Source organism: Lytechinus pictus, chromosome 16 (genome assembly GCF_037042905.1).
Source record: "Lytechinus pictus isolate F3 Inbred chromosome 16, Lp3.0, whole genome shotgun sequence".
Classification (NCBI taxonomy): Eukaryota; Metazoa; Echinodermata; class Echinoidea; order Temnopleuroida; family Toxopneustidae; genus Lytechinus; species Lytechinus pictus.
The window spans coordinates 4,048,599-4,192,777 of record NC_087260.1 but is presented as its reverse complement, the minus strand read 5'-3'; the positions used below and the strand labels follow the sequence as shown (position 1 = coordinate 4,192,777).

Sequence of the window (144,179 nt, the reverse complement as noted above, 5' to 3'; positions counted from 1 at the left end):
TTGAGTGCAAACATTAAATTTTTTCTCTCTTCGTAATTGATTTTCCCTTCTTTTTTTATTTTTTGTTCAGTCAAACAATGAAACGCCTTCTCCTGGGATCGAAAAGGAACGGTTCACATTTAACAAAACTGACAGTGGCAGCTTTGATAATTTACCCCTTGAACAGTAAGTATTGGCCCTGTTTTAACCCTTATTTAACTGGGGGGTTAGACCCCCCCTCAACAAATTTTGTCACTACGCCGTCGCGCAATTTTTTTTTTTACCATGCCGCTCGCTGACTTTTTACTTTCAAGTTTTGCGCATCTTTGAGACATAATCATGGAACATTTGTAAGTGCCCCCAAAATGTATCTTTTTGTTCTTTCTTAGGGTGATGCAAATTCTGTATCCATAATGTATTCTTTGAAAATCTGTATTACATGCCCTCCTATAGAAAGAATACATGATCTACTGATAGATGTGATAAAAGAGGTAATTTAAGTGAAACATATACAAAAGTTATCCACATGTGACATCACACATCTTTGTCGCATTGCCAATGAGAGGATCTACATTACAATTATGATCTAAACTTACGCTCATAACTCTCTTATTATCCAATTTTTCTCAAACTTTCATTGATCTGTTTCTTTGATATTTCTGTTTTCGCACAAGCTATCTTGTTCCAAAGGTTTCATTTTCCTTTAAAGAATATTAATCGGCATACAAGTACACATTTTCAATTTTAATATGTTTTTAGAAACTCACTTGAATTGTCATATTCCTGTAATGCAGTATTACAAAACTTTGCAAACGATATTAGCAGTAAATTAAGCTGCATCCTTGTTAAAGGTTATGAATCTATTTTCCTGTGTTGCAAACTTTATGAAATTTTGAGGGGTCATATAGTATAATTTGCCTAAGTTATATATATTCTTACCTAAATTTTTTCATGTTTGTTCTGTAGGAGAGAGTTGATGCTTTCACAGAATACTCAACAGAAGTGAGTAAAACTTTGTTTGTGAATTATTGTCTCAAATATGAACATCTGTTTCATTGTATCAGACAATATTAGTACATGTAATTCCTTATGATGGCATGGTAGGGTGAGTATTAACTCAAATGAAGTGACTCCAACTCGATATAGTATACAGTGTATAGGTTCAAATAAACATTTATTATGGATAGTTGAATATACATGTCGTTTAGTGAAGACTCGGGCACTCCCCTATCAAGGCCTCAAAGTGTAGGAGCGCAGCTTATGAAGTAGTACAAGTTTTACTTGTGAAATGCTTGACCTCCAAAACATCTTCTTTTTTTTTTTGGGGGGGGGGGCGGAGCTTATGTGTCCTTCCGTAGATAATACAATTGTCATGCACTCATCGTATCGATGCAGTGCTCTGATTGACAAGTCACCAAGGACGCATACCGGGAAGTTGAATTCAAATCACAGTTTTCGAGTGAGCGTGTGAAAGGTCCGATGCTTCTAAAGACAAATTGCAATCATCAATACAATGATGAGTCAAGATTCACATGTGAAAAGGCCCTGAATGAACTATAACAAAGGACAGTGCCAGGTCTGGAACATAATAATAATAATAATAGACAGTTCTTGTATAGCGCATAACACATTATAAATAATGTCTCTATGCGCTTCCAAAGGACTTGGATATTATTACCCTGACTTTAGCCCCGCAGCCTTTTACAGCGCTGGGGCATTTCAAGGAATAAATTCCTGCCAGGTACCCATTCACCTCACCTGGGTTGAGTGCAGCACAATGTGGATAAATTTCTTGCTGAAGGAAATTACGCCATGTAATAACAAAGAGTAGTTGTAATGGTAATATATAGACAAAATGATGAATGGGAGAAGGTTACTCTGAGGAAATCCAGTGTATGTCACCCTAAGATGGTGTTAAAGTTAAGGTATTATGGTTATATCAAGTCCGACTAAATACAACTATGGTGTAGTGATGTGTAATTTAATCGACTTGGAATGGATATTGTACTCGTACAATATCCTTTCAATTAATGTTCTTGTATGTAAACATCAACCTCACAAAAATTTCTTGTCTTGTCATACTTTGTTACACATTCTTAGAAAATAGATGAACATAATCATTCACATGAAACAAAATAAGAAAAGTTAATAATTGCATATAATCTTTCCTCAAGATCAATGATGTTTCACACATGTGTGTTTATTTTATTGTTTCAATGTACACAGACTCAGTGGCTTCGGGTATATGGATGTAGGCTTGCCACCAGCCTCACCTAGTGAAAGAGAAATTGGTCCAATTGTAAGTAAACACAAAAATTGCCTGATAGTAGTCATTTTGTAGAGATTGTGTCGTTTAAGTACTACATAACATATTTAAGTTGCTTGAGTAATGTCAACTGTTACATAGCAGTACAATTTTTGGTAGTAGCTAGAATGAAACAATGCCAAATTCATCCAAAAGTCATGAAAATAATGACCATTAATTCAAAAACTTATTACCGATATCATTTGTAACACCTGGGCACTGTCTAACAAAGAGTTACGATTGATCCAATCGATATGAACTTTATGGAAATCCATTTATAACAAAAAGAATTTCTACAGAAAATTTGCAAAAATCTTAGTAAACAAAGAGAATCACTTTTAATCTTCATGAGAACAGTGAATGTATGATTATACATGATATCTAGAAAATACTTTGAACAAACATGCATTTTAGATGTTGATGTTGCTGGCTTGCATGGTTATGGTTGTTGGATCAAAATGGGGGCCCAGATTGCTTATTATTTCTGGTTGATATGATATTTAATGATTAATCAGTACAGTGCTTTGAGGCAGTGTTCCGACGTATTAAGCACTATATATAGAAGTGGAAAATTATTATTTATTATATTATTTTTTTGCTCTTTTGCTGTCACTTTCAGAATACAGAGTCAACATTATTCCTCATAGCTGGCTATGGGAAGTACAACTGTCCTTATGTATGGGTGAGAAGCAACCATGATAGACTGGTGAAGGTTTCAGATAACCCATCTTTCTCTAAAGACAGTCCACTTAGACTCAAATCAACATCAAACTGGGGTGAGAGTGGTGAGTAATAAATATCTATTCATATCTTGCTTTGGTGGAGTTATATTCATTATTATTATTTCAGGCAACTTGTCAAAAAGTCTGTGAGTTGCCTTTCAGCATAAATCCTGCTGTAAGGGTTCGATGTGTATTTTCATTGCAGCTTTCCTGCAGTCCCCGTTCTGTCTATGATGACTGTGATGATTTCAATGAAAATCTGTTCGTTGGATTCTTGCCAGAAAGACGCAGCTCCGACTCTTGACAAGGTGCCTTATTCGGGAAAGCACTAAATGGGCACCAGTCCTGCAGCCGGAGTTCATGAATATTCTTATCTTGGTACGCGCAATATAAATCTATGCCGACAGTTACCACAGTAATAGGTGCTTCCCAGCCTATCAAAATCCAATCTGACAACTTTTTGGTTTTATGAAACACCTACCATTTAATGTTGGGACCCGGAATGAAAACCTGTCTTGAACCCGGACCGGAAAATTTTGGAAAAAAAAAATTTGGGTCCTGGATTGGCCCGGAACTCAGAGCCACTGCACAACTGCTGCAGCCCCTATAGAAGCTTGGCCTCGCTAGGTGCACACTAGGCCTGAGTGCACTTTCCTACCCTGCGATTTCAGCGAATTAATCTAAAATTTTTGTCCGAATCTATTCCCAAGTAACAATCTTAACCTGAGTTTCAACCTTATTGAGCATTAGGAACTGCTTTATTTCGGCTTCGATCTTGATTTCATTCAAATTCTCAGATTTAGGGTCTCACCTTGCCGCATATTCTCTTGGATATATGCTGAAATTAGCAATTACAACTGGCAAACGCGAAGGAAACAAACAGTGTTGCTACCCCTCAATGTTCGTTTGGCAAAATTTGACTAAGAATTCAAATGATGACGTTGCAATACCAGCCAAAATTAGGTTGTTTCTTATGCTCGATGGGGCTGAAATTCATGTTAAGGATCGATTAAGTTAGCTTATTTGGGGGTAAATATGAGCCAAGTTTACACATGGAGGTAAATAGTTACATTATCTCGCTGTTTATTTGGTATTTTTCCAAGACCTATTACAGCTTCCAATCTCTGTTCTTTTAGCTCTCAACCCGGACGGGCTTGACCCGGCGGAAATCCCCCCAACTCGCCGGGTTCCGAGTTCCAGCCCGGCACGGCTCCCAGCAAAATACCACCAGTGCCAGCGGCACAGAAATGTTGTTAGCCTAATAGAGCGCTAACACTAAGCCCATTCACATGATTCGGATTGGGAAGCAAAACATTTATTTCAATGTGTACGTAATGCATTGTAGCACTATATGGGCATCGCTGCCACATTAACGGTTGTAACAGGTCCTCTGTTAGCGCTAACAACGTTTCTGTGCGGTCAGTACAGGTGTATCGGGTATCTACATGGAATAATATTGGAGGAGATCATGGACACATTCCCACCATCCCATGGAAAAAGAGAAAAATGAAAAAGGAATTAATTCCAAGACACGACATCACAGAAACCTTTAGAGGTATAAGTTCCCCGTTGAGTGTTTCATCAACATTTTCATCTGACAAGTTGTCAGATCTGACATCTCTCCCTGATGTTGATTGGCTGAGTGGCACTGGTCCTATGGTAACTGTCGGATAAAATGGGACTTGTGGGATAAAACGTCTGATAAGTCCTATCATGAAATGCCTCAATTATTTCCTACCTGGTACCCATTCTCTACACCTTGGTGGAGATTGGAAACTGCAGCTACTGTACTGCTGAGGTGAATTTGAACCATGGAGCTTGTGGTTCAAAGTTCAGCTACTTATCCACTGAGACACAAAACCTTGATTTCCTATACATCTAGTATTTGACTTTAACATCATTTCCATCTCTTTCATTTTATTATATCTTCTACATGTAGATGTGAAGGTATGGCAGATAATAGCCGAGTTAGTGAAGCTGTGTACACGGCCGGCCCCTAAGAATCCATTTGAGGTTAACATGGAGTACTTTGACACTCTAAAGAAAGGCGAGAGGGTCATTGCCTTGGGCGCCATGGTTTATTTCCTTCAGAGTGTAGTGACGGAAGGATGCGAGAGGTCATTTAGTGGTCTAGGTGAGAGCACTCCTCCCCACTTTCCCTCTGTCCTCCCCTGTCATAAGGGTATTCTGTTTAGAATTCAAGTTTGAAAGTCTGTCTAAAGTTCTGTTCAATTGAATAATATTTGGTAATGTCAGTTGTTTTTAACTTCTAACATTCAAATTTATTGTTGATTGACACTTTCTGAAACTTTTTATATATTTTATTTGATAATATGATAATTGTAGTTGTGTCATTTTTTTTTCAAAATAGAAGACCTTTGAGCGTATCTTATTATCCAAAAGCAAAAATTTGAAGTTTTTTTTGTCTTATGAAAATGAAATAGAAAATCCATTTTATTGTTTAAAATGAAATATGAAATAGAAAGACTTTGAAAATTTGTTTTGCCCAATTGATCGTGAGCCCAGTAGCCACTGTGCAGCACCAGATCAACGTAGATTGAGCCATTGAATTGTTGAACGACAAACGTCTTTTGGTCTGACGCAGCTGGGCCTGATAAGCAAAATATTCTTGTGATAAGTGTGTCTCAGTTTCATAACAACCAGAGTTAAATAGAAAAAATCTCTGGAAACATTAGAAATATTCCTCTATAATTATGTGAGGAATAATGTAAAGAAATTTGGGAAGATTGACCAGAAAGGTATCCCCTGATATGATAAATTGTGCATTTTTTCTGTTAATATTTTTTGTCTGTAGTTGCCAATGATTTAAGAGAAGTCCACCGCCTTCACCTGAAAGAATTCCAGGAGGTCATCAAAGAAAATGCTTTGAACCAGCAGGAGGCAAAGAACGGATCTAGTAGGGGAGGCAGTCGGTCCGGAGGAACGTCACCCAGAAAACCGGGAGGCCTTACACCACGAGGGCCTGGTGTAGCTGTTAGTCAGAGGCAACAGACTCAAGCGCAGTACGGAGGAGGGACTTACGGGCAAGCCTACTGATTTCTTCGTGAATGTTCATATGGAGGCGGACTTATCAACATGCCTACTGCTTTACTATTGAATATTCATACGCAGATTGAACTTCTGAACAAGCCGACTGATTTAACGTTGAATTATCGTATCTTGGTGGGACTTTTGGAAGACTTCTGATGCAATATTGAACATTTTATGTGGAGGCAGGACTTCTGAACTTGCTTACTGATTTGAATATTCAAATGGAGGAGGGACTTCTAGGCAAGCCTGCTTATTTCAATAGTCATATAGAGATCTTACAAAGAAGCCTGCTGATTCAATATTGAACATTCATGTGGAGGAGGGACTTACGAACCACCCTGCTGATTCAATATTGAATATTCATGTGGAGGCAGAACCTCTGAACAAACCTAGTGATTTAGTATTGAATATATTCAAATGGAGGCGTAACGGAGTAGATTTCGTTGGATGTGGAGGTGTGGCCTGAAGACGGCATGGACAACATTACAGATGCAATATCCAATATTCACTCGGTGGGAGGCTTATGGACATGCTGGACATGGGCCAGTATTTAATTTGATACTTAAAGCCAGAATTTTGAGTATTTTACTCAGAATTTTGCCTCATTAAAATGCCTTACCATCTTTGGTATTCAGTATAGGGATGCATTTGACAGTGATACTGTATTTGCTATATTTGGTGGGGTTTATGAACAGACGGGAAACGCCTAATGATGTGTCTGGAATTAGGGAGATAATGGATATCGAGTACATGCTTAATGAATATAATTATTTTCATCGAGCAAGGATTTGTAGATGCTCATGGCATTTTTATATTCACTTTCAAAGTGAGGTAGTTAATTTCGTATATTTTGGGACTTGCGTCGATTGTTATGAATATGTGTCTTATCTGTATGTTTAGCCAATTCATATTCAATTACCTCTTAAAATTCATGATTTAAGCTGCAATTGGTCATTGTATGCAACTAGGGGTACTGGTTTAGTTGCATCGGGGTTAAGCTTGAATGGACTGATATTTCATGAACGATTCTCCCTCAGGGGTCATAGTGATTCTGATTTGATTAGAATCGCCTGGCTTGGGGTTGTTTAAAAATAAACATAAGATCTGGGGAAGTTTCTAGAAATAGTTACATGTAGAGGCTTTGTCACATCGCCTTGGTGTGACTTGCGTGTTTTTGCTACCCGCGCGCAGGTCGACCGCATTGACAGCATCTCGCACGCATCTCCCATGCAGTTGCCTGCAGGAGCGCACGCAAGTCTGATTTGCGCGCAGATGTTTCGGGTGAGTTATTTTACAAGCAATCACTCGAAATTCTTGCAAAGAACGATGTGACAGGGCCTTATTAAGTCTGATTGAAATGCCATACCTAACTCCTAACATTTACATGATATATGTAATGCGTAATCTCATTGATCACCATGTGGTCGAGCGCATCTCATTTGCATGATCTGACCAATGCAGTGATGTGATACCACATACCACCAATTTTTCAGTCATTTTTAAATTTTTCATGTCGCATTAATTTTGTTACCAAAAAGCAAAATGAAAACCTTTCCTCTCAATTTTATTTAATTTTCTTAATACAAATATACTGAATAGGCTCGTCTTATTGATAGTCTTCTCTATTAAGGTATGTTTTAAGACTAGCTAAAAAGAGATGCCACACACACTTGTGGTCAGTTCACTTCCCCTTTAACCCTAACTTACCTGGGATATTTTGTAAGCTTAAATGCTGGGGGGTATTTCTGTGCCCCCATATATTTTTTAAGAGTTAAACCTTTTGTTTTGAATAGCATTGAATATAAATATAAAATGCAATATGAATTAGGTGCAGCATCTGTATTATTTCTGTCTACTCAAGGGTGTAGACTGGTTTGTGGGGAGGGCACATCCTGGGGAGGTGGAACTTAATTGGGGGGGGGGGTGCACATTGATCTTGGGGAGATGGAACTAAAGTTTGTAAAATCAACTGTTGAAAGCAGAAGAAGGGGTACAAATTTTGTTTTGCTTGCCAGTGTTAGAACTCCTCAGCGGGAGGGTGCAGGTGCACCCCCTCTCCTGCCACGCCCTTGCTACTCATATGTTTTTTTGTATTTTCAGGGATGATAAGTTATTGAACAAAACCATAAAATGTCCAGTTGTGCTCAAAAGCTAGTGAACCCCACCACAAAATGCACTCCTTCATGGTGAGTGTTGAATAGAGACGACACTATAATGTTTGGCAATCCCAGAGAAATAAACTTTATTGAATATAATAAGTGGAGCGTTGTGGCCCAGTGGATTAGTCTCCGGACTTTGAAACAGAGGGTCGTGGGTTCGAATCCCAGCCATGGCGTAATTTCCTTCGGCAAGAAATTTATCCACATTGTGCTGCACTCAACCCAGGTGAGGTGAATGGGTACCTGGCAGGTATTTATTCCTTGAAATGCATGTGCGCTGTAATCATAGTAATTACGGCAGCCAAGCTACAGCTGGGGTAATAATATCCAAGTCCTTTGGAAGCGCATAGGGACATTATTCATAATTGTGATATGCGCTATACAAGAACTGTATATTATTATTATTATTAACAAGTTTTCACCTGACTTCAGAATTAAATATTAAAACATGGCTTAACTTGAACACTTATATTTTCTGGTGGGGTTCACTATGTTTTGAGTACCACTGTAGATACTGATAATAATAGTACCATTCTTTATAGACGCATAACGCCTACAGTTCTCTATGCGTGAGGAAAGCGGGAAATATAGTTAGAATTGTAGATTTAAACATTAAAAATAGAATATGTACATCAAAGAATATTAATACAAAGATTGAACCTAACTTATTTAAACATTCTAAAAGAGGTGGGTCTGTAATTGTACTTTGAATTGCTCAAGTTGGGTCATATTTTGTAAAGTCAGGGGAGAGAATTTCCATTGTGCTGGTGCAGCTTTCTGGAAAGCCTGATCCTCATATGATTCGGTCTTGACAGCAATTTCAGAGAGAAGATTTTGTGAACCAGAATGGAGATTACGTTTGGGTTTATGAATTTGGACAAGTTTTTTAAGATAAGCAGGTGCAATACCATGTATACATTTGATTGTTAATTGATTGTTACATTTGATTGGTGGAGCGTTGTGGCCCCGTGGATTAGTCTCCGGACTTTGAAACAGGGTCGTGGGTTCAAATCCCAGCCATGGCGTAATTTCCTTCAGCAAGAAATTTATCCACATTGTGCTGCACTCAACCCAGGTGAGGTGAATGGGTACCTGGCAGGAATTACTCCTTGAACGCTTTAGCGCCTATTAATATGGCGGCTCAGCTACAGCCGGGGTAATAATATGATACCAAGTTTCAAAGTGCAGTTTAGTTTATGCACATAGTAAGTGCACTATATAAATGGACATATAATTATGAGAAGTTTATATTTGATCCTTGAAATTTTGTCTACCATTTGGAAAGACTGGACATTGGGGAATAATTGGTCATGAGGCCAAGCGGTTGACGATGAGGTTGAAGATGGAGTGAAATTAGACCAAGCAACAATTCACCAGAATATTTCTCTATTTTGCATTAAATGCACACTCAAGTCGTTTATCACTTTTGTATCATCTTTTGTATTAATAACACCACCACACAGTCTGAAAAAAACTCTATTTGTTTGATTTTGTGATTAAAAGAGAGAAAGACAGTACATGTCGTTTGTGTGTATAAATGTCTTTTATGTTTTAGATCAAACTCTAATTAGAGGGTCTAGAAGAATTCGTCATCTTGATTTATATGTTGTTGGTGAAAACTGTTTGCCAAGTGACATAATAATCAACTTTTATGGTTATGAGCATCAACAGAAAGACAAGTAATTTGTTGTAAAACAATTTGAAAAGGAAGATTGGCCAGAATATTCTTGTTTGGTGTGAAATAAGAGATTATTGACAATTTCAGAGGAACCCCGTGTACTCGCATTCCCCCTAAAAGGAGCTATACTGTACACAGGAAAGTAGCTTGTAAGGCCTATGGGACCACTCACATTTATGAAAGTTATATATTTCATGCTCATACAGAGCATATTAAGCAATTGTTTAAAGACATTTATTTCACCCCGGTCATCAGATCCTGAGCTTGGCAGTTGCCTGCACACAACCTCCCTTGGTAGTATTCCAACAAGAGTTTCTGAAATCGATTATGCCCTCATACAAGGAAACTTCAGAAAAAACTTAGTATATCTTTGGAAAAATTATACCTTTTAATGATTTTGTGAATTATAGAGCAGCTGGAGAAATTGTCCCTTTCCTTGATCACAAAGATGTAATCTCTGCTGGGAATTTGAAATTCCCTTATGCATAATAATTACAACTTTTGCAACTTTAGAAAATGCATAGGCCTACTTGTATTTATCTTGATCGCAGAAGATGATTATTTTGTTCAAATGTTCACCTATCTGCTTCTTTTGATCATTTTTTGTTTTAATTCTTCCGGGGGGGGGGGGGGGGGGGGCTGCATTGAGACCCGTATGTCTATTTTCATATGAACACTCTGGAGAGCCCTTCAGACTTGCAAGTGTGAAAAGGAAAACCTGAACAATATATCTGATTTTTGTCAATTTCAAAAAGCTAATTTCTTAAAATTACGTTTTCTGCTATATCACATTTCACTTTGCTACCCTCATGCAATGCAATAAAACAGATGCTGAAACATTCGGGACCCTTTTTTCCCCTGGCATTACTGTGCATGACGTGGAGCTGTATGCCTTTGTAGGCAGCTAGGATCAGGGGGCCTGTAAAATTTGAAAATATAGTAACTCACTACACTGATACAATGCCTTCATTGCACTCCCCATGAAGTGAGCGCGGACTTTTTGTTTTGCTTGTCAAAGTTTTTTGGACAGATTCTCACCCAGTAAAAGTCAGACTCTGCTATCCATGCCTGCCCGAAGGCCTGGGATGCACCCCCATAAAATGATAACTTCTCAGCTGAGTAATATACATCAAAATAATTACATTGAATTAATAGTAATATGATAAATGAAAGATATTTAAAAAATGTAGACCCTGAGATTGAGCAGTATGTAGTTCTGAAATATATATGCACAGTAAAGATTGATTATCTAAAAGAAAACAAATTAAGTTATTAAAAAAAAAGATCAAACCAAGTTTGATTCAAAGAAGGTTCAAATGTTTATTATGTATAGGAAAGATGGAGATTAAGTATTTAAAGGACAAGTCCAAACATGCACCCCAACAAAAAGTTGATTTAAATAGAAAGAGAAAAATCCAACAAGCATAACACTGAAAATTTCATCAAAAAAAATCGGATGTAAAATAAGAAAGTTATGACATTTTAAAGTTTCGCTTAAGGACGTTCCACAGTTATGTTTGTGCGCATCATGATCTGCGCATATTTTACACTCTGCGCGCTGACGTCACAATGGATGAACTGGTGATTTAATCAGCTGTAGGTAATGTGAGCTGATTTTTTTTCCTTATCTGCACTAACTGCAGATCCGATGTGTTATTTTATGAAGCTAATAAACTGGAATTATTCCATCATGTCCATGGAACAATTTTATTCCTCTACAATTTCAAAATAGTTTCAAAATAGTTTCTCTGTAGTGCTGCAAAGTATGATGAATATGACCTCGAGTTTGAATAAATGGAAAAGTGGTTCGGAATTTTTCCTCACATATATAGATACTGCTTTTGGCGCGTGATCGGGTGTTTTAAGAAACAAATTTGCTCTAATAAGAGTGCTGATAGTTTGAACATAAGCACACGAACCCATATTTTTTAATGCTTGCACCTCTTAGGTATACCTTCCTCTATAACTTTGCAAAGTTTGGTGAAAATGACATGGGTTTTGAATAAAGTGCAGCATTTCTTTTACTTCTCAAGTTTGTTATTGAAATTTGAAATTTTTGAGGTTGAGTATCTTTCCCGCAATTTCTAAGAACTGAGAGTGTTGATAGACTTAAAGGAGCAAACAATAAATATTGATAGCAATATACATAGATTATCCATCTTACGGATACAGGCATATTACAAAATTTGATAACTTTTTCATGGATTTTCACTAAGTAATAGGACTTTAAACTTATTGTTGTGATATCGTGAGGTCTAAAAATGCCAATTTTTTTGGATGCGCAATTCTTAAGAACATCATCCATTTTTTGGTTAACTTTGAAGCTCTATAGCAAAAAATCAAGCACATGAACCCATGCTAATTTTTGCATATTTGGAATATTCAGGTGCTAAAGTATCTATGTGCAAAGTATGATAAAAATGACATGGATTTTCAATGTTTGGGAGCAAGACTACGGAACCATTCGCATTTTAGACGGTATTACAGACTTGTGCTTGTTTTTGGTGCATTTTATGCTGTTTCAAGCCATCTCGCTATACTTTGGACACTGATAATTTGAAAACGAGCACATGGACCCCATAGTTTATGTCTTACTTTCTTCTGAATATATTCCTCTACAAATCTAGAGAGTATGATGGAAATGACATGGATTTTGAATGTTTGGGAGCAGGACTAAGGAATCATTCGTATTTTAGACATTTTGGGCGGTATTAGACTTTTGCCCGTTTGCGGCGTATTATAGATTGTTTCAAGCCAACTCGCAACCGTTTAGACACTCATAGCTTAAAAACGAGCACATGGCCCACATGTTTTTAATATTTCAACGTCTTCAAAATAAAATCGTCTACAAATCTAGAGAGTAGGATGAAAATGACATGGATTTTTAATGTTTGGGGGCAAAACTTCGGAACCATTTGCATTTTAGACGGCATTACTAGACTTTTGCACGTTTTGGGCGCATTTTTTGCGATTTTCATGCCAACTCGCATCATTTTGGACACTCATAGTTAAAAAACGAACACATGGACCCCATATTTTTAACTTCCCTACACCTTTGATATGCATTCCTTTACAATTTAGCCGAATTTGATGAAAATGACATGGATTTTGAAAAAAGTGCAGCTTACAAAATACTTTTTAAATTTTTGAGTAGATTCACGTCTTTGAAAATTTGTTTTTTCTGAGTTTATGCACCATTATTGCCAAATGGGGGCGCTGCTGACTCCAAATAGATACAATTTTACCAATTAAAATACTTTCTCTTACTTTGGTATACACTTTGTTATATATCTTGAAAATTTGATGAAGTTTGATGCGTTATCCACTGAGTAAAGATGATATAAACTCATTTGGTGAATTCGTGAGGTCTAAGAGAGCTCGGTATATATAATTCTCTTGATTGCGCAAGATTGCGTATCATTCAAATACGGCGACTTTGAAGACCCGTAGAAAAAAAATAAGCACATGAACCTATATTATTTTTGGCATTTTCATAATGCATGGATACCAAACTAACTCTCTGCAACATTTAGTGAAAATGACATGGACTTCATTTTAACTGTGGAACGTCCTTAATTTCACAAAACAGTTATATGTACATCCTGGTCAGTATGCAAATGAGGAGACTGATGATGTCATCCACTCACTATTTCTTTTTTCTTTAACTGTGGAACGTCCTTACTTCACAAAACAGTTATATGTACATCTTGGTCAGTATGCAAATGAGGAGACTGATGATGTCATCCACTCACTATTTCTTTTGTATTTTACTATATGAAATATTCTAGTTTTCTCCTCATTGTGAAGTGAAACAACAATTAATTCCTCCCTTAACATGTGGAATTACCCTTAATACCATATGGTTCAGTTATTAAGTTCCTCCCTATTGTCAAATCTGTGAAAAATGAAATATTATATAATTCAAACAATAAAAAACCAAAAGAAAAAGTGAGTGAAGGACATCATCGTCTGTCTCACTTGCAATAAGCGAAACTTTAAAATGTCATAACTTTCTTGTTTTACATCCGATTTTGATGAAATTTTCAGCGTTATGCTAGTTTGACATTCCTTTATTATTATGCAAATCAACAATTATCTGGGGTGGACTTGACCTTTAAGACATATCACTATAGCTGCTTAATTTTGTTGAAGTTGGAAAATGAAAATTGAAATGGAGAACAATATTGCATGCCATATGAGGAGGCCGATTGGTTTTAGTTCAAGATTCTGCATTATATTATTTCGAAAACAAAGAAAATAGAAAATACTTAAATCATTATTGATGATAGGGCCTATACTGCATGGGCATGCATTGGCGGATTCAGGGGGGGGGGGGGCACATGCAGTTGGCCCATGCCCCACCCCTATTTGAAAATTAAAAAAATTGTAATGTAAAAATGCCGTTAAATCAGAAGTGTGCCCCCCCCTCTTTGAAAGTGCATGAAGACCTTTTTTGTGCTAGGCATGTCAAATTTTCCTAGGGAAAATGTGCCCCCCGGCCTCTTTGGAAAATCCTGATGGAGTCCGCCCCTATTCTGGGGACAATCTGGTACATGGAGCCGGGCGCGGCTAGACAGCTGGCAGCCGTCTGTTTTAAAAAAAAATTAATTTCTCAGTGGAACGGAGTTCAAAACCGAGACCGATCGAAGCTTTTGGTCTAACGTGAGGGCGCGGCTTGAGTCGAGAATCAGATTTGGAAACTAACTTTTCGACACTGATATATCAGAGAGCCGCTTTCACGAGACCATCGCAAGTTTCAAGTTCAGCGATGTCGGGATTTCTATGTCGTCACGTGCAGTGGAGTCGTAGACCACTGCAATTGTGAGGAGCCTTAACGATCTCGAGAAACCGTCCCCTAATTGATGGTTTGCACACGTCGGCGGATTTCAGTGCATGACGTCTGCTGTTCAAGACTGGTTTGTTATTCTCCTTTTGAAAGGGATGAATTCATGCATTGTCGTGGTAACTTGTTCATCATTGACTTTCACAGTTGATTGTTCATGCTAAACTTTGACATTTTCAATAAGATATGCCTGTTTTGAACATTGTTTTTGCTGTAAATGTTTACTCCAGTCCCATGTGTTCATAATGACGTAGGCCTAATTGGCCTTGGTGTGACTTTGATTTTGAAGTAACTGTGAATTGTGATTTCATTTGCCAAATCTTTTGGTCATGAATGATTAATAATTATGTTCGTTTAATTGTAGGGGGAAAGTTGATAAAAAAAAAAAAAGTATATAAAAAATTATAATAGCATGAGCCACGTGGAGATGGCAGTTTTGTAAACTGTGTCTTGATCACTCTAAGGCTAAGCACCAAGGCTATTAATTCCTGTGTTAAAAAAGTGAGTGCACGCGAATTAAATGTTGGACTTAAATTACTTGATCTTACCATGGAGCTCCATGACGAAATATGTTCTTAAATTAGACTCTAGATATTACTAAATTGAAAAAATGTATAAATAGTACTCGCCTGGTCTTTTCTTGGGGTATTGAAGCCTTTTTGTCCAGAACTTGCTCAACTTTTGCGGCAAATTTTGTCGCCATAGGGTTGTGCACATTCTCGTTTAATACTGGTTGTCACGTGACACGGCAATGTCGTTAGGCTGTTTGGCCTGTATTCAAGGCGTTCTATCCGTTATGATTTTATATTGAATGAAGCTTATTCCATCAGGTATAGGCCCCTATCAAGTCAAAATCGATACAGGGATCGAGAGGGGGGGGGGGGGGGGGGGGGGGGGTGGAGCCAAAAATTTCCCAGTCACATGGTATGAAATTGATATTTTTTATGATTGTCCACGATCATTAGGGCAAACCCGTGTGTGGCAGTACGGTAGCGTGATGAGTAAAAAAAAAAAAAAATAAAAGAAAGAAAGAGGGCCAATGTAGGCATACATGGCACGTGGGAATAAAGTTGCTTTATATGTTCCAAGCGAGTGAAGCAAGCGAGAAAAAAACTTTTCGTGCAAATCTAAATTTGAGATAGATATCTTAACTTACACTTTTCCTTTTCTTTTCATTAATTCCCTTCATTTCTTTTTTATCTTGGTTGTAGAACTTTCGGGGGCCCCTAGGCCTAACCCTTCCATCGTGTACCCCCAGTGCAATATCAGCAGGTGGGTCTCGATAACTCTGGATATTTAGCAATTAGACCTATTTATAGAAAAACATAACGTTAATGTTTTGACCCCTTCCCCCCAAAAAAAGGAAAAACAATTATAAACTAAGTTATATACATCCCCCTTTTCTCATTTCGCTTTTTATTTTCTCTATTCCCTCCTTATTTTTTTTTGGGGGGAGGGACCTTTTCGGGGGGGCACCGCCCCTAGCTATGCGCCTACCAGATGAAGAGGCGAGCGAGCAAAACCTTTGTCACTTTTATTACAAATATCAATTTTGCAATAGATTTTGACATAACATTCGGAATTATTCTCGCATGCATTTTTCTTTCCTTTTGCTTTTTTATGGCCTTTTATTTCTCTTCCCTTTCTCTTTCTGTCTTTCTTTCTTTCTTTCTTTTCCTTCCTTCATTCCTTTTCTCTTATCCCGTTTTTTTTTTTGGTGAAATCCACTGGACCGGGGACCAAGGGCCAGCCTGCATGCCCCCGGCGGTTTACGCCTCTGCCGTGGATGTAAGCTATATATACGCATGATCTTAATCTTCATTATGATTCAAACTATATAGAGGCGCATCCAAGATTTTCCAAATTAAGTAGGGGGGGGGGGCGGGGTGAATTTTCTCAAGTAAAATTTGACAACTCCCAAAAAAGGTTCTTACTAAAAAAAAAAAACCGGTCATTATATTGTTTCGCGTAAAGTTTGACAAGTTAAAAAAAAAATGGTCACTCAAAATGAAAGTCATTTTGTCCGCGTAATATTCGGCAAGCCCCCCCCCCCCACAAAAATAAGAAAAGGGAAAGTCATTTTGTCCACGTGATATTTGGCAACCCCCCCCCCAAAAAAAAAAAAAAAAAAAAAAAAAAAGGTTTTAACTATAGCAATGATCGAAGGTCATTTTGTCTCGCGTAAAATTTGACAATTTTTTTATAAAGTTGTCACTAAAAAAGAAGGTCACTTTTTCCACCGTTATATTTGGCAAGCCCCCACCCCCATAAAAAGTTTGTCCCTAAAAGTGATGTATAGAAAGTCATATTGTTAATTTGTTCCCAGTAAAATTTGACAAGCAAAAAAAAGGCAAAAAAAGAGAAAAGAATATGAACGAAATATCCCCATTACAAATAATGCTGTGATTCTCATAAGGGAGGGGGGGGGGCACATAACTAGTATTAACAAAATATTTAATTCCAAAATGTTTACTATAAATCTCAAAAGGGGGAACGGGCAGAAATGATCACCCCAACCCCCCCCCCCCCCCCCCCGCCACTGATTCCAATCAATAATGACTTTTCTCTGCAATACTGATGCTTTGAAATCAAGATACTGAAGATTGATACGCTTAACATAAATTATGAACGTCTGACAAAAAGATAACCAACCGATCACCTGACCGATCAGCTGACCAGTACGCGTATCACTTCGGAGTTGATCACTCGTCGCAGCTGTGTGGAACGCTCACCGAAAATCAACAAAAAGGGCCTGAAATGTAAGTTTAACAATAATCGATTTTAATTTCAACTATTTTTACAACTAAATAAAGGTTTGCCGTCCGAATGAAAGGTATATCGGATAACTCTAACTTGTATTAAGGTGTACATTTACCAAAGTCTTGGGTTGGAAATCAGAACAGCATTGTCCAACCCATAATTTGGGTAATGTCGCCTATGAGGTCCATACATGTTAATGTTTGGACCTCATTGGTACTAGGAGTGGTCTTGATCTTGATCAACTTGTCCATGTTGACATTAAGAAGGCGGTAGTTTGAAAGAAGTTGTGTTGAATATTGAGTCAAGAATCATGAGAATGGGAGAGGTTAGCTACTTAGCGATGACTTCAGCTCCATGATGATATTGAAATGTGATATTTTTTCACAGCGCCAGCTGCGCCACAAAGTCTTGTTCCTGAGTGTTGTTTCAGATTAGGTAAGCGACAATGCAACAACGACCAAACAACAATCCTTGGCTTTTCCCATCTGCGAAAAAACGAAGAAAAGTAATGGGGTTGGCTTAGACTTTGTTTTACTTTAATAGATCTACTCGATTTAGAAGAACATAATTTAGGCAAATTTTCTGTACAAACTTTGAATTAGCATTCATCCAATTTGTTTCGCTCTTCGTGACTCATCTACAGTGTCTCTGGTACAGACTCTGTGGATGGTCACTGCGGGGGTTTGGGGACAAGAACAACAAAATTGAGTCGCACAGACAAACATGTGTGCTATGTAGATCATAGGGCTTTAGCCAACCTCGCATGATGAGTGTGAGTGGGCTTTAGTAGGTTTAGCTACTTAAATTTGCTAAGGTAAGACTGATGTTCACCAAAGTCCTAAGAAAAGAAGTTTTATAAATGATGTAACACTGTCACTGTGCTAGCTTGTTCAGAGTGTCATTACCTTAATATTGATTCCTGTTAGTTTGTTTTTTTCAGATAAAGGAGAAGTACGGTAGGCTAACGCTCTAATCCTTAAAGAATGGAGTGACCAATATGAAAAAATAAAGAGAGAGAATCTGTACAACTTGTTCCGATTTTCACGTGAATGACTCTGAGCTGAAACGTTCTAAGTAACCTTGGACATTATGAGGTCTACAGGCAACCATGTTGCTGTTGGGATTTTTCTGTTTGTCATTACACAAAGAGTATATTGCAAGTCAACCCTGGGTGTTCTGAATTCTCTTCAAGCTGCAAAAAGCAAAGGACTCTTCATCACTGAATTCTGCTTCACTGGTTAGTTGATTATTCAAGGTCAAATATGTTTTTTCTTCTTTTTTTAGTAATTACACTGATGCTCAAAAGTAACTGAATCCCACCAGAAAATGAACGTATTTAAAGTGTTCAAGTTTTGTTTTAGATATTAAATTGTGAAGTCGGGTGGTAATGTATTACATTAAGATTAAGTAAAGTTTGTTTTTCTGGGCGCTTCGAACAGTACATTGTTGTTGTCTACTTTCAATACTCAGCATGAACAGATGCATTTTGTGAAGGGGTTCACTCTTGAGCACAACTGTATGAGAATTAGTTACCTTCACTACGAACTATCGATTTTGTTTTTCAAGACATTTTTTTAACAGGGAAAACAGTGATGGAAAAGAAGGAAGAGAAAAGGGAAGAAATATCAGGAGACAAGAGTAGAGGTGGAAGGAGGAAGAAGAGAATTAGATAAAAGAGAGGAAGGCAGGATTTAAAAAAAAGGGGGAGGAGGAAGAGGAGAGGAGAAAGAAGTAGATGGGAGAAGATGTTCAGGAGGAGCAGCAGCAAGAGGAGAAGGGGAAAATTAAGAGAAACAGGAGAGTAGGCATATATATAGAAGCTATTGAAAATTTTGTTGCAGTTAAGATTATTTTATAAATTCAATTTTAAAACTGGAAATTAGTTTCAAATTCTTCATTGCATCTGCGAGTGCCTATTGCATTATAATCTTGGAAGTGACTCGCACTATTGTAACAAAAATCTTATTGTCTACAATTCAGATACTACTGGGGGACTGAATTACACCTTGAATGCCACGACTCCTGGAGGGAAGCTTTATTTCTACTCCAAACAGAGCTGGGCTGATGCAGAAATCAGCACTGATTGTACACACAAGTTCCTGAAGGCTGAATATAGTAGTAAGTTTTAGGAAACGGGGTGGGTGTTTCATAAAGCTGTTCATACCTTATAAGCGACTTTACAAACGACCGGCATTGGCGGCGGAGCAGAGGATTATCTTTTGTGTTTGGGGGGGACGCAACAATAGATGAAACAAATCAACACCAATGAAAATCTGGTGTGTATCATCTTCAGAAAGGATCACCAGTCGTTCATAACGTTGCTCGTAACTTTGGAAGAGCTTTATGGAACACCCACTTGATCTTAAAGCTGATTGTTTTAGCCTAAAGTATGAAAGCCATTTCTATCCCAATACACTCAATTTATCCCAAGGCTACTGCCTTGGTGGCCTTGGGATGAATTAATGAATGTCTTTTTGTGCCCTTTTTATTTGTACCCGTATGTGAAATTTAGTTTCAAGGTATAATATAAGATGTAAATCCATTTGGACCCTATATATCTTTGTTAAAAGCGTATACAGGTAATTTCAAAAGAAGACGAAGAAGAGAAAGAAGTTGATGTATAAAGAATGATGAAACAGAGGGAGGGGGCTCTATTGTGAGGTACTAAACTTTTCTTGCATTGATAACAACAATAGAGAATAAATTTACATGTAACAAGATAATATAAATATTCTGAAAACAATTTGCCTTCCCTAAAGTCTGATTTAAACCTTTCACTACATATAGTTCAATGTTTGAAACACGGGGGCATAACATCTTCAATGATGCAGGCATAAATTACAACTGTATGCAATCAGGACTCTGAATTTAAAACAAATAATGGGGTATAAATTACAGTAATTTCACAGCTAAGGTAAAACAAAGTCCGCAGACAACTTGCCCTGTTAGTGTTTCGAAAATCTTAAATTCAAGATGATTCATTTGCATTTGAAACTGTGCCCTCTTCGCTTTCAGTAAATCTGATTCAGAAAGGGGGAAACCACACCACACTGTTGCTGAAACACGCAGGTCCTTGGCGAGTGATATATGGAGACTCCTTTACCTGCAGTCCCGTTCTACCGCAAGAGAATCCAGTCTATATCAGCTTTCATATTCGTCTCTACAATTTGGACTCGTTCGGCAAGCCATTCAGCCATTTTGAATGCCAGGATAAAGGTGAGATTTCATCGGGGGGGGGGGGGGGGGAAGGGGGGTGGGGTTGCACGGAACTAATCAAAATTTGCAAATGATAAGATCAATTTCAGCTGTATAAATCAGTTTATTCTCTCTATGGCCATAAACAGACCATTTAAATGCAAAATTTACTTGCAGTGCCCCTTAAAATGTGCCTTTAATAATATTTTAGTCGTAAAATATATGACAATTTTGGACAAAAGGCTTTGAAGCATATCTTCACATACACATTTTCTCTCCATTGACTCAATCCTAGGACTATCAGAAGAGCTGTTTGCATTTGCTCTCGGCCCATGAGATGCTAGGATTTCTGTAACTTACAACACTTGGTGAAAATTATTCAAAAATTGATTCACAAAATGTTCACCCAATATCCATGATTTAAGAGTGAATTGTTCTGTTATTCCTTCTTTTATTTCACAGGTCTTCTGACATACTATGAGCTGTTAACGTTTGTTTATTTTGTCCTTGGTTGTATCTGTGCTCCAAAAGTTTACGAAACACTCAAGAAGGGAGGACCAATGCATGAGGTAAATCACAGTTTGTTCACAATTATTTTGAGTCAGAGGCCTGTATTCTGAACTCGGTTTGGTTTAAACTCGGATCTGGGGCCTGTGACACAAAACTTTATAGCAATCAGCTTCGAACATTGCTTTAACGATTGATTGCATTGACTGCAATGTACAAATTGTGAAAATCAAGCGCACAATTGATCGCTAATCTTTGTGTTACGGATCCCCGATGTTGTGGTTTAACTCTGGATACCTAATCTGTAATGTTCAGTAGAAGCTCAATTTTTCAATGCATCTCATGCTCATTTCATTCTCAGCTGCTTGAAGGGATTTATTCATCAAGTACATCATTTGTTCTATCTTGAGTATGCTGACATCTAGTAGTATATGGGACATATCTTTATGCTGTCTATAACATTTCAAGAACCTACCCAATGTTAGTTGCATACAAGGCTGATGTATGTTGTAAAGCTTGACTTTATCTGAGTTTGTTACTGAAAGGATTTATGATAACTCCCATAGGAACTTGACAGGACAGCTTGTTACTGGTATACCGCCAAGCTGGTATAATACAAATTACATAGGAAACATTTTACGTGTAAGTTAATCAGGCATAGTGGGGCGATTCCATACGTGTCGTACGGGACATTTTGACAACAATTTCTAGTTTCCTAGCCGAATGCTTGAGCAATAAAATATTTTTATTTTGTCAGTGATAAAGCTATAGTGGGTAGTCATGTGAAAAACTAATAAGCGACACAAAAAAATTAATTATGGGTAAATTTATAGGTGAAAATGTTGTGTGTCGTCGGGGACGCAGAAATGTCCCGTATGACACGCAACATTTTATAATGCTCTTATTCACCTATGGATGACATATTTTTGTTGGTTGTTAGTTTTTTGCATGTCTACCCAGTAGTACTTTAATATTACCACAAAGCAAATTGAAGTTCTTGTTCGTTTGGACAGCAGGTTGATAAATGTTGTGAAACTGGCTGATTTTTCTAGCATGGAATCGCCCAGTGACTGACGTTAATAGACTGAATAGACAGAAATTACTCTTAGGTCTTTTTTTATCAAAGTGGAGACAATAGCAGAGATGCGAACTCACAACCTTGCTATCATGACTCCAATGCTCTATAAACCACTGGACCACACAGCCCATTTATTCATCAAGTACACCATAATAGCAGGGTCCGCTGGGAGAACAGTTTTTGGAACTGAAGTGGCTACCCTGGGTAAATATACCGTTATTATTATGATTATTATCATTTGTTCTATCTTGTAGGTGATGAGTATGCTGACATCTGTCCTGTCCTTCCAGGCTCTTGGAGCATTCTCAATGTTCCTACACCTGTACAGGTACTCACAGGATGGCCTTGGATCTTCACTCATGGAAAATCTTGCAGAACGTGAGTCAATATCTTACAAATCAGGGCCCTTCTTACAAAGACTTGCAATCGTTCTGATCAAATACGGAAAGCCAGCAGCATCAACATTAAAAATGCATTTTTGTTCAAAATGTCTTCCAGATTTGCGGTATATTCTTACATTCATCAATTTCTTGAAAATTCAGCATACTTCTCTTTGTTTACAAAGGACATAGAATAAATTATGACATTGATTGATTTTCATATAGTTTAGGTTGTTTGGATCAATTGTGAGACAAGGCCCTGATTGAATCCATTTCTAAGAGTGCTTGCATTCACCCAAGGTGTTGATGATGATCGTCTTTGATGCTCACCTCACCTGCAGCTGTGCTGCCCTCTAACCGACTTCCATTCTTATAAGATATTTCTGAAAATTGTCTTGCCGCAATGCCTGTCGTTATTAATTTCTTAAGACATAATGGCCCTAATTCACAAAGGTGGTTTTGAAAACGCACGGTTGAATCCATGGTTTATGCAGATTTCCTGTATAAATTACACTTAATTTAGCGCGTATCGGGCGTGTGCATAAAAATGTCCAATGCTGATGCGCGCTTTTGTCACTGTGCCAAATTGACGCCTGTCACCATGGTTAGATATGCTATTTTATTCATGAGTCCACTCTTTGAAGAGTGGACTCATTAATTCAAAACAGTGGACTCATGAATAAGATAGCATGGATAACCATGGCAACAGGCATCAATTTGGCACACTGACAAAAGTGCGCATCAGCATTGGACACTTTCATACACACGCCCGATACGCGCTAAATTAAGTGTAATTCATACAGAAAATCTGTATAAACCATGGATTCAACCATGGGTTTTCAAAACCATCTTTGTGAATTCGGGCCATTATATCTTAAAAAATTAATTACGGACAGGCATTTCGGCCTTTTTTTCTGAATTTGACCATGCACTTGAAAACTTAGATTGAAACCCTCAAATCGTAATATTCTGTGTTACCTCTAAGTATTATGCAAATTGACCTTTATTTATCAATATTATTTACAACATTTTTCTAATTATTGAATGCTTTGTAGTGGTGGACATCATAGCCCAATTCATGATGTTGTATATGATGGTCAGTCTGTCCTTGGGCTGGACGTTGACTTCGACGAAAACACAACTCAACGCTCACGTATGGAAGACATCTCTTTTGGCCAAAATAGCCGCTGCTATTACTGCTTTACAGGTATGTTCTAGAATAGTACTTGCATAAACAAAATGTTGAATCACAGTGTAGTTATGAATGAAAGAATGGGGTTATTACAGCATAAGCTGTTTGATTTGCTATCAGTGCTGGGATGGTGCATTTTACTCAGTAGACAGACTAGCGACCAATCAGAATCATTCTTACAAATTAGCAAATAATCGCAAACTATTTTGCTACGGGGCCCGAATGCCTGATTCAGCTTCTGATCCTATCATAACTGCCATTCTTCAGGGGGGGTGGCAGAGGAGCAACTCTCCCCGTCCCCACCTCTTAATCCACATCCACTCATAAAACCGTCATAATTCCAGTCAAACACTCCATATCATTCTTAAACCCATTGAAGTGTTTCTCCATCTTACTGGAGCAGTTGCTCTTCACCCAACACTCAGCCTCAGTCATCAGAGTTTCTTTGGCATGGTGACACCCCCCCCTCTTAATCCATTCCCACTCATAACCCCTTCATAATCCAGTCTAACACTCTGTATCATTCTTTATCCCATTGCAGTGTTTCTCTGTCTTACTGGAGCAGTTGCTTTTCACTCAACACTCAGTCATCAAAGTTTCTTTGGCATGGTGACACCCCCCCCCCCTCTTAATCAATTCCCACTCATAACCCCTTCATAATCCAGTCTAACACTCCATATCATTCTTTATACCATTGCAGTGTTTCTGTGTCTTACTGGAGCAGTTGCTCTTCACGCAACACTCGGCCTACCACAGCCATCAGAGTTTCCTCGGCATGGTGACACCCCCACCCTTTTAATCAATTCCCACTCATAACCCCTTCATAATCCAGTCTAACACTCCATATCATTCTTTACTCCATTGCAGTGTTTCTCTGTCTTACTGGAGCAGTTGCTCTTCACGCAACACTCGGCCTATCACAGCCATCAGAGTTTCCTTGGCATGGTGACACCCCCCCACCCTTTTAATCAATTCCCACTCATAACCCCTTCATAATCCAGCCTAACACTCTGTATCATTCTTTATCCCATCGCAGTGTTTCTCTGTCTTACTGGAGCAGTTGCTCTTCACGCAACACTCTGCCTACCACAGCCATCAGAATTTCCTTGGCATGGTGACAACACCCCCCCCCCCTCTATCCATTCCCACGCATAACCCCTTCATAATCCAGTCTAACACTCCATATCATTCTCTATACCATTGCAGTGTTTCTCTGTCTTACTGGAGCAGTTGCTCTTCACGCAACACTCGGCCTATCACAGCCATCAGAGTTTCCTTGGCATGGTGACACCCTCCCCCCCCCTTAATCCACAGTTCACACCCACTCATAACACACCATCATAATCCAGTCTAACACTCCATATCATTCTTTATCCCATTGCAGTGTTTCTCTGTCTTACTGGAGCAGTTGCTCTTCACGCAACACTCGGCCTATCACAGCCATCAGAGTTTCCTCGGCATGGTGACACCCCCCCCCTCTTAATCCATTCCCACTCATAACCCCTTCATAATCCAGCCTAACACTCTGTATCATTCTTTATCCCATTGCAGTGTTTCTCTGTCTTACTGGAGCAGTTGCTCTTCACGCAACACTCGGCCTATCACAGCCATCAGAGTTTCCTCGGCATGGTGACACCCCCCCCCTATTAATCCATTCCCACTCATAACCCCTTCATAATCCAGTCTAACACTCTGTATCATTCTTTATCCCATTGCAGTGTTTCTCTGTCTTACTGGAGCAGTTGCTCTTCACACAACACTCGGCCTATCACAGCCATCAGAGTTTCCTAGGCATGGTGACAACACCAACCCCCCCTCTTAATCCATTCCCACTCACAACCCCTTCATAATCCAGTCTTAACGCTCCATATCATTCTTTATACCATTACAGTGTTTCTTCGTCTTACTGGAGCAGTTGCTCTTCACGCAACACTCGGCCTATCACAGCCATCAGAGTTTCCTGGGCATGGTGACCATAATGGGAAGGGTCTCTCTGGCGATCATCTTTGCTCACAATCTTCATAAAGTAGTCTCAAAGGAAAAGAGTATAGTCAGGAGGGAATTCTACAGTAACTTTGCCAAGGTTTGTGTTCTTATTTTTGGCAATACTGCCCTCTTTTGTCCAAAAGAAGCAAGTGACATTATTATTGTTGTTTTTATTGTTATTGTTATTGTTATACCGAGGTTGTTTTACCTGACTGCTAAGAAAGCACGAATGCCTGTGAGCAAGCAACCAGGGGACCAACGGCTTAAGGTCCTCTCCGAGGGACCTGGTAATGAGGATAAATGCCTTACCAAAGGGCACTAGCGCACCACTTGGGAATCGAACCCGGGTAACCGGAATCCGAAACCCCCGCTCTACCGACTGAGCTATCGCGCCTCCCTATCTCTGATGAGTTACGCCTGATTATGACCGATATTGAACTTTAAAGGGCACATCAACCCCCAACAACAACTGAATTTGATTAAATACAGGAAAATTACTTGAGCATATTGCTGAGAAATATTTTCAAAATTGGATGTAGGATAAGTAAGTCATGACATTATACAATTTTGCTTGTTTTCACTTGTTATGTACACAGTAAAGAACCAATGATATCACAATATCACTATTTCTTTTGTATTTGTTACAAGTTTATAAAATAAAGAATATTTAAGTTTAGAAGATGCATTGATCCAGGGAGGTGGGGATTGCTGCCCCCCAGTAATTTTGACAGCTTAGAAAAGTTATATGTGCAATACAAATGTATTTTTTAATGCTTTGGAAAGCACCATAAAACCATTAAGTATGGAATGAGAAAACTTTGAAGCATATTTGTCGGCGTCTTTTCCATGCAAACTTCAGTATCATTATTGCCCCCCCCTCCCAATCCATAACATGGATTTTGCCCCTAGTAGTAGCAATACATGTACATGTAGGTGGGGTTTTTGTGGTCTAGTGGTTACGACTCTCATCTTTCAATAAGAGGGACGTGGGTTCAAATCTCAGACATGGTATGTTTTCCTTCAGCAAGATATTTACCCACATTGTGCTTCACTTAATATAGGTGAGGTGAATGGGTACCCGGCATGATTAATTCCTCGAATGCACTGAGCGCTGGAAGGCACCTCAAGCTTAAAGGACAAGTCCACCCCAACAAAAAGTTGATCTGAATAAAAAGAGAAAAATCCAACAAGCATAACACTGAAAATTTCATCAAAATCGGATGTAAAATAAGAAAGTTATGACATTTTAAAGTTTCCCTTAATTTCACAAAACAGTTATATGCACATCCTGACTGATATGCAAATGAGGAGACTATGACGTCATCCACTCACTATTTCTTTTGTATTTTATTATATGAAATATGAAATCTTCTAATTTTCTCCTCATTGTCAAGTGATACAACAATTAATTCCTCCCTGAACATGTGGAATTAGTATTGTTTAATACTATATGGTTCAGGCAAGTTGGTCCTTAATTGTCAAATCTATAAAAAATGAAATATTGTATAATTCAAACAATAAATACAAAAGAAATAGTGAGTGATGGACATCATTAACTGACTCACCTAGTTGTGCATATCACTGTTTTGTGAAAAATAAGCGAAACTTTAAAATGTCATAACTTTCTTATTTTACATCCGATTTTGATGAAATTTTCAGCACTATGCAAGTTTGATTTTTCTCTATTTATTCAAGTCAGCATTTTCCTGGGGTGTACTTGACCTTTAAACCGGGGTAATAACAGTGATAACAATAAGATTATTTCTAGATAGATGGCACTATATAAATGCTTATTATTATCATAGCAAAATGTATGTTTTCTACTTCTGTTTCAGATGTCTTTTATATGGTTCTTCGCATATCCAGTTTTAGTATTTGTTTCATTGCTCTTCTCTCATTACATCAGAAAAAGGGTAAGACACTATTATAACTTATGTGCTTAACTGAATGTACAAAAATACATATTCTTGTCCTCAAAAAAAAGAAGAATATTTCTTTCTCTTTACAGTTTCTTCTTTGTCCGTCACATTCATGATTAGGTAGGGGAACCGTCTGTCTACTATATAGACCAACTTAAAAAAAAAAACGTCAAACCCAGGGGGAGGGGATTGAAACCAACACCCCCCCTTGAGCATGCAGGAATTGGGCCCTGCTTATTTGCAAGAATTGATCACTAAATACTCTCCTGCAAGAAATCTACGTTCCAAATCAAAAAGTCAGTTGGCCTTCCAGTCGGTGTTAACAAATTTCTATGGTGCGAGGTCATTTCAACACGCTGCAGCAGAGCTGTGGAACAAGTTACCATTTAACCTGAAACTTGCCGATACAATTGAGAGTTTTAAGAGTCTTTTAAAGACACATTTCTTTCTTTCTTTATAATAATATTTTTTTGAATTTGTGCCAAGGTATTTTTATCTTTATATCACACTGACCATATATCTATTTCTCTTTTTTTCTCTTTTTCTTTTCTTCTTTCAAGCGCATAGGGACTTAAATTTACTTTTTGTGATATGCGCTATAAAAGAATGGTTCATTATTATTATTATTGAGCTTATTGTGAAACCCTGGCTGGGCATTCATTGTCTAGCTTGTTAGGGTGATTGTGTTCAAAGGTTGATCTACCTTGATCAGGGGCCCGTTTCATAAAGGACTTGCAACTGTTGTAACTTAGCCATAATGGCAACTACCATGGCAACAGGGCTCAGCAGCCAATCAGAATCAAGGTTTTCATGGTAGCTGCCATAATGCCAAAGTTACAACCGTTGTATAAAGTCTTTATGAAACGGGCCCCTGGGAGGTTTTCATAAGCCATTCGTAAACTTACACATTCTTGGATGCTAAGTCAGCTGCACATGGATATATCATACTGCCCAAGTAAGGGTAACCAGTCACGTGCAGAGTCATTTGTAGCTTACGTACAAGCTTTATGAAACATCTGCCAGGATGAATGTTTCAAAATAAAATAGGTGTGGGGCTGCCTTGGAACTTTTTTGGATGGGGGTTACATAAACAGAGCTGCCAAGTAGTACTGATTTTCACTGGTTATTACTGAAAAATAAGAACAAATACTGGTGGTTTTATGCAAATTTCTCATTTCTAAAGTTTCTGTTGATGTCTTGTCCTATGGTATTTCTGTGAAAATACTGATTTTCTTTCCAAATGGATGGATGGATGATTGAATGAATGAATAAATGGATGGATGAATAAGCGAGTGAATGAATGAATGAATGGCCAAAGCATAATTTAAGTCTATTCAATACTCATTTCTCTTCCATCTCTTTATATCCCATGTAATAGTTTTTAATAATGACGGTTACGTCTGTGCAAGCAACCATCGTAGTGCTCCTTTATCGTCTATTCCTTTCTCGAAGCCTCTACTGGGAAATCTCATCATTATCTTCATCTTCATCATTACCCCTAAGACTAGAAAAAACATTTAGCTTAAAGAATTACTCATCATGACATTAAAAAAAAAACTTCTAGTAGATTAGAATCGGATAGATAATAGGAAAATTCTCCAAACTTTATACTCTTGTCTTGTATGTGTTATATATCCATTTATTTTAATGTGCATATTTATTTTTGCATTCAAAAGTGGGATGGTTGAAATGATTGCTTATATTTTATTTTACTTTGGTTCCTTTATATCATTAACAAAAATATGTGTTAAATTATCAATTGTCTACCTTGGAAAAAAAAAACACATTTCAGGATGTATGGCCTAAATTCTCCCATTTGGTTTATATTTATAGTAACATGTACAGTGCGTCCCACAAAGAAGGAAACCTGTTTCCAGAGGTGAATTTCACAATTATAAAATGTTTTTACTATAAATTTGATACATATGGAAAGAGTAGAATCTCGTCTTTAATTTGAGACCAAAAGCTTAAATTATTCATGCATGGCACATTACAAACAATAAATATTGAGGCGTGTCAGAAATGATTAGCGCTGAAACTCACGTGTGAATCTGAATCCACTCTCATTTCAGTGAGAAAAACTTAACAAAGAATACAAAAGAAATGCTAATGAGTCAATTGTCAAATGAGCATGGTCGTGGATCACAAACCAATCTTGTCTATTTTTTCTGTGCAACCTGATTTTGCCTTTAAAATTTCGAACTTGTCTTACTCATTAATGCGTGAAGTGTCCGTCTCATATTAGGTATCAAAATATAGAGGATTAATTGAATTGTATAATGATGCAAATGAAATATCATAATTCATTTGCCTTTGAAGAAAATTGGTATGGGAATCCCAGTTTCCTTTTTTTGTGGGACGCACTGTATAATTCCTTTAATTTTGGTTCTTATTCCTTGATTATGTATCATTACTTTTATTTTGGGTTCTTTTTGTATTATTATCTATAAACCTTAGTATTTATGTGATTTTAGAGTTTTATAGTTGAATGTGTGCTAGGTATTTATGTTTTGTGTAGTATAATTTTTTCTTCATTTCTTCATCAAGAATTGTGACATGCAGAAGGCTTTTTGGACTACGAAAAAACTCAATTCAGATTGTGTGTTTTTTCACATTTGGGAATTGAGTTGAGTACTTTGGTTTGTAAATCAGTATTATGTTGTGTGTTATGTGTAGTGTCTGCATGAATTTTTATTAGTATTAGTATTAGATTACTGACATTGCTGTCTTGTATTTATTTCTTTTATTCTGTTTCTTTTACTTTGTCCTTAATTTGTCCTGATAATTCACATTGTGTAATTAATAATTGTATGTGGACTCTATGAGATCATAAATATGATGCCATGATGTTATTCTTCAATAACTTGTTCAACAAGTAAGTGTTTCCTCTTTTATCCATAGATTTTTATCACTATTATGCAATAACAAGCTAATGATGCATATAAATAGCTCTGTTTCATAATGATTTACAATTGATTAAAATCAATCTCAAATTTGGAGTTGTTATACAACTCAAAACAAGATTTTAATCTTAAATTATTTATAACAAGGGATCCCAATGTTAAAGAATAGATATTGTCAAAGTACTATTTTACGTGCCGTATTTGCCATGTTTTGTCATCACAACCCTTATAAATATTTTCTTATTATTATGATTATGTTCATGTTTTTACTCATCAAATGGCACAAGTATTTCCAAGTTTTCTCCATCTCGTTGTGATATTGCTTCACTATTTGCATCTGTGCCTATTTTTAAAACTGTATTGCCTTTGATTGAGGAATTCTATCTTGCAATGTGGACAAGAAAGAGAAAACTGTATTTTTAGTTGAAACTGTGTTGACTGCTGATAATGTTGTGCTCAGTTTTATGTTCGCTTAGAAATTACTTGTATGTAGATTTGCCTTCATTAATTGGTAAATATTGGGTATCAAAATATGATTATTTTAATGCCCTAGGCACAACTTTGCAGTGACTTAGGTCTGAATTAAAAAAAAATTGGTTTTTAAATAGGAGGAAGCTTGTATGTAAATCATGGGCTATGCATATTTTGTGCATAAATGCCTTTTATTTTTATAGCGCATACAACTAATAAAGGTCCAATAATGAATATACTCTTAGCAAAGGGCGCCAAATTCATGTTTGTTGCTATAATGTGAATTGATTTGAATACACTGAGTTTGCTTTCATTATAGACGATACAAGTTACAAGTGTGAAAATATAGCACCCTTTGCTAAGAATGCCAGTTATGTGTAAAGTTATGGAGAACTTTCCGAATCGGGGCAAATGCAGTACTTGGAAACATTCATGTCAAGCACTGTATAAATGTTGCATATTATTAATATTATTATTGATTTATTGTTATACTGTTTCACTTATATACACATCACCTTCGATTAATCCCAGGTAGAAATGAAATACATTTATGCCTACTAATTCTAAATTGTCAAATAACGTGTGCATGTACCTCCTACAGCACATGAATACCTATAGGCCTATTGGAAAGAACTTGTGCAAGTTTTTTTTTTTTTTTGCTCTTTTAGATACAAGCCCTTTAAAGTTGGGTCAAGTCCACCCCAACATAAAGTTGATTTTAATAAAGAAGTTAATCAAACAAGCATTCTGCCGAAAATTTCATAGAAAACAGATGGGAAATACGAAAACACCAAAATTTATGTCACTTTAGTTTTGATTAGTTGATTTAAATTTTATTCACAAAACCGGTATGCAAAACATAGTAATATGCAAATAAGGTAACTATTGAAGTCACCCTCTCACAATTTTTTTTTGTATTGTGTATTTTATTATAATTTGAAATATTTCAGTTTTCTCATTCTTAATATGAAACGAAGCTTTTTTCCTCCTTGAATAGGTGGAATCGCCATTGGGTAGCTTCCCAAATCTGCAAATATTGAAATTTTGTATTGAATAATAAAATATGAGGGAAATAGTGACTGACATCTGCTGCTGTCTCATTTGCATATCATCCTTGTCATGCATTAACTGCTTTTATGAAAAGTATGCAAAGTCACTTCTGTCTTATTTTACATCTAACTTTGATGAAATTGTTCAGCATTATAATTGCTTGAATCCACTAGAGTTATCCAAATCAACTTCTTGTTGAGATGGACCTGGCCATTAATGAAATAATTTTTTGGAACATGTACATAATTACATTTAGATTTATAGATAATTTCATGTAACTATGGAATTGTAAGTAAAGCAACTATTTGTATACAAATTCAAGTATCTTGTGTCAATCATTTCCTGGATTTTTTCTTTTGTCGCTTCTGTTTTTAGAATTATATTTCAAATTGAATACTGATAGGTGGTAGGACCTATCATGGATATTATCAGTTTACCTAGGTTAAACTCAAGACTGCACAGTAATTAGCACCAGGGGTGACAGAACTGGAGGGCAGGGGGCACTTGCTCCCCCCCCCAAAAAAAAAAAAAAAATCCCCGTAGGAAAAAAATTTCCTTATATTTCAAATTGAATACTGGTAGGTGGTAGGACCTATCATAGATATTATCAGATTACCTAGATTAAAGTCGAGAGTACACAATAATTAGAACCAAAACCCCCCAAAAAATCCCCGTAGGAAAAAATTGAAAATGCCCTTTTTTAAGTAAAACATACAATTTAGGTTAGAAAATCATAAATTTTTCGGCTGGCACCTCATGCTTGCACCAATTGTTGTTTAGTAAAGAATAAACCTAAATATATACATGTATCATATGTTTTATCAATCAGAAATCACTTTAAAAAAACTTTGCTCAACTTAATTACTACAAAACACACAGCTTCTTCACACAGATGACAATCTCATGATGAAAATATCCTTTTACACCAAAATGCCAATTTTGACATATTCATAAGTGCCCTTTTTTGGCTTTGCCCCCCCCCCCCCCTCCAAAACAAAAGTACGTTTCGCTACCCCTGATTAGAACGCGCTCTTTTATGGAATGCTACGCTTCATTTTCCTTTTATATATCCTTACAAAAACCTGTACCAATTTTGCGTTCAGGCTTTTGGGCATGCTCGCCCCGTTCTCTGGAATGGTCTCCCTCTAATTATCCAAGTATATACTAATGTTGACACATTTTTGTTTACCTGAAGAAATGCCCTTTCAATGCTTCATTTCCATTCCATTCCTTGTTTTTATTTGGCAATAAGTCATGATTGACTATTTTTGCCACATGCTGTATGAAAAGTAGGATAATTTTCTTTAATATTATTTTCTCCATTCATTCCTTTTTTTCTATGAAAGAAAAAGAAAAAAAAAACACCAACATTCTGATAATTAAACCTAGCGTTAACTCTAGTCTAAACTGGACTTGTAAACCAAACATCTGTGAAATGTTGTCTTCATAATATTTCTTCCATATTCATGGTAATTATAATGTAGCAATTCATTAAAAAAGATTTTATTATTTTCTTGTTCCAATTTCACGACTCAATTAATTCTTTGACAACTTTTTGCACGATAAAAATATTTTTTATTGGTGAATAAGTTGACAACTTGCACTCCATAAATGTGTGGTCTAAGTTAACTCAGGTTACCATGGATATCAGAATACTACCCATTGATTCAGGACTTTTCTTTCTCTATCTCTCTTATTGCACCTTGAACACTCTGCAGAGTGACTGATACATTATGAATTATTATCTTCTATCATCAGCAGCATCATTTTTATAATTATTTTTCTTATTATGTAATCATTAAAAAAAAATTATGTTTAATAATAATTTAGACTGAGGAAACATAAAAGAATTTTACAAAGTCCTTTATTATTATTATCATTATCCAAACATCTTTGAAAAAACATTCCATTTGATAATAATTTAGACTGAGAAAAAATAGAGAAGAATACAAAGACCTTTTTCAAAATTCTGTAATATTTATTGATATATCATATGCTGTATATGCAGCCTATACATTATAGCTTAAATCAGCTTAAAACAACAATTATACAAAGTACAAAAGGAGTCACATTCAGACCTCATATTCCATTATGTGCGATTAATCATGATAGACAATATACTACTTTAACAATCAACTTTCAAAAGCATGTGAATATTCAAACACAACATTTGTACGATTTAAAATCAAAACAAAAATAAAAATGTTTCTTATTTATGTACACTCAACTTTGCAAAAATATAAATAGCATTGACTGCACAAGTGAACTACATGTAATCTCATGCATTCTCAACAAAATATAGATTTTTTGTTTCTTTACTTTTCTTTTGTTGTTGCATTTGAGTTTCACTAGTAAGTCAGCTCTGTTTTTATGGTTTGCCACTCTGCTGTTGAAATAATCCAGCATCCTTTTGAATTTTAACAAACGGGGAAGGGTGAAACTTACTCATTCTTGAATGTAACTGTCCATGAAATAAGGGATGTCACACTTATACCTCGGTCACATTTGCTCTACAGCGGCCATATGGCGAGTCGAAAACAGCCGTTTCAACATTTTTTGTACCAGCTAAATAATAGGTGGTTTAAGTAAAAATAAATAAAACGGCTGTTTTCGACTCGCCGTACGGCCGCCATAGAGCAAATGTGACCAAGGTGTTACATGAAATGGGCAACTTCATATTCTCATATCTTGCCATGCATTACACGGTGAACCTTAAAATCCTTTATATCCAAGTTAAGTCTTACAACAACAACAATCACAGAAGGCTTACAACAAAACTAAAACAGCAACAAAAAACAACCCTAAACACATTTTTCTCTGAAGAATGAACCAAGATAAGGTGGTGAGACAAATTGGAATTTTGTAATCATTATGAATTGTCAAAATGTAGATCAATCTACGGTATTGCACTCACTGTATTATTCTACAGAGCTCCCTCATTATAAGCACATACATGTACCAGGATAATATATCTATTTAAAAAAAAATGATACAATTTTGAAGTTTACAAGCTCCTACAAGTAAGAAATAATAAGAAATAGGACAAACATGGATTAAGTATTATGACTATTGAATTATTTTTTTTTACATACCCCGTACTTACGGTAATTTCTAAAGATTAAACATGGTATTGTAACATGTATATGTATTTGAAATGCAATATTTGCATTATTCATGATGAATTTAAAAAAATGGTAACATGAACAGAACACAATGATTCGATATGGAAGACAACCAACAAAATAAAAACTTCCAAAAGAAACAGAACTAAAGCAACATGGGACATTCACAAAGCTCTTTTTCAAGAAAACTCCAGTCTTACAAAGATTTGTGATCTGACCTACATGTAACCCCCCCCCCCAGCTTCAAACTGAAGGGGGGGGGGGGCAACATGTTGACGTTTCAAAATAAGCAAGCCTTCAAAATCTTCACCAAAGACGGAGTAAGTGCAGTAGCCAGTTATTAATACATGTATCTGCAACGTATCTTCACTATTCACTTCTTTATTCATTAACAAAAATCATTCATTCTGTTTCTTTCATCTAATTTCTTTGATCCGTGAATCGTCATCTCCGGGAGCATTTCAGCTGTCATTAAGGACATTTGTTATTAATAGTTAATTAACTTTTTTTAATGTATCTATTATTTTTCTTTCACGATTTTATTTTTGCTCATTTGTAAAGCGCTGTGATACAATCAATGTGACGAGCGCTATATAAATACTTATATTATATTGTATAATACAAAAGTATTAATTTTAGGAAAAACAATTGCCTGCCCCAAAAAACATATGAATAGACACCAAAACCAGAGAAAAATACCACCAAATAAAGAAGTTGTGGCCAAAAATGTGATTTTGGAAGGTTTGGGCGGCCATTTTGGATTTTGGCCCGGCATACTCTTTTCTCGGACCCGAGACAAAAAATATTGTCATTTCATATTGAGATAAGGTAAAAGGAATACAAAAAACTGTTGCCACAGTAATAAAAAAATCGCCCATTTATAGCCCACTCCTAATACAAATGTATTTTAAAGTGTTGGACTGTCCTTTAAAATTTGCAATAAAGTGAATTGAGAAGAGTACAAGAAATAAAGTGATAAAATCATGCAGACATTTATATAATAGCAGCACATACAAATTACACAATGTATCTATCTCACAGCTCTTTTTTTCATTTTGAAGGAAGCACTCAAATTCAGCGATAAACAGCCAACATTTCAACAAATCTCAAAAGAATCCAATTGAATTACAATGTGTACATCAAGGATGAAACAACAATGTGAAACCTGCAACCAACACTTGTGTTTTATTACTGGCTAAGCTTAAACATAGAGGCCCGTATTCTGAACTTGGGTTTAAATTAAATCCTGGTTTAAAGCTGTGGTTTAACTATGGAAAGCCAATTGGAGCACAAATCATTAACAGTACACATCCAATTGATTAACTCATTTGACACTCAAATTGTTCATAATTGTCTGGGAATGATAACTGAAGTATTTTACTTTATCATGAAAGCAACAGGAAACAAAATAGTAAACATAAGAGAAACAGAATTTTTGGCTCCCCACAATTTTAGCACAGAGTTAGACCGTGGTCTAAAGTTAAACTTGACTTCAGAATAAGGGCCAGAGGGTGTTATTCTAATAGCAACAGTTTAGTTAAACCTGGGTTAACTTGGACCATGCTATTATGGAGTGCCAGTTGTCAACTAATTCACAAAGTACCGGTAAAAGTTATTCTTATCCTGCTGCAAAAAGTTGTAAAAAAATACATGATTCATGAAATGGGAAGAATATGAAAATAAAGAAATATACCGAATTTAAAATGAATTAATTGGTAGATAAAAATTTCCAAGAATATGAAAGAAATATTATGAAGCCTAGCATTCCATAGATGTGTGGCTTAAAATTCTAGTTTAGACTAGGGTTAAACCTAGGTATGGTAATTCCCGTCTGAACTGGACAGGACCCTAAGCTGGTACATAACCAATTACCTAGGAACCATTTTACATCTAGGTTAATCAGTCATAGTGGCTGACCTTATAATAATCAGAATACCGCCCAGGAGCTGTAACTTGGTACCTGTTGCAGAAACGGTACTATTGAAATAGTGACTTGGCCATCCAAAGGTAACTACGTGATCTCTTGATTTCTATAGGTTTTTGAGCAACTTTACCATGTTAGTTTGAAAATGGTAGCAAAGTTTAAATAGTAACTCTTAAGCAGCAGGGCCCATGTTACTTGTAAGTTTTGATTGGGTCATGTGTACAAATTTTAAAAGGCCTTTTTATTATTTAGTATTCTCTGCAGGCTTTCAAATGGCCCACCATCTATGTGTGGTATGATCGAGAAGTCGTAATATTAGACAAAAAAACTGAAAACTTGCAAACTTGCACTTCTCTCCGTCAATCTCAATACCAAGGACGACTCGGCTGTGGAACTCACTCCCTGTCCACAAATCCCCTTAAGCTCCAATCACGGACAGATTTAAGAATTATGTTAATAATACATATTTAATCAGTTTGATGAAAAACTGTTTACTATTCCTTTTTTAATAATGGTTTATAGCTAGGCAAACACAGGCCACTTTTCATCATTTCATGATGGCCCAAAAAACAAACTAAAAGAGTATTTCAATCTTAACTAAGCACATCTATTAGTGTTTAAAAATTCCCATGCACAATTAATTACAATAACAATTTATGTTTATATAAAGCCATATAGAGGAGGTACTGCAGTCCCATTCACCAAGAAACATGTAAGTTGGAATGAGTGACAAATAACTTGAAACTGGAACAGGTTGAGTTAACATACAAAAAAATACTTTATGAGAGAAAGCTGACAGGCTCCATCGACAATTAACATGATAAAATGTAATTGTGCAAAGAAATTGCTCACAGGAGCAATGGTGGCTAGCATTTTCTTTGACAGTCATAATGGGATGCACATTTTCAGTCTGACCTCACTTAACCCATTGCATAATGGAACCGGATTGACCCTGTGCAAGTCTATGGAAATGACAGTTCTTCAGAAGCTAACAGGTTTACATGACTAAACTGTCACACATTTTTATTCCATCAGAAAGGCCTTCGAACTTCCATAGTACGATCTCCACATTTGCATCACAGTTGTATTTTTGAGAGATGATTTAGAAAATGTCCTGACTATCAAAGATGTGGAAGTGCTATTTCTTCTTTGCAAGAGCAATTCCTGCTCCGACTAGTCCTGCCACCGCTACGGCTGCACCACCAACTATTGCCATTCCAAGAAGCCCGTCTGAAAATAAATCCATTAATATGAAATAAACAGTGTGCATGCATTTGAAAAGTGTAAGAAAAGTGTTGGACAAAATGTTCCAGGGGATTGTATCTAAAGGAGAGGTTCCCCCTCGAGGAGTTGTCCTGTTTCACTAATGTGTATACGGTACTATTCGCATGAACATGTCTTATCAATCAGAAAATCCTTTGACATTCCTTTGTTTAATATATTCACATCAGAGTTTGATATTTGCAAAAAGATTATTAACATCAATATCTTTTCTTTGGAAATGATGTGCAAGAGAGTTCTATTTCTTCGCTAGGGCGATTCCTGCTCCTACTAGACCGGCAAGGGCTACAGCTGCTCCGCCTACGATTGCCATCCCGAGAAGTCCATCTGGAAATAAAATTGCACATTTTGAACAAACATACCTATTATGCTGAATACATCTAAGTAGGTTTCATAAAGAAGGAAATTTGTGTGTACAGCATACATTGAATATCAGTTATTGAGTCGAAAACTAAAATCAAAGAACTTGACTTTTTAGCTAACATACAGCAAACTGCAAAAGAATTACAAGCATTGTATCATGTACAAACCCAAACCCATATTTTATGGATGCAGTTTTAACAAGGAGGTACGTGTAATTGCTTCATGGTTGTCCACACCGAGGGGGGGGGGGTACGTATGTGCCTTTGTCGAAACCCCCATTTTCAACCTAAATTTTCATCACTAATTTAGAAAGCCATAGAAATTTCAATTTTTTTCCACTCCAGAGACCCTTAAATTTGTGGTATTTTGTTCAAGTGCGCACCCATCATGAACTACTCAGCAAGTCGGCACGGGGAGCTCGATCAGCGCTGGGCTGCTGAAGCTCCCCGCGCCCTGCTCCGGTTCTAGTCTTACGCTCGCAGCTAGTACATGTAGCGCTAGACTGATATGAATCTAGCCCGACACATTTGCACTTTGCTTTTACACAGTCACTACATTGAGATATGTATAGGCCACTACGATCTAATTAGTTCCAGACACCCTTATTTTCTGATATGGTCAGTTACAGAGCATTGCATTTTTAGCAATCGTTGATCCTAGAGTACTTCCAAAGACCCCCATTTTGAGACCAAAGTTTGGTTCCAGAGCCCCCTATTTTCGACTTTGGTGTGGCACATAGGTATCATGTTATAATTCAAGTAATATCGTCCAGTAAATATTGTAACCATCTAGATTTCAAATTTGCTTTATTTGACAGGCATTTGCCTTGATAGGGATAGTAATTACCTTTATTCATCTTCTTTTTGATGAGTTTTTCAAGATCAGCTCCTTGCCTGTTGTTGGGTTCAATTTGAAGAAGGCCTTGGACAAACTTCAAGGCATTTGTATAGTCCTGAAGAAAAAAACACAAACACAATGAAAGTAAAACTGAAAGGATTTTGCAGACTAAAGATTATTACTTCAAGTTTGAATTAACAATCCTCTGACACAATGAAATATTATCATTATAATACACATGTTGTCTTAAAGATGGAATCCTATTTGTCCGCTATTATCACCAATGAAGCTCAGTGTTTGGAAACCAGTCTGCATGCATTGAGTGATGTCAGGAAATCGTTGAAGAGCTGACATCAGTGGGTTTGAGATTTTAATACAATTGATATTTATCTGCACAGGCTCAGATTCCAACAACCATGCTCATCATAGATGCCACTGCAAGAAATTTGTAAATTTTAAGTCAAATTTATGTAAGAAATCAACATCAAGTCTGGCAATCTAGAGGAAATTTTACATTAATTACTGTTCTGTTTCATGAAGAAGGTAAACTATAACACTTTGCTATGGTACATGTAGAAGAACTTTAACAAAGGAATTAAATTCATATTTCCAATTGATTGCAAACAAGATGCACGAAACACGGCCCGAGACAATATCTTTTAAATATCTTACTAAGCTGCCAACTGATTGAATGCTTATTATTTATCAAAGATCATATTGTCAGTGGGCTGCTAAATCCTTGTATCTACAAAAAAAACTAAAAATTTGAAAACGGCTATCGAGAAAAGCTTTCACTCACAGAGAAAATAGCTCTATAGAAGTGGTAATATTCATTTGCCAAGAAAGAGTGCTCTACACGAATAAGAAGACTATTTTGGGACAGTAAAAAGTTGCCATCCATTAAAAAAAAGATTCCTGGAAACGTAAAAGGGAGCCTTGGAAAATCCCCATTCATTGCAATGTTAAAGCTTATCCAATGTTTTAAGTTAAAGGGGAATGAAACCTTTGGAACAAGTGGGCTTGTGTGAAAACAGAAAAATCCAAGAAGAAGAACAAAGAAAGTTTGAGAAAAATCAGACAAATAATGAGAAAGTCATGAGCATTTCAATATTGCGATCACTAATTTTATGGGGATCTTCCCATTGGCAATGCGACAAAGATGTGTGATGTCACATGTGAACAACTTTCCCTTTGATGGACTAAAAAATACCCCCAAAATGTTCCTTGTTCTTTCTTATGGTGATACTAACTCTTTAATTATAAATATAATGTATTCTTTGATAATCTGTATTACATGCCCTCCTATAGTAAGAATACATGATCTACTGATAGATGTGATCAAAGAGGCAGTTTAACCCTAATTCTCCCGGGGGGGGGGGGGGCCATTATGGCCCCCCCCCTCAACAATTTTTGCGATATATCTGCTGCGCAAAATGTTTTGACCTCGCCGCTCACTGACTTTTTACTTTCAAGTCTCGCGCAAATTTTGAGACCAAATTTGTGACGCCCGGGTACGCGGTTACGACATTACGCAACATTATGTAAGTGCATGTCAGACCCAAAATTGCTCATAAACGTGATTTCATGTACAAATCCAATGCAAATTGTGTATTTGGCGAAAATTCATAAATGTATCATTATTTCTACTTTTAATGATCAAACTTAATTAATTTTGCCTTGTTTATGATAAGAATTAAGTCTGGAACGATTTCCATTGAAAAAACAATAAAAAACAAAAAGTAAAAAAAACAAAGAAATACATAAGAAATTTAAAAAACAATAAAATACATAAGAAATCGGTCTTGGTACCAGAATTTTTTTCATTCACAATTGTTAGGAATGCTCTAAAGAATATTTTCACCAAAAAATAGCATTCTAGGAGCTTTATTTAGTGAATCAGAGCAAAAAGTATGATTTCATGAATAAATTAGCATAATTAATTCATATAAAATAAAAATATATGAATTCAGTGAAATTTACCAATGCAACTGCGTAGATTACGTCATTCTCTACCATCATGCAAATTTTCGTTGTGATCGCGCAATCCACGGCTGAGATCTTAAGGGGGGGCCATAATGGCCCCCCCCCCCCCCCCCGGGAATGACAAGAATCAGAATACCCCGGGAGATTGAGGGTTAAATGAAATATATACTAAAGTAATGGGAAAGCTGTTCACAAGTGACATCACACATCTTTATCGCATTGCCAATCAGAGGATCTCCATAGCATTAGTGATCGCAATATTCAAATGCTCATAACTTTTTCATTATTTGTCTGACTTTTCTCAAACTTTCGTTGATCTGTTTCTTTGATTTTTTCTGTTTTCACACATGCTTTCTTGTTACAAAGGTTTCATTTTCCTTTCATGTAGTTTCATGTACTTGTGAAAAGTAACCCCCCCCCCCACCCACCCAATTTTTTTTTCTGTTGCCATCTTTGCCATAATTCTAGAATACCACTTTACCTGAGCTGTCCTAAACTTTTTTCAGTTTGAGATGCAAGGTTCCAACAGCCCAACTAAAGTCTTACCTTCAGCCTGTAATATCCGATGGCTAGATAGAAAAGGCAATCCCGTTGGACCTGAGGGCTTCCGCCATGCAGGAGTTCCTCCAGGAGTACGACCCCTCTCCTCATGTCATCCCTGTAACGACTTCTCACCAGACACCAAGCATACTGAAACTGAGTCCCGACGGTCACCCTCCCCTGTGCCAGCTCAGCATTGTACAGTTGCTCATTTTTCTGCATGCAAAATGATAAAAACAAGCATTTCACCAATAGGGTGAAAATAATGTTTCAAATCACAGAGAGGACCAGCTCCATAGATGCAGTTTGTGCTCCTGAGCATTTTGACACCTTTTTTTAGAAAATTTGGTCCAATTTTGAGGGGGTGCCGCCAAAAACTCTCAAGTACGACTATACTCTGTAAAGAGGACTGCACTCAACGGGAGAAGAAGAAAAAAATGATTTGGGGCAAAAACGTTGTGATGTTGACCCCCACCAATGATTTTCGTCAAAATTGTAGGCCTATATCTTGGCTTCTGCATAAGCTACTTCAGTGATTTTTGTGTTAACATGTATGTTATTTCGGACAAGGAATTCATTTTTAACAATTAAAATATGTATTAATGCTGTCTTTGTAGTCTACTTAAAATTCAACCCTTACTTAATTTGGGAGGGGTCAATTTGACCCAGGGTCGGAATTACACGGGGGCGACGGGCGATTTTGCCCCCATGACAGCCCAAATCGCCCCTAAAAATTCTCAAAACCCAATGCTTTGGGGCGACTATTTATTTCAGAATCGCCCCAATAAAATACCATCGACAATGTAAAAAAATACTTCACATAATTACGTTCTCCGGCGGCGGAGCAAGCGCATCTTTTATATCGCCCTTGCCAGCTTTAAGTTGAATGGTCGATGAAATATCCGAACCTTCGCTTCCGTAACACCGGAAGCTTCGCGATTGTAAATGAACGCGCAATGCAATATGGGATGCGGAGTACGCATAGTCTTTAGCACTGGGTTTTTAGAATTATTGACGCACTTGCCGCATGGCTTATGTACATGTACGCGTGCACGATTAGACTGCACAGCTGGTAACGAGACCACGTGCATTGTACGGTATATTATGTGTACTAGGCATGCACAGAATTGTATGCGATCAGCTGGTGATTGTGACAGCGCTGATTATCGACATCGTCGAGTCGGAGTGCGAGATGGATAAGTTTCTAATTCGAGTTCAACCTGGCTCTGCCAAATGGCCAGCGCCAGAAGCCTCTCCAAATCGAGATACTGTTGAGAAGGATTAGCCAAAAAAGAAACAGAAAAAGAAACAGTACTGTACAGAGACAATCGACAATAAAGTCTTGGGGCCTCGATTGGCTCGAATCTGAAGTGTGTGAAGCTGAAGCCTGAAGGCAACTTACTCTGGTGCACTAGCGTACCTACGGGGGGGGGGGCAGTCTGCCCCCCTGACGAGTCACAACCCATGCACCTTTTTTTTTTTTTTTTTTTTTTTCGCTTTTCAATTTTTTTTTCTGGTACGAAATCCTATATTTGTGGTTGAAGACTTTTTTTTTTTTGCTTGTCACATTTTTGGGCGGACGAATTTGCCCCCCCTGTGAAAAATCCTAGGTACGCCACTGCTCTGGTGGGATCACTCTTCTTTATTGTAAGGCCTGTAGCCTACAGTAATTACAGTTAAAAATGTTCTGAGCTTTTTAGGCATCACATTGAGTCTCGGAATGTCAAAAGGTAATTGCTGATATGCGATAAAAAAGTAGCCCCATGAATTAGAAAATAGCCCCAAGATATTCAGTGGTAGCCCCAATGTAAAAAAAAAAGTAGCCCCTAAAAAAAAATAATTAATTCCTACCCTGATTTGACCCCCTTGACGAATTTCATCACTACGCGACCGCAAGAAAGTGACTGTTTACTTTTAAGGTGTGTGTATCTTCTGAGACCAAATTTGCAACGCCCGGGTAGATCTAGATCTAATTGGTTTAGAAATTACGCAACACTTTTTTGTAAAGTGCACTTAAGCTTACCAAAATGTTGCGTAATTTCCGAATCACGTTTGCGTATACGGGTAACGCATAGGTTTTGGGCCCAAATTATTTCCTGAATGAAGTGCAAAATAAACGGGTGTCCAGACATGGGGCACCATTGTTTTCACTCAATCATTTTCGAAATAAGAGTCAATTTGAAATTCATACACTTTATTTTTCATGATTAATTGATTTGTTTTGCAAGAAGTTTTTTTTTTTTTAATTCGTATGATTTGCTCAAATAATGTCTAGATTTTTGGCATCCACTTGCATAATAAGGAACAATATCAAGTGAAGATTGTATGCAATTATAGAGAAAGTAAACTTTCATATTAAGTTTAATTAAGCGCGCAGATGCACTCACACGTATTGCGAGGTTAGTATACTAATAATACTAACCCCGCAATACGTGTGAGTGGGTGCGCAGATGGGGACCCTTCAGTGGTAGTAGTAACTAGGCCCAACTTACATCAAATGACATTAATGGGACTGTACTGTATTTTCGCGAACTTTTAAGAAGTTATTTTCGGTTGTAAGTGAGTCAAACGTACGACATTAGTCTATATTCGTTTATCATACCTTTAAGTCTTCAACTGCTACGATTTCTTCCACTATCGTTTCCATTTCGCTAGTAATTCTAAGTTAATAAGTATTATTCTAAGCTGTAAATTTGCGTAGAAATGATGAATCAGACGAGAATCAGACGCTGAAATAACGGACTGTTTAACTTCTTAAGTTGTTGAGTAAGGTAGTCTTGAAAATAAACTGATAGAAAGAAATCTCGCCTTACAAGATTCAAGATTCTTTTAAATATTGGTCAATGTACGCATACGCATACAATCTATATACCCTATAGTATTAGGTGGATGTTTCTTGTCGGTAATTTTCACTGACAAACTTGCTTTGAGCAAAGAAGATACAAGGATTTCAGTATAACAAGTAGTCAGTGAAAATTTTCGTTGAAATGCGACCGGGCCCCCCCCCCCCAGGTCCCAGCTCATTTATACCAGCTAGTGCATGGGCCTATTCCTATATTTATATAAGCTTATCGATCGGATCACTAAATTGAACACAAGATCACCAAATTCTGAAAATTATATTCTTGCATCTTTTAAATCATCAATTTTTTTTAGTATGCATACCTGTGGTGCATACTAAAAAGATAAAGAATCATTTTTTTTTGCTAAATTTCCCTACACAGCTGGCAGCCGTCTTTTACGAGGATTAAAAAAAACAACATTTTTCTATTTTTTCCTTTGTTCAAATTTCTCCTCGTACACAATTGGTAAGTGGAGCCAACTGAGTTTAGCGGAACAACCAATATAACAGAGACCGAATTAGCTTTTGGTCTCCAGGATATAATGTTAATCTGTTGATGCCATATACAATCCCCCCCCCGACGTTTAAGATCTTCTGATTCAAAATTGCTTGCAGTTCCTAAATCCAAGAAATCATGGAGGATGGGTCATTTGCACATGCTGGGCCATCCTTGTGAAATCAGTTGCCATATTCCATTCGTAGTATTTCAAACATCGACAGAGACTCCAACCCCAAGAACCTTCTGATCTGGAGATTCTCCCCCCTGGATCCCCTAGCAAACTGGAGACTCCAACTTGATGTGCGCGAAGCGCACATCACGAGCGCGAAGTCCCTTACGGCCGGGGTCCAGGTCTCGCTTAAAGGGCCCATACAGGAAGCTTTAGGATTCTAAATGCTCTCTCATGCTATCTCAGGCTAATTTTCAATATTGATGGCAACAGTGGCGTAATATGAGCCAAAATTTTTTAGGGGGCTCGATATGGCGTATCGCGTAAAATTAATAAAAAGTTGCGAGCGAGCAAAGCGAGCAAGCAAAAAAATCGACACTTTTACTTAAAAAATCAAACTTTGTGATAGATTTTGACATCATACTAACAAAATGATATCATATTTCACCCTTCTCGCTTTCTTTTTCTCTTTTGTTCTTGGTCGTGATTTTTTTTTTGGGGGGGTGTACGCCTTAGAATGGTACTTAGTAATTAACAATTCAATGAATCAAATCACACACGTAGGCCATAGGAGGACCTAAGGAGGGATGATGCTAGCTAGCTAGCTCGCGCCCGCTAAATTTACGAGTACGAGATCGCGCGGGGCGTTGACGCTCTACTTACATTTAATATTGAATATCGACTTGGATATGAAAATTTATTTCCAGTTAGTTTAAAAAGGTGTTTGGGTGGGAGAAAGATAATTTTAAGCAGGAGAAAACACATCTTAAGCGGGAGACACAGGGCCTGGGCGGGGGATATATTAAATCTCGAGCGGGAGAACGGAAAATTTTGCGAAAATGGGCTTTCGGCGGGAGATCTCCCGCCGAAATCGGGAGAGTTGGAGTCTCTGCATCGATTGTTTCAAGATTGCTCTAAAACTCATTTCTTTAAATTGCCTTCCAGTAGTTTCCTGTCATTGTCATGACTGTGCTTCTTTTATCCTTGTCCCTTTCTGCTACATGTAATTTTTCTCTTATTTCCTTTTCGCAGCACCTAGCTTGAGCACATAATCAATGTGGATTTGGCGTTTTAGAAATTCTTTTTATTATTATTATTATTAATATTTCCCTAGCTAGAGAAGAACTTTTTTCAGATATTCTACATTTATTTTAATGCTTAAGTAAAATGAATAAAAATTGGTATCAAATTATATTCTATATGGCTTTTAATTGGTATACACAAAATACAATATGTAATAATAAATAGGTACAAAATTGTGGCACTATATACACACAAATTAAACAACCACAATTATACTAAACCAAAACAAACCTCAAGTACGTTGCAAAAACAGTGGCACTGAACTTAAAGTGATTGGTTAACATTGGTTTGACTTTTTAAAAATCTGAGCTAGAAGGTCACACTTGTCACCTGTGTCTGTGATATGTTACAAAAATGAAGCCCAGAAAAAATTGCGTTCGAAAATTATTATTTAGTGCTTCAAAAATTGAAATATAAAGTGACCGAAAACACCATCTTAATTTCATCCCATACACTTATGTGTACTATTTAGGCGTCTATAAGACGCCTATTTACAAAATCGGGGTTTGCCTTGTAGTTTTAGCTTTTCATTCTCAATAATGGTTGTTTTCAGGGTTTATTAGTTCTAATACATGCACTTGTACACATGTTTCATCTTGGTTTGAGAATTTTTTAAATCGGCTGCTCACAAAGTTAAACAATACCTTTAACCTATATATTGCAAAAATACTTTTTCAAATAGATACTTTGAATATGATGTACGTCTCTGTAAGTATATCTCACCACATTTACCCTGGATCTATGTTTATCTGTATACCCCCCCCCCTCTCTCTCTCTCTCTCTCGTACTGAGTCTCCCCTCTTGTTCGACCCCCCCCCCCCATGGTCAGTCTCTCTCCCTCTCTCGTTGTCGCGTTCGTGTTACATCTGAGAAGAGGCGTGGTGTCATGAAATATTGACAGGGGCAAGGGGATCGAGGCATATGTGACGACATGTTCTCAACTAAATTATAGGGTTATACAGTGACACTGTCAGACCTCTTTCTAAAAAAAAATATTCTCCTTTCTTTTTTTCCCCTTCCACGCCCCATCCCTCTCTCTCTTTCTCGCCTGTTTAAAAAATATATCAGCCCCCCCAAAAAAAAAAAAAAAATCCACCACCAAGAATAAACTTAGAAAAGTTGGGAAAAATAATGGAAAAGGAGTGAATGTGATATTACTTTCTAAACATATTGTCATTATCTATCACAAAATTAGCTTTTTATATAGTAGTAAGAGGGTGAATATTTTCGCTCGCTTGCTCGCTTCAATCTCTTTGAACATTTTTGGCAGAAATTTTGCTCCATATGCAATGCTTGGCCCCTCAATTTTTGGGAGCTTATCATGCCATTGACAAAGCCCATTTGGATATTTCAAAATTAAAGATTGTGTTCAAGTTTACCAAATATTTTCAGAATATCATCAAGACTAAAAAAAATTCTTGTTGGCCTGACAAAATGATACAAGGAAAATCCTATTTGAATTGAAACCAACCTTGTTATAATTGTTTAGAGAGAAAGACCTGTCACCTGGAAAAAGTTCCATGCTTGTTTTGAAATGTTGTCAGGAATTACATTTTATTTTCACCAGAATCATTTCCTTGTGTGTAATTCCAATATACATTGTAGTGGCCATATGATTGGATTCTGTTTGAACTCATTTTAAAATGCAAACCACAACTGACATGATATTCCCTACGAAATCTTTTATTTTTTAAGATGAAAAAAAATGAGCACGATATTAACTTTAATTGCCCTCGTCATTAAAGAAAATAAAATCAAAGGACGTAGCTTGTTTATTAAACCAACTACTATTGTATACCACAATCCCCCATGTCTTAACTAGATCAACTTAACTAATGTAAAACAAAATAATAAACAACATTCTTTAGAATTGCTTCCCTGAACAGCTGCATCTTTCGGAAAGAGAAATCCATGCAAAGCAATTCTTGGCTGAGATGGATCTAAGATTAACATGGAACCCAAACTAATTTCCATGACATCAAACCCACTACCAGGTATTATGGGCGTGGATCGTCAGTCTGTATGCCCTTTCCCAGGTAAAGATTTTATTTGGCCTATCCAGTATCGCTGTGAATTGAAAAAAAACTCATACAACTGGATCTTCTCAATACAACCAGAAGACAAAATATATTAGACATAGGCGGATCCAGGGGGGCCCGAGGGGCCCGCCCCCCCCCCCCCCATTGGCGGAGAAAAAATAGAAGAAAAAAAAAGAAGGAGAAGGGAAAAGAAAGGAGAAAAAAAGAAGGAGAGACATAAGAGGAGGAAGACGAGTCAATAAAACAAGATGAGGGGAAGACTTGGAAAACAATATAAAAACAATTTCATGTCGGGATATAAGATTTTCGCTCGCGCTTCGCGCTCGCATTTCCTTTTAGGTGATTTACATATCTTGCTCAATATGGAGCTTAAAATATACAAAACATATTTCAGCCCGGAAATTGAACTTTCATTATTTTGTTTGATTTACAAATTAATTTTTAAAAAGTGCTCTGTACAAATATCTGTTTCATGGTCTGATTATTAACATTTTCTGCTTGCGCTGCGCGCTCGCAAAATTTGATTTGTCAGGTACCTATTATTCTCCTGTATTCCATAAAGTTATCAAAATATCCCTCAGCTAGCGCTGCACGCTCGCATTTTGATTAGTGAGTTATGTATATCTCAATATTAATTCTAAAACAAACTACTTAAAATCCACATTTGATGACAGTTTATCAAAATTTTCGCTCGCATTGATTGTTGTAAGATATTAACTCATGCATCTTATTCATAATTACGAAAGTGCTTTATATCATGCGCTGAAAAAACGGTCACCGACTAGTGATAATATACGACCCCAAAAAACCCTTACATACCCTTGCGTTTTTTTTGTAATGTTTGACCTTAAGAATTACATACTAAAAAATCTACCTAAATCCGCATCCAGGAAAATGGGTATTTTTTAAGTTGGCTGCAAATATGATTGCCAATCACTGAAAATTGACATAGCACAGTCATTATCTACACAAGAATCATATTTTGGTGCATATTTCATGGCCTAGGGTAATGGGATTTTTTGATACAAGCTAGAGTTAATAAAAGCTTTCTGAGGTACCTGGAAAATCCAAGATTGCGACCAAAATGACTGTCGTGGGCTAATTGAAATCCACAATTCATCTTTTACTTACATAAGAGTCTTTAATTTTGATTCTATACACACAATACTGTTCGATAGATACGAAATGAAATGCAATTCTGTCAAAAAATCCGCTTGAATACTGAAAAAGGGGATTAATTATTATTGATGTTATTTTTCTTTTTACTGTCATTGATATTCTTATCATCATTCACCATCAATATAATTTAAGGTTTTCGTTGATATTTATTTCATCATCATCATTATTTTCATGATCGATATTACTATCATTACTTTCATTATTGATAGCAGAAGATTTTGAATGAACCCCCCCCCCCCAAATGGAAATAAATAAAATGAATAAACAAATGAAATTGAAAAAAAAACCAAATGAATAAAACAAAATGAATCCCTTTATCTCTGGTTATTCGCTTGTGAGCTACATACTCTCCAACATTGTCAATCCATTGTCTCAGGCAGTAATTGATCAGATAAAATGAAAAAATCTTTATCCACCACTTCTACACACATATCATCTATTTATTAGTCCATATAGTATCCTTTTTTTCTAATTTCAACACCGTCTAGTTTACTACAACAATTATAGTTTTTTTGAAAAATGAACTGTATCTTATTTGCGGGTTATCGAACCTTTTTGTTTTCGGATAAGCGAACCTTCGGAGTAAAAGGACTAAAGTTCGTTTTCGGACTAACGAACCTTTTTAGTTATTGGATATCGAACTCTCGCACTAACGAATTTTATATTATTCTCGGATTTAAGAATGTTCGGAATTGCGAATCTTCGGTCTAACGAACTTTCTGAATAACCAACCCTATTTCGTTTTGTTCCAATGGTTTACGATGACTTCTGTACTAAAGATACTCTCGAACAGCAAGTTTTAAATGTTTTGAAAAACCCGCTTGTTGATCAGAATTTAGACCGTGATCAGAATCACGGTCTGTGCCTGCAGACTACTAAGTGATCTTGTAAATGTTTCCTATAGTTGTTTAGTTACATGCCATGTACATGTATTTGTGGATAGAATAAACAAAGCACACTGCACACTTTTAATGTTTTGCAATTACACAGTGCATCCCAGAAAAAACCGAAACCGAGATTTATCGATGATTTATCATAACTTAATCAAAAATACAATAGACAAGGGACCCACCATTGTAAAGCCTATAATCTCCTCTTTCATTTGGAATTACTTAGATTATTTTAATTTCACGCATGAGTGAGCAAAACAATTTGAAGAGGGGATACCAATAAGTCACTTAGCGGGGTGTATCTGGGTTTCAAAAAGAAAACCACATTTTTAAGAAATTCAATATCTGCTCTTTAATTTGATACATCAATTACAGAAAATGGTCAAGAAATAACAAAGTTCTGCTTATTTGAAATAAGGCTTGAATTTCAATAATTTCATAAAATGAAGAGGTTTTACAAGCTAGCGTTCCGAGTCACTCGACACTCCGTTTTGTTAACGATCAGCCATGTCTTTTGTTAACCGTGCGATAGCTTCTGTGGGAAACCGGTGAAAACACGTTTATTTAATTAGATTATGGAAATACAAGCATTGTTTCGAGAGATCAGAACTTTTTACTTCTTGACTATTTTCTGTGATTAAGGTATCCCCAAAAAAGAGCAGATATTGAACTTTTTCAAAATGTGATTTTCTTTTTGAAATTCAGTTACCCCCTGCCAAAGGAGTTTTTGGTATCTTTTCTTCAAATCGTTTTTGCGCACTCATGCGAGAATGGGGAATAATCTAAGTAATTTCAGATGAAAGAGGAGATTCTAAGCTTTACAATGGTAGGTCCCTTGTTTATTTAATTTGTGATTAAGTTATGATAAATCATCGATAAATCTCGGTTTCGTTTTTTGTGGGACGCACTGTATAGTCGTCATGTATATAATTATACATAGAAAAGAAATGCACACAGCACAATTTAATTATTTTGCAATTTCAGCACACTACTCGATTTCATTATCTTTGCAGTTGTATAGTTCAATGACATGCAATGTTTACACAGAAAAAAAAAATCACCGGATTACTGGTGTACACGGAATAAGCACGTTGCACACTTTTAATGTTTTGCAATGAAAGCACATTTACTCGATTTTATTATTCATGCAATTGTATAGTTGTATCACACGCAATATTTACGCAAACTAAAAAACACACCTTTTTCCCCCGAATTACTGATGTAAATGGAATAAATAATACACGTTGCACTTTTTTTTTATTATTTTGTAATGAAAGCACACTTATTCGATTTTATTTTTTATGCAATAGTATAGTTGTATGACATGTAATATTTACACAGACGAAATAAACATTTTTCCTTTTCAATTGGCTTATTTTTCCCGATCAGGGGAGCGTTTCATCAATATTTTCATCCGACAAGTTGTCAGATCTGACATCTTTCCATGATTCTGATTGGCTGAGAGGCACTGTTCCTATGGTAACTGTCGGATATAATGGGACTTGTCGGATAAAACGTCCGAGAAGTCCTTTCATGAAACGCCCCCCTGGTGTATGATTTGAATGCAAACTGATATCCCTTACCGATATTTAACTTTAAATTGGCAAACTACTCACGAAATGGCATGTAAATAAATTTATGAACATATAATAAATAATGAACACTGCACACTCTTAATATTTTGCCATTAAAACACACTACTTGATTTAATTAGTTTTGCAATTGTAAAGCTGTTTGACAAGTAATCTTTACTAGACAGGTCCAGATTTGAGAAAAGTAAACTGTCTTAGGCAAATCGTGTTAATGCTGAATTGAGAAGTGTTTTAACATAATTTGAGGGCGCTGAGTCCAAATTTGCCGTTTGCCAACCTTGATTTTGATGTTAAAATCCTCAAATTGGCAAAAACAATATGGCCGCCATTCTACACCCATTTTTACTCTATTCTGACCCCCAAAACTTGTAACAAAAATGTTTGTCAACGGTTTTTGGTACTATTTGATCTTAGAAATAACATACTAAAAATCCATCAAAATCCGTATCCGGGAAAGTGGTTATTTTTAAGATGGCGTCTAAGATGGCAGCCATTAACTGAAAATTAATATAACCGGCACTTTTCTACCCTAGACACCTTTTTCGGTGCATACATGTATTCAATGGTGGAGAGCATAAAAGGAAAGAGTGAACATAAGCACTCCAGGGTACCTGAAAGTCCAAGATTGCGCAAAAATGGCTGCCATGGCCTAAAAATTCATAATTCATCTATTACGTATTTTATTTGGGTTTTATTCATTGGTGATTTCAAGGGTCAAGAAGTAAACCGGAACAAGTTACAAGGACAGTCAACGGTCCACTATGTCCAAAAATCCAAGATGGCTTTCAAAATTGGAGTCTAAAATAGCTGTTGTTATCTAAAAAACCCCAAACCCGACATAGTTTATTTAATATTTGCCTTGAGGATATGATGTTGGTGTCTAACCCATGGTTTAATGGGTCAAGAAATACGTTGGGGCAAGTAACAAAGACAGTCTATGGTCCTCCATGTCCAAAAATCCAAGATGGCTGCAAAAATGGAGTATAAAATGTCTGTCGTTAATTACAAACCGACACAGTTTGTTTAATAACCGCCAGGAGAATATGATTTTTTAGTATAACGCATGGTTTAAAGGGTCAAGTATTAGATTGAGACAAGTTACAAGGACAGTAAGTGGTTCCAGTATGTCCAAAAATCCATGATGGCTTCCATAATTGGAATCTAAAATGGCGATTGTTACCTAAAAACTGACATAGTTTGTTTAATATCCACCTGGGGTACATGATTGTGTTGTCTAACCCTTGGTGTAAATGGTCAAGTAATAAATTAGGACAAGTTACAAGGACAGTCAGAGGTCCAGCATGTCCAAGAATCCAAAAAGACTTCAAAAATTGGAGTCTAAAATGGCCATTGTTACCTAAAAACTGACATAGTTTGTTTAATATCCGCCTGGGGTACATGATTATGTTGTCTAACCCTTGGTTTAAATGGTCAAGTAATACATTAGGATAAGTTACAAGGGCAATCAATGGTCCTGTATGTCTAAAAATCCAAGATGGATTCCAATTAAGGACTCTAAAATGGTTGCTGGTACTTAAAAATTGACATAATCTATTTAGAATCCATCTGGGATATATGATGTTGGTGTCTACACTACGGTTTCAAGGGTTAAATAATACTTTTGGATTAGTTACAATGGTATGAAGCTGTCCATTTTGCCTATTATTCAAAGATGGCTTTCAAAGTGAGTCTAAAAAGACTTCCATCACCTAAACATAGTCATAATTAGGTGAACAAAATCTACAATATTGTGGTTTGAAGGCTAAAATAATAAATCGGGACAAATAAAAAGGATGGTCAGTTTCCTCTTCGTCGTAAAAAGTCCAATGCGACTTCTGAAATTGCGTAAAAAATGACTACTGTCCCCTAATCATAAAACCATAGGATCGTCCTAAGCACAAAAATGACGTGTCTTGAAATACTTATCAGTGAATTATGGAAATTTTTTAGGTGAAAGTGTACCTTACTTTTTTAAAGTTAGTTTTTTTATGTTTACCTATTGTCGCACCACCGTCTAATTGTGTCACTATAACATATTTTCATGAGTCTTAGAAACAGAGACGCCAAAATAGTGGCACTAGATGGGATACGAAGTATTGTCATTTTTGTAACAATGGTGGCCAACTTGAATGCAATTTTTGGAGCGTTCTTCATTTTTTTACAAGATGGACAACATTGTATCCCTGTAATTCGTCTTCACCTATATCATTCGACCCTTGAAATCATGAGAAAGACACAAAAATGTTTCTAGGTAGATAGTATATGGACTTTGCAGCCAGATTTTTAAGAAATAGCAACTATTTTTTAAGCCATCATCATTTTTTTTGCAAAACTGCACCACTGATAAACCTTGAAATTTTTCCAATGTAATTTTTCTCTTTGGAACCATGATTTTATATATGTTTTATTTTATCCTCGGTAAACCCCAAAGTTATTTCTACCAGATGGATATTCTATGAATTTGGACCATTTCAAAGTTGCAACGTCCATTATAGACGCCATTTTGGATGGTCATCTTGGATTCTCTGACACACTCACTGACCATCTTGTAAAAAACATGTCCTGTTTCATTATTTGCCTTGAAAGTTTTTGATGATTTTGATTTTGATTTTGAGGATTTACTTTATTTTTTTAGTTGACGGTACAACGACTGCCGTTGTGGACGCAATGTTGGATTTCCAGGTAACCTTGGCGACCTTTTGTAACTATAACCTGTGTCAATAGACTTTGTTTAATCCTGACATGCCTAAGTTTCATGAAATAGACATCTATACCCTAAAAGTTATGACATTTCAAAAACTTAACTTCGGTTAAGATTTCATGTCGACTTCGCCACCGCCGTCGGAAAAGCGACGTCCATGTTTTGCTTCTGCTATGCAGGCGAGGGAAAAATGGCGGACACGTTAAAGATACCACAATATGAATATGCCAGCATCGCCTCAAAATTATCAAACATTTGGCCATATTATTTATCAAATCAGCAGCTGTGAATCATGGCAGCCATCTTGGAATTAAAGATGGCTGACGAATCAGTCGGACACATTATGTTTGCAACCCTGGGTATCAAAAATAACGCATAGATCCCAATATCTGAAATATAATCACCCATAAAAATCGTTTAATATGGGAAACTGCATTAAAAATGCCGCCATTTTGTTTTTTGCCGATTTGAGGATGAAAACGTCGGAATCAAGTTTGGCAAACAGCATTTTTGGATTCAGCACCCCTGAATTACCTTAAAACAATTGATAAATCAGCATTAACACAAAATGCCTAAAGCACTTTTTCTGAGCATATTTTTTCAATTCTGGACCTGACTATACACAGAATAAAGATTATTACTGATGTACAAGGAATACATAATATGCACTTCACACTTTTATTATTTTGCAATACAAGCACACTATTTGATTTTTATATTGTTGCAATTAAATAGTTGTATTTTATATATTTACACGGATTCAAGAAAAACAACCTTTTCAACTATTTCATTGTTACTGCTCAGGCATACGATTTTACAAATATGTAAAGATATTATTCATAACGCATATTTATTTGAAAGGCAATCTGATATTCCGATTTATTAATAAAGAAGAACACAATTCGGTACTAAACTTAAATGGGCTAACTATTGATACACCTAGAATAAACAATGAACAGTGCATACTTTCATTATTTCGCAACTGAAGCAGACTACTCAAAGAAATATTTACACAGAAAACAAATTACTTTTCAACTGTCTTATTTTTGCTACTCAGGCGTATATTGAATGAAAATTTGTGAAGATATTATGCAAAGCGCCTATTTATTCCAAGGACAAAAAGGAATTTTTAATTCAGCAAATAACCAAGAGCTCAAATACTTACTTTAAATCAGCTAACTACTGATGAGTATTAAACAAGCTAAAATGCTAAATCACATTGGTCTTCCACAAAGTATAATGGACGATAGATCGATATGGAGGGGAAGAGGAAATACTGCTGGTGTAAGTCAATGACTGTTCGGATAGATCAGTAAAACTGCCTCCCTAAAAAAGCGCATCTACAACTTGACAACGATTCGTTGCGATCAAATTTTTAAACAAATCATTTTAGCTTTCCAATTAAATATTTTAACCTATCAAATCTTACCAATCGAAGATCCCAATAGTTGTAACAGTACTAAAATCGAAATTCTAGTCTATTTCTAGATTCCCTACAGTAATAATGAAAAAGAAACAACAACTTCAATTCCTAATCATAAGGACTTTATCACCGGCTGCGACTTGACATGCTTGAAGCCGATCTGAACTTTTCCCGACATTAAAGGTAAATTCCAGTTTTGGTAACGATCTCAAAATGACTTTTTACAGAATCCAATATAATGACCACCCAAGTGTCTGTTTGTATGAATAAAAAACATGTGCCAAAGGATTCTGGAAGAAATTGTGTAATTGCTGAGAAATAAGCGCGGATTCGGGCACTTCCGTCGGGTCTTTATTCCAGCAATAATAATATACTGTCCCACGTGTACCTATCTGTGTTGGCGATCTTCAGTGTGATCGTTTTTCAGCTTAGATTTTATGATTTCACAGAGTTCAGTTTACGTAACTGTACCAGATCTAGATCCACGATGATATAGTAATATTTAAACTTGGTTTTACAGACTTTCTCACTAAATCAGTGTTTACTGCAACTACTATCATTCAGCTTTAATAGTTTAATTTAAACCCGAATTCAGTATGCGGGCCTGTTTGTTGAGGTAGGAATGCCCTTTATCCTATTTTCTCTAGGTTTTATTTCGGAAAAGTTTGATTTATGTTTCAAAAGACAAAAAACAAACTTATCTTGCCCTTTTAATTTCGTGCAGTTTGTGTTACATTTGTTTCTTATATTTTCTGCCATTTCTTTTATTTATTCTTAACTCCTATTTTGTAACACCGAGGAACGGTCGCATACATGCGAATGCAACGGTAGTGCAATGTTCTAAGCCGTGTTGCGATCGGGCTTGCAACCATCTTATGGCCTATATATCATCGCAGTGGAGCGTTGTGGCCCAGTGGATTAGTCTTCGGACTTTGAAACAGAGGGTCGTGGGTTCAAATCCCAGCCATGGCGTAATTTCCTTCAGCAAGAAATTTATCCACACTGTGCTGCACTCAACCCAGGTGAGATGAATGGGTACCCGGTAGGAAGAAATTCCTTGAATGCTTTGAGCGCCTAGGCAGCCCAGCTAAAGCCGGGGTAATAATATAATAGCAGGGCCCGCTGGGAGAACAGTTTTCGGAACTGAAGCGGCTTCCCTGGGTAAATATACCTGTATTATTATTATTATTATTATTATCGCACCAAGTCGCAAGACTGGTCTCTGTAGGTCGCTAGCACATGTGCAATTGTTGTACGACCTCCAGTCGACTAAATGCGACTATTTACACGGCAAAAACGCTGGTGTTAATTTAACACCAGCCTGATCTATATCGGTCCACACCAGAGAGGTGTTGAAACAACACCAGTTGGTGTTATTTAAATGCCATATTGGTGTCAGCTTAAGGCCAAACCGGTGTTGTTTCAACACCTCTCTGGTGTGGACCGATATAGATACCATGCTGGTGTTAAATTAACACGGGCATTTTTGCAGTGTAGTTATGCCACCTCTCGCATCAGGTCGTACAACGTTGAACAACACTCACACGATGATCGCCCGACCGATGGCACGACCTGATGCGGGTGAATCGATCGTATTTGATCTTGTTTGGATTTGAACATGTTCAAAGTTCAGATGCGACCAGTCACGAACACCTCGAGTTCGTGCGATCGTCATAAACGACTGCGAATGCTCGCAAGACACTAAGAGATCGATCGTGCGACAACAAGAAAAAACTGTTGCAAGCGGTCGTAAACTGGTCGTATGTCAATTGTGAAATGGGCTTTATATATATATATATATATATACAGTATATAATGGTTTATTAAAAGATCATCGCAGCCAAAGGCCGAATTGGGATCAATTTTACAGACAAACAAAGTATCGTAAAATTTTCTTAAATTATACAAAAACCTTTAATTATATGAACTATGTGATCTTAGAAAAAAAAGTTTCAGTGGAGAAAAAGAAAAATGCAGTGGTAGGTGAGTGAAAATAAAGTAGGAAACTAGACGAATGTAAATGGATGTCGTGAAGGTGTAGGGATATAAATGGAGAGAATGAACAAGCGAGGAGAGAAAGGGAGGAGAAACATGACGGAGACAAAGAAGAAAAAAGAACAGATCACGTTCATCACATCTTGACATGTACACGCCATATCTTACATGAATCACTTAGAGATGGTAGCAGGTAAAATGCAGTGAGATTTAAAAACAATAAAAACGTTACATATTTACATAGTAAAATAGTAAAATTGTGATAGCAAACGATAAAATTAAGCTGTGGAATCTTCAACATACAAAGTAAAACAAATAGATTTATTACATGTCATTTAAAAGATTTCAACTTAACATTTAAGCACATTGTAGGTAAAGATAATTCCACTCATTAAAAGTAATATGAATCATTTGATGATTAAAACAACTATCCTTTCTGGGTGGGGAGGGGACTGATTGTACATGCCACCCCACCCCCTTGAATGGGGAATATATCCCCCACTACCGGCATTTACCCCATGAGTACGGCACAGTAGAAAATCAATGATGTATGATTGTTATCATTATCAACATTACATCATAATAATTCTTGTCTTGTGATTCATCAAATTAAATAATATGAAATAATGGGATATATAAAGAAGGAAGTTTCTTCCTGACTCTGCCCAAATGACAAATTTTCCATTTTTAGCAGCTTTGAAAGTTAGGACGGAACTGCCGCTCCGGTAAATCAATTTTCGACAAAGGCCTCCCCGCTGTTCATTATTTTGACGGGTCATGGAGGTAGTACAGTACTACCTCCATGATTCAATGCATTCAATGGGTTTTTGAATTTGCTCTGCGTCGCTTTACAAAAAAAAAAAACTTTTAGTGCCTGGCGGGCTTAGGGCTCTAGCCCCTCTCTGACCGCTATATGATGACTTGACACACAACGGCTGCTGAGTGCCTGGCGGGCTTAGGGCTCTAGCCCCTCTCTGACCGCTATATGATGACTTGACACAAAACGGCTGCTGAGTGCCTGGCGGGCTTAGGGCTCTAGCCCCTCTGACCCCTATATGATGACTTGACACACAACGGCTGCAAGCAGATAACAGCCGGCGTTATGCATCTTCCCATCAGGCACGTTAATCAGAGCGCAACCTTTGCGAGGATCATTTTCCGGTTGGTTCGTGCCCCAGTCTGCAAGAGACCACATACATGTAGTATCAAGAGCAACGATCATCGTAAATATTATGGCGTTAACCCGGCGGAAGCGGGGGTGGGGGGGGGGGGACGTGGGACGTGTCCCCCTCTAAATTTAGGTGGGGGAACTAAATTTTTTGTTGGTAACCTTTTTTTTTTTTTTTTAGAGTTTTTTTTTCTGCGTCTCCCCTATCATTTGGGGTTGATAACCTTTTTTTTTGCTTGTCAAAAAATTGTGTGGTGGTCCCCCTTAAATTTTTGGCTTCCGCCGCCAATGGGGGGGGGGGGGGGGGGTGGGGCTCTTCCATTGACGAGTGGATACCATGCGCGACCATGGGGTCTCGAAAAGCACCCTAAACAAGTATTTTCCATATTCTGAAAATGCACCCCTTGACACGTATTGGCGTGTAAAACCCTGCCCATAACAAGTATTGGAAACAAAACGATAATCTTGGCAAGTATTCCCTGGATTGAACACCTCAACAAGTACAGCGATATTTTAAGTGTTATGTCAATGACGTCGGTTTTACCTTTTCCTACATAATATACGGCCCAACCTCCCACACCTCGCGCAAATCGTATTCTAAACACGTAGCGTTGTCTGTTGGGGCAAAAATTACATCCTTTATTAATAAACATTTTAGACTTAACTTTTTATAACCTCGCAAATTTGACCCTAAACACGTAACTTTTCATTAATTATTTTAGTGTTTTTGACACCCTTATTATGTTACCTACTTAGCGTGCCCTATATAGAATAAGACATCATTTTTACATGTTTTTGGGTCGGGCATGGTATCCGCTCGTCAATGTAAGTGCCCCCCCCCCCGGGGTGTTAAAAATGCCACCACTTTGTGTCCCTCGAGGATCACGACATGAGGTGTTTAAAAGGCAAGTCCACCCAAACAACAAGTTGATTTGTAAAAATGAGAAAAATCCAACAAGCAAAACACTGAAAATTTCATCATAATCGGATGTAAAATAAGAATTTCACAAAACAGGTATTATGCACATACTGGTCGGTATGCAAATTGGCAGACTGATGACTTCACCCACTCACTATTTCTTTTGTATTTTATTATATGAAATATTCTAATTTTCTCCTCCTTGCCAAGTGAAACAAACCTTAATTTCTCCATGAACATGTGGAATTACCAATGTTTTAGCAGTTTATGGTTAAGTGAAGTTGGTCATTCTTGTCAAATCTGTAAAAAATGAAATGCTGTATTATTCAAACAATAAAACAAAATAAATAGTGAGTGATGGACTTCATCTTTTTTTTGCATTATGACTAAATTGTGCATATAACTATTTTGAGAAAAATAAGCGAAACTTTAAAATGTCATAACTTTCTAATTTTACATCCGATTTTGATTTTGAAATTTTCAGCATTCTGCTTGTCTGATTTTTTTCTGTTGATTTTTTTTTCTGTTGATTCAAATCAACATTTTTATGAGATGGACTTGACCTTTAAGTATGGAACACAATGCCACTCTCTATTATAAGGGATTCATCCACAGTTAATATGTTGAAGATAACATCTTCTTAGTAATGCTCTGTATTATTCGTCATGCACAGTAAAAATATAGCAGCTGCGAAATATAAATTCTCTTTTATTATCATTATCATTATGATTCTATTATTATTAGCATAATGATGATAATTATCATTACTATTATTGTGAAAGCTTACTTCGGTAGGAACTTAAGTCCCCGTTTCGATTTCTGTAGCATTTCCACTGTCCATTCAATCTTTCGCAGAAATTCCAGAGGTAATTCCCGTGCAAGTGATGTCTTATTTCGTCGAACTCTTCGATGCTCTCAATGTTAATCATGGAAGGACCGGTCGTCTTCCCATTACCCAAGGTGACAAGGGGAAGAGAAGAACAGCTTCCACGAGCTGGGTTGTAAGTAAGTGAGTTTGTTGAATAGAGGACTTTGAAACACTTTGTGGTCGCGTACAACCACCCGTCAGGGCATACTAAAAAAAAAACAAAAAAAAAACATGAGTTCCGCCTCATCGATTTTCAAACAGGGAGAATACATTTTTGAAGAAACTTAATCTACAATTCTCTATTAGAAAGTAGAGTGGAGGTTATACTCTTCATATTGTGTTTGTGTTTTATATATATTGTGTTTTATATATGAAGAGTTTAGTTGCAAAAGGGGTTAGGTCCACATTTGACCATTCCGAGAAAAAAAACATGTTTTTTATTCTCGCTTATTTCAATATTCTTATGAGAAACTAAATTGCCGTGATGTACTACCCTATCATGTGAACATAATATTGAGTATAAAGAAAATCTACCTCTCTTCATTTTTTTCTATACATTAAAAAAAAATATGATTATGGACCTAACCCCTTTTGCAAGCAAACTGAAAAGAATCCAATATCTTTTGATTGAAAAGTGATTTTTCTTTGCCACTTTCATTCACATTTTCATTTGAATTTCAAATTTTCTTTGGTATCATCAGAGCAACTAAACATTCAGTGGTTTGGAGACAGAAAACAATAACATTTATGAAAACTGGACCTAACCCCTTTTTGACAAATTAATTCTTCAGAAGATTTTGGTTGCAAAAGGGTTAGGTCCACTCCAAGAAACTCATTGTTTTAATTCTCCCATATTGCAATATATTCTTATTGTGGTTTATATATATATATATATATATTGTGTTTTATATATGTAGAGTTTAGTTGCAAAAGGGGTTAGGTCCACTTTTGACCATTCCGAGAAGAACCATGTTTTTTATTCTCACTTATTGCAATATTCTTATGAGAAACCAAATTGTCATGTTCATGAGAAAATAAAATTGGGTTTAAAAGAAATCTACCTGTCTTTATATTTTTAGGATATTCTTTTCCCAAAAATATGTGTGGACTTAACCCCTTTTGCAACCAAATGAAATTGACTTAACCCCTTTTGAAATATCTTATTTTTATTTGCCATTTTAGTTGACTTTTTATGGGAATTTCAACTTTTCTTTGGTATCATCTTACAGAGCTGCTAAAAATCTATACATTGAGACATAAAAATCAAATTTGATGAAAAATGGACCTGACCCCTTTTGGAAGTGAGCAAGTGTTTTATATATATTGTTTTATATATATATTGTGTTTTATATATACATGTATATAAATATATATATATATATAATTTTTTAACCAAACTGAAATGGACTTAACTCTTTTGGAAAAAAAATGTTATTTTTATTTGCCAACCAATATATATATATATATATATATATATATATATATATATATATATATATATATATATATATATATATATATATATTGTGAAAGAAATGGATGAAGAGAACAATGGTAGGCGTAGCTTAAATCACGATTCCCCAGACCTATCTACCCATTGGAAAAACCCTTTGTTTTTTTCCTTCGTTTCTTTCACAACATATTTAAATACAAAGAGTTGCCAAAGCTGTTGTACATGTATAACCTTACACATACATCATGTATATATTGTGTAAGTGTGTTTTATATATACTGTAGGGGAAGGCGGGGTAAGTTGTGACACTTTTTGCTTTTTGCATGTTAGAATTGATATGATTGATAATTTTGTAGAAATAAGTACCTTGCCTTAAAATTTTTAAAATTTTCACCTACGTATAACTTCCTACCCCGTCACTGAAAGTCATTGTCACCTTTGAAAAAAAGCGATGTTAAATGGCTCAACTTGCCCCATCTGTGGGGTAAGTTGAGCCACAAAAACTATGTACAAAATGTATGGGGGAAGAACCAGCATGTCAATTTTTTATTTAAAGTGTTTTCACTTGCCAATTCTCTATAAATACTTACATCCTCTAAAAGGAAAAGAAAAGTCATGTAAATTTGCTCCTCTCTGCCTGCACATCGATGGCTTTTAAGTTTTCATTATATACATTACCATGGCTCAACTTGCCCCATGTTGGTTGTCTCAACTTACCCCAGTCCGAACTTAATGCGATAATTTCGCATGCACACATTTCTTATAGATCCATCATGTAAAAGACTAAGACAAGAACGAAGATCCATACCTGGGGCCCATTTCATAAAGAGTTGCTATCATAGCAAGTTGCTATGATAGCAACTCTGGTAGAATAGCAGCTTTTACTTGCTATGCTAGCAACTTGCTTTGCTAGCAACTTTGCATTTCATAAAAGCACATTCGCTGGAAAGTCAGCTTGATTTTCCAGCGAATTATTTGAATAGTCATGTACGAGGGGGCACAGCCGGCCCGTGCCCCCCCCCCCCCCACCTTTGAGAAGCAAAATTAGAAGAAGAAAAAATTGAAAGATAATATTTTGTTGGTTTTGCTTGTTAATTTTTTTCGGGAGCGAAATTATTATTTAGCAGCTGCAAACAGGGTCTGCAGCATAAGACTAGCCGTTGAAGCATAGTGATGGCTCTATGGTGATGGCTTGCAATTCTGGAAGAAAGTAAGAAGAAAATATTAATTTTCATAGGATGACATAGCATTGTTTCTCCATTGTATAAGTTTTCAGAGAATTTATGTATTTTAGCCCTATGCCATGGAAAAACTATTTTGAAAAAAGTGACAATCTGTCATTATTGCCGGTCGAAATTTCACCTTCAACTAATTTTCTACCGTACAATGTTAATCCCAGTACCACACTTGACTATTTGTGTCGGTAATGCAAGGTTGTATCAACAACAAGGCAGGCGCAGGCCACTGCTGGTGCAGTGCTGTTAAAAATCACCATGAAGCAAGTAAATTTGTAGGCTCTAATTGTGCATGAAACATCGAAAATGACCTTAAGAGATTATTTTTGTTCATAATGGAAATATTTATAAGTTATCGGTTTCAACAGTAAATAACCATTCATTAAATCATGGATTCAACAATGGCCACAACTTTTTTTTTTTGGAGAAAGTCAGAAACAGAAAAAAAAGAAGCAATTTATCATTTTTTTTTAAGGCCTAGCCTAGGACTTTTTTAATATATCCCTTAAATTAAACACTTCCACATAAACGATCTACCTTCCTCTATTTTCTCCTACAAGAAAAAAAATCATCTCCATTTGTCTTTTTTTTTTAAGTCTGTCTATAACTTCCCTTTTTTTTCCTTGGCCTGCCCTGGGATAAACTGAAAGATTCGCTTTTTCGGAGGAATTTTTTAACATTTTTTTTTTGGGTAGGTAGGACAAAAAAAAAAGAAACGGCATTTCTACTAGAAAGCATTACCTTAATATATTCTATATTAGCATTATCACAGACATTGCTCTAAATATCTGTTCTCTTGTAAGAGCCCTTTGGGCATGCCTGTGCACAATGTACACCATTCTTAACAAAAAACCCTTTACAGTGTCAACTTGACGCTCCCCCATGACCAGCGTCAAATATTTGACGCTCCAGTAACCATGCTTGACGCTCCAGTAAAAAGTTGACGCTCCTACTGGAGCGTCAACTTTTTATGAAATGCGCTGCAGCGTCAAATATTAAATTTGACGCTGCAAGTGAAAATTTGACGCTGTTTTGGGACTTGACGCTGACGCTGTACCTTTATGAAATAGGCCCCTGGACTAACAATATTGTTCTTATTTCTTTATTATATTTAAAGACCTGTGTGGGTAAAAAGCATTTATCTTTTTCACACCCTTTTTTTACTTTTTTGGCTGAAATTTGTATTTTTCCCTCTAAAAAGTACTTTTTGTTTCAAACTTGAAAACAATGTGGTGGGGTTAGGGGTTATGCAATGGGTCATCGAAACATGACACCACCACAATGTCTGACTCATTCATTATTGGCCTGGGGCTGGTGGCTCAACTTGCCCCTATGCTCAACTTACCCCGCCTTCCCCTACTGCATATTTCGACTGTTGGCGGTGAGGCCCCTTTCAGATTTTCCTGTTTTGGAGCCGGAGATTTGCCATTGTGTTCTTGCAGTCATGACAACGCGTCTTTATATGCGTCTTTTACAGTGCGCTTCCTTCATCTTCAGCGCATTGATATCTTTGAAAGGTGAGTTTCACAATCCATATGCCCATAAACAGACTCGTTTTTCATGACCCTTTTTTAAACGGATTTTGAAATATGAATTCTATTTTTTTGCCACATCACGGGCACTGACAGAGTGTAACTTTACCTCTTATTTTCGAGAGGTATGCTCCTTTTAAAATCTACGATTTTATTTCTACGGCAATTTGTGATTATTTTATTCCATATGGCGAGGCAGACTCTTTCTTTTTAAATCAGGTACTTTTTACTGCTAAACTTCGACTGTTGGCGGTGAGGCCCTTTTCAGATTTTCCTGTTTTGGAGCCGGAGATTCGCCATTGTCATCTTGCAGTCATGACAACGCGCCTTTAGATGCGTCTTTTCAGTGCGCTTCCTCCATATTCAGCGCATTGATATCTTTGAAAGGTGAGTTTCACAATCCGTATGCTCATGAACAGACGTGTTTTTCAAGACTGTTTTAGAAACGCATTTTGAATTCTCTTTTTTTGTTACATCATGGTCACTGACGAAAAGTGTGACTTTACCTTTCATTTTTAAGAGATATTAGAATCTACGATTTAATTTCTACGGCATTTTCCAAACTATTTGTGATTATAGATATATATATTTATATATTTATATATAATCACAAATGGTTTAGAAAATGCCGTGGAAATAAAATCGTAGATTTTAAAAGGAGCATCATAAATGAATATTAGTTAATATAACAAAGTACAATGCATTACCACTTTGCCTCATTAATATATATATATATATATATAAGAGAAACAATTTTGAAACTTTCATGCTTTAATCCAACAAAATTTATTGAAGTCCACAAATTTTCGACGAGTGCATACCGTCTTTATCAAGTGAATGACAAAAGTACCGCGTTTCCATGTACAATTGCCTTGTGTAACTAGGCGTATTGTCATGGAGACGCATTAGGCTAAAAAACATAGATCATAATAAATAATAAAACGTCATTTCGACGTCACAAATGTTAATCAAAATAGGCGAAGCGTATCCAAATAAAAAATCAAGCGGCGCACTATTAGCGACTTTGGGACGTCATATATGAACAAGACGTCATAATGTATGACGTCATTTCTTGTATTATGACGTAGTAGCAATAAGAAATCATGAATGGATATTAGTGATCAAGAAAATCAATCAAGTTTATGTGTTTCGAAAAAAAAAATGTAATTAGTGAGCCATGACTTATCAATATTCATGCCAGGTTTTCTGTAACTTTCCGTTTTGATCATACGCTTGCATATTCATGGCCATGCATGCTTGAAGAACAAATTCTTTCCAAATGCCAACAGAACAATTTCTTTCCAAATGCCAACAGAAACCTACTGTGTATATCATTTGATTCTTTCTTTAGTCGCTTCAATAAAGAACATTCTGGTATCAAATTCACTATCGAGAAATCTAAAGAAAGAATTAACTTTCTCGATGTCACTATCATTAATGAGGAAGGTAAGCTTTCTGCCATAGTGTACAATAAACCTACAGACAGTTTCTCCTATCTCCAATACGATAGTTTTCATCCGGACCATTTGAAGGGCTCAATAGTATATAGTCAGATGTTACGTTACAGGCGAATTATTTCGGACCATGAAAAGTTTGCTCAAGAATCGCTTCAACTGATGGCGCGTCACTTCATTCGAGCGGGATACCCCTTGGATTTAGTTGAATCATGCAGGCTAAAAGCATAACATTGTGACAGGTTGCGTCTCTTAGGTGCACATGAAGACAAAGGTAAAAAGCAACGCAAAATTCTTGTGACAACTTTCCATCCACAAGTTACTTCCCTAGCTAAGGATATTCGGAATGAATGGACCATACTTCAGAATGATCCTGAATTGGCGTCTAAATTTGACCAACCACCTCTGCATGCACAAAGACAGCCAAAAAATCTGCGCCGCCTACTCACGACCAATTCCATCACCAAAAGTGCTCAAGAAATTGGAAACAAAAATGCGGAAAGGCAAGATGTCAAATTTGCAAGCACATAATTCTTGATCAGAATATAAGGCTATCAGACAAATGTGTGATAACGCCCCCCGCATGTAACTGTGACGTAACAAATGCTGTATATGCCATAAAGTGCTCCAAATGCCCCAAAAGCATATACATAGGAGAAACTCTCAGGTTTAGGGAGAGGTTTAACAACCACAAGAGTAGCATCACTCGTAATTTGAATCACCCTGTAGCAGAGCATTTCAATCAAGCGGGGCATTCAATAATTGTTGTATAATCAAACACGGACTTGTGTCTTTCGAGGAAAGACACATTTTCGAAATGAAAATGATAATCAAAACGTCATGGCTCACTAATTACAGCTTTTTTCGAAACACATAAACTTGATTGTTTTTCATGATCACTAATATTCATTTATGATTTCTTATTGCTACTACGTCATAGTACAAGAAATGACGTCATACATTATGACGTCTTATTCATATATGACGTCCCAAAGTCGCTAATAAAGCGTCGCTTGATTTTTTATTTGGATACGCTTCGCCTATTTTGATTAACATTTGTGACGTCGAAATGACGTTTTATTATTTATTATGATCTATGTTTTTGAGCCTAATGCGTCTCCATGACAATACGCCTAGTTACACAAGGCAATTGTACATAGAAACGCGGTACTTTTGTCATTCACTTGATAAAGACGGTATGTACTCGTAGAAAATTTGTGGACTTCAATAAATTTTGTTGGATTAAAGCATGAAAGTTTCAACCTTGTTTCTCTTAATATTAATTACTCCAACACGTGGAATATCTACCGAATATGTATATATATATATATCGTAATATCGTTATATATATCTATATATACAGTGCGTCCCAGAAAAAACGAAACCGAGATTAAGCGATGATTTATCATAACTTAATCACAAATACAATAGACAAATGACCTACCAAAATAAAGCTTAGAATCTCCTCTTTCATCTGATATTATTTAGATTATTCCTCATTCACGCATGAGTGAGCAAAAACAATTTGAAGAAAGGACACCAAAAACTCATTTGGCGGGGGGTATCTGAATTTCAAAAGGAAAATCACATGCATAAAAAGTTCAATATCTGCTCTTTTATTTGATACCTTAATCACCAAAAAATGGTCAAGAAGTAAAAAAGTTATGTTCCCTCGTAATAATACTTGTATTTTCATAATTTCATGAAATAAACGTGTTTTCACCGGTTTCCCACAGAAGCTATCGCATGGTTAACAAAAGACTTAATGCATGGCTGACCGTCAACAAAACGGAGTGTCGAGTGAGTTTGAACGCTAGCCTGTAAAAACCTCTTCATTTTATGAAATTATTGAAATTCAAGCCTTATTTCAAATAACCAGAACTTTGTTATTTCTTGACCATTTTCTGTAATTGAGGTATCAAATTCAAGGAGAATTAAACCCAAAATGTAATACCACATAATATCATTGATAAGTAAATGATAATAAAAATGAATCCACTTATACCCAAATCCGATTTCCCAGAGTGGAGTACCACCTCTTCAAAGTTAGGGATCTTCACGATCGAAGTCTCTGAATGGAGATCGCCATTGTTGCGAGGTTCTTTCAAAATTGTGACGTCAGCGACGAACAACTGCTCTCGGTACTAACTTCCATGTGCAGCTATACACAGGCTGAAACCAACCCCGAGTTTGCATAATATAGATACTATTTTACAAGAAATAAATAAAATATACACCTAAAACACTTAAAAATATTATCAAAAAGGTATTTAAATTATTTTATGGTTTAAAACACAAACTGATGAGTTTTGATGAAAATGTTTACACATTTATTTACGATATCCAAATTGGCAAATTTGACAAAGCTAAATTTGTACGTACAGACAATACAGCCGTCCCCGGCCGCCCACTCACACGTATAGCGAGTAACCCAGCACCATGAACCGCGTTTGGCAATAGACTTCTAACTAGTGGGTCGCGCGTGCTGAGATCTTACTTCTGGTGTCCACAACACACGACTTCTATGGCTTGATTTTTTCTGTGCGCGGCGGCATGTTATGAACCCTTGAGTGCTGGCCCCTGAACCGAGAGATCGTGTTATGTTGGAAGTTTGGTTGTCTATCCCGTTTGCATATCGGTAAATTGTTAATTGTGCTATATTTCAATATATCTAACGTTGTTTATTATTTGTTACCGTCAATTTTAAGTTAAAACAAAACTTATCGGACGTTTGTATTGAAATAGAACTTAGAAAGCCCGAGAGCCTACGACTTCGAGCCCCAATACTCGGCTGAAGAAATAGGTAAAATGCTCGCTACGAACACATCATTCCTCATGAATTTGGAGGAATTGTTGTATTTCTCCACCTTTAGTGCAGCCACCCATTTTTTGGGGGAGATTTCTGGCCTCTTCTGCGGATCAGGAATTCGGTAAAAGCTGCATTTTGTGCCCCTTTCTGACCAATTTCAGCAGCCAGATCCACTTTGGCCCAAGCAATCACAGGCGAGCGCCGAGGTCGGACACCGAGTTGTACGTCGCTGACGTCACAACCCCCCACGGAGATATAGGGAGTATGAGCAAAATTGCGATCTCCACGGGTCTTTCAAATATCAAAATATTGATAGCTTTGACTTGGCATATCATGGGAAATAGGAAACCGTTCTGCCTCATTTTAATTTTATTTTAATCAGTGAAATGTAATCAGTTTATGACTAGATAATAAATCTATCCTTTCATTTTCCTTTAAAGAGCAGATATTGAAGTGTTTACAAATGTGGTTTTCTTTTTGAAACCCAGATACAGCCCGCCAAATGACTTTTTGGTATCCCCTCTTCAAATTATTTTTGCTCACTCATGCGTGAATGAGAAATAATATAAGTAATTTCAGATGAAAGAGGAGATTCTAAGCTCTACGATGGTAGGTCATTTGTCTATTGTATTTGTGATTAAGTTATGATAAATCATCGATAAATATCGGTTTCTTTTTTTTGTGGGACGCACTGTATATATAAATGTGTGAAGTTATACATGTATACAACAGCTTTGGCAACTCTTTTATTTAAATATTGTGTGAAAGAAATGGATGAAGAGAACAATGGTAGGCGTAGCTTAAATTGTGATAGTATAAAGCAAAATACAAGATGAAAAAAACAACCGTAGAGAGAAAAGTTGATCAAATTTTCGCCCATAGGGCTTCATCAGGAAATGATGAATATATTAGTCTACAGCACCAAGAAACGCAGTGCGCAGAACGCAAAGCGTAAAAATCAACGCGCTAAAAGGTAAAACGCGAAGCGCAACAGTACAAAAGAAAAGAGAGAGAGCAAGAGAGAAAAAAAGAAAGGGGAAGGGGAAAAAAAGAAGAAGAAAGAATAAGAAGAAAAAGCCGGGAAGACAAAAGGAAGAGAGAAGGCGGCCATCAACGCCCTTCGCCACAAGGAGGATTTTGTCATCAAACCAGCCGATAAGGGAGGTGCTATCGTTCTATGGAAACGTGATTTATACGTCGAAGAAGGACTTAGGCAAATCAGCGACACTACTTTCTATGAAGAGGTAGATCACGATCCAACAGATGACCATCAGCTAGATGTGAAGGAAACTGTTACATCTCTCATTGACAGCCAGAAGCTACCCAAGGAAGCCAGGCATCTCCTTCAGAGGAATCCCAAATCATCCGCCATTTTCATGTGCTTCCTAAAATACATAAGGTGGGAAATCCTGGGGGGGTATTCTGAAAAGTCTCGTAAGTTTCCACTTAAGTTTCCTCATAAGTTACCCATTTAATGGAGCGCTAATGTACCTCCAAATTCGTATTCTGAAAACTCTATTAGCGCTCAATTAACTCCCTTTAGGCCACGCCCCTACTGAGCCGAATTAGCCAATCAAATGCGCTCTTACAACGTAAAATTTTCTCCAAGCGCGTAGTGTCTCTTCACTTTGCTGGCTTGCAGCGCAGCGCCCGGCTACTGCAGGTGGACTGCACCACGATATTGATACAAAAAAATTTTGCTGAAAAATAATGCATAAAGCATTTGCATCGGAGATTAACAGGAGGGTCATTATGTTGTTGAAGCTAACTGTTGTCTTTTCCCTTTCTCTCATTTATTGTACCTTTGTGATTTTCTCTTTTTTTTCGAACGCGTTCTGATTTCACATCCACCTATTGTAGCTTTCTTTTTTTTTTTTTTTTTTTTTAAATATTTTATTTGCCTCTGTCTCGGGGTCATGATGGGGGGGGGGGGTTCTTCTTTAACTTAATTCCTACTTATTTTAAAAATAACATACTTTTCATTTTTATGAGAAATCTTCTTCAACAAAATGCTGATTTGAATAAAATGATTTTAAAAATCAAACTAGCATAATCGTTAAAAAAGCCGAAATTTTATTGAAATTGGATGTACAAATGTTATGATATTTAAGATTTTATAGGTGGGGAAAACGATGGCATCCCTCACTATTTTTTTTCTTTTGTACCAAAGGGGTCAATGCTTATTTTTTCATTATCGGAAACAAGGTTTGATTCCCCCCTGAACATTGTTGCATCTATTGTTACTTGACAATCTCATTATTGTCAAAATAATGTGCAAAAATACTTCATGATGCTTATAATAAAAGAAAATATAGAAAAATAATAGTCATATTTCCCCTATAAGTACACAATTTCTGTTTTCTTTTTCCTTCTTTTCTAATTTCTTTATTACCAAATATAGCCCCCATTCCTTATTTTACTTGTATAAATTGTGAATATTTTTTGAACAAATTTAAGCCTGAAACATATTGTTTAAAAGTCCGCCAAGTTTGGACACCCATACCACCTTCTTTCCCTTTATTCCCTTTTTATACCTTTCTCCTTTATTCTCTTGCTTCCTCCTAAATTTGGTCGCAGTATTAAACCGATTTGATGATATTTATACGAAATGAAAGCCACATTTAGCAAGAGAAAATGAGACTTAATGGACCTCTTATCACCATTATCTTTCCCCACTGGAAAGTCCGCTAATTGAGCGCTAAGAGACTTTTCAGAATACCAAAAGTCTCGTAACTACTCAATTAAGTCTTCGCGCGGTCATAACGCGTACTGTTGCAAGTGCGCGCAACGCAACCCTGCCAAATAAGGAAAGGGGCACTTAAGTGACTTTTCAGAATACCAAAATGCTAATTGAGCGCTAATTGACCGCTAATTGAGCTTTCAGAATACCGCCCCTGGGCGCCCGATTGTTTCTACGATAAACTGTCCCACTGAGCTCATCAGTGAATATTTGGATAGTATCTTCTCTCCTATTGTGAAGGGTCTTCCGACCTACGTAAGAGACCCGTCAGAGATGATCCGGACTCTTGAGACTATCACACTCCCAGAGCATGGAGAGAAGTTTCTTTTCACTTAAGATGTCAAGTCTCTCTACAGTGCGTATAAAAAAAAACGGGACAGATTTGAAAAGTCTAAAAAAAAATTGTTTCAAATAATGTTGTCTATATTTTAGTGTTAATAGATGCTCTAAGGTCTTATCTTTGAAATGCAATTTAAAAAAATAAATTTTATTCATGCTTGAGCGAACACGGGACGTTTTTGTTGGGGGTTCAAAAAGAGGCTTGCGCCAGAATTGCAGAATATGTGTAATACAATGATCAGACTTCTTGCTAATCAGGAGACTTCCTCTTGACCTTTTCATTATCTGTGCCATAATTTTCGAATTATGCTGTCAAATTTCATTTACTAAGTTATTTATTTAATTGAATTCTTTTGTTTTTTCATTTAAACTTCTCTTACCTTTTAATTTTCCTTGATAAGTAGCTGAGAAAAGAAGATTTTTTTTTGTCAACCCAAGCAAGAAGATTTGAATTATTAATTGGGAAAACTTGTGATTATTCAAATCGTTTTTTTATGTGAAACAAATTATGTTATGTACCTTTAAAAGACATGAATCTATTTTTCAATGGGTCATTAATTCCTTGACCAAGTTTAATTGCTTGACAGGAAACACAGGAAGGGATTCATGTCTTTCAATGACAATGGTGTATTGAGTCAATTTTGAAGGAGCTAGATATGGCAGATCGGGTAAAATGTATTAAAAAGTTGTGAGCGAGCGAAGTGAGCACGCAAATATTCCCACTTTTTTTAATTACAATATCAAATTTTGTGATAGATTTTGACATAATATTTAGAAAATAATATCATATTTTACTTTCTATCTTTCCTTTTATTTCCTGTCCACTTTTTTTCTTGGTCATGATTTTTTTTAATTGAGGGGGGGGGGAGCAACCCGAGCGCCCGCCCATCTGTGTGGCTTTGTTCAAAAGGCACCATAACCTTTGTAGCACATAATGAAAGGATTTGAATTAAAAATCCATGCTCACCCATAATTAGGTTGAAAAAAAATAATTTTAGCTTGAAGAAGGAATATTTAAAGCTAACAGAGAGCATATTAAAAAGAAATAACAGAATAATTCAAGCAAATAAATAGATCTGATAATGAATTTTGACCGCATGATTTGAAAATTATGGCAAAGATAATGAAAAGGTTATGAGGAAGTCTGCAAATTAGCAAGAAGTCTGATCATCATATTACTCATATTCTGCAATTCTGGCGCAAGCCTCTTTTTGAACCCCCAACAAAAACGTCCCGTGTTCGCTCAAGCATGAACAAAACTAAAAATCTTTAATAACATTTGAAAGACAAGACCTTAGAGCACATATTAACACCAAAATATAGACATAATAACTTGAAACTAAAATTTTATAGACTTTTCAAATCTGTCCCGTTTTTTTTATACGCACTGTATACCATCATCCCCCGATCAGATGGCCTCAATGCTATTCGTTTCTTTCTACGGAGTCATCAATCAGCTAACAGACCTGACGAGGACACTATAGTGCGCTTGACTGACCTCGTTCTCACACGTTCAGCATTCAGCTTCAATGGTAAATACTACAAACAGAAGAAGGGCGTGAAGATGGGTACTAAGATGGGACCTTCTTATGCTTGCCTGTTCATGGGATACATCGAAAGCAGGTTCTTGTCCAATAACGAAGGGCCCAAACCTCTGCTTCTACGAAGATATATTGATGATTATCTTGGAATCGCAGTGTCATCCAAGGATCAAGTTATGGAATTCATTGACAGACTTGGCAACATGCATCCTTCAGTTCAACTTATCTACGAAGTGTCAGACGCCAGTGTGGCTTTCTTGGACCTCAAAGTCACAATCGAAGGCTCGGGTATCACCACGTCAGTGCATTACAAGCCTACTGATTCCCATGCTTACCTGAACTACGCATCTTCACATCCTCCTGCTTGCAAGAATTCCATTTCCTTCTCCCAACTTTCTCGCATCCGTCGTATTTGTTCAGAGGAAGATGACTACAACCAACGAGCAGATGAAATGCAACATTTCTTCAAGCAACGAGGATACCCGGATGAGATCCTGGCTATGGCGGCTAAGAGGGTTGAGACATCAACACGTGCGGATTTCCTTCTGCCCAAGCAGCAGAAGCACGTTTCAGGAAGAATTCCGTTAGTCGTCACTTACCATCCCACTAGTGAACGTCTTGCCAAGTCCGTGAGGGATAACTTTCACATCTTAACCGAGCATCCTGCCACTACGGAAATTTTATCCGAACCCCCTCTGACTTCGTTCCGGAAGGACAAGAACCTACGCCAGCTCCTCGTGTAATCCGAGCTCACTCCGATCAATGCTACATGAGGTATCGGAAGCAAACCATGTAGAACACCTCGATGCAACACGTGTGGGGTCATTTCACCAGTGACAGAGATATCCGGACCAAAGGGTACCTGGCATATCCACGGCTCTTTCACATGTGTCACCAAAGATTGTATATATTGCATCTACTGCTCCAAGTGCAAGGCGATCTACATCGGAGAAACGAAGAGGAGGCTTGCTGACAGAGTGACGGAACATCTTCGCTCCATCAGGATCAAGTCAGCAGGGTTGCCGGTAGCTCATCATTTTACCCAACCGGACCATAACATCGGGTACTTCAAGGTGTGCGTTCTTCTGACTGGTTTCCCGTTCAGATGGGGCAAGGAAAGAGAAGGAGGAACGCCTCATCCACTCACTCGGCTCTCTCCAACCTGATGGAATGAATGTGTCTTTCCACTCCTTTCCCGTGGTTTGATTTCTTTTCTCCCCCTCTCTCTCCCTTGCTTACCTTTTTTGTTTTCTTCCTTTCTTTCTGTTGTCCTTCCCTTTTTTTTTCTTTTTTCTCTTACTTCTTTCTCCCCAGCTGTCCTCTATTTCTGGCCCCTTCTCTCCCTCTCTCTTTTTTCTTCTAGTCGTTTTCCTTTTCCTTTTTCTCTCTTCCTTTTGTATTCCCGGCTTTTTCTTCTTATTCTTTCTTCTTCTTTTTTTTCCCCTTCCCCTTTCTTTTTTTCTCTCTTGCTCTCTCTCTTTTTTGTACTGTTGCGCTTCGCGTTTTACCTTTTAGCGCGTTGTTTTTTACGCTTTGCGTTCTGCGCACTGCGTTTCTTGGTGCTGTTGACGAATAAATTCATCATTTCCTGATGAAGCCCTATGGGCGAAAATTTGATCAACTTTTCTCTCTACGGTTGTTTTATTCATCTTTTATTTTATTATATATATATAAATATGTATATATATATCGTGGTAGAAATTTTACTTCAACCAGGCGCTATTCAGATGAGATCTTTACATACATACTCATAGCCGTACGCAGTTTTAGTAGATTAGATCTGTTATATGAAGTAGGGAGTAGATTCTAACACCCCCAATACCTCCCTGATCATGATAACCAGTTTCTGTGCATCTCGAACATTTTGAAAGCTTAATCTTTTTTATTTTGCACGTTCGTATTTCAAAATAAATATTGATCAATTTTTGAATCATTTTGTTTAAATTAAAATATGCATATACGGGGGATTAAATTAACATTATCATTTCATTCTTCTATAGCTTATTATTTTTCACACATCTTTACAATTCAATTAATTTCCGAGCAATGTGACTGACAACAAGATTGTTTCGATTTGATCTCGTCACAAAGTTATTTAATATGTAAGGTTTTATTGAAATGACAGAAAATGCCCTGATAAAATTTGAGTGGTAAAAGGACAGTTTCTTGGAAGCCTTCACTAAGTGCTGCATGTTATGATATTTGTGTTGTTTATTGCCTTGTGTTGATGCGTTTTAGTGCATGACTGTATCAGTGCACGCGCTTGACGCATTCAGGACATAGTTGCGACATGTTTCCGCAATGACTGTGCATGATTATGTTGCACTCAACCAAAGTGAGGTAAATGGGAACCGATGTAGCAGGTTTTTATGCCCGGGCGGTGAAAACGCCCGGAAATGCGAAGACGGACAAAAAACCCTGATGTCGTTCAGGCATTTCCGTCCGCCCGGACGTAAAAAAAACGCTTTGCCCGCTGAAAATGTCTGTGTTTTCCGGAGATTACGCCCGCATATATTTTATCAGCGACTGGAGTACAGGCTACGATTTTTTTCGGCGAATTGATCGCAAGCTACGATTTTTTAGGGTGTCTGAATCACAGGCTATCTGACAATGGTGTCCGTGTAGTGCTTGCGAAAAAGCAGGTCAATTATATTATTTTCAGATAATTCGCTACTATGTTTGTAAATTACAATCCACTGTTTCTCGTAAGCGTTCTCTCCATTGTGAAATTTTACATGAGTTTGTTTTTATACTAGATTAATATGCAAGTACCTTGTGTTACTGTAACTTGTTGCGTGTGAATCAACAAAATTAGCAGGCTTTTGGTCCCACTTATACATTTTTATGTGGCTATAGAATCGTTGAATGGGGGGGGGGGGACAAATAGTGCATATAGGTATTAAGGACAAAAGATAGATAACCACTTTTATGCATGTAAATAAACGTTATGAAATTACATAGACAATTTGTGCGTGCAGTGTATATTTTAAAGGGGGAAGTTCACCCTAAAGAAAAATTTGTTGTAAAGATAGCTGATTAAATAATACAAAATATTAATGAAGGTTTGAGGAAAAGCTCTTAAGTTATTGGATATTAAGTTTGGGATTTTGACGTCATTAACGAGCAGCTGGACAATTATGTATTAGAAAATGCACTGAAATTTCACTTTTTTGATGGTTTGTAATGAGGTATTTTTGTTTTCGTTTGTAGGAACGGGTGTAAAATAATTTGTCTATTGGTGTACTGGTGGTACAATAAAAACCGAATTCAATTTTCTGAGAAAATGACATTTCATTGCTTTCTTACCATTCGATTATTTAGGAAAGCTGCTCGCATATGACGTCACAAATCAAATAATAAAAATTCTAATACCCTTTTTTCTTTGATGCATTTTTTTCTTAAACCTTTGACAATATTGACAATATTGTTTTATTATTTTTAATATTGTTTTATTAACTTTTTTCTTTGGTAATTTTTTTTCTTAAACCTTTGACAATATTGTTTTATTATATATTTTTTTTATTTTTACAACATTTTTTGCCAGGGTGAACTTCTCCTTTAATTGTGTGTTTACTAACTATCCCAGATTATTGATGTGATTGACCGATTATAAATACTCCACCCCCCTACTCACAAAAAAAAAAGGAATTCGTGTCTATTTCGTAGTCTAGGGTATTATTTGCAATTATTATAAATCGACCAGGGATATGTCTAAAACTATAATGCCTCGAAAAATTCGGTGCACTCGTGCCCGTGCGTTACGTTGCTGCAGCGTGATAGTATATAACATCCAGCTGAGTTACAATACATTAATGTTTCTTTCAGACAGTTCGGAGTTTCTGAAAACGTGATTTTAGGGGCAAATAGTAAAATGTTTGCCTGATAATGACTGATCTCATTATGACCTTTAATGCAAAGTTTGTAGTATATCTAGAATGTCCCAAACGACTGAATCATCCTAACACTAGCACCGCATTTATAAAATATACATGACGATCGCCTTCTTGCCTGATAATAAAGTCACCCCTAACCCCCATTAAAGGTCAAGTCCGACCCAAGAAAATGCTGACTTGAAAAAATAGAGAAAAATCAAACTAGCTGAAAATTGTGTTGAAAATTTCCGAAAACGTCCGCCCCTCGGCGGAGAATTTGTCCACTCAACACGGTGTTTTTGCTCGAGGACAAAAAACCCTCAAATACTCTAGGATTTTTCGTCCGCGCAGACGGATTAAACTGGCCGGACGTTTTCGCCTCCGACACCGACAGGAAGTAATACCTCAACAAGCTGAGCGCACCGAAATCGGTAGACTAGCTTAGCCGGGGTAATATAGGAGCGCCTTGAGCACCTAGCAAGGTGCATACGTGCGCTATTCACGCAATATTCAAGCATTGTCCCGACATGATTTCGGCAAAATAATATTCTCGAAGCCCAAATCTGTGAAATATCTAGTGCAAATTCAATGTTCTGGTGTTCACGACCTCTGCGTTCGTTGATCAGAACCACTTACACTGATCACGTGGTTTACGCAGGCATCCATTGTGTCTATCATTCGCGAACTTTGCGTGAAGTTACCTCGGGTGATGGTTTTGCGTACTCTCCACTCCACTTTACTACTGCTACATAAACCTACACGTATCATCAGAGTTAATTCATAGTTAATATATAAACGATGCTTCCTTTCATACCCGCTTCTATATGGGAAATTTTCGGTCATCTTGACCTATCAAAAATGAATTCATGATGGAATTATAATATATCATTATTTATGATATTAAAGGGTCGCTGATACTTATGATTCCTTGCATCTTTAAGATTTCATAAGACTTTATGTATACAACTTGGCCTATTTTACAACTCCGAGGCCCAGGGGAGAAAGAAGGAGAAGAGGAGAAAGAAGAAGAGGAGGAGGACATGGAGGAAGAAGAAGAAGAAAAAAAGAGGAAGCAGTAAGAGGAGATAATGACTAATAAGGACGGGAGCTAAAACTATGAAATGACGCTAAATGCATCATTGCAATTAACCTACTTAAATTTTCTTCGCAATGTGTCCCACCGTATCCTTGGACACACGAGCAGTTATATCCAACTAGTTCCTCCGTACACGTTCCTCCGTTAAGGCATGGGTTTGAGTTACAAGCTTTCAAAAATAGAACATGAAGAAATAAACGTAAAACAGCATTAAGGGGCACGAAATTGTATACCAACGGTGTGTAGTCTCACACTGACTGTGTTAAAAAACAGTATTGACATAAACCTTTTGATATAATACAGAGAATACAATTAGCGTATAATTTCGTTATCAGAGACCAACTAATAATAATAATCAACCAACATCTTTCAGCAACCACCCCATTTCCAACAAATAGTCGTGAGTTACGGCTGTTTGAAAATAGCCAAAATAGTAATTTGAATTGCAAAAAACGAACGCAAAATGTCAGGTTATTTGAAAGAGTAATTGTCCTTAATTCTGGCAAAGTTTACCGTTGAGTTGACTAAAACACGTCAAGATAGTTTCTTTGACACAATATATTTTTTTTTGCAGATTGCTTGGAAGTTTCATGAGATGTGCACAGTGTGCAAATCTTCTGCCTAAGTAAGCCCTTAACTTAAAACTTAGTTTTCTCCTTAAAGCTCTGGCTCGGCTTCTTTTGCATTTAATCAAGAACTCGTTTATAGGTTATTCTAGGTCTATCTATTAAGTATCGCTGATCTATTTTGACATATGTATATATATATATATATATATATTACGGCTTAGAATATGCTTTATTGAAAATCAATTCAAAGAGAACATGAAGATAGAAATGTGAACCAGCCACTCAAAAACCAACAAAAGGTCATCTGGTAAGGTTTTTTTTTTAAGCCAAGATAGTAATTTAGATTGCCCCACAAATGTATAAAATCATGCTAGGTTATGCAAAAGAGTGATATTGTCCTTCATTCTGTCAAAATTTCACATCAAGAAGTTGACAAGAAAACAAGATACGAGAGTTTCTTTGACACAATCATTGAGATATTAGTCTAGGTGATTGGTGAACAAAATGTTCAGAAAATGGTAAAAGCATGAAAATTGGCACAGAGGTAGAGTAAGTTATTCTAAACACTTTTAGCAGGGGGTGCCAACGTGAATTTGCCAAATATAGCAACGGTTGCTAGGTAACATATTTACCTTAGTAACTGAGCTTTATTATTATTATTATTATTATTATTATTTTATTCGGCACTTCATCAAAAACAAGACAGCATGTACAATGCAAGATTGAGAAAAAGTACAAAAATACAAATAGTTTTTAGACCCTTTCTCACCCAACCAGGTAGCCTGGGTAGGGAATAGGTCAACTTAATGGCCATGGCCCACAGGCCTTCCCTCCCACACCCGACTGGGTGAACAAAGATCATTACATAATAGAGTTACAAAATGGAATAACATGATAGTATAAGACAGGTAGGTTGCACAAAAAAAGGGAACCAACTTATGTTTGACATAACCAAAGAAAACAGGAGGAACAAATATTTGATTAAATATAATTGGGCTTAAGTAACATTTTCATGAGCGATGTGTTGCATGAATTTTAACCTAAAGCATGTTCCTTTGTATCACAATAGTTTTGATCCATTTACTCACAGCAATGGCTGCTAAGGGACCATTTTCCACAGCAACAAATTGTTTATCATTGTTCAGATGAATATGATAAATATGATTTACTCAGAATAGCTCAGAAATTAAATCTGGCCCATAGATTCCTCATGTGATGAATTTTTCCTTAGGTAGACCTAATAAGCACCATAGCAACGGTTGCTAGGAAACATTTTTTCCACAGTATCCAATTCTTATAGGGTTTTTTCTTCATGATCATAATTCATATGAACCATATCTTTTCTATTAAAGCATTAATACATTAATCAGAAAACCCAGGAACAATTATACCATGTATACACGCCCATGCGAAATAACAGATGATGTAACATGTTTTTGTAGCAACCAATGGTTAAAGGTCTTACAGTAAGATTATTGATAGATGCTTAAAAACGTAAAATCTTGCACAAATTAAACTACCTCATGATATGGTTCATATTTCCAAAGACGATGTTTATGGGTTCCATATTATTGGTATAGTAATGCTTGCTGCATGTAAAAAAAAACTCACCTTAACACCAATTTTCCTCCCTTTGGAAACCATAATTATTATAGATTAACATAAACACATGTAAAAGATCGACCATCGATTTAAATTATTCTGTGTCTTTCATAGCAAAAGGTACTTTGTTAATGGCTGTTATTACTATATAATTTAGTTACACATTTATCATTGAATGATAATAGACCTCATGTTTACTTATCTGAGTGATTGACAATGGAGGTAGAATATTGAATTTGTATCATTGAGAATTAAAAGTCTAGAAACCGTTGACATTCTGGAAATTTGTGGCTACGTATGTATTTGCCCTTTAAGACCCTGTATAACACCTACAAATTCCCTTGGAAAGAATTCCACAAAACCAACATTTAGCATGAGAAGAACAGTTACAAGAACTCACCAGGAGGTCATGGGTGCTTACAAGTTTAATATCTCTGATCTTGGAGAGATGAAAAAATGACCGCCAAGAATTGATTGAGTCAACTAAGTTAGAAATTATTTCAAACGCCAAAATCCCGCCAGAAAGTAATTTTCAAATGAGTGCTTGGATACCACTTTATCTCTAGCTAACAGTAGTCGTTCTCTTGAAAGCCAACACACTTTGTCTTGGTTTATCCCCTCCCTTTCGAAGCCTGCAATGAAGCTTTCCATACCGTTTCCGGACCTAATGCCATGTGCAGGAGTTGATTTTGACTTGTCAATTCCGTCTCCAGGTGTTTTCCCTTGGATCAATCCTGCAGCTCTGTGATCTATCATGACGTGAAAGATCCTGCTAGAGTTGATTTCGACCAATCAGTTCCGTTTCTATGCATGTTGGCCGGATCCTGTAGCTATATGATTGATATATCATGACTCGACCCTGCAGAAGTTGATTTGGACATGTCCATTCTGTTGTAGTTGTTTTGACCTGGATCAATCCTTCAGCTCCAGGATTTATCATTACGTGAAAGATCTCCTTAGAGTTGATTTGGACCGACCATTAGTTCTGTTTCCAGGCTTGTTGGCTTGGATCCTGCATGCTGCTTTGGGATCTATCATGACTTGAAAGCTCTCGCAGAAGTTGATTTTGACCAGTCTGTTCCGATTGCAGGTGTTTTGCTGGGATCCTGCAGCTTCATGGATCATTACTTGAAAGATCTTGCAGGATGTACTATATGCGCAGCTGACTTTGTCACCTACGTATGTGATGCACTTGTGATATTTGGGGCCCGTTGCAGAAAGAGTTGCGATCAAACGCAACTAAAACAATCTTGCGCAACTTGATTTTCATCCAATAAAGTACCCGTGTTCGGGACTTGCGTTTAACGCAACTCTTTCTGCAACAGGCCCCAGGTTGGCTGGACGTGATCCATACTCGGCCACAAAACCCAGCACAGAACAGTAGCATTAAGTTCTGATATGTTTCTTCCTTCCACAAACCTCCAATACATCTTTGCATGTCCAACTCAGAACTCAGATGGAAATTAATTTGCTGATTGCACTATCACCTTATATAATGTCCTTATGAGGAGAAATGTCTCTTACACTCTGATTGACGAACAGTTCATTGTTACACCGAAGATGATGATGGCTGTAACTTTCTTGATGTATTCCCCTGTTGCATCTAATATTCTTTGTCGAGCATAATGCATGCTTCACAGTGGTTTTGCTTTTCCTTACCTATAATCAATTCAGACAGTCTTAACCTTAATTTTGGACTAGATATATGCCCAACTCTGTGAACGCATGTGCGACACATAAAATGTACGTTCTATTCATTCGCTAGAATTGTACACAGAGTCCCAAACTACTGGAAACTGCACAGTTGTACATGTACATTATGTAACTATTTTTTATTCATTATCTAGATAGAAACTATTGCAAAATAAATGACTCAACTGTCCAGCATTATAATCAAATAAAAAAGGAGCAACATACATACAGACAATGATGCTTGAGGTGTTTCATGTCTACTGCACATGCTCTACAGTGCATATACAGGAAATGATTCTTGAGACTGTTTCAGGTCTACTGTACATATATATTCAAGTCAGTCAATATGATATCAAAATTTTACTGACAAGTGCGTTTGAATTACTCGCCATTACTTCCAAATAAGGTTTGTCATTTAATTGGGAGCGATTAGTTAATGTCAATAAAATTTCAGCTTCCCTTTTCCCTCAAGGTTCGGTGTTTTTCCGTGTTAGACACAGCAGTGTTCCATGCTACATCCACTACAATACCCTGTTTCAGTTTCATAACAAGAGAGATCCTATATGCAAATTCAATGACCCAATTATGATTTTTGCCTGTGTGTTAGCTTTGTCATGTGTGAGTAAAAAGTATGCAAAATAGTAAAATTATGTATATCGAAATTAGGTTTGTTACCTAGATAAGATTAGGCCTACTATGCAGGCATTATAATTATTTGGACTGTCTCTGAACTTTTTACGGATCTGGTATATTTTTTCACTCCAGAGTCATAATTTGACAAATTTTCTAACCACTTTCATTCAAACATTATGTCCAGATGTTGTATTAAGCAATATTATCTATAGTTGCTATGGAAAATGTGCTGCTTAGCAACTGTTGCTGTACATGGTTGGAATGTTTTTTGATATGTGATTGTAAAATGGGAGCTTTGAAGTCAAAATATAGTTTTTGAATGTAGATAACACCCCAAAAATTGTGGTTGCCAAGGTAAATATGTTACCTAGCAACTGTTTCTGTACGAGAAGAGGTCAGGTTGGCACCCCCTGCTAAAAATGTTCAGCACTATTTTCTCTACCTGTCAGCCAAATTTCATGCTTTTACCATAATCTGAACAATTCTTCCTATTTTTTGCACCGATCATCTAGACTATATGAACATTGTGCAAATCGTATGCCCCAGTTAGCTCCGAACTTCAAACCTAGTTTTAATCCTTAAGCTCTACAGTAGATTAGCTTTTATTACAGACAAGTACTTCATGTACTTGTTTTGGTTATTCTTGATCTATCTTTACAATATTACTGATGTATTTTGAAAAGTTATATATTTAAGCGCTTAGAATGTGCTTTTTAAACTCAATGGAAATCTAAAAAAAAATATTTTTGGGCGTCTTATATTGGTTTCAAATGCCAAAGGCAGACAAACACGTTCAATGGCAACTATACTTTGTGACACTGGAATGTTAAGATGGTACTCGATAATAATTCAATCAAGGTACTTTTAGATAATTCGTTTTTCTGATTTCCAAAGGAAAAAAACAAAAAAACTAAATATTGAGTGAAAATTGATTCTATTTTCGAGATCTAAAACAGAAAAACGGCAATTTTTCAATATTTTGATTAAAAAATGAAATATGTAAAAACTTGAAAAACATAAAAACGCGTTCATTAATCCGTTTGACTGTTTTTGCATATTCTAATTGAATTGAAAATGTCGTTTTCTTTTTCTGTTTCGCCTGCATGAAACAGAAAATTGAACGCACCTTCTCGTTCCCCTTTTCGGTTTCGAAATCAGAAACACGATTTTTCTGATCGCACCGCCGTCAAGGTACGATTAGATAATTCCTTTTTCGTTGGCCAAACGGAATATTGAAGACCGAACCTTTTGCGAAAGAGGCGGAGCCAGAACTCGCATACATATGTAATTCCGACGCTTCCTTATTCGGAAGTTTCGAATATTCCGAAGGTTTGTTTTTCCAAAGGTTCGTAATTCCAAAGGTTCGCCATTTCGAAGGTTCGTTATTCCGAAAACAAAATAAGGTTCCTAATTCCGAAGGTTCGTTAGTCCGAAAACGAAATAAGGTTTGTACTTCCGAAGGTTCGTTAGTCCGAAAACGAAATGAGGTTCGTAATTCTGAAGGTTCGTTAGTCCGAAAACGAAATAAGGGTCGTAATTCCGAAGGTTCCTAATAAGTCAGAAAACGAAATAAGGTTCGTTAATCTGAAAATGAAATAAGGTTCGTTTGAAGCACTTATTCTATGCATGTATTCTGTGTAATTCTAAAATATTCCTTTTCAGGTCTGATCATAAAAAATTATCAGCTGGCGCTGCGTGCTCGCATTATTTCCATTAGTATGTATAAGCCTACTTTTATATGAATTCGAACAAACTGCTTAAAATCCCTCTTTATGACAGTTTATCAAAAATATCAGCTTGCACTTCGAGCTCAAAGAAATTAGTTAGCTCCATATGCGTCTTGTTCATAACATTGGTAAGAATGTTCAATTTTTAGGATCAAATTCCTGAAATTTCTATGAAAATTTGCTCGCTTCTCGCGTTCGAATTATTCAATCTTGTTTATTAGAATAAAGTTAAGAGATCACTGTTCGGACTAACCCTTAAAAGAAAAAAAAAATCAGCATTGGGCAGCCGATCGGGGAAAATGTGAATAAAAAATCACCCACCCTCCTGATTGGAGAAAGCTCAATCCACATCAGTATGCATACAAATATAAATTTAATGTAAAATAAGTGCCCCCCATATTAAAACAAGTGGAATGCCACTGGCGGTCTCACCTGCATCACGCGATTCAATACAGCAGCAGTGCTGACTTTGAAAACTACTATAACTCGCACAAGATGTTCAGTGATACTTGGTTACTCTTATGTCCACGTTTTATGAACTAGACCAATACACTTACAGAGATATGGTGGTAATTCAACAAATAGTCCCAACATGGCCAAAGTTCATTGACCTTACATGACCTTTGACCTTGATCATGTGGCCTGAAACTCGCACAGGATGTTCAGTGATACTTGATCACTCTTATGTCAAAGTTTCATGAATCAGATCAATAAACATTCAAAGTTATGATGGTAACTCAACAGATACCCCCATTCGGCCAATGTTCATTGACCTGTGACCTTGGTCATGTGGCCTGAAACTCGCACAGGATGTTCAGTGATACTTGATCACTCTTATGTCCAAGTTTAATGAACTAGACCAAGATACTTTCAAAGTTATGATGGTAATTCAACAAATACCCCCAATTTTGCCAAAGTTCATTGACCCTAAATGACTTTTGACCTTAATCATGTGACCTGACACTTGCACAGGATGTTCAGTGATACTTGATTACTATTATGTCTAAGTTTCATGAATGAGATCTATAAACTTTCAAAGTTATGATAGTAATTCAACAGATACCCCCAATTCGGCCAAAGTTCATTGACCCTAAATGACCTTTGACCTTGATCAGACGTGAAACTCATGCAGAATGTTCAGTGAAACTTTATTAACCTTATGTTCAAGTTTCATGAACCAGGTTCATATCTTTTCTAAGTTATGATGACATTTCAAAAACTTAACCTTAGGTTAAGATTTTGATGTTGATTCCCCCAACATGGTCTAAGTTCATTGACCCCAAATGACCTTTGACCTTGGTCATATGACATGAAACTCAGGCAGAATGTTTAGTAATACTTGATCAACCTTATTGCCAAAGTTTCATTACCTAGGTCCATATACATTTTAAGTTATGCTGTCATTTCAAAAACTTAACCTTCGGTTAAAATTTGGTGTTGACGCCGCCGCCTCCGCCGTCGGAAAAGCAGCGCCTATAGTCTCACACTGCTATGCAGGTGAGACAAAAAATCTGGCTCGATAGCTGCGGATGGCTTTTTTTGCCCCGCCCTAGCCCAAAAGGCGGTCTTTATCACCATTTTTTTGGTCCAAACAATTAACCACCCCACACAGATATATATATACAGTGCGTATCAAAAAAAAGTTTACACTTAGCAAAAATCCTGTAAAATTTCATATTTGTAATATCCTAAAGATTTTTCCACATTTTAACATTGGTACAGATCCATTTAAGCAAATGACGATATAACTGTCGAAAAATATTTCCGCTTGAGTGAGCACCACTTACTTTTGAAAAGTTGGTGAAAAATGATTTGCGCAGAACTTAGAAATAGTTTTGCGAATAAAAGTAGACCTTAATCATGAAGAACACGTCGGATTAGATAGTAGAATTGATTTGATGATATCTTTTACCTTTTTTAACTTGTTTCCTTGCCCAAAACACTTCGAAGAGTGCATTGCGCCCCACCCCACTCCCCCACACACCGAGACCACCGTGACGATATCTGCTTTACGTTGAGCTGTGATTTACATGAAATGGCTTAGGCTCCTTTTTCATTTTGTTAATCACTGTCAAGCTTGGAAAAAGTGTGGAGAAAAAAGTATTAAATAAAAAATGAAATGTAAACCCACTTTAAATGATACAAACTTAGTGAAAAATGCTGGAGCTGTCTCAAATAAACTTTTGTTCAGATTCAGTTATGTCATTAGATCCAGCTGGCACAAAAAAGGGTAAAGGCTGTGCTTACTAAGTGTTGAAATTTCAATTTGGGTGGCAAAATTGTTACAAAATGCTTGAATGTATCCGTTTTACTTCAATATACTAAAAGTGCAATGGAAATGTATGAGAAATGTTTTGCAGGGTAAGGTTGATTTCGCCCTTTCCCCTTTACACAGCGTGAAAACGAGCATTTCTGCGCAAACAGATTTCTGCGAGCTTTACAAAAGTGGACAGTGCTCACTCAAGTGTAACATTCTGTCAAAACTTTAACTTTCATTGGATAGATGAGACCCAAACCCAAGATTGTATGTCAAAAAATTACCCACATGTTGGATATTTTTTAATTCCCAGGGCTTTTTCAAAGTGTGAACTTTTTTTGATACGCACTGTATATATATATATATTGTTCAGGTTTATAAGTGGTGAACATTTAATCAAGACTAGATTTTTTACTACACATTTAGAACTTTGACAAAACAGTTTCAAAATGCCTCAACACGCCCCTATCGATATTCAATCTGATAACTTCTATGATAACAATTCTGCTCTTATACTGGTTTTCGTTAAAAACGTTAATAGTACTTCTCTCATTGAATGCATTTATATTTTACTTGCTTGATTTTCAGTAAGTTTTACTTATTGTAAGCATGATCAGTTTGGTCCTTGTACATCTGTATCATGTACATTTATTTATGTTTAAACCGAATAAAAAAATGAATAATAAGATAAATATATCCAGGTCAAGCAATAACAGAAAATAATAACAATAACAATAATAATAATAATAAAAGGTTTCATAAGACTTTATGTATATAACTTGGCCTTTTTTACAACTTGAAAGCCCAAGGGGAGAAAGAAGGAGAAGAGGAAGAAGAAGAGAAAGAAGAAAAGGAGGAGGACATGGAGTAAGAAGAAGAAGAAAAAAAGAGGAAGCAGCAAGAGGAGATAATGACTAATAAGTACGAGAGCTAAAACTATGAAATGACGCAAAATGTATCATTGCAATAAACCTACTTAAATTTTCTTCGCAATGTGTCCCACCGTATCCTTGGACACACGAGCAGTTATATCCAACTAGTTCCTCCGTACACGTTCCTCCGTTAAGGCACGGGTTTGAGTTACAAGCTTTCAAAAAAAGAACATGAAGAAAGGAACGTATTAAAAACAGCATTAAGGGGCACGAAATTGTATACCAACGGTGTGTAGTCTCACACTGACTGTGTTAAAAAAACAATATTGACATAAACCTTTTGATATAATACAGAGAATACAATTAGCGTATAATATCATTATCAGAGACCAACTAATAATGATTATTAACCAACATCTTTCAGCAACCACCACATTTCCAACAAATAGTCTTGAGTTAAGGCTGTTTGAAAATAGCCAAAATAGTAATTTGAATCGCAAAAAACGAACGCAAAATGTCAGGTTATTTGAAAAAGTAATTGTCCTTAATTCTGTCAAAGTTTAGCGTTGACTTGACTAGAACACAAGATAGTTTCTTTGACACAATTTTTTTTGCAGATTGCTTGGAAGTTTCATGAGATGTGCACAATGTGCAAATCTTCTGCCTAAGTAAGCCCTTAACTTAAAACTTAGTTTTCTCCTTTAAGCTCTGGCTTGGCTTCTTTTGCATTTAATCAAGAACTCTTTTATAGGTTATTCTAGGTCTATCTATTAAGTATCGCTGATCTATTTTGACAATTATATATATATATATATATATATCGTAAAGAAATGGATGAAGAGAACAATGGTAGGCGTAGCTTAAATCAAGGTTCCCCAGAGCTATCTACCCTTTGGAAAAATTGGTGATGCCGAAAAAATGTCTCTGCCGGGAATCGAACCCGGGCCCCCAGCTTTGAACGCCGGTGCCTTAACCACTAGACCACAGAGACGGGTTAGTGGCTAGGGCGACCCCGATCCGATTGACCGTCAGATAGACAAATTTTCGACACTATACCAATTATAATTTCCTTTGTCAGGTGAAGGTGGGTTCCGAACAATGACAAGCCGCCATGCTTCAGCTGGATCAGATAAACAGATAAACAGATAAAACAGATAAACAGCTGGATCAGATACTTTTAGATAAACATGTTGTACATGTATAACTTTACACACACACACATATATATATATATATATATATATATATATATATATATATATATATATATATATATATAAAAAAATCACAAAAGGTTTAGTAAATGCCGTAAAAATAAAATCGTAGATTTTAAAAGGAGCATAGCTCTCAAAAATGAAAGGTAAAGTCACACTCTTCGTCAGTGCCCATGATGTGACAAAAAAAAGAGAATTCATAATCCGTTTCTATAGATTGTATATATATATATATACAATCTATGTCTCCTTACGGCGTTTTTATTAAGTCTTTTTTGGTTTCTACATTATGACGCCGACGCAGAACTCTTTGATTTATATATATATATTACGGCTTAGAATGTGCTTTTTTTCAAAATCAATTCAAAGAGAACATGAAGATAGAAATGCGAACCAGCCACTCAAAAACCAACAAAAGGTCATCTGGTAAGGTTTTTTTGAAAATAGCCAATATAGTCATTTAGATTGCCCAAAAAATATATAAAATCATGCTAGCTTATGCAAAAGAGTGATATTGTCCTTTATTCTGTCAAATTTTCACATCAAGAAGGTGACAAGAAAATAAGATACGAGAGTTTCTTTGACACAATCATTGAGATATGAACATTGTGCAAATCTTAAGCCCCAGTTAGCTCCGAACTTCAAACCTAGTTTCATTCCTTAAGCTCTACAGTAGATTAGCTTCTCTTACAGACAAGTACTTCATGCACTTGTTTAGGTTATTCTTGATCTATCTTTACAATATTACTGATGTATTTAGAAAAAATATATATTTAAGCGCTTAGAATGTGCTTTTCAAACTCAATGCAAATCTAAAAAAATATATGTTTGAGCGTCTTATATTGGTTTCAAATGCCAAAGGCAGAGAAACACCTTCAATGGCAACTACACTTTGTGACACTGGAATGTTAAGATGGTACTCGATAATAATTCAATCAAGGTACTTTTAGATAATTCGTTTTTCTGATTTCCAAAGAAAAAAAAACAAAAAACCGAAATATTGAGTGAAAATTGATTCTATTTTCGAGATCTAAAACAGAAAAACGGTAATTTTCAATATTTTGATTCAAGAATGAAATATGTAAAAACGGAAAAAACATTAAAAACGCGTTCATTATTCCGTTTGACTGTTTTTGCATATTCTAATTGAATTGAAAATGTCGTTTTCTTTTTCTGTTTCGCCTGCATGAAACAGAAAATTGAACGCACCTTCTCGTTTCCCTTTTCGGTTTCGAAATCAGAAACACGATTTTTCTGATCGCACCGCCGTCAAGCTACGATTAGATAATTCATTTTTCGTTGGCCAAACGGAATATTGAAGACCGAACCTTTTGCGAAAGAGGCGGAGCCAGAACTCGCATACATTTGTAATTCCGACGCTACCTTATTCGGAAGTTTCGAATATTCCGAAGGTTCGTAAATCCAAAGGTTCGCCATTTCGAAGGTTCGTTATTCCGAAAACAAAATAAGGTTCATAATTCCGAAGGTTCGTTAGTCCGAAAACGAAATGAGGTTCGTAATTCTGAAGGTTCGTTAGTCCGAAAACGAAATAAGGGTCGTAATTCCGAAGGTTCCTAAGTCAGAAAACGAAATAAGGTTCGTTGATCCGAAAATGAAATAAGGTCCGTTTGAAGCACTTATTATATGCATGTATTCCGTGTTATTCTAAAATATTCCTTTTCAGGTCTGATCATAAAAAATTATCAGCTGGCGCTGCGTGCTCGCATTATTTCCATTAGTATGTATAAGCCTACTTTTATATGAATTCGAACGAACTGCTTAAAATCCCTCTTTATGACAGTTTATCAAAAATATCAGCTTGCACTTCGAGCTCAAAGAAATTAGTTAGCTCCATATGCGTCTTGTTCATAACATTGGTAAGAATGTTCAATTTTTAGGATCAAATTCCTGAAATTTCTATGAAAGTTTACTCGCTTCTCGCGTTCGAATTATTCAATCTTGTTTATTAGAATAAAGTTAAGAGATCACTGTTCGGACTAGCCCTTAAAAGAAAAAAAAATCAGCATTGGGCAGCCGATCGGGGAAAATGTGAATAAGAAATCACCCACCCTCCTGATTGGAGAAAGCTCAATCCACATCAGTATGCATACAAATATAAATTTAATGTCAAATAAGTGCCCCCCATATTAAAACAAGTGGAATGCCTCTGGCGGTCTCACCTGCATCACGCGATTCAATATAGCAGCAGTGCTGACTTTGAAAACTACTATAACTCGCACAAGATGTTCAGTGATACTTGGTTACTCTTATGTCCACGTTTTATGAACTAGACCTATACACTTACAGAGATATGGTGGTAATTCAACAAATAGTCCCAACATGGCCAAAGTTCATTGACCTTACATGACCTTTGACCTTGATCATGTGACCTGAAACTCGCACAGGATGTTCAGTGATACTTGATCACTCTTATGTCAAAGTTTCATGAATCAGATCAATAAACATTCAAAGTTATGATGGTAATTCAACAGATACCCCCATTCGGCCAATGTTCATTGACCTGTGACCTTGGTCATGTGAACTGAAATGCGCACAGGTCGTTCAGTGATACTTGATCACTCTTATGTCCAAGTTTCATGAATCAGATCCATAAACTTTCAAAGTTATGATAGTAATTCAACAGATACCCCCAATTCGGCCAAAGTTAATTGACCCTAAATGACCTTTGACCTTGGTCATGTGACGTGAAACTCATGCAAAATGTTCAGTGATACTTTATTAACCTTATGTATAAGTTTCATGAACTAGGTCCATATATTTTCTAAGTTATGATGACATTTCAAAAACTTAACCTTAGGGTAAGATTTTGATGTTGATTCCCCCAACATGGTCTAAGTTCATTGACCCCAAATGACCTTTGATCTTGGTCATATGACATGAAACTCAAGCAGAATGTTTAGTAATATTAATCTAATGGCCAAGTTTCATGAACAAGGTCCATATACTTTTTAAGTTATGCTGTCATTTCAAAAACTTAACCTTCGGTTAAAATTTGGTGTTGACGCCGCCGCCGCCGCCGTCGGAAAAGCAGCGCCTTTAGTCTCACACTGCTATGCAGGTGTGACAAAAAACTGGCTCGATAGCTGCGGATGGTTTTTTTTGCTCCGCCCTAGCCCCAAAAGGGGGTCTTTATCACCTTTTTTTTGTCCAAACAATTAACCACCCCCGCACAGATATATATATATATATATATATATATACATATTGTTCAGGTTTATTAAAGTGGTGAACATTTAATCAAGACTAGATTTTTTACTAGACATTTAGAACTTTGACAAAACAGTTTCAAAATGCCTCAACACGCCCCTATCGATATTCAATCTGATAACTTCTATAATAACTATTCTGCTCTTATACTGGTTTTCGTTAAAAACGTTAATAGTAGTTCTCCCATTGAATGCATTTATATTTTACTTGCTTGATTTTCAGTAAGTTTTACTTACTGTAAGCATATTCAGTTTGGTCCTTGTACATTTGTATCATGTACATTTATTTATGTTTAAACCGAATAAAAAAATGAATAATAAGATAAATATTTGCAGGTCAAGCAATAACAGAAAATAATAATAATAATAAAAGGTTTCATAAGACTTTATGTATATAACTTGGCCTTTTTTACAACTCGAAGGCCCAAGGGGAGAAAGAAGGAGACGAGGAAGAAGAAGAGAAAGAAGAAAAGGAGGAGGACATGGAGTAAGAAGAAGAAGAAAAAAAAGAGGAAGCAGCAAGAGGAGATAATGACTAATAAGTACGAGAGCTAAAACTATGAAATGACGCAAAATGTATCATTGCAATAAACCTACTTAAATTTTTTTCGCAATGTGTCCCACCGTATCCTTGGACACACGAGCAGTTATATCCAACTAGTTCCTCCGTACACGTTCCTCCGTTAAGGCACGGGTTTGAGTTACAAGCTTTCAAAAAAAGAACATGAAGAAAGGAACGTATTAAAAACAGCATTAAGGGGCACGAAATTGTATACCAACGGTGTGTAGTCTCACACTGACTGTGTTAAAAAAACAATATTGACATAAACCTTTTGATATAATACAGAGAATACAATTAGCGTATAATATCATTATCAGAGACCAACTAATAATGATTATTAACCAACATCTTTCAGCAACCACCCCATTTCCAACAAATAGTCTTGAGTTAAGGCTGTTTGAAAATAGCCAAAATAGTAATTTGAATCGCAAAAAACGAACGCAAAATGTCAGGTTATTTGAAAAAGTAATTGTCCTTAATTCTGTCAAAGTTTAGCGTTGACTTGACTAGAACACAAGATAGTTTCTTTGACACAATTTTTTTTGCAGATTGCTTGGAAGTTTCATGAGATGTGCACAATGTGCAAATCTTCTGCCTAAGTAAGCCCTTAACTTAAAACTTAGTTTTCTCCTTTAAGCTCTGGCTTGGCTTCTTTTGCATTTAATCAAGAACTCTTTTATAGGTTATTCTAGGTCTATCTATTAAGTATCGCTGATCTATTTTGACAATTATATATATATATATATATATATACAATTTATGTCTCCTTACGGCGTTTTTATTAAGTCTTTTTTGGTTTCTACATTATGACGCCGACGCAGAACTCTTTAATTTATATATATATATATATATATATATATATATATATATATATATATATATATATATATATATATATATTTACGGCTTAGAATGTGCTTTTTTTTCAAAATCAATTCAAAGAGAACATGAAGATAGAAATGCGAACCAGCCACTCAAAAACCAACAAAAGGTCATCTGGTAAGTTTTTTTGAAAATAGCCAATATAGTCATTTAGATTGCCCCAAAAACAAAATAAAATCATGCTAGCTTATGCAAAGTTTGAAGCACTTATTCTATGCATGTATTCCGTGTAATTATAAAAAATTCCTTTTCAGGTCTGATCATAAAAAATTTTCAGCTGGCGCTGCGTGCTCGCATTATTTCCATTAGTATGTATAAGCCTACTTTTATATGAATTCGAACAAACTGCTTAAAATCCCTCTTTATTACAGTTAATCAAAAATATCAGCTTGCACTTCGAGCTCAAAGAAATTAGTTAGTTCCATATGCGTCTTGTTCATAACATTGGTAAGAATGTTCAATTTTTAGGATCAAATTCCTGAAATTTCTATGAAAGTTTGCTCGCTTCTCGCGTTCGAATTATTCAATCTTGTTTATTAGAATAAAGTTAAGAGATCACTGTTCGGACTAACCCTTAAAAGAAAAAAAAATCAGCATTGGGCAGCCGATCGGGGAAAATGTGAATAAAAAATCACCCACCCTCCTGATTGGAGAAAGCTCAATCCACATCAGTATGCATACAAATATAAATTTAATGTCAAATAAGTGCCCCCCATATTAAAACAAGTGGAATGCCTCTGGCGGTCTCACCTGCATCACGCGATTCAATATAGCAGCAGTGCTGACTTTGAAAACTACTATAACTCGCACAAGATGTTCAGTGATACTTGGTTACTCTTATGTCCACGTTTTATGAACTAGACCTATACACTTACAGAGATATGGTGGTAATTCAACAAATAGTCCCAACATGGCCAAAGTTCATTGACCTTACATGACCTTTGACCTTGATCATGTGACCTGAAACTCGCACAGGATGTTCAGTGATACTTGATCACTCTTATGTCAAAGTTTCATGAATCAGATCAATAAACATTCAAAGTTATGATGGTAATTCAACAGATACCCCCATTCGGCCAATGTTCATTGACCTGTGACCTTGGTCATGTGAACTGAAATGCGCACAGGTCGTTCAGTGATACTTGATCACTCTTATGTCCAAGTTTCATGAATCAGATCCATAAACTTTCAAAGTTATGATAGTAATTCAACAGATACCCCCAATTCGGCCAAAGTTAATTGACCCTAAATGACCTTTGACCTTGGTCATGTGACGTGAAACTCATGCAGAATGTTCAGTGATACTTTATTAACCTTATGTATAAGTTTCATGAACTAGGTCCATATATTTTCTAAGTTATGATGACATTTCAAAAACTTAACCTTAGGGTAAGATTTTGATGTTGATTCCCCCAACATGGTCTAAGTTCATTGACCCCAAATGACCTTTGATCTTGGTCATATGACATGAAACTCAAGCAGAATGTTTAGTAATATTAATCTAATGGCCAAGTTTCATGAACAAGGTCCATATACTTTTTAAGTTATGCTGTCATTTCAAAAACTTAACCTTCGGTTAAAATTTGGTGTTGACGCCGCCGCCGCCGCCGTCGGAAAAGCAGCGCCTTTAGTCTCACACTGCTATGCAGGTGAGACAAAAAACTGGCTCGATAGCTGCGGATGGTTTTTTTTGCTCCGCCCTAGCCCCAAAAGGGGGTCTTTATCACCTTTTTTTTGTCCAAACAATTAACCACCCCCGCACAGATATATATATATATATATATATATACATATTGTTCAGGTTTATTAAAGTGGTGAACATTTAATCAAGACTAGATTTTTTACTAGACATTTAGAACTTTGACAAAACAGTTTCAAAATGCCTCAACACGCCCCTATCGATATTCAATCTGATAACTTCTATAATAACTATTCTGCTCTTATACTGGTTTTCGTTAAAAACGTTAATAGTAGTTCTCCCATTGAATGCATTTATATTTTACTTGCTTGATTTTCAGTAAGTTTTACTTACTGTAAGCATATTCAGTTTGGTCCTTGTACATTTGTATCATGTACATTTATTTATGTTTAAACCGAATAAAAAAATGAATAATAAGATAAATATTTGCAGGTCAAGCAATAACAGAAAATAATAATAATAATAAAAGGTTTCATAAGACTTTATGTATATAACTTGGCCTTTTTTACAACTCGAAGGCCCAAGGGGAGAAAGAAGGAGACGAGGAAGAAGAAGAGAAAGAAGAAAAGGAGGAGGACATGGAGTAAGAAGAAGAAGAAAAAAAAGAGGAAGCAGCAAGAGGAGATAATGACTAATAAGTACGAGAGCTAAAACTATGAAATGACGCAAAATGTATCATTGCAATAAACCTACTTAAATTTTTTTCGCAATGTGTCCCACCGTATCCTTGGACACACGAGCAGTTATATCCAACTAGTTCCTCCGTACACGTTCCTCCGTTAAGGCACGGGTTTGAGTTACAAGCTTTCAAAAAAAGAACATGAAGAAAGGAACGTATTAAAAACAGCATTAAGGGGCACGAAATTGTATACCAACGGTGTGTAGTCTCACACTGACTGTGTTAAAAAAACAATATTGACATAAACCTTTTGATATAATACAGAGAATACAATTAGCGTATAATATCATTATCAGAGACCAACTAATAATGATTATTAACCAACATCTTTCAGCAACCACCCCATTTTTAACAAATAGTCTTGAGTTAAGGTAAGGCTGTTTGAAAATAGCCAAAATAGTAATTTGAATCGCAAAAAACGAACCCAAAATGTCAGGTTATTTGAAAGAGTAATTGTCCTTAATTCTGTCAAAGTTTACCGTTGAGTTGATTAATTACAAGATAGTTTCTTTGACACAATATATTTTTTTTTGCAGATTGCTTGGAAGTTTCATGGTATGTGCACAATGTGCAAATCTTCTGCCTAAGTAAGCCCTTAACTTAAAACTTAGTTTTCTCCTTTAAGCTCTGGCTCGGCTTCTTTTGCATTTAATCAAGAACTCTTTTATAGGTTATTCTAGGTCTATCTATTAAGTATCGCTGATCTATTTTGACAATTATATATATATATATATATATATATATATATATATATATATATATATATATACAATTTATGTCTCCTTACGGCGTTTTTATTAAGTCTTTTTTGGTTTCTACATTATGACGCCGACGCAGAACTCTTTAATTTTTATATATATATATATATATATATATATATATATATATATATTTTACGGCTTAGAATGTGCTTTTTTTTTCAAAATCAATTCAAAGAGAACATGAAGATAGAAATGCGAACCAGCCACTCAAAAACCAACAAAAGGTCATCTGGTAATTTTTTTTGAAAATAGCCAATATAGTCATTTAGATTGCCCCAAAAATAAATAAAATCATGCTAGCTTATGCAAAGTTTGAAGCACTTATTCTATGCATGTATTCCGTGTAATTATAAAAAATTCCTTTTCAGGTCTGATCATAAAAATTTTCAGCTGGCGCTGCGTGCTCGCATTATTTCCATTAGTATGTATAAGCCTACTTTTATATGAATTCGAACAAACTGCTTAAAATCCCTCTTTATGACAGTTTATCAAAAATATCATCTTGCACTTCGAGCTCAAAGAAATTAGTTAGTTCCATATGCGTCTTGTTCATAACATTGGTAAGAATGTTCAATTTTTAGGATCAAATTCCTGAAATTTCTATGAAAGTTTGCTCGCTTCTCGCGTTCGAATTATTCAATCTTGTTTATTAGAATAAAGTTAAGAGATCACTGTTCGGACCAACCCTTAAAAGAAAAAAAAAATCAGCATTGGGCAGCCGATCGGGGAAAATGTGAATAAAAAATCACCCACCCTCCTGATTGGAGAAAGCTCAATCCACATCAGTATGCATAAAAATATAAATTTAATGTCAAATAAGTGCCCCCCATATTAAAACAAGTGGAATGCCTCTGGCGGTCTCACCTGCATCACGCGATTCAATATAGCAGCAGTGCTGACTTTGAAAACTACTATAACTCGCACAAGATGTTCAGTGATACTTGGTTACTCTTATGTCCACGTTTTATGAACTAGACCAATACACTTACAGAGATATGGTGGTAATTCAACAAATAGTCCCAACATGGCCAAAGTTCATTGACCTTACATGACCTTTGACCTTGATCATGTGACCTGAAACTCGCACAGGATGTTCAGTGATACTTGATCACTCTTATGTCAAAGTTTCATGAATCAGATCAATAAACATTCAAAGTTATGATGGTAATTCAACAGATACCCCCATTCGGCCAATGTTCATTGACCTGTGACCTTGGTCATGTGACCTGAAATGCACACAGGTCGTTCAGTGATACTTGATTACTCTTATGTCCAAGTTTAATGAACTAGACCAAGATACTTTCAAAGTTATGATGGTAATTCAACAAATACCCCCAATTTTGCCAAAGTTCATTGACCCTAAATGACCTTTGACCTTGATCAGACGTGAAACTCATGCAGAATGTTCAGTGAAACTTTATTAAACTTATGTTCAAGTTTCATGAACCAGGTTCATATATTTTCTAAGTTATGATGACATTTCAAAAACTTAACCTTAGGTTAAGATTTTGATGTTGATTCCCCCAACATGGTCTAAGTTCATTGACCCCAAATGACCTTTGACCTTGGTCACATTGGCGTAACTACGGGGGGGCATGGGGGGCACGTGCCCCCCCAATCGGCTGGCCAAAAAAAAAACGGAAAAGGAGAAAAAGAGGGAGAGAGGAAGAGAAACGTAGTGGGAAAGGAGAAATTATTGTCCATTATAATGCTATACTATATTATGTTATGTTATATTACATGTTATGTTATATTACACAAGAAACATTTTTTTCATACTATATGAAACATTAGTTTGCTGAGGTCCTATATGTCTTCATTTTTTCTGGTGCTCGCATAGACTGTTTAACGAGATATATAATTCAGTTGTACTAAAACCTCCCGTTTTCAAGTCAATATACACCAAATATATTTCCTAGCAATTCGATGTATTGTTTTTTTTTGTAATGACATACAGCTGTATGTTTCTTCTTCATAACTACTTAAAGTGATTGCACCATTTTAAGGTCTTAGTATAAAACATTTCCTGTCCGTGCTTACGTTCGCATTAGTGGATTGGTGAGATGTCTGCTCTTCATGAATTCCTAAAATCAGTCCTTAAATTTTTTTCTGATCTGAATACCAAAATTTTCAGCTCGCGCTCCGCGCTCGCATCATTTGGTTAGTGAAATACATGCGGTCTTAGTGAATTCTTACAAACAAGCCTTAGAATGCTTCTCTTCAGGTCTGATTTTCCTAAATTTTAAGCTCGCGCTTCACGCTCGCAGTATTTGATAAGTGAGATGCGTATAATCATGATTACAATGACTTCAAAAAGTGCTTCATGTGTTTAGATTTAATTCTAACAAAATCAGCAAGCGATTGGCACTCGCATTAGATGACTATGGTGATATATGTATTCCTAAAAATAGTCCTTAAAATATCCATGTTTGGGGTCAATATATACACAAATTTCAGCTCGCGCTACGCGCTCGCATCATTTGGTTAGCGAAATACGTATGGTCTTCATTAATTCCAACAAACAGGCCTCAAAACGCTGGTCTGAATTTCCTAAATTTTCAACTAGCGCTCGCAATAATTGATTAGTGAGATGCGTATGTTAATCATGTTTACAATGACTTCGTGTATTTAGATGTAATTCTAACCAAATCAGCAAAGCGTGACACTAGCATTATATGACTGTGGTTAGATATTTATACTCTTGATGGATTCCTAAAATATAGTCCTTAAAATGTCCCTGTTTGGGGTCAGTATATACAAAATTTTCAGCTCGCGCTTCGCGCTCGCATTTTTGTTTAGCGAGACAGGTACGTATCATGACTACAAAAAACTTGCTTATAATGTCCCTTTTTTGGTCTTAATATCAAAACCAGTGAAATACATATCCGTTTAATGGCACTGGATGTCCGTAAAATACCTCTATTATGTCAGTTTACCTGGCAACAGAGCGCGCTTCGCGCGCTCACTAAGTGACTCGAAATTTTTGCTGGTGCCCCCCCAATGCCATGACCCACGGTACGCCACTGCTTGGTCATATGACATGAAACTCAGGCAGAATGTTCAGTGAAACTTTATTAACCTTATGTTCAAGTTTCATGAACCAGGTCCATATATTTTCTAAGTTATGATGACATTTCAAAAACTTAACCTTAGGTTAAAATTTTGATGTTGATTCCCCCAACATGGTCTAAGTTCATTGACCCCAAATGACCTTTGACCTTGGTCATATGACATGAAACTCAGGCAGAATGTTTAGTAATACTTGATCAACCTTATTGCCAAAGTTTCATGACCTAGGTCCATATACATTTTAAGTTATGCTGTCATTTCAAAAACTTAACCTTCGGTTAAGATTTGGTGTTGACGCCGCCGCCTCCGTCGGAAAAGCAGCGCCTATAGTCTCACACTGCTATGCAGGTGAGACAAAAAAAACTGGCTCGATAGCTGCGGATGGCTTTTTTTGCCCCGCCCTAGCCCAAAAGGGGGTCTTTATCACCATTTTTTGGTCCAAACAATTAACCACCCCACACAGATATATATATACAGTGCGTATCAAAAAAAAGTTTACACTTAGCAAAAATCCTGTAAAATTTCATATTTGTAATATCCTAAAGATTTTTCCACATTTTAACTTTGGTACAGATCCATTTAAGCAAATGACGATATAAATGTCGAAAAATATTTCCGCTTGAGTGAGCACCACTTACTTTTGAAAAGTTGGTGAAAAATGATTTGCGCAGAACTTAGAAATAGTTTTGCGAATAAAAGTAGACCTTAATCATGAAGTACACGTCGGATTAGATAGTAAAATTGATTTGATGATATCTTTTACCTTTTTAAACTTGTTTCCTTGCCCAAAACACTTCAAAGAGTGCATTGTGCCCCACCCCACTCCCCAACACACCGAGGCCACCGTGACGATATCTGCTTTACGCTGAGCTGTGATTTACATGAAATGGCTTAGGTTTCATTTTCATTTTGTTAATCACTGTCAAGCTTGGAAAAAGTGTGGAGAAAAAAGTATTAAATGAAAAATGAAATGTAAACCCACTTTAAATGATACAAACTTAGTGAAAAATGCTGGAGATGTCTCAAATAAACTTTTGTTCAGATTCAGTTATGTCATTAGATCCAGCTGGCACAAAAAAGGGTAAAGGCTGTGCTTACTAAGTGTTGAAATTTCAATTTGGGTGGCAAAATTGTTACAAAATGCTTGAATGTATCCGCTTACTTCAATATACTAAAAGTGCAATGGAAATGTATGAGAAATGTTTTGCAGGGTAAGGTTGATTTCGCCCTTTCCCCTTTACACAGCGTGAAAACGAGCATTTCTGTGCAAACAGATTTCTGCGAGCTTTACAAAAATGGACAGTGCTCACTTAAGTGTAACATTCTGTCAAAACTTTAACTTTCATTGGATAAATGAGACCCAAACCCAAGATTGTATGTGAAAAACATTACCCACATGTTGTATATTTTTTAATTCCCAGGGCTTTTTCAAAGTGTAAACTTTTTTTGATACGCACTGTATATATATATATATATATATATATATATTGTTCAGGTTTATAAGTGGTGAACATTTAATCAAGACTAGATTTTTTACTAGACATTTAGAACTTTGACAAAACAGTTTCAAAATGCCTCAACACGCCCCTATCGATATTCATTCTGATAACTTCTATGATAACAATTCTGCTCTTATACTGGTTTTCGTTAAAAACGTTAATAGTACTTCTCTCATTGAATGCATTTATATTTTACTTGCTTGATTTTCAGTAAGTTTTACTTATTGTAAGCATGATCAGTTTGGTCCTTGTACATCTGTATCATGTACATTTATTTATGTTTAAACCGAATTAAAAAATGAATAATAAGATAAATATTTCCAGGTCAAGCAATAACAGAAAATAATAACAATAACAATAATAATAATAATAATAAAAGGTTTCATAAGACTTTATGTATATAACTTGGCCTTTTTTACAACTCGAAGGCCCAAGGGGAGAAAGAAGGAGAAGAGGAAGAAGAAGAGAAAGAAGAAAAGGAGGAGGACATGGAGTAAGAAGAAGAAGAAAAAAAGAGGAAGCAGCAAGAGGAGATAATGACTAATAAGTACGAGAGCTAAAACTATGAAATGACGCAAAATGTATCATTGCAATAAACCTACTTAAATTTTCTTCGCAATGTGTCCCACCGTATCCTTGGACACACGAGCAGTTATATCCAACTAGTTCCTCCGTACACGTTCCTCCGTTAAGGCACGGGTTTGAGTTACAAGCTTTCAAAAAAAGAACATGAAGAAAGGAACGTATTAAAAACAGCATTAAGGGGCACGAAATTGTATACCAACGGTGTGTAGTCTCACACTGACTGTGTTAAAAAAACAATATTGACATAAACCTTTTGATATAATACAGAGAATACAATTAGCGTATAATATCATTATCAGAGACCAACTAATAATGATTATTAACCAACATCTTTCAGCAACCGCCCCATTTCCAACAAATAGTCTTGAGTTAAGGCTGTTTGAAAATAGCCAAAATAGTAATTTGAATCGCAAAAAACGAACGCAAAATGTCAGGTTATTTGAAAAAGTAATTGTCCTTAATTCTGTCAAAGTTTACCGTTGACTTGACTAGAACGCAAGATAGTTTCTTTGACACAATTTTTTTTTGCAGATTGCTTGGAAGTTTCATGAGATGTGCACAATGTGCAAATCTTCTGCCTAAGTAAGCCCTTAACTTAAAACTTAGTTTTCTCCTTTAAGCTCTGGCTCGGCTTCTTTTGCATTTAATCAAGAACTCTTTTATAGGTTATTCTAGGTCTATCTATTAAGTATCGCTGATCTAATTTGACAATTGTATATATATATATATATATATATATATATATATATATACAATTTATGTCTCCTTACGGCGTTTTTATTAAGTCTTTTTTTGTTTCTACATTATGACGCCGACGCAGAACTCTTTGATTTATATATATATATATATATATATATATTTTTTTTTTTTTACGGCTTAGAATGTGCTTTTTTTCAAAATCAATTCAAAGAGAACATGAAGATAGAAATGCGAACCAGCCACTCAAAAACCAACAAAAGGTCATCTGGTAAGGTTTTTTGAAAATAGCCAATATAGTCATTTAGATTGCCCCAAAAATATATAAAATCATGCTAGCTTATGCAAAAGAGTGATCTTGTCCTTCATTCTGTCAAATTTTCACATCAAGAAGTTGACAAGAAAATAAGATACGAGAGTTTCTTTGACACAATCATTGAGATATGAACATTGTGTAAATCGTATGCCCCAATTAGCTCCGAACTTCAAACCTAGTTTTAATCCTTAAGCTCTACAGTAGATTAGCTTCTATTACAGACAAGTACTTCATGTACTTGTTTAGGTTATTCTTGATCTATCTTTACAATATTACTAATGTATTTTGAAAAGTTATATATTTAAGTGCTTAGAATGTGCTTTTCAAACTCAATGCAAATCTAAAAAATATATATTTTTTGGCGTCTTATATTGGTTTCAGATGCCAAAGGCAGACAAACACGTTCAATGGCAACTACACTTTGTGACACTGGAATGTTAAGATGGTACTCGATAATAATTCAATCAAGGTACTTTTAGATAATTCGTTTTTCTGATTTCCAAAGAAAAAAAAAAACCGAAATATTGAGTGAAAATTGATTCTATTTTCGAGATCTAAAACAAAAAAACGGTAATTTTCAATATTTTGATTCAAGAATGAAATATGTAAAAACGGAAAAAACATTAAAAACGCGTTCATTATTCCGTTTGACTGTTTTTGCATATTCTAATTGAATTGAAAATGTCGTTTTCTTTTTCTGTTTCGCCTGCATGAAACAGAAAATTGAACGCACCTTCTCGTTTCCCTTTTCGGTTTCGAAATCAGAAACACGATTTTTCTGATCGCACCGGCGTCAAGCTACGATTAGATAATTCCTTTTTCGTTGGCCAAACGGAATATTGAAGACCGAACCTTTTGCGAAAGAGGCGGAGCCAGAACTCGCATACATTTGTAATTCCGACGCTTCCTTATTCGGAAGTTTCGAATATTCCGAAGGTTTGTTTTTCCAAAGGTTCGTAATTCCAAAGGTTCGCCATTTCGAAGGTTCGTTATTCCGAAAACGAAATAAGGTTCATAATTCCGAAGGTTCGTTAGTCCGAAAACGAAATAAGGTTCGTAATTCTGAAGGTTCGTTAGTCCGAAAACGAAATAAGGGTCGTAATTCCGAAGGTTCCTAAGTCAGAAAAAGAAATAAGGTTCGTTGATCCGAAAATGAAATAAGGTTCGTTTGAAGCACTTATTCTATGCATGTATTCCGTGTAATTCTAAAATATTCCTTTTCAGGTCTGATCATAAAAAATTATCAGCTGGCGCTGCGTGCTCGCATTATTTCCATTAGTATGTATAAGCCTACTTTTATATGAATTCGAACAAACTGCTTAAATTCCCTCTTTATGACAGTTTATCAAAAATATCAGCTTGCACTTCGAGCTCAAAGAAATTAGTTAGTTCCATATGCGTCTTGTTCATAACATTGGTAAGAATGTTCAATTTTTAGGATCAAATTCCTGAAATTTCTATGAAAGTTTGCTCGCTTCTCGCGTTCGAATTATTCAATCTTGTTTATTAGAATAAAGTTAAGAGATCACTGTTCGGACTAACCCTTAAAAGAAAAAAAAATCAGCATTGGGCAGCCGATCGGGGAAAATGTGAATAAAAAATCACCCACCCTCCTGATTGGAGAAAGCTCAATCCACATCAGTATGCATACAAATATAAATTTAATGTAAAATAAGTGCCCCCCATATTAAAACAAGTGGAATGCCTCTGGCGGTCTCACCTGCATCACGCGATTCAATATAGCAGCAGTGCTGACTTTGAAAACTACTATAACTCGCACAAGATGTTCAGTGATACTTGGTTACTCTTATGTCCACGTTTTATGAACTAGACCAATACACTTACAGAGATATGGTGGTAATTCAACAAATAGTCCCAACATGGCCAAAGTTCATTGACCTTACATGACCTTTGACCTTGATCATGTGACCTGAAACTCGCACAGGATGTTCAGTGATACTTGATCACTCTTATGTCAAAGTTTCATGAATCAGATCAATAAACATTCAAAGTTATAATGGTAATTCAACAGATACCCCCATTCGGTCAATGTTCATTGACCTGTGACCTTGGTCATGTGACCTGAAATGCGCACAGGTCGTTCAGTGATACTTGATTACTCTTATGTCCAAGTTTAATGAACTAGACCAAGATACTTTCAAAGTTATGATGGTAATTCAACAAATACCCCCAATTTGGCCAAAGTTCATTGATCCTAAATGACTTTTGACCTTAATCATGTGACCTGACACTTGCACAGGATGTTTAGTGATACTTGATTACTATTATGTCTAAGTTTCATGAATGAGATCTATAAAATTTCAAAGTTATGATAGTAATTCAACAGATACCCCCAATTCGGCCAAAGTTCATTGACCCTAAATGACCTTTGACCTTGATCATGTGACGTGAAACTCATGCAGAATGTTCAGTGAAACTTTATTAACCTTATGTTCAAGTTTCATGAACCAGGTCCATATATTTTCTAAGTTATGATGACATTTCAAAAACTTAACCTTAGGTTAAAATTTTGATGTTGATTCCCCCAACATGGTCTAAGTTCATTGACCCCAAATGACCTTTGACCTTGGTCATATGACATGAAACTCAGGCAGAATGTTTAGTAATACTTGATCAACCTTATTGCCAAAGTTTCATGACCTAGGTCCATATACATTTTAAGTTATGCTGTCATTTCAAAAACTTAACCTTCGGTTAAGATTTGGTGTTGACGCCGCCGCCTCCGTCGGAAAAGCAGCGCCTATAGTCTCACACTGCTATGCAGGTGAGACAAAAAAAACTGGCTCGATAGCTGCGGATGGCTTTTTTTGCCCCGCCCTAGCCCAAAAGGGGGTCTTTATCACCATTTTTTAGTCCAAACAATTAACCACCCCACACAGATATATATATACAGTGCGTATCAAAAAAAAGTTTACACTTAGCAAAAATCCTGTAAAATTTCATATTTGTAATATCCTAAAGATTTTTCCACATTTTAACTTTGGTACAGATCCATTTAAGCAAATGACGATATAAATGTCGAAAAATATTTCCGCTTGAGTGAGCACCACTTACTTTTGAAAAGTTGGTGAAAAATGATTTGCGCAGAACTTAGAAATAGTTTTGCGAATAAAAGTAGACCTTAATCATGAAGTACACGTCGGATTAGATAGTAAAATTGATTTGATGATATCTTTTACCTTTTTAAACTTGTTTCCTTGCCCAAAACACTTCAAAGAGTGCATTGTGCCCCACCCCACTCCCCAACACACCGAGGCCACCGTGACGATATCTGCTTTACGCTGAGCTGTGATTTACATGAAATGGCTTAGGTTTCATTTTCATTTTGTTAATCACTGTCAAGCTTGGAAAAAGTGTGGAGAAAAAAGTATTAAATGAAAAATGAAATGTAAACCCACTTTAAATGATACAAACTTAGTGAAAAATGCTGGAGATGTCTCAAATAAACTTTTGTTCAGATTCAGTTATGTCATTAGATCCAGCTGGCACAAAAAAGGGTAAAGGCTGTGCTTACTAAGTGTTGAAATTTCAATTTGGGTGGCAAAATTGTTACAAAATGCTTGAATGTATCCGCTTACTTCAATATACTAAAAGTGCAATGGAAATGTATGAGAAATGTTTTGCAGGGTAAGGTTGATTTCGCCCTTTCCCCTTTACACAGCGTGAAAACGAGCATTTCTGTGCAAACAGATTTCTGCGAGCTTTACAAAAATGGACAGTGCTCACTTAAGTGTAACATTCTGTCAAAACTTTAACTTTCATTGGATAAATGAGACCCAAACCCAAGATTGTATGTGAAAAAAATTACCCACATGTTGTATATTTTTTAATTCCCAGGGCTTTTTCAAAGTGTAAACTTTTTTTGATACGCACTGTATATATATATATATATATATATATATTGTTCAGGTTTATAAGTGGTGAACATTTGATCAAGACTAGATTTTTTACTAGACATTTAGAACTTTGACAAAACAGTTTCAAAATGCCTCAACACGCCCCTATCGATATTCATTCTGATAACTTCTATGATAACAATTCTGCTCTTATACTGGTTTTCGTTAAAAACGTTAATAGTACTTCTCTCATTGAATGCATTTATATTTTACTTGCTTGATTTTCAGTAAGTTTTACTTATTGTAAGCATGATCAGTTTGGTCCTTGTACATCTGTATCATGTCCATTTATTTATGTTTAAACCGAATTAAAAAATGAATAATAAGATAAATATTTCCAGGTCAAGCAATAACAGAAAATAATAACAATAACAATAATAATAATAATAATAAAAGGTTTCATAAGACTTTATGTATATAACTTGGCCTTTTTTAAAACTCGAAGGCCCAAGGGGAGAAAGAAGGAGAAGAGGAAGAAGAAGAGAAAGAAGAAAAGGAGGAGGACATGGAGTAAGAAGAAGAAGAAAAAAAGAGGAAGCAGCAAGAGGAGATAATGACTAATAAGTACGAGAGCTAAAACTATGAAATGACGCAAAATGTATCATTGCAATAAACCTACTTAAATTTTCTTCGCAATGTGTCCCACCGTATCCTTGGACACACGAGCAGTTATATCCAACTAGTTCCTCCGTACACGTTCCTCCGTTAAGGCACGGGTTTGAGTTACAAGCTTTCAAAAAAAGAACATGAAGAAAGGAACGTATTAAAAACAGCATTAAGGGGCACGAAATTGTATACCAACGGTGTGTAGTCTCACACTGACTGTGTTAAAAAAACAATATTGACATAAACCTTTTGATATAATACAGAGAATACAATTAGCGTATAATATCATTATCAGAGACCAACTAATAATGATTATTAACCAACATCTTTCAGCAACCGCCCCATTTCCAACAAATAGTCTTGAGTTAAGGCTGTTTGAAAATAGCCAAAATAGTAATTTGAATCGCAAAAAACGAACGCAAAATGTCAGGTTATTTGAAAAAGTAATTGTCCTTAATTCTGTCAAAGTTTACCGTTGACTTGACTAGAACGCAAGATAGTTTCTTTGACACAATTTTTTTTTGCAGATTGCTTGGAAGTTTCATGAGATGTGCACAATGTGCAAATCTTCTGCCTAAGTAAGCCCTTAACTTAAAACTTAGTTTTCTCCTTTAAGCTCTGGCTCGGCTTCTTTTGCATTTAATCAAGAACTCTTTTATAGGTTATTCTAGGTCTATCTATTAAGTATCGCTGATCTAATTTGACAATTGTATATATATATATATATATATATATATATATATATATACAATTTATGTCTCCTTACGGCGTTTTTATTAAGTCTTTTTTTGTTTCTACATTATGACGCCGACGCAGAACTCTTTGATTTATATATATATATATATATATATATATATATATATATATATATATTTTTTTTTTTTTACGGCTTAGAATGTGCTTTTTTTCAAAATCAATTCAAAGAGAACATGAAGATAGAAATGCGAACCAGCCACTCAAAAACCAACAAAAGGTCATCTGGTAAGGTTTTTTGAAAATAGCCAATATAGTCATTTAGATTGCCCCAAAAATATATAAAATCATGCTAGCTTATGCAAAAGAGTGATATTGTCCTTCATTCTGTCAAATTTTCACATCAAGAAGTTGACAAGAAAATAAGATACGAGAGTTTCTTTGACACAATCATTGAGATATGAACATTGTGCAAATCTTAAGCCCCAGTTAGCTCCGAACTTCAAACCTAGTTTTATTCTTTAAGCTCTACAGTAGATTAGCTTCTATTACAGACAAGTACTTCATGTACTTGTTTAGGTTATTCTTGATCTATCTTTACAATATTACTGATGTATTTAGACAAAATATATATTTAAGCGCTTAGAATGTGCTTTTCAAACTCAATGCAAATCTAAAAAAATATATGTTTGAGCGTCTTATATTGGTTTCAAATGCCAAAGGCAGAGAAACACCTTCAATGGCAACTACACTTTGTGACACTGGAATGTTAAGATGGTACTCGATAATAATTCAATCAAGGTACTTTTAGATAATTCGTTTTTCTGATTTCCAAAGAAAAAAAAAACCGAAATATTGAGTGAAAATTGATTCTATTTTCGAGATCTAAAACAGAAAAACGGTAATTTTCAATATTTTGATTCAAGAATGAAATATGTAAAAACGGAAAAAACATTAAAAACGCGTTCATTATTCCGTTTGACTGTTTTTGCATATTCTAATTGAATTGAAAATGTCGTTTTCTTTTTCTGTTTCGCCTGCATGAAACAGAAAATTGAACGCACCTTCTCGTTTCCCTTTTCGGTTTCGAAATCAGAAACACGATTTTTCTGATCGCACCGGCGTCAAGCTACGATTAGATAATTCCTTTTTCGTTGGCCAAACGGAATATTGAAGACCGAACCTTTTGCGAAAGAGGCGGAGCCAGAACTCGCATACATTTGTAATTCCGACGCTTCCTTATTCGGAAGTTTCGAATATTCCGAAGGTTTGTTTTTCCAAAGGTTCGTAATTCCAAAGGTTCGCCATTTCGAAGGTTCGTTATTCCGAAAACGAAATAAGGTTCATAATTCCGAAGGTTCGTTAGTCCGAAAACGAAATAAGGTTCGTAATTCTGAAGGTTCGTTAGTCCGAAAACGAAATAAGGGTCGTAATTCCGAAGGTTCCTAAGTCAGAAAAAGAAATAAGGTTCGTTGATCCGAAAATGAAATAAGGTTCGTTTGAAGCACTTATTCTATGCATGTATTCCGTGTAATTCTAAAATATTCCTTTTCAGGTCTGATCATAAAAAATTATCAGCTGGCGCTGCGTGCTCGCATTATTTCCATTAGTATGTATAAGCCTACTTTTATATGAATTCGAACAAACTGCTTAAAATCCCTCTTTATGACAGTTTATCAAAAATATCAGCTTGCACTTCGAGCTCAAAGAAATTAGTTAGTTCCATATGCGTCTTGTTCATAACATTGGTAAGAATGTTCAATTTTTAGGATCAAATTCCTGAAATTTCTATGAAAGTTTGCTCGCTTCTCGCGTTCGAATTATTCAATCTTGTTTATTAGAATAAAGTTAAGAGATCACTGTTCGGACTAACCCTTAAAAGAAAAAAAAATCAGCATTGGGCAGCCGATCGGGGAAAATGTGAATAAGAAATCACCCACCCTCCTGATTGGAGAAAGCTCAATCCACATCAGTATGCATACAAATATAAATTTAATGTAAAATAAGTGCCCCCCATATTAAAACAAGTGGAATGCCTCTGGCGGTCTCACCTGCATCACGCGATTCAATATAGCAGCAGTGCTGACTTTGAAAACTACTATAACTCGCACAAGATGTTCAGTGATACTTGGTTACTCTTATGTCCACGTTTTATGAACTAGACCAATACACTTACAGAGATATGGTGGTAATTCAACAAATAGTCCCAACATGGCCAAAGTTCATTGACCTTACATGACCTTTGACCTTGATCATGTGACCTGAAACTCGCACAGGATGTTCAGTGATACTTGATCACTCTTATGTCAAAGTTTCATGAATCAGATCAATAAACATTCAAAGTTATAATGGTAATTCAACAGATACCCCCATTCGGTCAATGTTCATTGACCTGTGACCTTGGTCATGTGACCTGAAATGCGCACAGGTCGTTCAGTGATACTTGATTACTCTTATGTCCAAGTTTAATGAACTAGACCAAGATACTTTCAAAGTTATGATGGTAATTCAACAAATACCCCCAATTTGGCCAAAGTTCATTGATCCTAAATGACTTTTGACCTTAATCATGTGACCTGACACTTGCACAGGATGTTTAGTGATACTTGATTACTATTATGTCTAAGTTTCATGAATGAGATCTATAACATTTCAAAGTTATGATAGTAATTCAACAGATACCCCCAATTCGGCCAAAGTTCATTGACCCTAAATGACCTTTGACCTTGATCATGTGACGTGAAACTCATGCAGAATGTTCAGTGAAACTTTATTAACCTTATGTTCAAGTTTCATGAACCAGGTCCATATATTTTCTAAGTTATGATGACATTTCAAAAACTTAACCTTAGGTTAAAATTTTGATTTTGATTCCCCCAACATGGTCTAAGTTCATTGACCCCAAATGACCTTTGACCTTGGTCATATGACATGAAACTCAGGCAGAATGTTTAGTAATACTTGATCAACCTTATTGCCAAAGTTTCATGACCTAGGTCCATATACATTTTAAGTTATGCTGTCATTTCAAAAACTTAACCTTCGGTTAAGATTTGGTGTTGACGCCGCCGCCTCCGTCGGAAAAGCAGCGCCTATAGTCTCACACTGCTATGCAGGTGAGACAAAAAAACTGGCTCGATAGCTGCGGATGGCTTTTTTTGCCCCGCCCTAGCCCAAAAGGGGGTCTTTATCACCATTTTTTTGGTCCAAACAATTAACCACCCCACACAGATATATATATACAGTGCGTATCAAAAAAAAGTTTACACTTAGCAAAAATCCTGTAAAATTTCATATTTGTAATATCCTAAAGATTTTTCCACATTTTAACTTTGGTACAGATCCATTTAAGCAAATGACGATATAAATGTCGAAAAATATTTCCGCTTGAGTGAGCACCACTTACTTTTGAAAAGTTGGTGAAAAATGATTTGCGCAGAACTTAGAAATAGTTTTGCGAATAAAAGTAGACCTTAATCATGAAGTACACGTCGGATTAGATAGTAAAATTGATTTGATGATATCTTTTACCTTTTTAAACTTGTTTCCTTGCCCAAAACACTTCAAAGAGTGCATTGTGCCCCACCCCACTCCCCAACACACCGAGGCCACGGTGACGATATCTGCTTTACGCTGAGCTGTGATTTACATGAAATGGCTTAGGTTTCATTTTCATTTTGTTAATCACTGTCAAGCTTGGAAAAAGTGTGGAGAAAAAAGTATTAAATGAAAAATGAAATGTAAACCCACTTTAAATGATACAAACTTAGTGAAAAATGCTGGAGATGTCTCAAATAAACTTTTGTTCAGATTCAGTTATGTCATTAGATCCAGCTGGCACAAAAAAGGGTAAAGGCTGTGCTTACTATGTGTTGAAATTTCAATTTGGGTGGCAAAATTGTTACAAAATGCTTGAATGTATCCGCTTACTTCAATATACTAAAAGTGCAATGGAAATGTATGAGAAATGTTTTGCAGGGTAAGGTTGATTTCGCCCTTTCCCCTTTACACAGCGTGAAAACGAGCATTTCTGTGCAAACAGATTTCTGCGAGCTTTACAAAAATGGACAGTGCTCACTTAAGTGTAACATTCTGTCAAAACTTTAACTTTCATTGGATAAATGAGACCCAAACCCAAGATTGTATGTGAAAAAAATTACCCACATGTTGTATATTTTTTATTTCCCAGGGCTTTTTCAAAGTGTAAACTTTTTTTGATACGCACTGTATATATATATATATATATATATATATATTGTTCAGGTTTATAAGTGGTGAACATTTAATCAAGACTAGATTTTTTACTAGACATTTAGAACTTTGACAAAACAGTTTCAAAATGCCTCAACACGCCCCTATCGATATTCATTCTGATAACTTCTATGATAACAATTCTGCTCTTATACTGGTTTTCGTTAAAAACGTTAATAGTACTTCTCTCATTGAATGCATTTATATTTTACTTGCTTGATTTTCAGTAAGTTTTACTTATTGTAAGCATGATCAGTTTGGTCCTTGTACATCTGTATCATGTACATTTATTTATGTTTAAACCGAATTAAAAAATGAATAATAAGATAAATATTTCCAGGTCAAGCAATAACAGAAAATAATAACAATAACAATAATAATAATAATAATAAAAGGTTTCATAAGACTTTATGTATATAACTTGGCCTTTTTTACAACTCGAAGGCCCAAGGGGAGAAAGAAGGAGAAGAGGAAGAAGAAAAGGAGGAGGACATGGAGTAAGAAGAAGAAGAAAAAAAGAGGAAGCAGCAAGAGGAGATAATGACTAATAAGTACGAGAGCTAAAACTATGAAATGACGCAAAATGTATCATTGCAATAAACCTACTTAAATTTTCTTCGCAATGTGTCCCACCGTATCCTTGGACACACGAGCAGTTATATCCAACTAGTTCCTCCGTACACGTTCCTCCGTTAAGGCACGGGTTTGAGTTACAAGCTTTCAAAAAAAGAACATGAAGAAAGGAACGTATTAAAAACAGCATTAAGGGGCACGAAATTGTATACCAACGGTGTGTAGTCTCACACTGACTGTGTTAAAAAAACAATATTGACATAAACCTTTTGATATAATACAGAGAATACAATTAGCGTATAATATCATTATCAGAGACCAACTAATAATGATTATTAACCAACATCTTTCAGCAACCGCCCCATTTCCAACAAATAGTCTTGAGTTAAGGCTGTTTGAAAATAGCCAAAATAGTAATTTGAATCGCAAAAAACGAACGCAAAATGTCAGGTTATTTGAAAAAGTAATTGTCCTTAATTCTGTCAAAGTTTACCGTTGACTTGACTAGAACGCAAGATAGTTTCTTTGACACAATTTTTTTTTGCAGATTGCTTGGAAGTTTCATGAGATGTGCACAATGTGCAAATCTTCTGCCTAAGTAAGCCCTTAACTTAAAACTTAGTTTTCTCCTTTAAGCTCTGGCTCGGCTTCTTTTGCATTTAATCAAGAACTCTTTTATAGGTTATTCTAGGTCTATCTATTAAGTATCGCTGATCTAATTTGACAATTGTATATATATATATATATATATATATATATATATACAATTTATGTCTCCTTACGGCGTTTTTATTAAGTCTTTTTTTGTTTCTACATTATGACGCCGACGCAGAACTCTTTGATTTATATATATATATATATATATATATATATATATATATATATATATATATATATATATATATTTTTTTTTTTTTACGGCTTAGAATGTGCTTTTTTTCAAAATCAATTCAAAGAGAACATGAAGATAGAAATGCGAACCAGCCACTCAAAAACCAACAAAAGGTCATCTGGTAAGGTTTTTTGAAAATAGCCAATATAGTCATTTAGATTGCCCAAAAAATATATAAAATCATGCTAGCTTATGCAAAAGAGTGATATTGTCCTTCATTCTGTCAAATTTTCACATCAAGAAGTTGACAAGAAAATAAGATACGAGAGTTTCTTTGACACAATCATTGAGATATGAACATTGTGCAAATCTTAAGCCCCAGTTAGCTCCGAACTTCAAACCTAGTTTTATTCTTTAAGCTCTACAGTAGATTAGCTTCTATTACAGACAAGTACTTCATGTACTTGTTTAGGTTATTCTTGATCTATCTTTACAATATTACTGATGTATTTAGACAAAATATATATTTAAGCGCTTAGAATGTGCTTTTCAAACTCAATGCAAATCTAAAAAAATATATGTTTGAGCGTCTTATATTGGTTTCAAATGCCAAAGGCAGAGAAACACCTTCAATGGCAACTACACTTTGTGACACTGGAATGTTAAGATGGTACTCGATAATAATTCAATCAAGGTACTTTTAGATAATTCGTTTTTCTGATTTCCAAAGAAAAAAAAAAACGAAATATTGAGTGAAAATTGATTCTATTTTCGAGATCTAAAACAGAAAAACGGTAATTTTCAATATTTTGATTCAATAATGAAATATGTAAAAACGGAAAAAACATTAAAAACGCGTTCATTATTCCGTTTGACTGTTTTTGCATATTCTAATTGAATTGAAAATGTCGTTTTCTTTTTCTGTTTCGCCTGCATGAAACAGAAAATTGAACGCACCTTCTCGTTTCCCTTTTCGGTTTCGAAATCAGAAACACGATTTTTCTGATCGCACCGGCGTCAAGCTACGATTAGATAATTCCTTTTTCGTTGGCCAAACGGAATATTGAAGACCGAACCTTTTGCGAAAGAGGCGGAGCCAGAACTCGCATACATTTGTAATTCCGACGCTTCCTTATTCGGAAGTTTCGAATATTCCGAAGGTTTGTTTTTCCAAAGGTTCGTAATTCCAAAGGTTCGCCATTTCGAAGGTTCGTTATTCCGAAAACGAAATAAGGTTCATAATTCCGAAGGTTCGTTAGTCCGAAAACGAAATAAGGTTCGTAATTCTGAAGGTTCGTTAGTCCGAAAACGAAATAAGGGTCGTAATTCCGAAGGTTCCTAAGTCAGAAAAAGAAATAAGGTTCGTTGATCCGAAAATGAAATAAGGTTCGTTTGAAGCACTTATTCTATGCATGTATTCCGTGTAATTCTAAAATATTCCTTTTCAGGTCTGATCATAAAAAATTATCAGCTGGCGCTGCGTGCTCGCATTATTTCCATTAGTATGTATAAGCCTACTTTTATATGAATTCGAACAAACTGCTTAAAATCCCTCTTTATGACAGTTTATCAAAAATATCAGCTTGCACTTCGAGCTCAAAGAAATTAGTTAGCTCCATATGCGTCTTGTTCATAACATTGGTAAGAATGTTCAATTTTTAGGATCAAATTCCTGAAATTTCTATGAAAGTTTGCTCGCTTCTCGCGTTCGAATTATTCAATCTTGTTTATTAGAATAAAGTTAAGAGATCACTGTTCGGACTAACCCTTAAAAGAAAAAAAAATCAGCATTGGGCAGCCGATCGGGGAAAATGTGAATAAGAAATCACCCACCATCCTGATTGGAGAAAGCTCAATCCACATCAGTATGCATACAAATATATATTTAATGTAAAATAAGTGCCCCCCATATTAAAACAAGTGGAATGCCTCTGGCGGTCTCACCTGCATCACGCGATTCAATATAGCAGCAGTGCTGACTTTGAAAACTACTATAACTCGCACAAGATGTTCAGTGATACTTGGTTACTCTTATGTCCACGTTTTATGAACTAGACCAATACACTTACAGAGATATGGTGGTAATTCAACAAATAGTCCCAACATGGCCAAAGTTCATTGACCTTACATGACCTTTGACCTTGATCATGTGACCTGAAACTCGCACAGGATGTTCAGTGATACTTGATCACTCTTATGTCAAAGTTTCATGAATCAGATCAATAAACATTCAAAGTTATAATGGTAATTCAACAGATACCCCCATTCGGTCAATGTTCATTGACCTGTGACCTTGGTCATGTGACCTGAAATGCGCACAGGTCGTTCAGTGATACTTGATTACTCTTATGTCCAAGTTTAATGAACTAGACCAAGATACTTTCAAAGTTATGATGGTAATTCAACAAATACCCCCAATTTGGCCAAAGTTCATTGATCCTAAATGACTTTTGACCTTAATCATGTGACCTGACACTTGCACAGGATGTTTAGTGATACTTGATTACTATTATGTCTAAGTTTCATGAATGAGATCTATAAAATTTCAAAGTTATGATAGTAATTCAACAGATACCCCCAATTCGGCCAAAGTTCATTGACCCTAAATGACCTTTGACCTTGATCATGTGACGTGAAACTCATGCAGAATGTTCAGTGAAACTTTATTAACCTTATGTTCAAGTTTCATGAACCAGGTCCATATATTTTCTAAGTTATGATGACATTTCAAAAACTTAACCTTAGGTTAAAATTTTGATGTTGATTCCCCCAACATGGTCTAAGTTCATTGACCCCAAATGACCTTTGACCTTAGTCATATGACATGAAACTCAGGCAGAATGTTTAGTAGTACTTGATCAACCTTATTGCCAAAGTTTCATGACCTAGGTCCATATACATTTTAAGTTATGCTGTCATTTCAAAAACTTAACCTTCGGTTAAGATTTGGTGTTGACGCCGCCGCCTCCGTCGGAAAAGCAGCGCCTATAGTCTCACACTGCTATGCAGGTGAGACAAAAAAAACTGGCTCGATAGCTGCGGATGGCTTTTTTTGCCCCGCCCTAGCCCAAAAGGGGGTCTTTATCACAATTTTTTTGGTCCAAACAATTAACCACCCCACACAGATATATATATACAGTGCGTATCAAAAAAAAGTTTACACTTAGCAAAAATCCTGTAAAATTTCATATTTGTAATATCCTAAAGATTTTTCCACATTTTAACTTTGGTACAGATCCATTTAAGCAAATGACGATATAAATGTCGAAAAATATTTCCGCTTGAGTGAGCACCACTTACTTTTGAAAAGTTGGTGAAAAATGATTTGCGCAGAACTTAGAAATAGTTTTGCGAATAAAAGTAGACCTTAATCATGAAGTACACGGCGGATTAGATAGTAAAATTGATTTGATGATATCTTTTACCTTTTTAAACTTGTTTCCTAGCCCAAAACACTTCGAAGAGTGCATTGTGCCCCACCCCACTCCCCAACACACCGAGGCCACCGTGACGATATCTGCTTTACGCTGAGCTGTGATTTACATGAAATGGCTTAGGTTTCATTTTCATTTTGTTAATCACTGTCAAGCTTGGAAAAAGTGTGGAGAAAAAAGTATTAAATGAAAAATGAAATGTAAACCCACTTTAAATGATACAAACTTAGTGAAAAATGCTGGAGATGTCTCAAATAAACTTTTGTTCAGATTCAGTTTTGTCATTAGATCCAGCTGGCACAAAAAAGGGTAAAGGCTGTGCTTACTAAGTGTTGAAATTTCAATTTGGGTGGCAAAATTGTTACAAAATGCTTGAATGTATCCGCTTACTTCAATATACTAAAAGTGCAATGGAAATGTATGAGAAATGTTTTGCAGGGTAAGGTTGATTTCGCCCTTTCCCCTTTACACAGCGTGAAAACGAGCATTTCTGTGCAAACAGATTTCTGCGAGCTTTACAAAAATGGACAGTGCTCACTTAAGTGTAACATTCTGTCAAAACTTTAACTTTCATTGGATAAATGAGACCCAAACCCAAGATTGTATGTGAAAAAAATTACCCACATGTTGTATATTTTTTAATTCCCAGGGCTTTTTCAAAGTGTAAACTTTTTTTGATACGCACTGTATATATATATATATATATATATATATATTGTTCAGGTTTATAAGTGGTGAACATTTAATCAAGACTAGATTTTTTACTACACATTTAGAACTTTGACAAAACAGTTTCAAAATGCCTCAACACGCCCCTATCGATATTCAATCTGATAACTTCTATGATAACAATTCTGCTCTTATACTGGTTTTCGTTAAAAACGTTAATAGTACTTCTCTCATTGAATGCATTTATATTTTACTTGCTTGATTTTCAGTAAGTTTTACTTATTGTAAGCATGATCAGTTTGGTCCTTGTACATCTGTATCATGTACATTTATTTATGTTTAAACCGAATAAAAAAATGAATAATAAGATAAATATTTTCAGGTCAAGCAATAACAGAAAATAATAACAATAACAATAATAATAATAATAAAAGGTTTCATAAGACTTTATGTATATAACTTGGCCTTTTTTACAACTCGAAGGCCCAAGGGGAGAAAGAAGGAGACGAGGAAGAAGAAGAGAAAGAAGAAAAGGAGGAGGACATGGAGTAAGAAGAAGAAGAAAAAAAGAGGAAGCAGCAAGAGGAGATAATGACTAATAAGTACGAGAGCTAAAACTATGAAATGACGCAAAATGTATCATTGCAATTAACCTACTTAAATTTTTTTCGCAATGTGTCCCACCGTATCCTTGGACACACGAGCAGTTATATCCAACTAGTTCCTCCGTACACGTTCCTCCGTTAAGGCACGGGTTTGAGTTACAAGCTTTCAAAAAAAGAACATGAAGAAAGGAACGTATTAAAAACAGCATTAAGGGGCACGAAATTGTATACCAACGGTGTGTAGTCTCACACTGACTGTGTTAAAAAAACAATATTGACATAAACCTTTTGATATAATACAGAGAATACAATTAGCGTATAATATCATTATCAGAGACCAACTAATAATGATTATTAACCAACATCTTTCAGCAACCACCCCATTTCCAACAAATAGTCTTGAGTTAAGGCTGTTTGAAAATAGCCAAAATAGTAATTTGAATCGCAAAAAACGAACGCAAAATGTCAGGTTATTTGAAAAAGTAATTGTCCTTAATTCTGTCAAAGTTTAGCGTTGACTTGACTAGAACACAAGATAGTTTCTTTGACACAATTTTTTTTGCAGATTGCTTGGAAGGTTCATGAGATGTGCACAATGTGCAAATCTTCTGCCTAAGTAAGCCCTTAACTTAAAACTTAGTTTTCTCCTTTAAGCTCTGGCTTGGCTTCTTTTGCATTTAATCAAGAACTCTTTTATAGGTCATTCTAGGTCTATCTATTAAGTATCGCTGATCTATTTTGACAATTATATATATATATATATATATATATATCGTAAAGAAATGGATGAAGAGAACAATGGTAGGCGTAGCTTAAATCAAGGTTCCCCAGAGCTATCTACCCTTTGGAAAAATTGGTGATGCCGAAAAAATGTCTCTGCCGGGAATCGAACCCGGGCCCCCAGCTTTGAACGCCGGTGCCTTAACCACTAGACCACAGAGACGGGTTAGTGGCTAGGGCGACCCCGATCCGATTGACCGTCAGATAGACAAATTTTCGACACTATACCAATTATAATTTCCTTTGTCAGGTGAAGGTGGGTTCCGAACAATGACAAGCCGCCATGCTTCAGCTGGATCAGATAAACAGATAAACAGATAAAACAGATAAACAGATAAAACAGATAAACAGCTGGATCAGATACTTTTAGATAAACATGTTGTACATGTATAACTTTACACACACACACATATATATATATATATATATATATATATATATATATATATATATATATATATATATATATATATATATACAATCTATGTCTCCTTACGGCGTTTTTATTAAGTCTTTTTTGGTTTCTACATTATGACGCCGACGCAGAACTCTTTGATTTATATATATATATTACGGCTTAGAATGTGCTTTTTTTCAAAATCAATTCAAAGAGAACATGAAGATAGAAATGCGAACCAGCCACTCAAAAACCAACAAAAGGTCATCTGGTAAGGTTTTTTGAAAATAGCCAATATAGTCATTTAGATTGCCCAAAAAATATATAAAATCATGCTAGCTTATGCAAAAGAGTGATATTGTCCTTTATTCTGTCAAATTTTCACATCAAGAAGTTGACAAGAAAATAAGATACGAGAGTTTCTTTGACACAATCATTGAGATATGAACATTGTGCAAATCTTAAGCCCCAGTTAGCTCCGAACTTCAAACCTAGTTTCATTCCTTAAGCTCTACAGTAGATTAGCTTCTCTTACAGACAAGTACTTCATGTACTTGTTTAGGTTATTCTTGATCTATCTTTACAATATTACTGATGTATTTAGAAAAAAAATATATTTAAGCGCTTAGAATGTGCTTTTCAAACTCAATGCAAATCTAAAAATATATATGTTTGAGCGTCTTATATTGGTTTCAAATGCCAAAGGCAGAGAAACACCTTCAATGGCAACTACACTTTGTGACACTGGAATGTTAAGATGGTACTCGATAATAATTCAATCAAGGTACTTTTAGATAATTCGTTTTTCTGATTTCCAAAGAAAAAAAAACAAAAAACCGAAATATTGAGTGAAAATTGATTCTATTTTCGAGATCTAAAACAGAAAAACGGTAATTTTCAATATTTTTATTCAAGAATGAAATATGTAAAAACGGAAAAAAACATTAAAAACGCGTTCATTATTCCGTTTGACTGTTTTTGCATATTCTAATTGAATTGAAAATGTCGTTTTCTTTTTCTGTTTCGCCTGCATGAAACAGAAAATTGAACGCACCTTCTCGTTTCCCTTTTCGGTTTCGAAATCAGAAACACGATTTTTCTGATCGCATCGCCGTCAAGCTACGATTAGATAATTCATTTTTCGTTGGCCAAACGGAATATTGAAGACCGAACCTTTTGCGAAAGAGGCGGAGCCAGAACTCGCATACATTTGTAATTCCGACGCTACCTTATTCGGAAGTTTCGAATATTCCGAAGGTTTGTATTTCCAAAGGTTCGTAATTCCAAAGGTTCGCCATTTCGAAGGTTCGTTATTCCGAAAACGAAATAAGGTTCATTATTCCGAAGGTTCGTTAGTCCGAAAACGAAATGAGGTTCGTAATTCTGAAGGTTCGTTAGTCCGAAAACGAAATAAGGGTCGTAATTCCGAAGGTTCCTAAGTCAGAAAACGAAATAAGGTTCGTTGATCCGAAAATGAAATAAGGTCCGTTTGAAGCACTTATTCTATGCATGTATTCCGTGTAATTCTAAAATATTCCTTTTCAGGTCTGATCATAAAAAATTATCAGCTGGCGCTGCGTGCTCGCATTATTTCCATTAGTATGTATAAGCCTACTTTTATATGAATTCGAACAAACTGCTTAAAATCCCTCTTTATGACAGTTTATCAAAAATATCAGCTTGCACTTCGAGCTCAAAGAAATTAGTTAGCTCCATATGCGTCTTGTTCATAACATTGGTAAGAATGTTCAATTTTTAGGATCAAATTCCTGAAATTTCTATGAAAGTTTGCTCGCTTCTCGCGTTCGAATTATTCAATCTTGTTTATTAGAATAAAGTTAAGAGATCACTGTTCGGACTAACCCTTAAAAGAAAAAAAAATCAGCATTGGGCAGCCGATCGGGGAAAATGTGAATAAGAAATCACCCACCATCCTGATTGGAGAAAGCTCAATCCACATCAGTATGCATACAAATATATATTTAATGTAAAATAAGTGCCCCCCATATTAAAACAAGTGGAATGCCTCTGGCGGTCTCACCTGCATCACGCGATTCAATATAGCAGCAGTGCTGACTTTGAAAACTACTATAACTCGCACAAGATGTTCAGTGATACTTGGTTACTCTTATGTCCACGTTTTATGAACTAGACCAATACACTTACAGAGATATGGTGGTAATTCAACAAATAGTCCCAACATGGCCAAAGTTCATTGACCTTACATGACCTTTGACCTTGATCATGTGACCTGAAACTCGCACAGGATGTTCAGTGATACTTGATCACTCTTATGTCAAAGTTTCATGAATCAGATCAATAAACATTCAAAGTTATAATGGTAATTCAACAGATACCCCCATTCGGTCAATGTTCATTGACCTGTGACCTTGGTCATGTGACCTGAAATGCGCACAGGTCGTTCAGTGATACTTGATTACTCTTATGTCCAAGTTTAATGAACTAGACCAAGATACTTTCAAAGTTATGATGGTAATTCAACAAATACCCCCAATTTGGCCAAAGTTCATTGATCCTAAATGACTTTTGACCTTAATCATGTGACCTGACACTTGCACAGGATGTTTAGTGATACTTGATTACTATTATGTCTAAGTTTCATGAATGAGATCTATAAAATTTCAAAGTTATGATAGTAATTCAACAGATACCCCCAATTCGGCCAAAGTTCATTGACCCTAAATGACCTTTGACCTTGATCATGTGACGTGAAACTCATGCAGAATGTTCAGTGAAACTTTATTAACCTTATGTTCAAGTTTCATGAACCAGGTCCATATATTTTCTAAGTTATGATGACATTTCAAAAACTTAACCTTAGGTTAAAATTTTGATGTTGATTCCCCCAACATGGTCTAAGTTCATTGACCCCAAATGACCTTTGACCTTAGTCATATGACATGAAACTCAGGCAGAATGTTTAGTAGTACTTGATCAACCTTATTGCCAAAGTTTCATGACCTAGGTCCATATACATTTTAAGTTATGCTGTCATTTCAAAAACTTAACCTTCGGTTAAGATTTGGTGTTGACGCCGCCGCCGCCGTCGGAAAAGCAGCGCCTATAGTCTCACACTGCTATGCAGGTGAGACAAAAAAACTGGCTCGATAGCTGCGGATGGCTTTTTTTGCCCCGCCCTAGCCCAAAAGGCGGTCTTTATCACAATTTTTTTGGTCCAAACAATTAACCACCCCACACAGATATATATATACAGTGCGTATCAAAAAAAAGTTTACACTTAGCAAAAATCCTGTAAAATTTCATATTTGTAATATCCTAAAGATTTTTCCACATTTTAACATTGGTACAGATCCATTTAAGCAAATGACGATATAACTGTCGAAAAATATTTCCGCTTGAGTGAGCACCACCTACTTTTGAAAAGTTGGTGAAAAATGATTTGCGCAGAACTTAGAAATAGTTTTGCGAATAAAAGTAGACCTTAATCATGAAGAACACGTCGGATTAGATAGTAGAATTGATTTGATGATATCTTTTACCTTTTTTAACTTGTTTCCTTGCCCAAAACACTTCGAAGAGTGCATTGCGCCCCACCCCACTCCCCCACACACCGAGACCACCGTGACGATATCTGCTTTACGTTGAGCTGTGATTTACATGAAATGGCTTAGGCTTCATTTTCATTTTGTTAATCACTGTCAAGCTTGGAAAAAGTGTAGAGAAAAAAGTATTAAATGAAAAATGAAATGTAAACCCACTTTAAATGATACAAACTTAGTGAAAAATGCTGGAGCTGTCTCAAATAAACTTTTGTTCAGATTCAGTTATGTCATTAGATCCAGCTGGCACAAAAAAGGGTAAAGGCTGTGCTTACTAAGTGTTGAAATTTCAATTTGGGTGGCAAAATTGTTACAAAATGCTTGAATGTATCCGTTTTACTTCAATATACTAAAAGTGCAATGGAAATGTATGAGAAATGTTTTGCAGGGTAAGGTTGATTTCGCCCTTTCCCCTTTACACAGCGTGAAAACGAGCATTTCTGCGCAAACAGATTTCTGCGAGCTTTACAAAAATGGACAGTGCTCACTCAAGTGTAACATTCTGTCAAAACTTTAACTTTCATTGGATAGATGAGACCCAAACCCAAGATTGTATGTCAAAAAATTACCCACATGTTGGATATTTTTTAATTCCCAGGGCTTTTTCAAAGTGTAAACTTTTTTTGATACGCACTGTATATATATATATATTGTTCAGGTTTATAAGTGGTGAACATTTAATCAAGACTAGATTTTTTACTACACATTTAGAACTTTGACAAAACAGTTTCAAAATGCCTCAACACGCCCCTATCGATATTCAATCTGATAACTTCTATGATAACAATTCTGCTCTTATACTGGTTTTCGTTAAAAACGTTAATAGTACTTCTCTCATTGAATGCATTTATATTTTACTTGCTTGATTTTCAGTAAGTTTTACTTATTGTAAGCATGATCAGTTTGGTCCTTGTACATCTGTATCATGTACATTTATTTATGTTTAAACCGAATAAAAAAATGAATAATAAGATAAATATTTCCAGGTCAAGCAATAACAGAAAATAATAACAATAACAATAATAATAATAAAAGGTTTCATAAGACTTTATGTATATAACTTGGCCTTTTTTACAAGTCGAAGGCCCAAGGGGAGAAAGAAGGAGACGAGGAAGAAGAAGAGAAAGAAGAAAAGGAGGAGGACATGGAGTAAGAAGAAGAAAAAAAAAGAGGAAGCAGCAAGAGGAGATAATGACTAATAAGTACGAGAGCTAAAACTATGAAATGACGCAAAATGTATCATTGCAATTAACCTACTTAAATTTTTTTCGCAATGTGTCCCACCGTATCCTTGGACACACGAGCAGTTATATCCAACTAGTTCCTCCGTACACGTTCCTCCGTTAAGGCACGGGTTTGAGTTACAAGCTTTCAAAAAAAGAACATGAAGAAAGGAACGTATTAAAAACAGCATTAAGGGGCACGAAATTGTATACCAACGGTGTGTAGTCTCACACTGACTGTGTTAAAAAAACAATATTGACATAAACCTTTTGATATAATACAGAGAATACAATTAGCGTATAATATCATTATCAGAGACCAACTAATAATGATTATTAACCAACATCTTTCAGCAACCACCCCATTTCCAACAAATAGTCTTGAGTTAAGGCTGTTTGAAAATAGCCAAAATAGTAATTTGAATCGCAAAAAACGAACGCAAAATGTCAGGTTATTTGAAAAGGTAATTGTCCTTAATTCTGTCAAAGTTTAGCGTTGACTTGACTAGAACACAAGATAGTTTCTTTGACACAATTTTTTTTGCAGATTGCTTGGAAGTTTCATGGTATGTGCACAATGTGCAAATCTTCTGCCTAAGTAAGCCCTTAACTTAAAACTTAGTTTTCTCCTTTAAGCTCTGGCTCGGCTTCTTTTGCATTTAATCAAGAACTCTTTTATAGGTTATTCTAGGTCTATCTATTAAGTATCGCTGATCTATTTTGACATTTGTATATATATATATATATATATATATATATATATATATATATATATATATATATATATATATATGTATATATATATTACGGCTTAGAATGTGCTTTTTTTTCAAAATCAATTCAAAGAGTACATGAAGATAGAAATGTGAACCAGCCACTCAAAAACCAACAAATGGTCATCTGGTAAGGTTTTTTGAAAATAGCCAATATAGTAATTTTGATTGCCCCAAAAATGTATAAAATCATGCTAGGTTATGCAAAAGAGTGATATTGTCCTTTATTCTGTCAAATTTTCACATCAAGAAGTTGACAAGAAAATGAGATACGAGAGTTTCTTTGACACAATTATTGAGATATGAACATTGTGCAAATCTTAAGCCCCAGTTAGCTCCGAACTTCAAACCTAGTTTAATTCCTTAAGCTCTACAGTAGATTAGCTTCTCTTACAGACAAGTACTTCATGTACTTGTTTAGGTTATTCTTGATCTATCTTTACAATATTACTGATGTATTTAGAAAAAATATATATTTAAGCGCTTAGAATGTGCTTTTCAAACTCAATGCAAATCTAAAAAAATATATGTTTGAGCGTCTTATATTGGTTTCAAATGCCAAAGGCAGAGAAACACCTTCAATGGCAACTACACTTTGTGACACTGGAATGTTAAGATGGTACTCGATAATAATTCAATCAAGGTACTTTTAGATAATTCGTTTTTCTGATTTCCAAAGAAAAAAAAACAAAAAACGAAATATTGAGTGAAAATTGATTCTATTTTCGAGATCTAAAACAGAAAAACGGCAATTTTCAATATTTTGATTCAAAAATAAAATATGTAAAAACGGAAAAAACATTAAAAACGCGTTCATTATTCCGTTTGACTGTTTTTGCATATTCTAATTGAATTGAAAATGTCGTTTTCTCTTTCTGTTTCGCCTGCATGAAACAGAAAATTGAACGCACCTTTTCGTTTCCCTTTTCGGTTTCGAAATCAGAAACACGATTTTTCTGATCACACCGCCGTCAAGGTACGATTAGATAATTCCTTTTTCGTTGGCCAAACGGAATATTGAAGACCGAACCTTTTGCGAAAGAGGCGGAGCCAGAACTCGCATACATTTGTAATTCCGACGCTTTCTTATTCGGAAGTTTCGAATATTCCGAAGGTTTGTTTTTCCAAAGGTTCGTAATTCCAAAGGTTCGTTAGTCCCAAAACGAAATAAGGTTTGTACTTCCGAAGGTTCGTTAGTCCAAAAACGAAATGAGGTTTGTAATTCTGAAGGTTCGTTAGTCCGAAAAAGAAATAAGGTTCGTAATTCCGAAGGTTCCTAAGTCAGAAAACGAAATAAGGTTCGTTGATCCGAAAATGAAATAAGGTTCGTTTGAAGCACTTATTCTATGCATGTATTCCGTGTAATTCTAAAACATTCCTTTTCAGGTCTGATCATGAAAAATTATCAGCTGGCGCTGCGTGCTCGCATTATTTCCATTAGTATGTATAAGCCTACTTTTATATGAATTCGAACAAACTGCTTAAAATCCCTCTTTATGACAGTTTATCAAAAATATCAGCTTGCACTTCGAGCTCAAAGAAATTAGTTAGTTCCATATGCGTCTTGTTCATAACGTTGGTCAGAATGTTCAATTTTTAGGACCAAATTCCTGAAATTTCTACAAAAGTTTGCTCGCTTCTCGCGTTCGAATGATTCAATCTTGTTTATAAGAATAAAGCTAAGAGATCACTGTTCGGACTAACCCTTAAAAGAAAAAAAAATCAGCATTGAGCTGCCAATCGGGGAAAATGTGAATAAAAAATCACCCACCCTCCTTATTGGAGAAAGCTCAATCCACATCAGTATGCATAAAAATATGAATTTAATGTCAAATAAGTGCCCCCCATATTAGAACAAGTGGAATGCCTCTGGCGGTCTCACCTGCATCACGCGATTCAATATAGCAGCAGTGCTGACTTTGAAAACTACTAGAACTCGCACAGGATGTTCAGTGATACTTGGTTACTCTTATGTCCACGTTTTATGAACTAGACCAATACACTTACAGAGATATGGTGGTAATTCAACAAATAGCCCCACCATGGCCAAAGTTCATTGACCTTACATGACCTTTGACCTTAATCATGTGACCTGAAACTCGCACAAGATGTTCAGTGATACTTGATCACTCTTATGTCAAAGTTTCATGAATCAGATCCATAAACTTTCAAAGTTATGATGGTAATTCAACAGATACCCCCATTCGGCCAATGTTCATTGACCTTTGACCTTGGTCATGTGACCTGAAATACGCACAGGATGTTCAGTGATACTTGATCACTCTTATGTCAAAGTTTCATGAATCAGATCCATAAACTTTCAAAGTTATGATGGTAATTCAACAGATACCCCCATTCGGCCAATGTTCATTGACCTTTGACCTTGGTCATGTGACCTGAAATGCGCACAGGTTGTTCAGTGATACTTGACTACTATTATGTCCAAGTTTCATGAATCAGATCCATAAACTTTCAAAGTTACGATAGTAATTCAACAGATACCCCCAGTTCGGCCAAAGTTCATTGACCCTATGACCTTCGACCTTGGTCATGTGACGTGAAACTCATGCGGACAGTCTAGTGATACTTTATTAACCTTATGTCCAAGTTTCATGAACTAGGTCCATATATTTTCTAAGTTATGATGACATTTCAAAAACTTAACCTTAGGGTAAGATTTTGATGTTGATTCCCCCAACATGGTCTAAGTTCATTGACCCTAAATGACCTTTGACCTTGGTCATATGACATGAAACTCAAGCAGAATGTTTAGTAATACTTAATTAATCTAATGGCTAAGTTTCATGAACTAGGTTCATATACTTTTTAAGTTATGCTGTCATTTCAAAAACTTAACCTTCGGTTAAGATTTGGTGTTGGCGCCGCCGCCGCCGCCGCACAGTGGGCCAGAATGAACCCAAAGTGCGCCAAAACCCATTATTCACACATTTGTATGATTAAATTTAGTAGACAGGGGTAATTTCACCCGTAGAATTCAATAAAAGTATTTTCAAATATTGATGACGTCGTTAAAATACTGTTTTCTGATTGGCTGTTAACATTTGAGCAGAAATTACATGTTTCTAATTCTACAATATGTTTCAAATTTTCAGAAACTAGTTTTAGATAAATTTCAGCAATAATTAAGCATATTAGCAAACAGCAAACACACAAACAGGCAACCAAACCAGAAAAGTCTGTGCTCGGGGTACAAATAATTCATTTGGTGACTTGAGTATCGCTTAAAGAGGGCGTCCTACCATGAATCCGGAATTGTAAAATTCAAAGTGAAATTGTAAAAAAAAATGAAAAGGAGTATTTTTATTCCCTGTGTACAATGATTAACCACACATACATGAATTAAAATGGATTGATACCAGAAGAGGACAGTGAAATCTTTAAAATAATGATTCCAGTGATTAGAGGCCGGGTCCTCTGCAGGTTAATCAGTACAAGGCCCTACAAGGCCTACCAAGAACGGCGTATACAAAGTTATTCCGAATCAGAGTCTCTCTCTACTATCTCAACAACTATTATGTCTTTGGTGAGAGGATCTTTTAGCATACTTTGAACATCAGGGGGAAGAGGCTGTGATTGTTGTACTCTTAAAAACTTGCTACTCACAATGTCACCTGTTACCATTTCTGTGGAATACATATAAAGTCAATGAGAATCATAAACTAAACAATCATTGAAATGATAATAGACACTTCCTTCTTGATCGATTCCAACAATTATAGCAAATTTAGAATGAGCCAAGAGATAAACGAATTCATACGTGTATGTGAAGTTACAAACCCTTTTGGGGGATAAATACTAATAATGATAATGCAATTTATACATGTAATAGAGCCCACGGATATCCCTCTCTGTCCTATACACATTTTCATATTTTGTCAGAAAACTGCGAGAGACCTATCACATCCCTAGTCATGTGTGTTATAGCGATATACAGTAGCCTCTACTTGGTTTATGAACAACAAACCAAATATATAATCTTACCCGGGAATCTTACCTTAAGAATTAATCTTCTCAGTATGACAGCATATCAGATATGGAACACGGGATGGAACAGTTTGGCATCAAAATGAAGTTGCGTTACATGTATTATTATATAGTTAGTGGAATTGGAAATGAAAGCTTGCCTTTACGTATGTTTAACGAAAATATTTTAAAGGCAGACACCAGTCATAAGAGCCACACACTTGAGCCAGACCCCCCCCCCCCCCCTCTCTCTCTCTCTCTCCCAGAACGCGACGGGGAGTTTGATGTTTAATGTCACCCGCAACGTTCGGCATGCACGCGCATAATGGGACAGTAACTTGGACCGATTTTTGTGATAAATACGGCGAACATGTGGTTGAAAAATTGGTTATATCTCCAGAAAATGCACGTATATGCAGCTAAATTTGGTATCAGTGTAAAGCATGAACTATACCAAAGACCGCAATGGTATTTACAGCGCAGCAATCGGCAGCAATTTGTAAAAGAAATGCTCATGAAAAAAAAAATGCTAAAACACCCCCATTGTCAAATGGTTTCGTCCAAAATTGCCTCTGAAGGAATTTTCATTTTATCTTGAAAATCTTTGATCACTTGAAACAATTATTCATCAAAAAGCACAGTGAATTAGAAATAAATTAAGCAATCCGTTTTGTTAAAACAGTGAAATATCTAAAACGTGTCATTTACACATGCGGTAGCCGTAAAGAGTCATTTTCCGGTAACATTGAATAAAAATGGGCAACTAATATTCAATTTAATGGAGAAATATTGTACGGAGGCATTCTACAGGTTCTTATCTTTGCTTAGAACATGAAAAAAACAAAATTTGTTTCATGACCAAAAACCAGTTTTGGCGCACTTTTGCTCTCTCCTGGCCCACTGTGCGCCGTCGGAAAAGCAGCGCCTTTAGTCTCACACTGCTATGCAGGTGAGACAAAAAACTGGCTCGATAGCTGCGGATGGCTTTTTTTGCCCCGCCCTATCCCCAAAAGGGGGTCTTTATCACCTTTTTTTTTTGTCCAAACAATTAACCACCCCCGCACAGATATATATATATATATATATATATATATATATATATATATATATATATATATATTGTTCAGGTTTATAAGTGGTGAACATTTAATCAAGACTAGATTTTTTACTAGACATTTAGAACTTTGACAAAACAGTTCCAAAATGCCTCAACACGCCCCTATCGATATTCAATCTGATAACTTCTATGATAACTATTCTGCTCTTATACTGGTTTTCGTTAAAAACGTTAATAGTAGTTCTCTCATTGAATGCATTTATATTTTACTTGCTTGATTTTCAGTAAGTTTTACTTACTGTAAGCATGGTCAGTTTGGGCATTGTACATTTGTATCATGTACATTTATTTATGTTCAAACCGAATAAAAAATGAATAATAAGATAAATATTTGCAGGTCAAGCAATAACAGAAAATAATAATAAGAATAATAATAATAATAGGTTTCATAAGACTTTATGTATATAACTTGGCATTTTTTACAACTCCAAGGCACAAGGGGAGAAAGAAGGAGAAGAGGAAGAAGAGAAAGAAGAAAAGGAGGAGGACATGGAGTAAGAAGAAGAAAAAAAAAGAGGAAGCAGCAAGACGAGATAATGACTAATAAGTACGAGAGCTAAAACTATGAAATGACGCTAAATGCATCATTGCAATAAACCTACTTAAATTTTCTTCGCATTGTGTCCCACCGTATCCTTGGACACACGAGCAGCTATATCCAACTAGTTCCTCCGTACACGTTCCTCCGTTAAGGCACGGGTTTGAGTTACAAGCTTTAAAAAAAGAACATGAAGAAAGGAACGTATTAAAAACAGCATTAAGGGGCACGAAATTGTATGCCAACGGTGTGTAGTCTCACACTGACTAAACCTTTGATATAATACAGAGTATACAATTAGCGTATAATTTCGTTATCAGAGACCAACTAATAATAATTATTAACCAACATCTTTCAGCAACCACCCCAATTCCAACAAATAGTCTTGAGTTAAGGCTGTTTGAAAATAGCCAAAATAGTAATTTGAATCGCAAAAAAAGAACGCAAAATGTCAGGTTATTTGAAAGAGTAATTGTCCTTAATTCTGTCAAAGTTTACCCGTTGAGTTGACTAGAACACAACATCGTTCATTAAATATGAATTTAATGTAAAATAAGTGCCCCCCATATTCCAAAAAAACTGGCTCGATAGCTGCGGATGGCTTTTTTTGGCCCGCCCCAGCCCAGAAAGGGGGTCTTTATCATATTTTTTTGGTCCAAACAATTAACCACCCCCGCGCAGATATATATATTGTTCAGGTTTATAAGTGGTGAACATTTAATCAAGACTAGATTTTTTACTAGACATTTAGAACTTTGACAAAATCGTTTCAAAATGCCTCAACACGCCCCTATCGATATTCAATCTGATAACTTCTATGATAACTATTCTGCTCTTATACTGGTTTTCGTTAAAAACGTTAATAGTAGTTCTCTCATTGAATGCATTTATATTTTACTTGCTTGATTTTCAGTAAGTTTTACTTATTGAAAGCATGGTCAATTTGGTCCTTGTACATTTGTATCATGTACATTTATATATGTTCAAACCGAATAAAAAATGAATAATAAGATAAATATTTGCAGGTCAAGCAATAACAGAAAATAATAATAATAATAATAATAGGCATTTATATAGCGTCATCTATCTAGAAATATTATATTACGAGGCACGTTGTTATTATCAATATTACCCCGGCTTTAGCTCGAGCTGCCATTCAGCGTTCATGCATTCAAGGCATTAATTCTGCCGGGTACCCATTTACCTCACCTGGGTCGAGTGCAGCACGATGTGGATACATTTCTTGCTGAAGGAAATTACGCCATGGCTGGGATTCGAACCCACGACCCTCTGTTTCAAAGTCAGAAGACTTATCCACTGGGCCAAAACGTTCCAAAAATGAACTAGCCTCACAAGTCTATGATTATTCCTTTGAGAGAATTCTGCGTACGTAAACGCACCTGGTAACGATAGATCAGTCCCTTCCCACAGGGGTGGTCAAAGCGTGAAGGTGGGGGGCATTGGGCATTTGCACCCCAAAACAAAATCCCTGTAGGAAAGAAATACTATCTGTCCAAAATGGGGAATTTCCGTGTTTTTTCCAAAATGAAATGTGCCGTTTTTCGAAATGAAATACCCTTTTCAAAGTATTCATTTTAGATTAGAAAATCCCATGGGGGTGTTATCAGTTATTGTTAAAAAGGCTTAGAATGTCCAGTTTTAAGGCTGGAATATTTTCTTTTTTGCTCGCGCCTTGCACTGGCAATTTTCGATGCATCCTATTAATGAGTCACTAAACGCTGCGGCAGTCCTTAGCAGGTTCCCTTTTCTGGTCAGTATATATCAGCTTGCACTTCGCGCTCGTGTTTATTCTTCAGTTAGATGCACATCATTTAATGACTGCCAAAAATGCTCAGAATGTTTGAGCTTGCAATTCACGCTCGCAACACCTCACAAGGATGCCCTTTTAACAGTAATTTACAAAAAGAAACGAGTTTTACAGCATCAGCTTTTAAAATTTTTCCAAACCGCTCGCTCATTACACTCTCTCGCGAAAAGTAAAGCCTAAATATATATCTTACCATAATTAGAAATCACTTAAAAAAGGCTGTGCTCTACTTTACTATATTTTGCTCCGCCGCCCTTCTTTTGGCCTCCCCATCCTCATAACAATTGAACAGCAACGGTGTTTCTACTCCCCCCCCCCTCCCCCACGCTTACCCTTCCGGTTTTCCCGGCTTCGCACTCGATTGTTTTATTTTTCGGATTAATGAACCTTTGGAATAAAGAACCTTATTTTGTTTTCATATTGACGAACCTTCGGAACAACGGACCTCATTTCGTTTTCGGATTAACAAACCTTCAGAACAACAAACATTTTGTTCTCGGATTAACGAACCTTGGGAACAACGAACCTTATTTCGTTTTCGGATTATCGAACGTTCGGAATAACGAACCTTATTTCGTTTTCGGACAAACAAACCTTCGGAACAAAGAACCTTATTTTGTTCTTGGATTAACGAACCTTATTTCGTTTTCGGATTATCGAACCTTCGGAATAACGAACCTTATTTCGTTTTTGGATTAACGAACCTTCGGAACAACGGACCTTATTTTGTTCTCGGATTAACGAACCTTGGGAACAACGGACCTTATTTCGTTTTCGGATTAACAAACCTTCGGAACAAGTAACCTTATTTTGTTCTCGGATTAACGAACCTTATTTCGTTTTCGGATTATCGAACCTTCGAAATAACGAACCTTATTTCGTTTTCGGATTAACGAACCTTCGGAACAACGAAACTTATTTCGTTTTCGGACGATCAAACCTTCGGAACAACGAACTCATTTCGTTTTCGGACTGACAAACCTTCGGAATAACGCCCAAAATGTTCAGAATAACGAACCTCATTTCGGATTAACGAACATCGAGGTTGAAGCAATTTACGTGTTTTGGAATTACGAACATTCGGAATAACGAATATTCTGAAGTATGAAGTGTAACCCATACACGAACTATGGCTGTCCGGCCTTGTCAAATATGTACTATCCATCTTGGTTTTAAACTATGGCTCTGCAAAAAATCACAGCTAGTTGCAACTGACTTTCTGTACATGCGTTACCGGCCGATAATTTAATTTGCACGTGTACCGCGATAAGATAGTCTCTGCTCAGATGCAAATTTGTTAAATAATATTTTAGACCAACCCCAAAGTACAATTGTTTATATTATCATCACATCATTCTAGGTAAAATATTTGTGTTTATGAGGCATACATCAATGAATTGAAACTAAAATGCGTACATGTAGATAAAAAGGAGATGCTAGGTGCTTAGTTCTGGTTCCGCCCCTTTTGCCGAAAGCTTCAGCAGTCGTCAATATTCTGTTTGGCCGAAGGAAAAGGAATTATCTAATCGTACCTTGACGGCGATACGATCAGATAATTCGTGTTTCTGATTTCGAAACGGAAAAAGGGAAACGAGAACACGCGCTCAATTTTCTGTTTCGTGAAGGCAAAATAGAAAAAAGAAAACGAGATATTAATTCAATTTTCTGTTTCTTGAAAAAAAAAGGAAAAATGCAATGTAATTTTGTATTTTCAAAGGAAAAACTAAAAATTGAAATATTAAAAACAGTAAAACGGAAAAATTAACCGTTTGTCTGTTTTAAATCTTAAAAATACATTCCATTTTCACTCAATATTTTTTTTCCCGTTCCGAAATCAGAAAAAAACGAATTATCTGACAATGTTTGATTTGCAGTCCGGTGTTGGCATTAGTGTTGGTGTTAGTGTTGCAATTTAGTTTGCTTCCCCTGGCTCCAAAATCTATTCTGAGTTTGTAAAACTGATCCAGATCTCATTATTGACATAAATTATCAGAAAATAGCGAGTGGCCTTTTTAGTTTTATACTCGTGTAAAAATCTACCTCACACCAACACCAATAGATCAACAATGAACTTGAATTCCCCCGGTACATTAATTTAATTCACTTTACTGACCCTGTACCAAAACTTTAGTCTAACTCTGTTCCCCACTGCATAAAAGTTACTGTTATGGTAACTTTGTCATCCAATGGTAACTTTTAGAGGATTTTTTATTTTAATTGGCTGTTGACCATCATTACTAATGTAGTTATCATCTGATGGTAGAGCCACAATTATAATAACTTTCATGCAACGGGGCCCTGTACCTGCTTTATTTGTTTGTTTTATTGGCACCCTTAAAGGTGTTGTAACTGCAATTTTGCACCGATCGGGCCAAAAGGAGCACAAATAATCGCCCTTAAAAGGATGCCATTTAATAATGATATTAATAATATCAAATTTACAGGATATTATTACCCCGGTCATTGGATTCATTTCAATCCCGCACGAAAAGTGCACAATTTCCACTCCCTGGGGAGCATTCCTTGGTCTCATCGCAGCCTCATTATGGCGCTGGCAAATTCAAACATAAATATCTTTCGCATCCTACCGGGTACCCATTTAGCACCTGGGTCGAGAGTGGCAAATTGTTGATTAACGCCTTGCAAACGGACGATAGACAACGGTGGGATTCGAACACACGACCCTCTGTTTACAAGGCTAGGGTCAGAACGACTACACCACGGCTCTTCCATCATATTTGTCTGATGATGTTACAGAGACTGAGTTGTTCTATTTTTTAAAGGGTAGGTTTAGATGGATTAGCATTGCGTTTCGATAAGTTCAAATTCTCCTTACCGCAATACTCAGTGGTGTAGTGAGAACAAGAAACCCTGACGGAGTCAGACATGTTGTATTTTTAGGAATACGAGTGAACGAAGCGAACAACACAAATATTGACTTTTTGTAAAGCATCTCATTTTGTGAGAGATTTCAGCCTCACTTAATATTTGGGAAAGGATACTACATTTTAACTTTTTCAATTTCATTTGTTTCCTTTCTTTTGTCTTTTCATTTCTTAGTAGTGATTTTTTTTCTATTATCTATTTATGTACTTATTCATTGTTTTGTGGGGGGAGGTATATATAGCTCCAAAACCCATCCATCTTTACGGCAGAGACTTGCATTGTTATCATCACTTGCGGTAATGTACTTTCTTTGTATCATTAGCTTCATCATTATAACTCGCTATCAATTATGATTCAAAATCAATTTATATTGATTCATTCAATGTACATGTATATTTTCAACGAAAAAAGTAATAGCTCCCCAAGGGGAAACAAAGAAGGATAAGTAAAAGAGGAAGAAAAAGAAGCAAAATAACAATAATATTAAGAAGAAGAAGAAAAAAAAAAAACAGCAAAAGAAGATGATGACTTAGGGCGAGAGCTAAAACTACGAATGACGCAAATGCACCACTGCAATAAACCTACCGATATTTTCTTCGCAATGTGTCCCACCGTATCCTCGGACACAAGAGCAGCTATATCCAAATAGTTCCTCCATACACGTTCCTTCGTTAAGGCACGGGTTTGAGTAACAAGCTATTAAACAAGAACATGACGAAAGTAACATAAACCAGCATTAAGGGGCCCGAAATTATATACAAACGCTGTGTGTAGTCTCAAAGTATTGACATAAACCTTTTGATATAATACAGAAAATACAATTAGCGTATAATTTCGTTATCAGAGACCAACTAATAATAATATTAACCAACATCTGTCAGCAACCACCCCATTTCCAACAAATAGTCTTGAGTTAAGGCTATTTGAAAATAGCCAAAGTAGTAATTTGAATTGCAAAAGGTGAACAGAAAATGGCAGGTTAATTGAAAAAGTAATTGTCCTTCATTCTGTCAAAATTTACCGTAGAGTTGACTAAAACACTAGATACCAGAGTTTCTTTGACACAATGTATCTTTTTTTTGCAGATTGCTTGGAAGTTTCATGAGTCTCGTTTATCCGAAGGTTCCTTAGTCCGAAAACGAAATAAGGTTCGTTAATCCAAAAGTTCGTGAGTCCAAAAATGAAAGGTTCGTTTTTCTGAAAATTAAGTTCATTCATTTTTAGCAACAAAACGGTGTTGCAATTTTTCATTTTATTTCGTTTATTTCCATTTTCAACAATTACAGTTTGTTTTGTACATCTTGACATATAAAAAAAAACATATTTCAAGTATCCCTGTACAAAAATTATATTCAAGATTATTACATATCAGGTTGGAAATGGAGGAGGCTGCTAAAAAGCGGAGCTTGTAGAGTGCGCCTCCCAATAAATATTCTTATAGTTACATAGCATATAAAATCAAAATAACAACTTGAGCATAAACCAGTTAAATTAAAAAATTAAAGAACAACAAGACATTTTTCAGCAACAGTTTCAACAGAGGTTGATACATGTGTATGTTGTGGTAAAAATAATTTATTGCATTTAAAATTGGCGCTTGGATCAATAATCTTATTTTCTCTGAGCAATTGCTGCCTGATAGTGCGATTCGATTAATAATGTTGAGGACTGTGTGTTGGTCCCACAAAAATAACCTCCAGATAAGGGGATTTAGTTAGGGGTGGGGTGCCATTTTTAAAGCTTCTGCTGGTTATGATTAAAAAAAATTCCCCGTAGGAAAAAATGGCTATTTTCAAAAAGGGAAAATGCCCTTTTTTCTAAATGAAATGTGCTATTTTTCGAAAATGAATACTCTTTGTGAGGTACAACATAATATATTTCAGGTTAGAAAATCCCTTTTCTTTTTGTTCACGCTCGCCTCAGTTTTTTTTTGTAGCAATGTACTCACTTTTTATTCTTTTATTGTTATAAAAATGTTTAAAATGTCCAGTTTTCAAGTTGGAATATTATTTATTCTAGGTTAGCGCTTTGTGCTCTTTTTCATGATTATGAGAACTTCGCAGAATTTTTAATTTTTATTGTGTCCAAAAGTTTGATCGTGCGATTAGCGCTCGCGACATCTCGCACGGGATGCCATTTAAACAGTATGGCCTATTAGCCTCATAATTGACCGAAAAGCGGGTTTAAGAACTTCAGATTTGAAAGTTTAACCGTGTAAAAGGATAGATATCAGAAATCACTTCAAAAAAAGGTTTTGCTCAACTAAATTATTGCAAAACACACAACGACATAAATGACAATCTTATGGCGAAAATATCACAAAAAGGCCCATTTAGACATAAAAGTGCCTCCAGTTGGCCCCTCAAATTCCCTGCCTTCCCATCCTCATACAAATTGAAAATGAAACGGTGTTTCTACCCCCCCCCCCCCCCCGCTTGATGTTCTGGTTTCCTGTTTAGTCACAGATTATTTCACTTTTCGGATTAACGAACCGTCAAAATAACGAACCTTATTTCATTTTCTGATTAACGGAATACCGTCCCCTATTTTGTTAATAACGAAGACCAAGAAGTTTGTGTGAAAGCAGAACAATCGAAAGAAATCAATGAAAGTTGAACAAAAAATTAACAAATAATACAATTATCAGCATGTGAGTGTTGAGATTGCTAATGATGTAGACATTCTCCCATTGGCAATGCGACCAACATTTGTGGTGTCACACCTATTAAACTCCTCAATTACTTTTAAATTGTCCTTGTACGAGGTCTATCCATTATAGACGACATAGTCTTTTTCCATTGGTCCAGGAGGAAATTTATTTTAGGCTTCATAAAAAGCCATGGACGAAGAGTTTGTATTATCATTAGAATGGACAAAAAAATATGTTTGGGGGTTACATTATCAGTGTACATAGGGGAAATTTGTAATTATGCGACTTCACAAATCTTTGTGTTATTGCGAATAGGAGGATCTCCATAAAGAATTAGTAATTTAGAAATTAAAATATTCATGACGTTCTGTATTGCTTGTCCAATTGTTCCCGAACTTTCGTTGATCATATTTGTTTGATTTTTTTTCTTCGTACAAGCTGACATATTCCAAGGGTTTCATACTCAGTCAAAGTAGCAGGCCTACCTGGATGTGCGCAGTATAGATTGACGTTATCTCTCATCGCCGGTAGTGTTCTGACTTCATCTTCAGGATGATCACGAGTTAGATACTTGGGAACAAGCTGCACCAAGGTCCCGGTGTGTGCGGAAATGCTTTGAGGGCAGGCGATGTCTGGTATTTTTTTACATATTTGGCCACCGAATACACCTGCTTAATGGTAATCATGAGGGAAAAACGAAGGATAAATAAGAAGTTGACTGACACTGGCGTAGCTTCTTCGTTTTCTTCTTCTTGATATTCTTCTTCTGTATGCTTTCTCCTTGATTTTGGAGATTACAGCCTATAAAGTGCTGTAAAATATAATGCGATATTTGACATATGATCAAGAAAATACTTGGTGCATTTAATGGACTTAGACCGCGGGAGAGAGTTGCATTTTGTGCAAAAATAAAAAAAGTAAGAAAGTCTTTCTCTTTTATCATTTTTTAAAAGTAATAACAACATTACTTGTACAAATAAAATGGTCCCCGCTACCCTCGACTGCTATATAATGGCCTAAAATAGAATACTTAAATAAAGGGGGGGGTCAGAAAATGTAGAGCATGGTCAGTTTCTTTTAAATTGCCTTATTCTACGACACAGCTTGAAAACTAGCATTTTCGCGCAAACTAAATTCTGCAATCTTCACAAAAATAAAAATAATAGTAATAATAATAATAGCTGGAATTTATAAAGCGCATTTTGACTGAGGATACAAAGCGCTGCTATTATTACCCCGGCTTTAGCTCGAGCTACCATCACCGGCGCACAGTGCATTCAAGGAAATAATCTTACCAGGTACCCATTCACCTCACCTGGGTCGAGTGCAGCACAGTGTGGAAACATTTCTTGCTGAAGAAAAACACGCATTGGTTTGGATTCGAACTCACGACCCTCTGTTTGAAAGGCGAGAGTCAGAACCACAAGACCACGACGCGCATACGTGGGCAATCCTCGCTGAAGCATAATATTTTGCCACTAATCTCACTGACACCTGATAGAAGAGACCGAAGCTCAATAATTTTATGTAATACAAAGTATCCCCATATTTTTTTTCGAGTTGCGGAATATTGTCACAAAGTTTACATTTTTAAACTATACGCACTCTACCTAAAACTGTTCATAAGAAAATAAAAAATAGAATTAGCCCCATCCGGATTTTTAAGGGGATGAAAGGCGGCATTTTCGGACAGTGTTGGATGTCTGGTTCCACCTCTGAGCATCCAAGATTAATACCGCATCACTGTAAAATTCGTTCCGACTAGTCTGAATGAGAAACCATAACGATTTCTATTTTGGTGTCGAGTAAGTTTGAAAGGTTTGAACTTTATGTCTTACCGTAAAACTCGTGGTTCAGTATGACGAACACAGAGAAGGCCGTCACCCCTAAATAATGCTTAAAGAGGAAGAAAGAGAAACGAAAATTTAACAAACGGTGAAATATTACACATGTACAGTTTACATGTTAAATAAATGTGAGCAATCGTACGTGTACAACAACTTTGTCAACTTTTGTTTTTCGTGTTGTGTTGTGAATGTTGCTATCATTAATATTGATAATTTATAATAATAAAAATGGTGATGATGATAATGATAAATATTAATGATGAAATGAAAGATAATGGTCTTGTTTCGTCTAACAACTATTAGCAAGTAAAATGCATGTATGAGTATCGCTTAAATTTTCCAAAAATATTGCTCAATAATAAAAATGTTATCGCAAGAAAGACAGTAGAATAATTAATCCCTCAATTGTAACAATAACATAATAAAGAGTGTAATACAATGTAACTCAAATAGTTATTTAAAAAAAAGGAGAAACGTGCATATATCTGAGTACATACATAATTATGGGTGTGAACTAGTCTAGATATGAAAATTAGTTTCCTTGCCAGCATCCAGCGCAAAGGTGCGTTAAAAAATACATCCTGGTTCACATGAATGAGAACGCTTTATGATGTTCTTGAAAATTAAAGTCTCCAAATTAACTGAAATGCTTTAAGATGAATAGGACTAAATACATTATAATGGCGAGAAAAGACGTCATACAAACCATTTTTATATACAAGTGAAATCTCCGCTAACATTTGGATAGTTATGTTTGGATATTCAAGCACGACCCCACTCTACCGAATGATCAGTTGAGCCAAAGACGAGATGTTAATACATCGCGTTATTTTCTGGCGTTCTTCTTTTATTGGTTATGAATTGCAAATAACCATAGTCAGCCTAATTAGAACGATTTGATTAGAACAGGTCTTTGGCTTTCCGCATGAGGGAAAGCCGACGGCGCGCACTCGTCCGCGATCGTACGCCAAGATTTTACCAATCGTCATAATTACATTTCCACTTTGTTTGCGTTGAAAAGAAAATGACCAATAGTAGCGAATTACAATGCAAAATACAATTCACAATAATAAAGGCAACTTGACACTTTTTGAAAATGAGTTTAGTAAAGGTGTTAAAGCATGTTTTCAGCTTTAAATCACCCATTGCGTCTATCTCTAATGCTATGATATGGAGTATGTGAAATACACTGCATGTGTAGATTAGGTCATTATGAGGATAACCATTAATTTCTTTCTTTTATTTGTTTTCAGCATTATTGAATCAGTATCGAAACAAATATTGTGCAGAGCCAATTTGATTCATTAGCATAATTCTTTGGGAAAAAATAATTCAAATTTTTTATCGGATTTGAGATATTGTTTAGCTGTTATTTGGACGATTATATCGTGGAATGGGACGCCTAATCAGTCCCACATGCACTCAGAGTCTTACACACTTGTAAATTATATCATAAAGCTCTATTTACATGAACCTTAAAGGAGAATGAAACCCTTGAAACCAGCTGAATCCATATCAAAGAGAAAAATCAAAGAAACGTATTGTTGAAAGTTTGAGGAAGATTGAATGAATAATAAGAAAGTTATGAGCATTTGAATATTGAGATCACTAATGCCATGTAGATCCTCCCATTGGCAATGCGACCAAGATCTGTGATGTCACACACGTACAACTCCCTCATTACTTTAGTACTTATTTCACTTATATTCTCACTTTTATAGAGTCTATCACAAGGTGAGGTGTTCTCTTTATGAGAGGACAAGTACAGAGGTTTCACAACATTATATTATTGATGAATCGTTTGTCATATGATTAGAATGAGCAAAAAGAGATGTTTTGGGGTATATTTTCAGTGTCCAAAAGGGGAGAGTTGTTCATCTGCGACATCTTAGATCTTGGTCGCATTGCCAATGGGAGGATCTCCATAGCATTAGTGATCTCGACATTCAAATGCTCATAACTCTTCTATTGCTAGTCCTATTTTACTCCAACTTTTGTTGATCTTATTCTTAGATTTTTCTGCTTTCACAAAAGCTAACTTGCTCCAAGAGTTTCATTCTCCTTTAAAGTTTATACGGTTTGTTTTGGCCTAATTGATTACACTGATCAACTTTCTTTTCATGTTCTATTATATCATACTCATTTTCATTGCGTACGTGATGTATGATGATTTGAATACAGTTTCTTGCATGTGGTAGGGATCAGTTGGTAGATGTGAACAATGATTATCAACCGATACAGAACCTATTGCATTGTAGAAATCACAACGCAATATAATAAATAAACTAATCTGCAATTTATACTAGGCCTGAAGGTCAATCTATAATCAACAGCCTATTACAATATTAAAATTTTGCATTAAGTCTTCATAATCACCCATCTACAATCAACAGTCTATCCTCATAATAACATTTTGCATTAAGTCTTTATAATCACCCATCGACAATCAACAGTCTATCCTCATAATAACCTTTTGCATTAATTCTTCATAATCACCCATCTACAACCAACAGTCTGTACTCATAATGACATTTTGCATTAAGTTTTCATAATCACCAAAGTTACTACAAGGGGAAGATCGGACAGTACATAGACCGCGTAATGAAACGCTCTGCAGCGTTGAATAAGTAACGACCTTTTTTGACCTTCAAGTTTGCGTATCGCGAGCTGGTTGTGTACAAAACATATGAGAGAAATGGTGAAGGGGTGAAGGAATAGACGATTTTTACATTTCATTTTTTTTTCTTCAATTTTTCCCCCTTAAATTTGAGATGAATACATATTAGAG

At 36.0% G+C, this 144,179-nt stretch overlaps 4 protein-coding genes across 11 annotated transcripts in view; 2 read left to right on the top strand and 2 right to left on the bottom strand.

The window, feature by feature from the left end:
* LOC135157006 (uncharacterized) overlaps positions 1-9,733 on the top strand; it is a 10,605-nt gene extending 872 nt beyond the window's left edge. Inside the window, exons 3-8 of the mRNA XM_064111305.1 lie at positions 71-165; positions 946-981; positions 2,206-2,278; positions 2,904-3,069; positions 4,946-5,140; positions 5,822-9,733. Coding sequence (XP_063967375.1) covers positions 71-165; positions 946-981; positions 2,206-2,278; positions 2,904-3,069; positions 4,946-5,140; positions 5,822-6,063 — 807 coding nt within the window. The 3' untranslated portion in view covers positions 6,064-9,733. The remainder of the gene's footprint in view (positions 1-70; positions 166-945; positions 982-2,205; positions 2,279-2,903; positions 3,070-4,945; positions 5,141-5,821) is intronic.
* A 4,698-nt stretch (positions 9,734-14,431) lies between these two features.
* On the top strand, positions 14,432-32,499 carry LOC129278989 (integral membrane protein GPR180-like). 5 transcript variants are annotated; one of them, XM_064110996.1, is made up of 10 exons: positions 14,432-14,856; positions 18,438-18,734; positions 19,478-19,615; positions 20,513-20,713; positions 21,155-21,261; positions 22,532-22,655; positions 23,713-23,864; positions 25,741-25,932; positions 27,671-27,748; positions 29,133-32,499. In XM_064110996.1, exons 2-10 carry the CDS (start codon positions 18,587-18,589, stop codon positions 29,295-29,297), a joined length of 1,305 nt encoding a protein of 434 aa, XP_063967066.1. In that variant the 5' UTR covers positions 14,432-14,856; positions 18,438-18,586; the 3' UTR covers positions 29,298-32,499. The 5 variants fall into 5 exon arrangements, with proteins under 5 accessions (XP_063967066.1, XP_063967067.1, XP_063967069.1 ...); XM_064110997.1 differs by having other exon boundaries at positions 14,725-14,810; XM_064110999.1 differs by having other exon boundaries at positions 14,764-14,810; positions 18,424-18,734.
* A 1,527-nt stretch (positions 32,500-34,026) lies between these two features.
* On the bottom strand, positions 34,027-44,996 carry LOC129279405 (mitochondrial fission 1 protein-like). 4 transcript variants are annotated; one of them, XM_064111154.1, is made up of 5 exons: positions 44,831-44,996; positions 42,235-42,444; positions 39,715-39,820; positions 35,804-38,454; positions 34,027-34,688 (listed from the first exon to the last, which is right to left on the bottom strand). In XM_064111154.1, exons 1-4 carry the CDS (start codon positions 44,873-44,875, stop codon positions 38,363-38,365), a joined length of 453 nt encoding a protein of 150 aa, XP_063967224.1. In that variant the 5' UTR covers positions 44,876-44,996; the 3' UTR covers positions 34,027-34,688; positions 35,804-38,362. The 4 variants fall into 4 exon arrangements, with proteins under 4 accessions (XP_063967224.1, XP_063967223.1, XP_063967225.1 ...); XM_064111153.1 differs by having other exon boundaries at positions 34,136-34,688; positions 35,570-38,454; XM_064111155.1 differs by having other exon boundaries at positions 34,136-34,688; positions 35,570-38,832; positions 44,831-44,977.
* Positions 44,997-79,170: 34,174 nt separating this feature from the next.
* On the bottom strand, positions 79,171-142,186 carry LOC129278993 (fibropellin-1-like). Its single transcript, XM_064111579.1, has 15 exons — positions 142,098-142,186; positions 141,383-141,440; positions 140,030-140,212; positions 137,480-137,590; positions 132,245-132,355; positions 125,803-125,913; positions 119,840-119,950; positions 114,281-114,391; positions 108,744-108,854; positions 103,213-103,323; positions 97,296-97,406; positions 94,057-94,167; positions 89,123-89,233; positions 79,725-79,835; positions 79,171-79,325 (listed from the first exon to the last, which is right to left on the bottom strand). Exons 1-15 carry the CDS (start codon positions 142,098-142,100, stop codon positions 79,171-79,173), a joined length of 1,620 nt encoding a protein of 539 aa, XP_063967649.1. The 5' UTR covers positions 142,101-142,186.
* Between the last annotated feature and the right edge of the window lie 1,993 nt (positions 142,187-144,179).

Coding starts and splice junctions, on each gene's coding strand:
- LOC129278989 (XM_064110996.1), top strand. CDS start 18,587: ATGAGGTCTACAGGCAACCATGTTGCTGTTGGGATTTTTCTGTTTGTC. Junction 18,735..19,477: donor CACTGAATTCTGCTTCACTG/GTTAGTTGATTA, acceptor TCTACAATTCAG/ATACTACTGGGGGACTGAAT. Junction 22,656..23,712: donor CATGGAAAATCTTGCAGAAC/GTGAGTCAATAT, acceptor AATGCTTTGTAG/TGGTGGACATCATAGCCCAA.
- LOC129279405 (XM_064111154.1), bottom strand. CDS start 44,875: ATGGAAACGATAGTGGAAGAAATCGTAGCAGTTGAAGACTTAAAG. Junction 42,445..44,830: donor TAGCAGTTGAAGACTTAAAG/GTATGATAAACG, acceptor TTTTGCATGCAG/AAAAATGAGCAACTGTACAA. Junction 38,455..39,714: donor CAAAAAGAAGATGAATAAAG/GTAATTACTATC, acceptor ATTTATTTTCAG/ACGGGCTTCTTGGAATGGCA.
- LOC129278993 (XM_064111579.1), bottom strand. Junction 114,392..119,839: donor ACATTGCGAAAAAAATTTAA/GTAGGTTAATTG, acceptor TTTTTTTGAAAG/CTTGTAACTCAAACCCGTGC. Junction 97,407..103,212: donor ACATTGCGAAGAAAATTTAA/GTAGGTTTATTG, acceptor TTTTTTTGAAAG/CTTGTAACTCAAACCCGTGC.